The sequence below is a fragment of the Nycticebus coucang genome, chromosome 13 (genome assembly GCF_027406575.1).
Source record: "Nycticebus coucang isolate mNycCou1 chromosome 13, mNycCou1.pri, whole genome shotgun sequence".
Lineage (NCBI taxonomy): Eukaryota > Metazoa > Chordata > Mammalia > Primates > Lorisidae > Nycticebus > Nycticebus coucang.
This window is the reverse complement of record NC_069792.1, coordinates 40,342,040-40,486,218: the sequence shown is the minus strand read 5'-3', so window position 1 is coordinate 40,486,218 and position 144,179 is coordinate 40,342,040. Positions and strand designations below refer to the sequence as shown.

Genomic DNA, 144,179 nt, shown 5'->3' with positions numbered 1-144,179 from the left:
ACCGAGGCTGGCGGGTTCCAACCTGACCCATGCCAGCTAAACAACAATGACGACTGCAACAACAACAACAACAACAACAACAAAATAGCCAGGTGTTGTGGCGGGCGCCTGCAATCCTAGCTACTTGGGAGGCTGAGGCAAGAGAATTGTTTAAGCCCGAGAGTCTAAGGTTGCTGTGAGCTGTGACGGAATCTGATAAACGTTGCAGTCTACCGAGGGCAACATAGTGAGACTCTGTCTGAAAAAAAAAAGAAGAAGTAGAATGGATTGGAAAGTGAAAGTCCTGTGGTGAAGGTGAGCATTTAGACTGGAGTCAAGGCAGGCTATCTCTTTCACGCATTAATTGGTAATAAAAATGAGCGGTTTTATTTTGAGAAGGCTTTTTTGACCAAACTAGTCCAATCTACAGTTACAGATGACCTAAATAGTTGCTTTCATATGTATTCATGGAGAACTTATTTAAATTTAGAAGAGCCTGTGCAAAAAGAAGATAAATTCTGATTGACTTTTCAGAAATTCACAGTAACTATTTTCGTTGAAATTGGTTCTTGGGTTAAATTATTCAAAAATTTCTATTTCTCTCCAAGGGCCTCATTTTACATTCACAAAATGATCAATTAAAGAGAAAGTATTCAGGCTCTAGTTTAAGTTCTTTTTCAGGTGATGAGCGGGGAGGAAATCTGTGTGTTTTCCAGCACATTACTTAACCTTTTTACTTTATGCCTCGGTATATCATAGTGTCATTCTGAGGAAATAATCCAATATAACAAAACATCTCTGCAGTGGCTAACATGATTCACTCAGAAATCGACACAATATTTGGCATCGTGACATAAGACAAGTAACTTGTTGGCTGTATCTACAATTGTATTGCTTCTCAGCTGGCAAGGAGAAGAAATTACAAATCAAACAAATTGTTCCTGATTCCAATTTACATATTAGATATTTTGAGAGATGGCTTACTCTAAATGTTCTTTTCTAACTATGTGTGGATTATTGCAAATTATATCAAATATGTATTTTGTTTAAAAAGCTATGAACTTTTTGTGGTATAGGATTGGGTTGGTCATTGTGGAGGATAGGTCTAAAAAAAAAAAAAGGCTATGAACTTTGACTCTTCTAACACTGGCAGATTCTGTCTTGGTGACAAATTCATGTTTGTTTGTTTTTTAATTATTGCTGGAATGTGACTGATACCTATGGTTTCACAGATAATTTAAGATGCAATAAATAAACTATTGATGTCTTTCTCCAGTGTACACACTTCTGATTTTTTAGTTGCTTTGTTGTTGTCATTTTAAAAGTATCCAAAAACCAAGATTGCAAAATTTTAAAAGGGATACTAGGGAAATATTGTAAAATTGTTTATCTCGGAGACAATATGTACTTTTGTTAAGTCATGTTTGCTGTTGGTCTTATATGTGACTATTGTACTGAAAAATAAATGTCCTTTAAGTCCTGTAGATTATGACTATGAGCACCACACAGATGGCACTGCAAAATAGTTGGGAATAAAGGACATTAAATATTCTTGCCTCACTACATAAACCTGGGAAGGGTTTCCTTTCCTATGTTTACATAAGTCTTAGTTTCAACTCAGAAGAGAAACTGGCTTAGTGAAATATACCTCAGTCACTCAAATGCTTTCATTATAAATTATAGCATTTAGTTGTCAGAACCTTTTAAATTATAAACTGGAGAATAATCTTAGCTATTAGACTTAAAGATTATGTCAGTAGTCATTTCCCATGCACAAGAATGTTCCCTGAAGGGACACATGCGTTCTTGCCCTCCCAGGACCAAGAAGTTTGTCCTGGGGATGAATTTGGATCACTCGTCTCCACTTATTTGGCCTTTGGTAACTGGGGGCCATTTCAAACAATGTGAAGTTGAAATAAAAATTAATTTTGACCATTTTTATCTTTAAATTCAGAAATCACTCAATATAAAAATTTACTTTTTATTTCAGATTAATATGAGGATACAGATGTGATTAGGTTACATGGTTTGCATTTGTTAGGAAAAGTCTGAGTTGTATTTGAGTTCTTCATCTAGCAAGTGTGTGCTGTAATAAGGCATCTTAATTGTGTAGATGTTTATGTCGGGGGGACAAAATATATTTGTATGATATCCTATTATTAAAAAAGCAGACCTTACTGTTGTGCGATTGGTTAGCACATGGTACTGATATAATAAAAAAGCAGACCCGTGCAAGAGTGTTCCTATTCTGTGTACAGCGCATCTGTACCCTGACTTCTGTAAGCCCCTGAAATGTGGACAACCATCAAGTAAAAAAGGTGGTATGTGATGGCAGAGGCAGGTGAGTCTAGAGAGAAAGAAAAGTGGCAAGTGCAAAGCTCTCTGCAGATCCTTTCAGCAAGAAGAGGCCAGTTCTACCAGTGTCCAGTGAGACTATCTCTTTGATTATATTATAGGGAGACAAAGGAGAGACTGCCTTGAAGAGGAGACCTGACTTCAGGACCAGACTAGACCAGACCAGAACAAGAAAAAAGGCTGCTAATGCTGGGCCACACTGAGAGGTCCAGTGAGCAGCCGCACTTGGCATCATGAAGATGGGGCCCAGGTGGTCCTTTTTCCCTCCAGCCAGAAAACCAACGCCAGAGAATGGACGATGTCTAGGGTGATGGTGGTAATAGAAATGGCTTAACCCAGGAGAAAAGTTCTTGTTGTCTGAAGCAATGACTGCCGGTCTCTCCCCTTCCTCTACCCTGTGTAGGCACCAGGCAGGCTTGGAGTCACTCAAGGGTTCCATGCTTTGCTAACATGTAAGAGAGTGCACTGTCTCTTCCCTTGTTGAAAGGAAGCAGAGCTTCCTATAGGAATGGACAGTATCCTTCAGAGGTGGCAGGTAAGAGCTTGTTACTCAAGATGGAGATTTAATCAAACTGATAGAAGGAAAAAGAGATGTAGAAGAAGAAATAGATTCTAGAAAGAAACCTAGATCGTGCTGCTTTTTTGTTTTTGTTTTTGGAGACAGTCTCACTCCATTGCCTGGGCTGCAGTATAGTGGCAGGATCTGAGCTCACTGGAACCTTGAATTCCTAGGCTCAGAGGGTCTGGGAAACCTGACGAGGACTGCCCAGCTGGTCAGTGGCATAGCCTAGATTCAGACCCTTGCAGTCTGGCTCTGAGAACCTGGCTGCTGCCCTAGGCTGCCTGCTCTGTTAGCCGCCTGAATGCCCTTTAGTCTGTGCCCTGAGTTTGGTTAGAAAACAACATCCTTTGCTGCAGGTCTCTCACTGTTGTAGGAACTTGGCATAGGGTTTGTTCTCAATAACTGTCCCTTTCCTTTCGCCTTCTTCCCCTCAGCTCACAATGTTGACATGAAATAATAGCTGAGAGCTGGGTGCAGTGGCTCACGCCTGTAATCCTAGCACTCTAGGAGGCCAAGGCAGATGGATTGCTTGAGCTCAGGAGTTAAAGACCAGCCTGAGCAAGAGTGAGAGAGTGACCCCATCTCTACTAAAAAAAAAACAAAAACAAAAGAAAACTAGCCTGGTGTTGTGGAAGGCACCTGCAGTCCCAACTACTGGGCAGGCTGAAGCAAGAGGATCACATGAACCCAAGAGTTTGAGGTTGCTTTGAACTACAACATCAGAGCACTCTATACAGGGCAACAGAGTGAGATGCTGTCTCAAAAAATAAAAAAAGAAAGAAAAAGAAAGAAAGACAGAGCATCTGAGAAAGCGATTGTCGGCAGCTCAGTGCACATCAGGTGTGTCTTCTCTGGCTGGCTAACTCTAGTAGACGAAGATGGCAAAGTGAAGTGCGATACAAAAACCACAAGATGCCATAAAGGAAAAGATAGGTAATTTTGACTGCATAAAAAATAAATGCACAAAATGGAGAAGCCATAAACAAGGTCAAAAGACCAAAAACAAACCAGGGGGGAAAGTCACAACACATACGAAATCAGAACAGTAGTTCCCTTTCTATAAAATTGATTCTTAGAATTTAAAAAGAAGAAAAAGACCAGCAACTCAAGAAAATTCCACAAAAGGTATGAAGAAGCAGGCTTGGCGCCCATAGCTTAGTGGTTAGGGCGCCGACCACATACACTAGGACTGGCAGGTTTAAACTCAGCCCGGGCCTACTAAACAACAATGACAACTATAAGAACAACAAAAATAGCCAGGTGTTGTGGTGGGCTCCTTTAGTCCCAATTACTTGGGAGGCTGAGGTAAGAGAATCGCCCAAGCCTAGAGTTTGAGGTTGCTGTGAGCTGTGATAGGACTGCACTCTCCTGAGGGCGACATAGTGAGAAAAAAAAAGGTACGAAGAAGCAGTTCATTAAAAAAAATCAAACAGCCAATATCTTTAAGAAAAGATATACAAACTCACTTAAAATTAAGAAGCATAAATTCAGAAAGCAATGAAATAATACATATGCCACCTATGATACTCACAAAAAACATCCACATTGGTTGGTGAAGGTGGAGAAACAAGGACTTTTGTGCAGTTAAAGTGAAGTTCTTCTGAATACAATTTGGCAAAATCTCTCACTATTTTAAGTGTACATACTCCAGCTTAGCAATTCCATGTTAAACAATTTGCCTACCAGTATACTTACATTCTCCAAAGTATGTAAGAATAGTTATCACAAGTATTCATCATCTTTCACCCTATAATGTGGAGACTTAGCAGTTTTCCCAACCTTTAGTATTGGCTGCACCCAAGTAACCTATCAAAAATACAAACCTAAATATGTACCATAGTTGCTTCAGTCCCGTCGGTGGTACCCCATGATTTAAGGATGAAGTCTAACCCCGTAACTTGACTTACGAACCACCTTCCTGTGTCACTGCCCTTATTGTCCACCACTTCCTACTTTATATTTTAGGCTGTAAACACACACACGTGCACACACAGCTATTTCATGCTTCAGTGCCTTTGTTCATCAATCATCAGTTGATCCACAAATGTTTTTTTTAATACTATGAAAGTCACTCACTGTTCATTGATTACTAGAATCAGTTAGGAATTGCATTCAGTTGCTAAGACCCAACTATAGTGGCTTAAATAAATTAGGACCTTATTCTCTCACGTAAAAGAAATTGTCTGCTTCTACATAAGGGTTGGATAAAAGAAAAAAACAGAAAAGAAGTCCATAAGTAGGCCATGTCCAGGACCGGTAAGGTGGCTTCATGGAAAAGTCAGGGTCCAAGCCTTCTACTTATTCCTCATTGGCTCATTGGCCGAGATTGGGTTCAAGGTCACCCCCACATGTAAGGAAGGTATATCAGTCTGGATATGGTTGTGGCACATGCTTTAGCTAATTTTAAAAGAAAGGGGCTTATTATAGGTTATTAATAACTTAAAGATTCATGAAATGAAACTAAGGCTGGATTTATAGTCAAAATTTCTGAAGGCACTCCATGGAACTGCCAAGGCAGCTGATATTTCTGCCTCATGGTTTATTTTTTTATGTAGTCAAAATTACCTATCTTCTCCTTTATGGTATCTTGAGCTACCAAGAAGTATCAGCTGCCTTGGCAGCCCAGTTCCATGAAATGACAAATGGGAAGCTGCCCCTACAGTAACTGACTGCAGAAGCATGCTGCCTTTGCTACATATGTGTAATGGTTAATTTTTGTCAACTTGACTGGGCATAGCGATGCCCACAGCTAACTAAACATTATTTGTAGATGCTACGAATGTTTCAATTTATATCTTGAAATCCTAACCCCCAATGTGATGATATTAGGAGCTAGGCCCTTTAGGAGGTAATTGGTCATGAGGGTAGGGTCCTTGTGAATAGGATTCATGCTCTTATAAACAGATATAAGAAGGGGTGGCACCTGTGGCTCAAGGAGTAGGGCACCAGTCCCATATGCCAGAGGTGGTGGGTTCAAACCCAGCCCCGGCAAAAAAACTACACACACACACAAAAAAAAACAGATATAAGAGATCTTATTTATAAAAAGACACCAGAGAGCTTGTTTTCCTACTACCCACCCCCCACCACACACACACATGCATCATGAGAGGATACAAGAAGAAAAATTGCAAACCAGGAAGCAGGCCCTCACCAAGCACCAGATCTGCCTGCACCTTCAGATGGTCAATCCCGGCCTCCAGAATAGTGAGAAACACATTTCCATGGTTAAAGGCCCCCAGTGTGTAGTTTTGTTTTTTGTTTTTTTTTTTATAGCAGCCCAAACCAATGAGGACACAGGGTGCGACGGTGCAGATGTTTCCAGAAGGGATTTGAACTGACAGGCTGAGTGAAGTACATGATCCTCCCCTGGGTGAGGGGGCATCTGTTGGGGGCCTGAATAGAACAAAAGGAAGGTGGAATTTGCTCTCTGCTTGAGAGAGCTTGAACTGAGACATTACTGTTCTCAACACTCCTGGTTCTCAGACCTTCAGACCCAGACTGGAATCTCTACCACCAGCCCTTTGGTTTTCAGGCCTCTGTACTATATCACCAACTTTCCTGGGTCTCCAGCTTAGAGATGACTAATGATGGGACTTCTAAGCTTCCATGTATTGTGTTAGTTTATATAAACATGTACATATAAATTCATATATATTTTTGTAGGCTCTGTTTTGCTGCATAAACTTGGCTAATATGATATTCATCAGCAAAATGCATGCCTCTTCGCCTTTTTTTTTGGAGACAGACTTTGTTGCCCAGGGCTAGAGTTGTCATGGTGTCATCACAGCTCACTGCAACCTCTAACTCCTGGGCTCAAGTGATCCTCCTGCCTCAGCCTCCCAAGTAGTTTGGACTAGGAACCTGCCACAACACCTGGCTAATTGTTCTAGTTTTTCTTTTTTTTTTTTTTAAATAAAGATGGAGTCTTCCTCTTGGTCAGGCTGGTCTAGAATGCCTCAGCTCAAGTGATCCTGCTACCTCAGCCTCCCAGAGTGCTAGGATTACAGGCATGAGCCACTGTACCCAGCCCCTATACAACTTGATTTAGAATTCAGGTCTTGCATGAATGCATTTGATAGGCAGGACCTAATTCATATCCAGAATCCTAACTGCAAAAGGGTCCAGGCAGTATAATACTTAGCTTTTCAGTCTCTGAAGTATCCAATGACCAATAAAAGGAAGCTGGACTAGCTATTGAGTGAGTCTATGCCCAGCATCTACCACAGAAGGCAGGGGAAGCAGATAAATGGGTTGAAAGAAAATGAAATATATGTCGCTTAACGATGGGGATGGTTCTGAGAAATTGGTCCTTAGGTCATTTTGTCATTGCGCAAACATCACAGAGTGTACTTACACAAACATAGCTGGTATAACCCACCATGCACCCAGGTTCTTTGGCATAGCCTGTTGATCCTATGCTACCAACCTGTACAGCATGCTGCTGAACTCAGAATGTAGGCAATTTAACACAATGGTAAGTATTTTCATATATAACAAAAATATATCACAGAAAAGGTACAATTAAAAAATAGGGTATTAATCGTCTTATGGTACTAATACGGAATCCCTCATTGACCAAAACATCGTTCTAAAGTATGTGACTGTAATGGGCCTGGCCCTAGGACTAAGCCCGTAACATAAACAAAATCAGTGTTCCTTTATCAGGGAAGAAGGCTGAGGATGTCTCCTGGGATGGCAACAAGACTGTCTGCCATAATCCAGTTGTAAGAGGTCAGGGAAGGCAAATAGGAGAAGAACCTTCTAGGTATAGGAAAAAAGCAAAAGAACATGATGCTTTCAGGGAGGAGATGAATACTTGATATGTATTATTTTATTTAATTCTCAAAATCCTAGGAATAAATATAATACTATATTAGTCCATATTCTCACATCAAGGAGAGCCTTGATGGGTGGCACCTGTGGCTCAGTGAGTAGGGCACCGGCCCCATATACCGAGGGTGGCAGGTTCAAGCCGGACCCTGGCCAAACTGCAACAAGGAGAGCCTTGAAAGGCATGTTAAAGCACTTGAATTTAAGGGTTACCAGAAATCGTTCATAGAGATGCAGAGGTGAGGGCCAGTAATCCCAGTGGATTACTAAACATTAGTGGCTCACGCCTGTAATTCCAGCACTTTGGGAGACCGAGGCAGGCAGATTGCTTGAGGCCAGAAGTTGGAGACCAGTCTGGGTAACATAGATCCCATCTCTACAAAAACTATTACATTAGACTAGGCACGATGAAGCATCCCTATAATCCTAGCACTTTGGAAGGCCAAGATAGAAGGATTGCTTGAGGTCAGCCTGAGAGAGAGTAAGATCTCCTCTCTACAAAAATAGAAAAATTAGCTGGGCATAATGATGCATGCCAGTAGTCCCAGCTACTCAGGAAGCTGAGGTAGGAGGCTCACCCAAGCCCAGGAGTTTGAGGTTATAGTGAACTGCGATCATGCCACTGTACCCCAGCACGGGTGACAGAGCAAGACTCTGTCTCTTAAAAAATAAAAAGAAAGAAAAAAATAAAAGAAATGCAGAAGTGCTGGGAGCTACTGGAAGTAGAGAGAAGAGTACAGTCTGCCAAACAACATAAAACTCCATAAATATAATGAGAAACAAAACAGACTGGGAAAAGTTAGTTGCAAAGCATAGAACTGTTAATTTACAGAAAATTAGTACCCAGGATATATAAAAAATCCCATAAACCAATTTTTAAACATACAGATAACTCTAAAAAAAAAAGAAAAATCAGACAAGGTGGCACCCATAGCTCAGTGGGTAGGGCACTGGCCACATACACCTAGGCTGGCAGGTTCAAACCCAGCCCGGGCCAGCTAAAACAACAATGGCAACCGCAACAACAACAAAAAAATAGCAGGACATTGTGGCAGGCGCCTGTGGTCCCAACTACTTGGGAGGCTGAGGCAAGAGAATCACTTAACCTCAAAGGTTGGAGGTTGCTGTGAACTGTGATGCCATGGCACTCTACCCAGGGGAACAGCTTGAGACTCTGTCTCAAAAAAAAATAAAATAAAATAAAAAAATCTGACCAAAGCTATGAGGCTGTAGTTTATAGAAGAGAAAACCCAAATGACTAAAAACATATGAAAAAATGCTTGTAGGAAAAAACAAAAATAAGCATATGTAAAATTATCTTTCAATGTCATGGCAAATACACACTAAAATAAGAGTAAATACCGTTTGGTGTCCATCTACCTTCCTGGCCACGAGTCCGGGATGGAATGGTCAGGAGCATGCCAGGTTCTGGAGTTGGAATTGATCAGACTAAAGGCTGCCATTGCTGTTGTCATAGCAGCAAACTGTACATCAAAGGTGTTTAGAAAGATTGCAATGGCCCAAATGGCCTGAAAGGGGAAGAAGCAGGAGGCAGAATAGCATAGATTTCAACACTCCATCATCCTCATATGATACTCGACTTTTGCCAGGTCCTATGCTTTAATGATTTGTCTCATTCTGTTGTCCCAAGATTCTACTATGGAAGAAGAAGGAACCAACTCAGAGAGAGGGTCCCACACTGCCCAACATTACATTCTGTTATAATATGAAAGCCCAGTTACAAAGGGGGAATGATCAGGATTTGGAGATAATTCTGATAATTGTTTGGGGACAGGCTGGGTCTTCAAAGCTAAGCAGGAATCAACAAAAAAAGGAGCAGATATAATACATGAGCCAATGAGAAAGTAAGGCCTATGCACATTGAGAAAATATTTCCTATTTGACAAACTGAGTGATTTATTTGTGACGGCCATTACAAAGTGGAAGATGGTCATTCATTTTGTTTTCTTTTAATGGGACCTAGCTATTTGTATTTGTGTCCTGTGTGGTTAACACAAGAAGATAAGGAGGACATAATCTCACCAGCGGACCAAGGTTTCTAAGTTCCTGGGTGACAGATCATACATACACAAGTATGACACCCCATGAAAGTTGACTTTTGTTTGTAGTCTCTGACACACATATATGTAAAACACACAAGAACAAATGTGTAAATACACACACACTGAGGATATTCACATGTTTTCTACATAGTTATACCTTCTGGTTAATGATTCCTTCCAGTTAACATACTCCTTGTCAATCATCCTTTTTCCCTTGGAGACTTTTGAGAACAGCATACTTATTGTTCCTTAAAAGTGGAGCTAGTAGGATTTGAGAAAAGAGCTGTTAAGTTCGTATTGTAACTCACTGAAAGGTTTAATGGGATGTTAATTTCAGGACATAATTTATGTTAGATTATCACTGGGGTATGAATAGCATCATAATTTTCAATTAGTTCCACCTCTCAATGCTCCACATCATTATTCTTGAATAGTTGTTTTAAAGAATAAGAAAAATGTATTATTTCACATAACAAGAAGTTGCTCCCTAGCTAGTTCATTCTAGTTAATTCTGTGACTATTCAGTATCTTTCAGTTGCTGGTTCCTTCTTTCCATTTTACCATCTCAGGTACAATCTCTCATTTAACAGGACAGTTGCAACAGTAAGGGACAGGCGTTCTTTCACAGGTAAGAATGTCTGGATGAGAGTGTCTTAGGAAAGAAGAGTGGCTTGTCTGCAAACAGGTATCTTCATCAAAGAACAAAATTGTCTCTCAAGTCCCCTAGCAGACTTCCCACCAGGTCTCAATGGCCAGCTCAAGTAATTTTAAAACATCCCTTTACATTCAGAATTTCTAACATTTAAATAGTTATTTTCAAAGTTTATTCTTAATGTCAAAGTTAAATTTTTAAACAGAAAAGGAAAACACTAGTGTCTCCATTGACAATTAAAGTCACTGTGGTTAACTCTTTATTTTAGATCCTGGCAGAAATCATAAGTAATTAAGGCAATTTTCACCAAAATTATCTCGGGAAAGTTGATGTACTTCAAGTCTTTAAGAATCAACTTTCATTCAGATCAGTTCCCTATTTTCTGACAATTTAATATATTTTTCCACAGATTTGGAACTTTAACCTTGACGAGAAGTATAAATACTATGATTATCTCAATGTCAATATTATGTTTAAAAATAATCTTGCCTGAGGTAAAAGAATCTTACATAGAAAAGTCATGCGTCTGTGACTAGGATCATTTACATTTTGCTTGCATTAACTCTGTTTTGACATGCTTACTATCCAGCCAGGGAAAGCCCGAGGATGTGGTTTTTACAGACAACTTCCTACCAGTTCCAACCTCATTTTATACTGCAAATATGAGGAGATGAGTTTCTCCAAATGAGATTTACATGTGTAAGTGCAGACCATAGATTCTGACAGCTTATAAGAAAATAATATCTTACCTGCTCCAGAATCCACTCGTATCTACAAAATATAAAACTTTCTAAGGTAATCATGAATATATTACTAAAGAATGGTTATTTTTCTTTTTTTTTTTTTCATTTTGAGACACAGTGTCACTCTGTTGCCCTGGGTAGAGTGCCGTGACATCACCGCTCACAGAAACCTCAAACTCTTGGGCTCAAAAGATCTTCTTTCCTCAGCCTCCCAAGTAGCTGGGACTATAAGCATCTGCCACAAAGCCAGGCTATTTTTAGAAATAGGGTCTCACACTTGTTCAGTCTGGTCTCAAACTCAACTCAAGCAATCCACCCACCTTGGCCCCCCAGAGTGCTAGGATTACGGCGTGAGCCATGGCACCCGGCCTAGAATTTTTAAAAAACTACTATTAATAAAATTCTATGCTGGGTGGCGCCTGTGGCTCAGTCGGTAAGGCGCCGGCCCCATATACCGAGGGTGGCGGGTTCAAACCCAGCCCCTGCTGAACTGCAACCAAAAAATAGCCGGGCGTTGTGGCGGGCGCCTGTAGTCTCAGCTACTCGGGAGGCTTAGGCAAGAGAATCGCTTAAGCCCAGGAGTTGGAGGTTGCTGGGAGCTGTGTCCTGCCACGGCAGTCTACCAAGGGCTACATAGACTGTGCCTCAAAAAAAAAAAGAAAAATGCTTCTAGCAAAGTTACACTCAGCTGTTCAACCCAAACCCAAAGGCCAGACCTCCCCTCCGGAGCTAGTCTCTGCCCGCACTGCGCATGGACGGGCGGGACTGAGTCCCGGAAGGGGCGGGTCTAGCCCCGGAGGTCCAACAGCTACTCACGGACAGCGCGCCTCGTTTTCCGCGCGGCAGCCGAGAGAGGACGGTTCGGAAATAACTGCTAGCTATGCGGGTGGGCGGGAAGAACTGCTACCTATGCGGATGGGAAAGCGGCTGAGCCTTCCAGTCGGTAGCTGGGCTCTTGGAGGTAAGAGCCATTGCGGTCTTTCTTCCTCCTCTCCTACGGGCCGGGCTCTCGCTTCGTGGGTACCGAGCGCCGCGCCGCCTTGCTCCGGCCCAGCCGCAGCCGGCGCCTCAGGTTTGGCCCAGGAGGTGACGCTCCCCTCGCGGTCAGGGGCCACGAGCCCTCCGGCCACCTGAGCCGGCGTTTGTGAGCAACCACCTGGAAGTCTTAGCGCAGCCTACTCCGTCAGCGCTGATTTTGACTGTGAGCCCAGAAGTTAGTATAAAGGGCCTTGCATGACTCGGGAACCAAAGGTGCCTGGAAGGAACGGCCAGATAACTTCCTGTTCTGCTTTGCCGGGTCCCTTTTGTACCCCTGCAAATCTGAGCATGCGGCATTGGCTTGTTCAGGTTTCCTTTAAATGGGCGGCTTATTTATCATTTATAAGGGAGCAGTTTATACGCGGGGGAGGTGATTATCTCCTAGGTAATAAGACGACCCATCCCTAACATTACTTTGTGGTTTTGAAATTTTCTTTTCTTTTTTGTTTTTTTGTAGAGACAGAGTCTCACTGTACCGCCTTCGGGTAGTGCCCTGGCGTCACACGGCTCATAGCAACCTCTAACTCTTGGGCTTACGCGATTCTCTTGCCTCAGCCTCCCGAACAGCTGGGACTACAGGGAAATTTTCTTTTCTTTCTTTCTTTCTTTTTTTTTAATTGTTGGGGATTCATTGAGGGTACAATAAGCCAGGTTACACTGATTGCACTTGTTAGGTAAAGTCCCTCTTGCAATCGTGGGAAATTTTATTTTCTTTCTTACTTTTTTTTTTTTCTTGTTGGGGATTCATTGAGGGTACAGTAAGCCAGGTTACACTGATTGCAATTGTTAGGTAAAGTCCCTCTTGCAATGGTGGGAAATTTTATTTTCTAAACGAAGTTTACTGTGGGTCTATGCTGGTCTCTAGCCGTAAGTGGAGCGAGTCGCGTTTTCCTGTAAATTTCCTGGTAAATAAGTTCTGAGAAAAGACATTGAAATTGGAGAACAGCCCGTGCAGTTCTGCAAGGCCCTTAGGCTGTAAATGCCTACCCTTGTGCCTGTGCTTGAATTCACAGGGAGATGGGTGTTTCCGGATGTACATCAGTCAACTGCGGGGAGACTGGAAAACATGCTGGCAATTCAAAAACGTTTAAAAATGGTAAGGCATCTGTGAGACGTGGTATATTCCTCGGTTTTTTTTTTTTCTTCCCGATTTGAAATACATTGTTTCATTTGAAGTAATTTTAAGAGTTAGCTGTCAACAGGATGAATGTAATGGTTCTATAATCCGTGGATTCCTTAATTTTAAGCCCTATGTGGTTTGAATTGTTGCTAAGTGCTGGGATTTCTAGAAATTTACAAGCTAAGTGTTTGTTTGATAAAAATAGAGGTAGTGCATGAAAGTCTGAAACATAAATACAAAAGAACTCAACGACCCATTTAAAAGCGGTAATATTGCCAATGCTGTGTTACCTCCCACCCCCATTCCCCTGCCCCCCATCTAGTAGTACCTATCTCTAGTTTTGTGTCCATCGGTTTCTTGATCCTGTGGCTGGGAGGTGAGATGGATAGTTTATTATTCATATGTATCTTTAAACATAGGCATTATAAGAATGAGTATGCATGTAGTTGTCTGTAGTTCCTGTGAATCATAATACTAAACTGAAATTTTCCAAATTAGAATTATTCACAAGCAGTAATTTTATTCCTCATACTCAAGTGAAATATTTCAGCATTTCAAGACATGAAAATAATGATAGTTTAGCAGGGTCCAAACTTGTATGTCTTCATAAATCACATCAATAATTGTCTAGCTCAATGATTTATACTCCTGAGGTGCTGTGTGACATTTGTGTGGCCCTGGCCATCTCCTTTGCCCTGTTTGTGTACATTCAGTTAACTTAAACTTAATTCTGTAGGAATGTGTCTGGTAATGCTGACAGTGTAAGGCATCCCTTCTCTAAAACTACTAGATTTGCCATTGTACTGTTTTCAGGTGAAAATCTTCACACTAGTTTCTGTACATCTAGCATTTAACCTGACTTAGTGCATTCTAGTCAAGCTCTAGGACAGAAAAGCAATGGTTGTCTACTCATTAGGACCATTGTGTCTTAAAATCCATACTGTGATGATGAAGGATATAAAATGTTTCCATCATTTATGTAATTTTTAGGTACTAACCAATCAAAAGATTTAAAACACTCAAGTCATTAACAGATGTTTTTAAATTTTGCGTTTGTCAGTTAATACTATCAGAAGTAATGAAACAGGAATTGTGTTCTTTTATTCCATTAGAAATGTATTGAACAATAGATACTGGTACTTTTATTAAAAAGTGGGTTGGAGTCCCAAAAGGTAGGTTGGGTTCCTTACAGGAATGACATTTTGTTGTTGTTGAGACAGGGTCCCACCCTATGCCCCTGAGCAGAGTGCAGTGGGCGTGGTAGCTCACCACAGCCTCAGACTCAGGCTGCAGGCACCCCTCTGCCTCAGCCTCTGGATGCCGCTGGGATTACATGTGCTCAAGGCAGCACGCGGCTGGGTTTTTCCATTTTTTTTCATGAATCGGGGTCTCACTGTTGCTCAGGCAAGTCTCTAACTCCTGAGCTCAAGCAATTGATTCTCCCTCCTCAGCCTCCCACAGTGCTGGGATTACAGGCTTGAGCCACTGCGCCCGGCAGGAATGAAATTTTTATTAGACTATTCCTTCATATAACATGCCAAACAAATGCAATTACAAATGGGAATTGACAGTGAAAATTTAATTTTTAGGTCTGACAAATCCTATGAATTTTGAAGGTGTGTGAAGGTCATTGTGACAGATGTTTTCCAAAAGCTTAACAGAAAATGGCAATGAAAAAGTAGAACCGCCACTGCATATATTGAGGTACAAAAAGTGTTAAATGACATCTTTTTGGGAATCGTGGTGCTATTGTTACTAACAAGCAATACACAAAATGTTTGATGTGTTATTGACATTGATAATGGTGGCATAATGATGACTTAAATTTTTGCCGTTTACCCAGCTGAGGATATCTTTGAAGAAATAATTCTTAGACTGAGATGCCAGTAAACTATATTGGTTTATGTTAATGGTATGTAGTACAATTTTTTACTAAGAGGCTAAATGTTCTTTCTCCTTAGCACATAGGTAGCTGCAGATGGATGTCCTTTAGCTGCAGTTTTTTGAAATACTCCTTTGTTGCCTCAGGTAAGTAATTGTAACTAGGAAAGCGACCACATCTGTTGACAGTTAAAAGTGTCTGATAAATCCAAGGGATTGGGTCCAATAGCTGTTGCAGTTGCCTTTGCATGTCAGGATATGATTTCCTTTTCTCAGCATTGAATTTTTTTTTTTTTTTTTTAGACAGTCTCAAACTGTCTCCCTGGGTAGAGTGCCCTGGCACCACAGCTCACAGCAACCTCAAATTCTTGGGCTTCAGCAATTCAATTCTCTTGCCTCAGCCTCCCAAATAGCTGGGACTACAGACGCCCACCACACCACCCAGCTATTTTTTGGTTGTAGTTGTTGTTTGGGAAATATGGGCTGGATTTGAACCTACCAGTCTTGGTGTATGTGGCTGGTGCGCTAAGTACTGAGCTACAGGCACCAAACCTCAGCAAAAAGCCACTGTTTGAGGTTATGTGGTTAACTTTATCTTTGATTATGAAATGATTTTCACTGTTCTGATTTTTTAGAGGTGTGCCATGCAACATTATGGAAGAAAGAACGAAGACTGCAAGAAAACAGATGAACAGAAGCAAATGATGAAAATGAATATTTTACTTGGTTTTACTAACTTCATTATAAATGATATAGAAAATAAATGTGAGTAATTATTTTAATTGCTGGGCACTAAAGTCTCTTTTCTTTTAAAATAGCTGTATTCTTTTTTTTTTTGAGACAGAGCCTCAAGCTGTCACCCTGGATAGAGTGCCATGGCATCACACAGCTCACAGCAACCTCCAACTCTTGGGCTCAAGAGAGGCTCCTGCCTCCGCCTCCCAAGGAGCTGGGACTACAGGCGCCCGCCACAACGCCCGGATATTTTTTGGTTGCAGCTGTCGTTGTTTGGCGGGCCAGGGCTGGATTGGAAGCCATCAGCTCAGGCGTACGTGGCTGGCGCCTTAACTGCTTGAGCCACAGGCGCCGAGCCAAAATAGCTGTATTCTTAATAGTCACTACTAATCAGACCTGTTTTTAGCATACTTTAACAATGTAATCGGCTCGTTTGTGGGTGGTGATCTCATTGAGATAAAGCATGGTGAGATATTTCCTGTACTCCCTCCCCACTTTCCCTTTGTAGCTTTTGGTAATTTCTGGAGAGGCCCTAATCGCTGCATGTGTCATATCTGGCTTCCCCTTTGTAATTCTCTATTGTACCTGAAAAACCGGTAGGACTCTTGAATGCTTGAATGCAATCAAATTGTCCCTTATGTAAAAGCTATCACCTTTCTGTGATTATAGATTTTATTTAAGATTTAAATTTTAAGGGCCCGGGCACTGTGGATCACCCCTGTTGTATTCCTACCATTTTGGGAGGTGAGGCGGGTGGATTGCCTGAGCTCTCAGGTTTGAGACCAGTCTGACCCAGAGTGAGACATTTCTGGCCACATGCACCAAGGCTGGCGGGTTTGAACCCAGCCAGGGCCAGCTAACCAACAATGGTAACTGCAAAAAAAAAAAAAAAAAATTGGGTGTTGTGGTAGTCGCTTATACTCCCAGCTATGTGGGAGGCTGAGGCAGGAGAATTGCTTAAGCCCAAGAGTTTGAAGTTGCTGTGACAGCACAGCGCACTACTGAGGGCGACATAGTGAGATTGTCTCAAAAAATAAAGGTGGCGTAGTGGGTGCCTGTAGTTCCAGCTACTTGGGAGGCTGAGGCAAGAGGATCATTGGAACCTAAAAGCTTGAGGTTGCTGTGAATTATGAGGCCATAACAGTGTACCAAGTGCAACAGTGAGCCTATCTTAATTAAAATTTTTTTTTTTGTATTTTATTCAGTTTGACTTCATCTTTGAACACAGTAATCCTAATCTTAGTACAAGTAATAATTGTGTTATGTTAGGAGAAACTGGGCCGGCAGGTCTGTCTAGGATTAAAAGAATTGAATTTGAAAACTAGATTTCTCGCTAGGTGAAGATAAAGACAGGGAAGTGTTCTGCCTTCATCCCATAGAGAACCGTAAAAGAGTTGTACACGAGAAGCACAAGATAAGCATCTTGCTAACTGGTAGCATAAAATTGTAATATGTAAACGTTAAAAACTGGCTTTTCCTTCTAACATTGTCCCTGGCACTAGTAGATGTTCAGTGATAGTGATCTAGATCTCAGAGAGTTGGTGAGTAGTCCTGCTGTTTGGTTAAGAAACTGAAGTGCCAATTTTGAAAGATATGATGCATGATAGCATCTTGGTTAATAAAGTGACAGTTCGGTGATACTTTGCTTTTCTGTGAATGGATGTGATCTTTCGATAAGGCTTTGAAGAATGAGAACTAAAGATTTAAGAATTTTTTACAAGATACGTTTTCTCATGATGTTTCTGCCTTTTCAGAGCAGAAAAACTTTCCTTCGAAAATGAGGACTGGGGGTGGTGCCTGTGTCTCAGTGAGTGGGGCACCAGCCCCATATATCGAGGGTGGCGGGTTTGAACCCAACCCTGGCCAAACTGCAACAACAACAACAAATTAGCCAGGTGTGGTGGGCTCCTGTAGTCCCAGCTACTCGGGAGGCTGAGGCAAGAGAATCACCTAAGCCCAGGAGTTGGAGGTTGCTGTGAGCTGTGACACTGTGGCACTCTACTGAGGGCAATATAGTGAGACTGTCTCTAAAAATACAAAAATGAAGACTGGGCTTCCAAATTGATTTCTTTGCCTTATGGAACCTTTCTTGTAACTAGTGAGGGCTAAGTAGCCAATTTATAAATTACAGTCTCCTTGATAACATGTAAATTTTCATTTAACCTGACACGTGCATAATATATGGGGAATTCCCAAGGCTTTTCCAGATTCTGTATTTAGGGCTTGTGAAACTATGTCATAGACATGTCAAAAAAAGCATGAAAAGACCTTAAATTTGAAGTTTAAGGTTAAGTAATTTTTTTTAAAGTTTTGATCTACCACCAGGAGTCATACAAAAGGTTATATATATTCTTTACTCACTAGTTTTGACAAGTTCACAAGTGTAAGGGAAAAAAAATAGTTTAACATTATTTGTAGATAAAGCATTATTGCCATCTTGTGACAAATATAGTGGACTACATAAAAGTTATTTTTCACCTTGTTCAGCTTATTTATATTTTTGTCTATTCACCATTGATATTCTGAGCTAACCAGAATTTGTTTTTTAAGTAGTATTCTCCTTGACAACTTTATCACTTATAAATTGTCCACACTGTTCTAAGTTTTAAAATTCTGCTGTTGGCTATAGAGGTTTGGATTAGTATTTATCGCATTAGGAATTAATTTTGAGGAGGCCATACTTAAATTTTTAAAAAATCACTCTCAAATACACTTTCTCCCCTGCTTAGGTAGGAATGAAGAAAAAATGATTTCCTTAAGTCACTTATTCATCACTAGAGAAGATACCTGTCCCTGGTCCATACGTGGCAATAAACTGTTCGAGCTGTCGTTGGCACTGAGTCAGGTAGATATCCCTTTCCTCTAAATACTCTTCATTATGCAATTCAAATGGAAATACTGCATTTGGAGCAACACAAAATACAGTGGCTCCTAAAGAAGGAAACAGAATGTAAGTGAGGAATACTTAAAATGCCAAATGTGAGGGCGGTGCCTGTGGCTCAAGGAGAAGGGTGCCGGTCCCATATGCCGGAGGTGGTGGGTTCAAACCCAGCCCCGGCCCAAAAAAAAAAAAAAAAAAAAGCCAAATGTGAAATCACTCTTATCAAACAAAATAATGAAAATGTAAAAGTTAAGTTCTGACTCATTCAATAGAGCATGTCGATAATCATGTAAATCTGACACTTGTTCTTTTAAACTAAGGAAGCGGCTTTAGTTTGGTACCAACAGAAGAAGTATTTTGATGTCTACATTTTAAAGCTTGGAAATTGTAAAAAGCATTAGTTTTGAAGCTGAATAGTAATGTTTAGAGGTGAAAATAGTAGAAAAAGAAGGTATTGGAATATGGGTAAAAAGAATAAATGAATGATCAAGGATAAACCCATTGCAGTACATTTCTCAGTTGTTAAAACCATTCATGGCAAGGTAAATATCTAAATTTATGGACTAGAATAGCCCCTCAAATAAACTGGCATATATCAAATGATTTTCAACAAGGGTGGTAAGATCATTCTATGGGGAGAAAAAAACAGGAGTTGGAACCTGTTCGTGGAAAAAACATGAAGTTGGACCCTTAGCTTACATCATAGCAAAAATCATCTCAAAATGGAGCATAGACCTAAATGCAAGAGTTCTAAGACTTTAAAATGTAAACATTAAAAGACTGTAAGTCTTAGAAGAAAACACAGGAGTAAAGTTGAATTATTTTGGATTTGACAGTGATTTCTTGAATATCACACCAAAACCAGGCACCAAAACAAAAAATAAATTGGACCACATCAAAATTAAAAACTGCATCAAAAGATAGAATCACTGGTGAAAAGGCAACCCAGGAAATAGAAAGTTGCAAATCATATCTCTGATGAAAGACTCTGCAAGTCAGTAAGAGAACAACCTGATTTTTAAAATGGGGGTCATGCAGGGGATTAGAGTGGAGGGGGCGGGAAATAGGTAAGGATTAAAACATACATTTCTCAAAGAGGATAAACAGATGACCAATAGGCATATGAAAAAGATGTTCTACATCACTAATTAAGGAAATAATCAAAATCACAATGCTGGTCACTTAATTGTGGTCAAGGGTATAATACAACAAGAGGACATTTCAATTCTAAACATTTATACACCTAACTTAAATGCTCAGATTTATGAAAGAGACCTTTTATGAAAGAATTGAAATTATACCTTGTATCTTTTAAGACCACAAGGTAATAAAGGTGGAACTCAACTTCAACAAAATTTTTCAGCCCCATACAGAGGCATGGAAGTTAAACAACCTTATGGTGAATGACAATTGGGTCAAGGAAGAGATAAAGGAGGAAATTGTTAACATAACACCAATGAAGCTACAAGTTACCAAAACCTGTGGGACACTGCAAAAGCAGTCTTAAGAGGGAAATTTATCATATTAGATGTCTATATCCAAAAAGCAGAAAGAGAGCACATCAATAACTTAATGAATCATCTTAAGGAAATGGAAAAGGATGAACAATCTAATCCCAAACCTAGTAGAAGAACAGAAATAACCAAAATTAAATTAGAAATAAATAAAATTGAAAACAAAAGAATCATTCAGAAAATTAATGAAACAAAAAGTTGGTTCTTTGAAAAAATAAAATAAACCTTTGGCCAGATTAACTAGAAACTAAAAAGAAAAATCTCTAATAACTTCAATCAGAAATGAAAAGGAGGAAATAACAGATATCACAGAGATATAAGATATTGTCTCTGACTACAAGAAACTATGCCAGAAATTTGAGAATGTGGGCTGGGCACCCATAGCTCAGTGATTAGGGCACTGGCCACATGCTGCAGGGCTGGTGGGTTCAAACCTGGCTGGGACCTGCTAAAAAAAAAAAAAAAAATACCCAGGCATTGTGGCGGGTGCCTGTAGTCACAGCTACTAGAGAGGCTGAGACAAGAGAATCACTTGATCCCAAGAGTTTGAGGTTGCTGTAAGTTATGATGACACAGCACTCTACTGAAGGTGACAAAGTAAGACTCTGTCTCAAAAGAAAGAAGAGAGAGGGAGGGAGGGAGGCAGGAAGGAAGAGAGGAAAGGGAGGGAGAGAGGAAGGAAGGAAGAGAGGGAGGGAAGAAGGAAAGAAGAGAGTAGGGGGGAGGAAAGAAGGGAGAGAGGGGGAGAAAAGCACTGAGATCAAAGAAACAGTAAACAAATCTTCCAACAAAAAGCCCTGGGCCAGATGGCTTCACACCAGAATTCCATGAAATCTTTAAAAAAAGCTCACACCTATCATGCAGAGACTATTCTAAAACATTTAGAACAGTGATTCTTTTTTTTCTTTTTTTGGAGAGACAGAGTTTCACTTTATGGCCCTCGGTAGAGTGCCGTGGTGTGGCGTCACACAGCTCACAGCAACCTCCAACTCCTGGGCCTAGGCGATTCTCCTGCCTCAGCCTCCCAAGTAGCTGGGACTACAGGCACCCACCACAATGCCCAGCTATTTTTTTGTTGCAGTTTTTCCGGGCCGGGTTTGAACCCGCCACCCTCGGTATATGGGGCCGGCGCCCTGCTCACTGAGCTACAGGCGCTGCCCAGAACAGTGGTTCTTAACCTTGCTAAAGCTGTGGCCCTTTAATATAATTCCTGTGGGTCCCACAGGTTGAGAACCGCTGATTTAGAATGAAGGTCCTTCCCCAAAACATTCTATGAAGCAAACATCACCCTGATACCAAAACCAGGAAAGGATCCAATTAAAAAGGAGCACTACAGACCAATTTCATGAATTTATATAGATTCAAAAATACTCAATAAAATCCTAGTCAATAGATTACAGCTACACATTAAAAAATTATACATCATGATCATGTGGGCTTCATCCCAGGGAAGGAAGGGTAATTTAACATATGCAAATCTATAAATGTAACTCACCATATGAATAGAAGCAAAAACAAAGACCATAGGATCCTCTCAATAGATACAGAAAAAGCATTTGATAAAATTCAATATACTTTTCTAACAAGAACTCTTAAGAATATAGGCATAGTGCGTACATTTCTTAAACTGATTGAGCCATCTATGACAAACCCACAACTAATATCATCCTGAATGGAGCAAAACTGAAAGCTCTTCCACTTAGAACTGGAACTAGACAAGGATGTCTTCTATCACGACTATTATTCAACATTGTGCTGGAAGTTCTAGCCAATGCAATCAGGTAAGAGAAAACTATAAAGGGCACCCAAATGGGGGCAAAGGAGGTCAAACTCTTGCTCTTTGCCAATGATATGATCTCATACTTAGACAATCCCAGTGACTCAACCACAAGACTCCTGGAAGTGATCAAGAAATACAGTAACGGGTCAGGGTAGAAAATCAATGTCACAAATCAGTAGTCTTGGTTTACGGCAACAATAGCCAAGCTGAGAAGCTAATCAAGGACCAATTCCCTTCACAGAAGCTTCAAGGAAAATTAAATACCTAAGAATATACCTAAAAAAAGAGGTGAAGGACCTCTACAAAGAGAATTATGAAACCCTAAGAAAAGAAATAGCAGAAGACATTAACAAACGGAAGAACATACCATGCTCTTGGCTGGGAAGAATCATCATTATTAAAATGTCTATACTTCCCAAAGCAATCTACAGATTCAATGCAATTCCCATTAAAATACCAACATCATACTTTGAAGAAGTGGAAAAAATAGTTCTTCATTTCATATGGAACCAGAAAAAGAAAACATATAGCCAAGGCAATTTTTAGTAATACAAAGTTGGAGGCATCAGTCCCCCAGACTTTAGGCTATATTACAAGTCCACAGTGATCAAAAAAGCATGATATTGCACAAAAATAGAGACATTTGGAACTGGATAGAAAACCAAGAGATGAAACCAGTCTCTTATAGCCATTTGATCTTTGTTAAACCAAATAGAAGCATACACTGGGGAAAAGAATCCCTCTTAATAAATGATGCTGGGAAAACTGGATAACCACATGTAAAAGACTGAAACTGGAGCCACATGCTTCACCACTTAAAAAAATTGATTCAAGATGGATAAAAGATTTAAATGTAAGACATGGAATGATAAAAGTCCTAGAAGAAAGTGTGGGGAAAACTCCTAAGGATGTCGGCCTGGGGAAAGATTTTATCAAGAAGATTTCCATAGCAATGGCGATAACAAAAATAAACAAATGGAACTTAATTAAATTGAAAAGCTTCTGCACAGCTAAGGAGATAACAAGCAAATCAAATAGACAACCTTCAGAATGGGAAAAGATTTGCATGTTACAAATCTTACAAAGGTTTAATAACTAGAATCTATAGAGAGCTCAAATTAATCAACAGAAAAAGAATGCCATCTCTCACTGGAAAAAAACATGAGCAGAACCTTCTCTGAAGAAGACAGATGAATGGTTAACAAAGGCATGAAAAAATGCCCATCATCCATAATCATCAGAGAAATGCGAAAGAAAGAAAATCAACCTGAGGTATCACCTAACCCCAGTGAGAATAGTCCACATCACAAAGTCCCAACGTTGCAGATGCTGGTGTGGGCATGGAGAGAGGGGAACACTTTTACACTGTTGGTGAGTCTGCAAACTCATATCGCCTCTTTGGAAAGAAGTATGGAGAATCCTCAAAGAACTCAAATTAGACTTCTCATTTGACCCCACAATCCCATTCCTAGGTATCTACTCAGAAGAAAAAAATCATTTTATTATAAGGCTATTTCCACTGGATTGTTTATAACTCAATTTGCAATTGCCAAGATGTGGAAATGACCTAAATGTCCATCAACTCAGGAATGGATTAACAAACTGAGGTATAATGTATACTATGGAAAACTATTCAGCCATAAAATGATAGTGACTTTACATCTTTTGTATTAACCTGGATGGAGTTGAAACATAGTCTTTCTACTAAAGTATCACAATAATGCAAAAGCAAATATCCAATGTACTCAATGCTAATATGAAGCCAGTAGACCATCTAATTCACACCCAGAGAGGAGAAAAAACTCAATTCAAGTTGAGGGAAGTGAGAATGAAGGAAGGGGGAGAGGAAAGGAGGGGGGCTTGGGATGCTCCCAATTAATGGGCACATTTGGGTGCAGGACACAAGTACGAGAGGGACTCTGCCTAACAAATTCAAATATGACCTAGTTGTTTGTATCGCCACATTAACCTGAAATAAAAATAAAATAAAGGTGATTGAATTTAAGCTGACAACAAAAATCAGAATGCAATACCACCCTCACACCCATACAATGGCTATTGTAAAAATAAAAAGGAAATAATAAGTGTTGACAAGGATGTAGAAAAATTGGAACCCTTATGTAATGTTGGGAATGTAAAATGGTACACACACTACGGAAAACAGTTTGGTTGTTCATCCACAACAGTAAACAATTTCCATGATCCAGTAATTTCACTTATAGGTATATACTCAAAAGATTTGGAAGCAAAATCTCAAAGGGATATGTGTATCTGCACATTCATGTTCATAGCAGTATTACAAGGTGTAAGCAACCAAAGTGTTCACTGATAAAGGAATAAACAACATATGGACAAAATGTGGTATATATGTATTATTATTAAGTAATAGTACTCACACAATATAGATGAACCTTGAGAACATTATGTTACATGAAATAACCCAGTCACAAAAGGACAAATATTACATGATTCCACTTATATGAGGTACCTAAGAATGGTCAAATTCCTAGAGACAGCAGAATGAGAGTTGCCAGAGGCTAGGTAGATGTGGAAATGGGGAGTTGGGGTTTAATGGATACAAAGTTTTAGTTTGGGAAGATAAAAAACTTCTGGAAATGGATGGTGGTGATAGTTGCACAACAACATGAATAAACTTAACACCACTGAATCGTACACTTAAAAATGATTAACGAGGTTGATTTTATGTATATTTTACTACAATTTAAAAAACATTGACTTTTAGTATAGGAGTTCAGCTCTTATACTCCGTTTCATTCATTGATTCATTGAATAAGTACGTAAATGGGGCAGTACCAAGAGTACCAAGCCATGCCTCCCTTGCTACCCTACACTCTGCTGCTTCCAGACCATTCTTTGCCCTGCTTCCTCCTTTCTCTCCTTTGATGTTCAGTGCCACCTTGCTTTAACAACCTTTTCCCCCTTCCATAGTCAACGCCTAGCTCCCAGCACTTGGTGCACAATTTTCCTTTCTTCCCCAATATCCAACATTCAGTGTTTTCCTTGTGAACTGCCCATTTAACTTCTGACCTCCCTGGGTCCTACCTTTCCCCCTCTACCTTAGCCACACATTCCCACAATCACAGGAAACTGGTATCACCAGAAACTTACTTCAAAACCAAAAGTCACTCCCCTCAACTACCTCCTATGCTCCAGCTCAGTTGCTGTTCCAGGTCTTCCGCCTCAGAGATCTGTGATCTGCTTCCTCCCATTCATGCCCTTCCTCTGTCAGCTTAAGAGTCCTTCCCTTGCAAGCCCCACACTACCTTGCTCCTCTGCAACACTCTGCAGGAACCCAACCATTCATAATATGCTAGTACTAAGGCTGGTAGGCAAAATCACACAACTGGCATTTCTTCTTTTCATTTTAAATGAATCGATAGCTTCAAACAATCACTTCCACTGCCTGACGACCCTGCTGTGTTTCCCAAGGACACTTCCTAGCCCCCACAATGACTATTCTATTCCATTCTTCTTTCCTCAGACCTTTCATTTTCAGCTGGTCATACAATTTGAATATACCTTCCTTGAGGTATATGACCAAACCTACAAACCTACCTGGTTCTGTATCCACTTTCTTCTCTCCTATAAAATGAGGAAGTAACTAGTTTATGAGAGGCCAGTACTTTCACATGTGCCGGAAAACCATCCCTGCTCACCTTTTTAGGACTTTACTCCTGTATCTTCCCCTCTTCTACAGCATCATCAATTTACTCTCTACTGCACATAATAGGATTTAATGCCGTCTATCCTCATATAAAAATAAAATCCCTTCCTGGACCACTCATCCTTCTCTTCCTTTTTTTTTTTTTTTTGTAGAGACAGAGTCTCACTGTAACACCCTCGGGTAGAGTGCCGTGGCGTCAGACAGCTCACAGCAACCTCTAACTCTTGGGCTTACGCGATTCTCTTGCCTCAGCCTCCCGAGCAGCTGGGACTACAGGAGCCCGCCACAACACCCGGCTATTCATCCTTCTCTTCCTGATGCACCATTTCTTTCCTCATCTCAAAATTGTCTATGTGTGCTGTCTCCATAACTTCACCTCCATTTCTGCAATAGCTCTAATCATGGTTACCTAAAACCTGTAGGTTACCAGATCAAATCTTATCCATCTCCCAGTAGCATAATAAACCCTCAACCATTTTGCTCCCTTCTGGAAGCACTCTCCTTCTTGGTTATGTAATACCACACTTCCTATATTCTAGTTGATGCTTCTCAGTCTTATTAGTTCTCCTCATTCCCATTTCTAAATACTGAAATCTTCAAGGGCAGTCCTGGAGTTCTGGAGTCCAAGGGAGACCAACCTTTTGACTTCTCTGGGCCACACTGGAAGAAGAAGAGCTGTCTTGGGCCACACACTAAATACACAAACACTAACAAAAGCTGATGAGCAAAAAAAAGTCCATGCATAATTTTGTGATGTTCACCATCACAAATAAGCAAAAAAGTCCTCACATAATAATTCTAATTATGCACTCTCTCATTCGGACAGTTGTAAAATCATAGAGCAGGTCCCAAATTTGCAATCACTAATATAGAAAATGTACATATCTAAGTAATAAAGTGTATTTGGCTGTGCTACGGGCACTGAGCCCTTCTTTTACTTTTATATTTAAAAATATTGTAAAACCCAAATACACTTTATTATTTAGCTATTATCATTATCAATTGCCTGGTCTACAATAACCGTTTTCTAACTAGTCTCCCTCTTTCTGCTCTTAAACCTCCTACTCCAAATGTGTTATTCTAAAAATACAATTTTAAACACTAGTGTTCTACTTAAAATCTTTCAATGACTTCTCATTATACTTAGAATAAAATCTCCGTTTTCTATCATGCTCTGTAAGGACTTACAGGATCTGGCCCTACTTTCCTCTCCAGCCGGTTTTTATGCTGGTTTTTTGTTTTTGTTTTTTGACACCCTGGCTTTTCGTTTCTTGGAAGCATCTACATACGGAATTTCCCTCTACCCTGACTTATCATCCTTTAGGTGTCTGCTTAAATAAATATCACCTCCTTAGGAGGGCTCCCAAAACCCACTTGAAAGGAAGACCTTTCTATTCTTTGTCATAACATCCTATTGATGTTCTTCACAGCATCTGTCTTGATTTGCCTTAGATATGTATATGTATTCGTATATTTACCGTTGTCTGTCCTCTCACTAGGCTGTAAGCTCCACCCGGTTAGAGACTGATTGTGTTTTTTACCATTGTATATCTAATGCTCTCAGCACCTAGTTATCATTCAATAAATATTTGTTGACTGAAAAAATTATGGATATTTAATTCAAATAGTGATAATTAGGACATACAATATGGCAGAACCTCAGAGACATTGCACTTTTGGTTCTCGATCATGGCAATAAAGCAAAAATTGCAATAAAGTGAGTCACATAATTTTTTGTTTTCTCAGTGCACATAAAAGTTATATTTACACTACACTGTCATCTATTAAGAATGCTAAAAAAAAAAAGTTAACAGTCACCTGAGCCTTCAGTAAGTCTTAATCTTTTGCTGGTGGAGGGTTTTGCCTCAATGTTGATGGCTGAGGACTGATCAAAGCAGAGGTCCCCAACCTTTTTGGCACCAGGGACTAGTTTCACAGAAAACAATTTTTCTATATACTGGGTGGAGGATTGGTTTTGGGTTGATTCAAGTGCATTCCATTTATTGTGCACTTTATTTCTATTACTATTACATTGTAATATATAATGAAAGAATTCCATAAGGCAAAATCCCAAAAATGGGAGCTCTGAGCTTGTTTTCCTGCAACTAGAAGGTCAGGTTCTGACTTAAATCCTGCCACTAGATACAGCTGTATAATTGAAGTACATCAACTCACTTGCCACTATAAAGCCTGCCACCAGATGCAGCTTAATTGTCACTGCCATTCACGGATAAGCTTTTGATATGAGTCTGCAAGCACTTGGGTTTATGTGCAGTCAAACCCTCTGCTAATGATAATCTGTATTTGCAGCCACTCCTCAGCACTTGCATCAATACGTCAGCTCTACCCCAGATCATCAGGCATTAGAGTCTCACAAGGAGAATCCAGCTTAGATCACTTGAATGTGATCTAAGTTTATAGTAGGGTTCATGCTCCTACAAGAATCTAATGACACTGCTGATCTGACATTAGGCTGAGCTCAGGATGAGGAGCAGATATAAATACAGATGAAGCTTCACTCACCCACTGCTCACCTCCTGTGTGAGGCCTGATTCCTAACAGGGCATGAATGAGTAGCAGCCTGGAGGTTGAGGACTCCAAGGTCAGAGTAATGGCTGCTGAAGGTTGGGGTGGCTGTGGCAATTTCTTAAAATGAAACGATGAAGTTTGCCACATTGATTGACCCTTCCTTTCATAAAAGATTTCTCTGTAGCATGTGAGGCTGTTTGATAGCATTTTACCCACAGTAGAACTTCTTTCAAAGTTGTAGTCAATTTTCTCAAACCCTACCACTGCTTTATCTACCAAGTTTATATAATATTCCAAATCCTTTTGTTGTCATTTCCCCAAAGTCCACAGCATCTTCACCAGGAGTAGATTCCAAAGCAAACCACTTTCTTTGCTCATCCATAGGAGACAAGGCCTCAATTTGTTCAAGTTGTATCATGAGCTTGCTGCAATTCTGACCAATCTTCAGAATCCACTTTTAATTCTAGTTCTCTTGCTATTTCCACAAAATGTGTAGTTCCTTCCTCCACTGAAGTCTTGAAGCCTACAAAGTCATAAATGATTCCTTTGATGGATCCCAGCAAAGTAAATTGAAAACCTAGATGCCATTAAGAATATTCATGATTCGGCTTGGCATCTGTGGCTCAAGCGCGCCAGCCACCTACACCTGAGCTGTTGGTTTCGAATCCAGCCTGGGCCCGCCAAACAACAATGGCGGCTGCAACCACAAAATAGCTGGGCATTGTGGTGGGAGCCTGTAGTCCCAGCTACTTGGGAGGCAGAGGCAGGAGAATTGCTTCAGCCCAGGGGATGGAGGTTGCTATGAGCTGTGATGCCACGGCACTCTACTCAGGGTGACAGCTTGAGGCTGTGTCTCACAAAAGAAAAGAATATTCATGATTCATTTTGAGAGGTCAAAATATCCACATCAGGAGAATTTGAAAGAAGTTTATTTCAACCCTCATGGATGACTTACAAAATATTTTTCTTAACTAATAAGACTTTTAAAAAATTATTATCATTATTATTATTATTTGAGACAAAATCTTACTCTGTCACCCTGGGTCGAGTGCGATGACATCATAGCTTACAGCAACCTCAAACTCCTGGGGTTAAGCAATCCTCTTGCCTCAGTCTCCTGAGTAGCTGGGATGATAGGCATGTGCCACCACATTCAGCTAATTTTTCTATTTTTAGTGGAGACAAGGTCTTGCTCATGCTCAGGCTGGTCTCAAACTCCTGAGCTCAAGTGATCCACATGTGTTGGCCTCCCAGAGTGCTAGGATTACAGACATGAGCCACCACACCTGGTCAAATAATAAAACTTGAAAGTCAAAGTTACTCCTTGATCTAAGGGCTACAGAGTGGATCTTGTGTTAGCAGGTTTTAAAATAATATTTGTTTCTTTGTACATCTCCACCAGAGCTCTTGGGTAGGGGCATCATCAATGAGCAGTAATCTTTTGAAAGGAATCTTTTTTTTCTGAGCAGTAGGTCTCAACGATGGGCTTCAAATATTCAATAAACTGTGCTGTAAACAGATCAGTTGTCATCCCAACTTTGGTCTTCCATTCATACAGAATGGGCAGAGTAGATCTAGCATGATTCTTAAGGGACCTAGAATTTTTGAAATTAAAAATGAGCCTTGGCTTCAACTGAAAGTCACCAGACGCATTAAGTAGGCCCTAACAAGAAAGTCAACCTGTCCTTTGAAACTTTGATCCTGGCATTGACTTCTCCGTTCTACCTATGAAAGTCTTAGATGGCCTCATCTTCCAGTAAAAGGCTGTTTGTTTCATCTGCATGGAAAAGTCTTTAGTTTGTGTACCCACTTTCATCAATGTTCTTAGCTAGATCTTCTGGATAACTTGCTGCAGCATCTCCATCAGCACCCGATGCTTCACCTTGCATTTTCAGGGTGAAACTTCATTTTTCAGCCTCATAAACCAACCAAACATTCCTTTTGCAGCTTCCTTACCTTTCTCAGCCTTCATAGACTTGAAGAGAGTTAAGGCCTGGCTTGCTCTGCATTCAATTTTGGCTTAAGGGAATGTTGTGGCCAGTTTAATATTCTATCCACAAAATAAAGCTTTCTCCATATCAGCAATAAGGTTGCTTAGCTTTGTATTGACAACTCAGATAATTATTTAAGGCAAAAAGATAGCTTTTGACCTATGTCTGTTTTTGGTATGACTTCCCCCTAAGCTTAACAATCTCTAGTTTTTGATTTAAAGTGAGAAATATACCAGCACATTGTACCCCATGATTGCATTAATGTACACAGCTATGATTTAATAAAAAAAAAGTGAGAAATACTTAATTCTTCCTTTCACTTGAACATTTATAGGCCATTGTAGGGTTATTAATTGGCCTTATTTCAGTATTGTTTTGTCTCAGGGAATATAGAGGCCTGAAGAGATGGAGAGAGGGAAGGGAATGGCCAGCAGGGGGTGGCAGTCAGAACTTACACAACATTATTGATTCAGTTCTCTGTGTTAGGCTGGGCACAGTGGCCCATGCCTAAATCCTAGCACTCTGGGAAGCTGAGGCAGAAGGATCTGAGCTCAGGAGTTTGAGACCACCTGAGCAAGAGTGAGACCCTGTCTCTACTAAAAACAGAAAAATTCAGGGGTTCACTAGTCAAGAAAAAATAAATAAACAATAAAAATAGAAAAATTAATGCAACCTACTCAGGAGACTAAGGCAAGAGGATTGCTTGAACTCAGGAATTTGAGGTTGTTGTAAGCTAAGCTGACACCACAGCATTCTAGCCTGGGCAACAGAGTGAGACTCTTCCTCAAAATAACAATGATAATATTAATAATAGTAAGTTTGGTATGTTATATGAACACAGTTGGTTGTGCCCCCAAACAATGAAAATAGTAATATCAAAGATCACTAAACATAAACCATCATAACAGATACAGTAATCATGGAAAAGTTTGAAGCTGGGCATAGTGGTTCATACCTGTAATCCTAGTACTCTGGAAGGCCAAGGTGGGTGGATTGCCTGAGCTCAGAAGTTTAAGGCCAGCCTGAACCAGAGTGAAACCCCATCTCTAAAACCAGCTGGGCTTTGGGGCAGGCACCTGTAGTCCCAGTTACTCAGGAGGCTGAGGCAAGAGGATCACTTGTGCCCGAGAGTTTGAGGTTGCTGTGAGCCATGACACCATGACACTCTACCCCGGGTGACAGAATGAGACACTGTCTCGAAAAAAAACGAAAGAAAGAAAAAGTTTGAAATATTGTGAGAATTACCGAAGTGTGACAGAGGATGTGAAGTGAGCACATACTGTAGAAAAATGGCACCAATAGACTTGCTTGATTCAGGGTTGCCACAAACCTTCAATTTGTAAAAAACACAATATCTATAAAGTACAATCAGGTGACGTGCAATAAAATGAAGTATGTCCGCATTTTAACATATTGTATGCAAATGTAAAAAGAAGGTAAATTAATTCTAATAGTCAAGGTACTGTATAATCATTAGGAAAAACAAGGATGACTTCATATAAAGGCTGCTGCTCCTTCACATATAAGTTTCATACCCACCCAAGAGAAATATCCATTGGTAGGGATCATTCTCCTAATAATGTTTCAAGTAGCAGTTAAGGTGCTCTTAACATTGCTTTGCTTAAGACTTAAAAATCAATGTACTTAGCTCAAATTCATTATGAAAACAGAAGTAACTAAAGGGAAAAAAATCTTCACAATTTTTTTTTTCCCCTTCAATAAATTCTTTCTAAAATTCTTCAAGAAAGTCTTGACAAAATAGTCACCAAATATTCAGTCATATTCTACCACAGGAGCACTTAATATCATAATACCTGTTTTTCAATTCAGCAGAAGTACTTAATATTATAATACCTTGTTTTTCAATTCAAAGTCACATATTTTTGTTTTATTAAAATCTACTTGTGTCTTAACAATTGATAGCATGTCATAGTAAAATTGGCAGCATTTTTTCTTTAAGATATGTAAAATAGTGTGTCTTAGATTTGATGAAATATGATCTGAAGTATAGAATAAGAGAAGAATGTAAAGATAAAGCAAATTAAAAGTAAGACTATGTATATATCCTTCCTATTATTTCATATTAGATAAGAATCAGTGTTTTTCTCTTTTGGTAAATAAAACTAGTTTAGGATGTTAATTACCCTCTTCTGGGGGTTATGAATCTCTATGACATATTTCATGAAACTTATGATCTATCTTCCTAGGAAAAAGTGTATAAGGAACACACATATGAGTCTACTAATTTGTGTATAAGTTAGGGATTCACAAGCCCCTAGGACACCAAACATCTATGTATCCTTAGTTAAGAAGGGTTAATTTAGACAATTATACAACAAGGTTCTAATGTATCTTTGTAAAAGAGTTAATAAAATATAAACATAATTTAAAGCAAGTTTAAGCCCTAAACACATACACACAGAAAGCTAGTACTTTTTTGTGTGTGTGGTTTTTGGCCGGGGCTGGGTTTGAACCTGCCACTTCCAGCATATGGGACCGGCGCCCTACTCCTTGAGCCACAGGCGCCGCCCCCAGAAAGCTACTATTAATGCATTAAGTTCCATGGTTGGTACCAAAGTTTGATTTGAAGAATGGTATCTCTAATCTAAATTAACGTCTCATCTAATTCAACAAAGACCTTTGAGAGAATAATTCTCCTTACCTTTACCTTAAGAGGTCTTTTGTGTTTTTATTAGCAAAAGCATAATAGGTGCCATTCATTTCAAATAATTTAAATTCTATAGTCATAGCATTAAAACTGGCAATTCAGAGAATGTAGCACATGTTACTTTAAAAAGACGACAAATCAAAACTATTTAACATATTGTATTGCATACTTCCCCCACCCCCCCAGAATTCTTTAAGCAACGGATAAGTTCAAATATGGAAACAATCATGCATAATATGGAGCTTAATATTAGATGATGATACTACCTATAAACAATTAGCAAGTGTTTAAATCCAAACATGCCTTCCTGAGATTTACTATTCTTTAAAATAGTATTTTAAAAATATATGTAACACTTTAAGCGACTAAAATATTTAAGTTTAGGTAAAATTTTTTGTAGTGATCATTAACAATTTAATACTTTACCATATTTCAACGTAAGAGATGTTTCGAATAGTAAGGCTGCAATTAGTACATCTTCTTTAAGCACTTTGTTCCTTAAGTTCAGTCGTGCGTGGGCTTCAGATAGAGAAACTCTTAAAAAAATTGATGTCAATTAAAATATGTTGATATTACAATAATAATATATATTTTGGCAGGAACAAAGCAAGATCTATGTGAACACTGGCTGCACCTAAATGATCAGCATATTCTTTCTTAAAAACAATTTTAGTTTCTTTTCAAAGCATTTTTCCCTACAAACTTAAATAGACTGTTGCAGAACAAGCCTGTATTCTTTTTTTTTTTTTGCAGTTTTTGGCCGAGGCTGGGTTTGAACCCACCACCTCTGGTATATGGGTCCGGCGCCCTACTCCTTTGAGCCACAGGTGCCGCAATAGGTGGTTTAAAGATGCTTTTTGTTTTTTTCAGCCAGTATTCTTGCTTGTTAACAAAGGGCTTGTTTCTGTCAAGGTTTCTATGTATCATTTCACACTCCTCTCCCAGGTTCTGTTCAGATAAAAAATTAATCTGTCGGAAAATTAATCTGTCTCTCATAGACAAATCTTAAACATTTTCTTCTAGTTCCTCATTTGTCTGAATCTCACAATTTCAGTGTGAGAAGGAATCTTGGAGTTCTAAGTTCAAACTCTCATCAGATAACTGAATTTCTTCTATAACATCCCACATACTCAGTATGGAGTCTCTTTTGAACCTTTCCTAGCATTCACTGCTTCATAGGGCAATTTGTTCTTTATTATTATTTTTTTATTTTTATTTTTTGTAGAGACAGAGTTTCACTTTATGGCCCTCGGTAGAGTGCCATGGCATCACACAGCTCACAGCAACCTCCAACTCCTGGGCTTAAGCGATTCTCTTGCCTCAGCCTCCCGAGTAGCTGGGACTACAGGCGCCCGCCACAACGCCTGGCTATTTTTTTGTTGCAGTTCAGCCGGGGCCGGGTTTGAACCCGCCACCCTCGGTATGTGGGGCCAGCGCCCTACCGACTGAGCTACAGGCGCTGCCCTGTTCTTTATTTTTTAACCAGGTTTGATTACTCTTTTGTTCTCTCTGAAGATATCAATTAGGCAGGTGTAATACACTTGAACAACTGCTGGACTTGGCAATCAAAAAACCTAGAATGAGTCTCTAGAATTTACTAGCTGTGTGATTTTGTATAAATCATTTATGAGAGTTTTTGAAATTCAGCTATAAAATAGGGATAAATAAAGGCATTTGAAAGTTCTGTAACTAACTATAAACAAGATTATATAAGTCTAAATTGAAATTAATTTCACAGCAATTTCCATTTGCTGGTATCTTGTTCTACCTTCTGAGACTTCTTAAATGTGACAGCTCTTCAAACATTCAAAGATAACTTTTATAGTTGCCCTGTGTTTTCTTTCCGTCAAGGTAAATGTTTGTAGTTCCTTCAGTATATTGAGTTCCTTTAGTATACTGTTCCTTTAGTATATTGAGTATATTTTTTATTTTTCATTTTTTTTGTACTTTTTGGCCAGGGGCGGGTTTGAACCTGCCACCTCCGGTATATGGGGCCGGTGCCCTACTCCTTGAGCCATAGGCACCGCACATGACTCACAATTTTTAACTTGTCATTATCTTGGCTTCTCTCTTTATGGCTAGATTTGGTAAATATTCCTTTTCAGTGTAGTAACACAGGTGTGATTTAACCATCACAGTAGAGATGAGGCAGAACTAGAATTTTGTTTCTATACATATATATATATTCTATATATTTATTCTACTAAGACAACCCTAAATTTCAGTGTTATTAACAGCAACATTACATCACTTACTCCTAAGAAATATGAAAAAAATGAATTCTCAAGTCCTTTTAATAGCTTTTCATATTAAGCCACATCAGCCATTCCCATCAATTCACAGTTCTACATGCAGTAGGGAATTTGGGGATCTAATAGAGGACTTTACATTTATCGTATTAAGTTTCTTCTTTTTAGGTTAAGATTATAATTCAAGGCTGTGAAGTTCAAGGCTGTATTATAAAATGTTGCTCATTTTATAATACAAATTTGATTATCATCTCCCTGATATCTTCACCCAAGCTCCTTTTTTTTTTTTTTCTTTTTGAGACAGAGTCTCACTTTGTCACCCTTGGTAGATTGCCATGGCATCATAGCTCACAGCAACCTGAAACTCTTGGGCTCAAGCAACCCTCTTGCGTCAGCTTTCTGAGTAACTGGGACTATAGGTACCCACCACAATGCCCAGGTATTTTTTTAGAAATGGGTCTCAGTCTTGCTCAGGCTGGTCTTCAACTCCTGAAGTCAAGAAATCCACCGCCTTGGCTTCTCAAGAGTGCTAGGATTATAGGCAGGAGCTACCATGCCCAGTCCAAATGCCTCCTAAAAATGTGGATCAGAACAGAACATATATGGAGACTTTCAGGAAAAGAGAATATTGTTTAGCTCTACTTCTCTAGAAAAGCAAAAATGGTATTATTTGATGCCTGTCTGTAGAAATGGGAGAAAAATTCAAGGTTTATGACTCTTATAAGTAATGGTTCATTTATGCTGCCATTTCATAAATGACCCAAAGTATTTATTTCCACAATGTGAGAAACTAGTTAACATATTAAAATTAACTGTTTATTTATTTATTTATTAGACAGGGTCTCTCACTATGTCACCCTTGGTAGAGTGCCGTGGCATCACAGCTCACAGCAACCTCAAACTCTTGGGCCTAAGTGATTCTCTTGCCTCAGCCTCCCAAGTAGCTGGTACTACAGGTGCCCGCCACAATGCCTGGCTATTTTTTGGTTGCAGTTGTCATTGTTGTTTAGCAGGCCTGGGCTGGGCTCGAACCTGCCAGCCTCAGTGTATGTGGCCAGTGCCCTACTCACTGAGCTACCGGCACTGAGCCTATTTAATTTTTTTAGAGACAGAGTCTCTCTCTGTCATCTAGACTGGGTGCAATGATGTAATTATAGCTCACAGCATCCTCAAACTCCTGTGCTCAAGCAATTCTCCTGAGTACCTGGACTATACGTGTGTGCATAGCTAATTGTTCTTTTTTTTTTTGTAGAGACAGAGTCTCACTTTATTGCCTTTGGTAGAGTGCCGTGGCCTCACACAGCTCACAGCAACCTCCAACTCCTGGGCTTAGGCGATTCTCTTGCCTCAGCCTCCCAAGTAGCTGGGATTACAGGCACCCGCCACAACACCCGGCTATTTTTTGGTTGCAGTTTGGCCGGGGCCAGGTTTGAACCCACCACCCGCGGCATATGGGGCCGGCGCCCTACCCGCTGAGCCACAGGCGCCGCCCAATTTTTCTTTTTTTTTAGAGACAGGGTCTTGCTATGTGCCCAAGCTGGTGTTGAACCCCTGGCTTCAAGCAATCCTTCTCCCTTAGACCCAGGAGTCACTAGGATTATAATGTGAGCTACTATGCCTGTAAACTTTGTTTTATTCTTGAATAAATATAATCATATAGAAACTGAGTCTATGAGAGATTAAATTTTTTTCTACTGTAGAGAAAAATCATTAGGAGAAAATAGGACCCTCAAAGCTTTTATTTATTTATTTATTTATTTTTGAGACAGAGTCTTAGTCTGTGCACTGGGTAGACTGCCATGACCTCCTGGCTCACATCAACCTCAAACTCTTGAGCTCAAGCAATCCTCTTGTTTCAGCCTCTCAAGTACCTGGGACTACAGGTACCTGTCATAACACTTGGCTAGTTTTTCTATTTTTAGTAGAGATGCAGTCTCATTCTTTTTTTTTTTTTTTTTTTTGTAGAGACAGAGTTTCACTTTATTGCCCTCGGTAGAGTGCCATGGCATCACACAGCTCACAGCAACCTCGAACTCCTGGGCTTAAGCGATTCTCTTGCCTCAGCCTCCCAAGTAGCTGGGACTACAGGTGCCCGCCACAACACCCGGCTATGCAGTCTCATTCTTACACAGGGTGGTCTCTAACTCCTGAACTCAAGTGGTCTAACTGCCTTGGACTCCCAGATTGCTAGGATTACATCCATGAGCCACTATGCCTGGACCTTTCGAAGCTTTTAAGCAGTACAATTTGATCTGAGTATTTTAAACATTACCTCAGAAAATAGAAAGAATTATATAATTCTGTTTACCATTTTTAAATTTAAAAAATTATTTTTGAGACAAATTCTTGGTCTGTTCCCCAGGCTAGAGTGCAATGGCATAATTATAGCTCACTGCAACCTCAAACTCCTGTGCTCAAGTGATCCTTCTGCCTCAGTCTCTTAAGCAGCTGGGATTACAGGTGCAGAGCCACTATGCCTAGCTTTGGTGGGGGTTTTTTGTTTGTTTTTTGGAGGGGTTTCTTGTATTTTTTTGTAGAGATAGTGCCTCCCTCTGTTGCTTAGGCTGGTCGAACTCCTGGCCTCAACAAGATCGTCCTGCATCAGCCTCCCAAAGAGCTGGTGTGCACTTCTACACCCAGCCCCATTTTAAAACCTTTATCAAAGAGTTGATTTCTACCTTGGTTTCTCTTTAGCATTTTTCAGCTCTACCAAGATAGATGCATAGTTGGACAAATCAACTAAATGTGTCTATCTCTTATAGGCCTATACTGGCATTTCCTGCCACTGCTTCATCTGTCTTATTTTATATTGCAGTTCTAACAAGATATAGTATATATTTATTTAATGGATTATTTTACTCCTGGTCCTACTTCATAATTTGTTTGAGAATATACTTTAATACTATATCATATGAAGTAATAACCTATCAATAGAGAACTGTTTAACTTATGCTACAGAGACATCATAACAACAGTGAAGCTGTGATGCAGCTATTAAAACAGAATAAGATAATTCTTTACAGGCATGCATGATTCCATCTGGGCAGAAAGGATATATCTATTCATATGAAAAAATATATGGCAGGCATGGTGGCTCATGCCTGTAATTTTAGCACTCTGGGAGGCTAAGGCGGGCAGTCCTTGCTTGAGCTGAGGAGTTCGAGACCAGCCTTAGCAAGAGTGAGACCTCATCTCTACTAAAAATTTTTAAAAAAGAAAAACCAGCCAGTATTTTGGTGGGCACCTATAGTCCCAGGTTTGCAGGAGGTTGAGACAAGAAGATTGCTTGAGCCCAAGAGTTTGGAGATTGCTGTGAGCTATACGATTCCGTGGCACTCTACCAAGGGCAACAAACTGAGACTCTATCTCAAACACAACAACAACAACAACTATATATTTATATATCTACACACTTACATGCTTATATACGTTTAGATCTTTTGGCACTTTTTTTCTGAAATGGCTATCAGAACTGTTGTCATAGGTCATCTGACAATTAAGTTCAAGAACTCATCCTAAGTGCTTTGACGGGTAGACTAGGCACGAGTGTCAGTGTGTAGCTTCCCAAGGGGAGTACTTCAAAGGTGACCATGATAACACAGTAATGAAGGATGTAGCACTATTTCTAGCATAAGTTTGCAAACTTAATTGTCTGACTTTGTAGACTTTTACATTGTTCACTTTCTTTTATAATAATTATTTTAAAAAACCTGTCTTTTTTGGAGACAGAGTCTTACTACATTGCCCTTGGTAGAGTGTCATGGTGTAACAGTTCACAGCCACCTCAAATTCTTGGGCGTAAGTGATTCTTTTGCTTCAGCCTCCCAAGGATCTGGGCCAACAGGTACCCGCCACAACACAGGACTATTTTTTTGTTGTAGTTGTCATTGTTGTTTAGCTGGTCTGGGCCGGGTTTGAACCCATCAGCCTCAGAGTATGTGGCTGGTGCCGTAACCACTGTGCTACGAGCGCCGAGCCAAATTTTTATTTTTTTAATTTACTTTTATTTTTATTTATTTTTTTGAGACAGAGTCTCGCTTTCTTGCTCCTGGTAGAGAACTGTGGCATCATAGCTCACAGCAACCTCAAACTCTTGGGCACAAGCGATTCTCTTGCCTTAGCCTCCCAACTAGCTGGGACTATAGGTGCCTGCCACAACGCCCAGCTATTTCTTTACTTTTGTTCAGATGGGGGTCTCCTTCTTGGTCAGCCTGGTCTTGAACTCCGTGAGCTCAAGCAATCCACCTGCTTCGGCCTCCCCGAGTTCTGAGATTACAGGCGTGAGCCACGGTGCCCAGCCTTTAAAACATTTTAAAGGAACAAAAATAGATGAGTCTATTAATGTTTTTAGAAGTACACAGAATAAGAAATTTAAGAATTTTTTTCTAGGCTCAAATACAAAATACCTGGAATATAGGGCAATGCCTGTAGCTCAAAAGAGCAGGGCGCTGGCCCCATATTCCGGAGGTAGCGGGTTCAAACCCAGCCCCGACCAAAAACTGCAAAAAAAAAAAGAAACCTGGAATATAAACAGTCACGTTTATTTAAAAAACCCAGCATTTGCATTTGAAATCAGTGCAATTTTTTCAGACACATTTCATACAAGGATCCAATAAAAATCTATTTAGTGAGAAAAATTATTGGAAGTTAAAATGATACAACCATATATGTGTAATGACAAAAGGAATTATTAAGTCACCTTACGTTCTTTGGAACAAGGTAAATTATAAACCAGCAAACCAGCAATCAAGCAAACAGAAACAAGTGAAATAGATAAATAAATGCAGTGCATCGATTAAAAGTCAATATTGGCTTTAAAAATCTTGAATACTTACAAATATTTTAATGCAGATGCTGACAGTTTTGATCCATATACAGAATCTGTTCTAATTCTTCGACTTGCTAGATAATAGCCATCAATCATTCTTTCTGCTTCTGAGCTGAATTCCACATTCAAATTCTTTGCAAAATCCAGTCGCTAAATTAAAAGTGTAAAACATCCAAGAGACTAAGGATTTATTATAGAATCGATATGACAAAAATCAAAAGTATACTGGCATTTTATTTTTGAAAGTTTTCAGATTTTATTTACATTCAATTGAGTAAATACCTGGGGCCATCCCAAAGTCACCAAGTACTTTAAATCATAGTCTCATACTTGTAAAGAATATAAAAGTTTACCCGGAATAACCTCTTCCTTCTCAGTGCAGAAATGTTCTTTGCCATGTATTTGAATGACTTAGCAATGTCTTTGCCTCCAGTGGGAGAAAGACTCACCTCTCTCAGAAGCTTTCCCTTTCGAACAGCTTTAATTCTTGAAAGGTTTATTTCCTTATAACTTTCTCTCCTTGGCCCTGGAGCTACTTGCCCTCCTTACTTCCTTTCCTTCCTTTTACAGAACACGTACCTGAATATTTGGAAAGATGGCAGGTATTGTGTTCAGTGCTATGAAGATGGGCCTTGGAGATTTAGTAAGATTTGAGTAGAAAATAATTGTCTTTTTTTTTTTTTTATAGAGACAGAGTCTCACTTTATGGCCCTTGGTAGAGTGCCGTGGCATCACACAGCTCACAGCAACCTCCAACTCCTGGGCTTAAGCGATTCTCTTGCCTCAGCCTCCCGAGAAGCTGGGACTACAGGCGCCTGCCACAACGCCTGGCTATTTTTTTTTTTTTTTGGTTGCAATTCAGCTGGGGCCGGTTTGAACCCACTGACCTCGGTATATGGGGCCGGCGCCTTACCGACTGAGCCACAGGCACCGCCCTAGAAAAGAATTTTCTAACACAATAATTATTGCTGTTTTCTCTGAGTTTTATATATTTTTTTTCTGAGTTAGTGATTCCCAGTTCCTTAAATCCTTACTCTGTGACATATTTTCTGGACATTTTTTAAATTATCCTAGTTATTTTCTACTTTTTAAACTAATAGAACCAAGGAAAATATTAACTATAATAATAATGACTTTTAAAAAAAGTGTATAGAGGGCGGCTCCTGTGGCTCAGTGAGCTGGGTGCCGGCCCCATATACCAAGGGTGGCGGGTTCAAACCCGGACCCGGTCAAACTGCAACCAAATAATAGCCAGGCGTTGTGGAGGGCGCCTGTAGTCCCACCTACTCGGGAGGCTGAGGCAGAAGAATTGCCTAAGCCCAGGAGTTGGAGGTTGCTGTGAGCTGTGTGAGGCCACAGCACTGTACTCAGGGCAATAAAGTGAGATTCTGTGTCTACAAAAAAAAAAAAGTGTATAGATATGTGCCAGATAGGATATGTCCTGGATCGAATATGTCCTGGCTTTTTTGTTCTCTTTATATTCTACACTTCTTTCTAGGCCATCAGAACTGGGTAATACTATTAATACTATCAGTAGCCCTCTCTAAGTTTTAACCTCTGGTAGCAAGATGATGGGAATGTTGTCAGGTTTCCAGCTGTCAGCTTCTCAGAACAGCCTACGTCTGACTGAGGTGGAATAAAGAAGGTATCCTTGAGCCCACAGGTATAGAAGGCTAGTACACTTCACACTAAACTATCTCAGTCTGCCTTCTGGAGAGTCCAGACCGTAACAAATGCCATCCACTCTGATTTGTGTGATGCACAGATTTACCTTCCAGATAAACCGTTTTCACTACTTCACTTGCCTAGTGAAGTCTGCAGCTGCTCTCTAGAGTATGACAAGTCAACTATAAATCGTTTTGCTTCAAGGATTATCATAAATTTGCCAAAGTTGACTCTCTAATACAACTTTTGTTCCAGTTGAGCTGGTCTTCTCATAGTTTTCCATGTATACTAATTTCTACTTTTATGTCTTTGCTCTTACTGTTAATTCTGCTCAGAACACCCATCCTTCCTGCCATCAAAATTTTACCTTTTCTTAAAGCACAAAGTCCCACCTCTTCCATGAAGTCTTCCCAAAGTTTACATTCTACCTTCATATCTTCCTTTCAGTACTACTCAGATTAACACTTTAATTGCTCCTTAAAAGTTTCATGTATCTTTTTAAAATTTCAATAAAATGATCCTACATTTAAAGAAGAAAGTTTACATTTCTATAAGAAGAGAAGAGAACAGAAATAGTCTCATATATGTTAATTATTCAGTAAATACCTGACTAGTTAATAAATCCATGGGTTTTTTGTTTCTTTGTTTTTTAGGAAAAAACAGGCAAAAATTTCTCTGGGTAATTAGTTATTTACATAATAAATTATTTATTTATAATTAGTACCCTAATTTCTAGAGACTGCTTTTTTCTTACACACTAAAAAGCAAACACAAAACTAAAACCTTATTATACTGTATACTATTCTTTTTCTATTCTAATCTATATGAATAAACAATACTCATACTTCATTTTTTAAGTTCACCCACCTTTCAACCTTTTTACTCAAACAATATGCTTATCAAGAAGGTGGGTATGAAAACAACTTTTTAATGATCCATGGACTTCCACTTTCCAATATCCTCTGGCTTTTATCTATCATACCCAGATAGTCTACTCTACTATGGACAGATTTCTCAATATTAAAAGGGTTTCAGTTATAAATAATTGAGCACCTTTAATGGCTATCAGAATTATTATTAAATTTATTTTTATTTAATTATTTATTTTCTTGTTTATTTTAAAAAAAATTTTTTTTTAGTTAGAACTCTGAAGGTATTCATATAAGGGAAATTCTTTTGAACAGGCTAGAAAATGTAAATAACTATATACTTATAAAGTCTATCAGAATTTTCCATAGACATATTCTATTTTGTTTTTTTCATTGAGATTCTTTAAGCTATGGTGATTTGAACAGTGAATAAACTCAGCATTTTACCAGTCGTGTATTTAATCATAACCCTAAATAATTTCTGAACAATGTCCTTAAAATGTTTAAAAGCTGAAAGCAAGTTGGAATAAAAGAACCCTAATAAAGAAAATCAAATGCTTAACAGGACTTTTATTTAAACTGAGAAATATTAGCATTGGCATTCTCAGTAACCTTTACCTTTTGAAAATCTTCAGCTGTGAACTGTTTAGAAGCAACATAAAGCAGTCTTTCAGGATCAATGGCTTTCTTGAAAGTATGTGGCACAACAGGAAGAAGTGGGTGGCAAGGAGATGATTCATTGCAGTTCATCAATAATCCAAATGCCTCCACAAGGTTAGCTGGAATCAAACTACGATCCTACATCAAACGAAAAGATAAGAAGAAAACATTCAACTTTGGCACTTTCACAACTTGGAAATAATTAGAAATTAATCATCATATATAACTTAATATAATAATTATTATTATTAATTATTGTGTTTAATTAATGATAATTTAAAGCAATTTACCTATAGTCTGGGAACTTTGTGGTGACTGGCTTTTTAAAAACCTTCATTGAGTATTTTCTTACACATCATTCATTAAAGACTCTATTTATTCAAGTAGTAATTTCTGTTGAGCAGATACCTGATCTACATAACTAAAAAACATTATAATTTTTATACAATTGAGTCACCATTTAGTTATTTGCCCAATAAAGTATAGAAATGGGTTGATAACAAGAACACTAAGAAGACGTATTAAAATGTGTGACAAAATACCCTGGAAAACATTCTAATAATAAAACATACATATACCCTACCATCTGACCAATTAGAGTGTTGGTTTTCTGTGCATTTCTCCTTGAAGATGAATCCATATCAACAAAAGACCAAAAACTGCACTGAACTGGAAAAGTCACTTGTTGATCAGTATCACCCCCAAACTTCTTTCCTGGGTTGTAAACCGTAATGCTTCTGCTTTCCAGAACTAGGTCAGAAGACATTATCCATTTGTTATTTAAGTTTTTGGTCTATATGTCTACAAATCAATAATAGACATTATTATGCAGAATAATACTGTACAAACTTTGGGTAGGAAAGACACAAGTGAATTTGATTGTTTTGCAAGATCCTGCTAAGTTAGTGCATCTGTCATAAAGAAGAACAAAGCAAGAAAAAATTTGAATGTTTACATGTCCCATGACTTGATGTGAACCAGCAGTCCAAAGCCTGTAGTTGGAATTGTAGTCAGGCGTCTGGGTGGAACAGGCAGAGGGCTAGGCAGACAGAGGTCTGTGAGATTGGTCATATAGTGCAGGCATACAATAGAGGCTACACTTAAATAATGTTCTTGTATGTGGAAAATAAATGATAAAAGTAAGCCATCCACGTGGGAGTGAAAGAGGAAGATAGCCAGAATATGAACTACAATTACTAGAGGGAAATAGATCTCCAATTCAAAATGTTCAAAACCAAATTCCTTGTCCCCACCTTTCTAATGGCTCTGTGTTCACTATTCACAATGGTGGTGTCCTCATCCATCTGCTCAAAACCCAAACAAAAAATATGGAACCATCCTATCTTCACCCTTTCATCTTTCTTTCACCCCTTATTCACCCCTTAATGGATTTAGCACCATTCCTAGGATTCTCCCTCTCAAATAGTTCTCAAATTAATTTTTTCTTCATTCATGATAATAGAGTCTTTTGTGTGTGTTTATCTTTCCCTTGGGTCATAGGGTAAATGTATATTTAACTTTTATTGGAAATGCCAGAGCAATTTGCAAATGGTTGTAGCATTTTTTTCTCCCACCAAATACACATGTATGAAAATTCCAGAGAATCCACATCTTGACAACATTTTTTGTTGTCAGTGTTTTAATTTTTGCCATTCTAATAGAAAAGGCCAGTTACATAATTTGTGGAGTCCCATGTAAAAGGAAAATTTGTCCTCTTATTCAAAAGGTGGGAAAAATACTGCTCTTACAAGTAGTACCACAAAAAGACTTTTCCTTTAAAAATATTTTATTACTGGGAGGCGCCTGTGGCTCAGTCGTTAAGGCGCCGGTCCCATATACCGAGGGTGGCGGGTTCATGCCCGGCCCGGCTGAACTGCAACCAAAAAATAGCCTGGCGTTGCGGCGGGCGCCTGTAGTCCCAGCTACTCGGGAGGCTGAGGCAGGAGAATCGCTTAAGCCCAGGAGTTGGAGGTTGCTGTGAGCTGTGTGATGCTACGGCACTCTACCGAGGGCCATAAAGTGAGACTCTGTCTCTACAAAAATATATATATATATTTATTTTATTACTTATAAAATGTAATATAGGTGATGTGGACAAACTGGACTCCTCATGCATTACTGATGGGAATATGAAATGGTGCAGCCACTGGGGAAAACAGTATGGGGATTTCTCAGAAAACTAAACACAGAATTACCACATGATGTAGTAATTCTACTTGTAGGGATATACCCAAAAAAGTTGAATGCAGTGACTCAAGAAGATTCTTATGGGCGGTGCCTGTGGCTCCGAGTAGGGCACCAGCCCCATAAAAAAAATACATTTTTTTTTTTTTGTAGAGGCAGAGTCTCACTTTACTGCCCTCGGTAGAGTGCCGTGGCGTCACACGGCTCACAGCAATCTCCAGCTCTTGGGCTTACGTGATTCTCTTGCCTCAGCCTCCGGAGCAGCTGGGACTGCAGGCACCCGCCACAACGCCCAGCTATTTTTTGGTTGCAGTTTGGCCGGGGCTGGGTTTGAACCCACCACCCTCGGCATATGGGGCCAGCGCCTACTCGCTGAGCCACAGGCACCGCCCAAAAAAAGAAGATCTTATATAGCAGTGTTCATGACAGCATTATTCACGATAACCGAAAGGTAGATAAAACCCAAGTGCCCATCAACAGATGAGTAGATTTTTTCAAACTAGTGCATATACAGTAGAATGTTGTTCAACTATAACAACAAATGAAATTCTTTTAATAGGCAAATTCAGAGACAGAAAATAGAAGATGTTATCAGAAACTACGGGGAGGAATGAATAGGAAGTTATTATTTAAAGGGTACAGAGTTTCTGTTTGGGGATGATGAAACAATTCTAGAAATGGACAATAGTGATGGTTACACAACATTAGGAGTGTACTTAACCCCACTGGATTGTACACTTAAAAATGGTTAAAATGGTAAATTTTACCTTATGTATATTTTATCAAAAGGGAAAAGGGATAAAGTACTGATACATGCTATAACATGGATGAAACCTGAAAAGATTACACTAAGTGAAAGAAGCCAATGACAGACCACATTTTCTTTGATACCATTTATAGTCACCCCTCTGTATTTAAGGATTCTGCATCTGAGGATTTACCCAACTGAGGATGAAAAATATTTCAATAGACCAGAATCAGTGGGTGTAATTAAAAAGAGAGAGAGAAAGAAAAAGAAAACTAGTCAAAAAAATAACAATAAAAATAATAAATAGAATGATTGAAAGTATACAGGAGGATGTATGTAGGTTATATGCAAATACTATGCCATTTTATAGAAGCGACTTGAGCATTTTCAGATTTTGGTATCCACAGGGGCCTTGGAAACACATGCCAAATAAAAATCAGATTTGTTGTGTCCTACATGCAGGGAGTGTGCCATTCATCTATCTATGCATTGTACCCATTGGGTGGGAAGCTAGTGAACCCCCTCCCCTTCTCTCCTTTCTTGGGTTTGAGATTTTCACTCGTGTGTCTGTGAGAGTCCAGCAAAAATCAAAGCAAGTACACAAGTGTACTTGTGTGTATGTGTAACATATGTGTAACCCAACAGTGTGTAAAGGTTCCCCTTTCTCCACATCCTCACCATCATTCATTATTGCCTATCTCTTTGTAAAAAGCCATTTTAACTGATGTGAGATGATATCTCACTTTAGTTTTGATTTGCATTTCTCTGATTACTAATGATACTGAGCATTTTTCACTGGTTATTTGTATGTCTTCTTCTGAGAAATATCAATTCAGATCCTTTGTTCATTTTCAAATTGGATTATTTGATTTTTCCCAATTGAATTATTGGCGTTCTTTATATATTTAGCTATTAATCCCTTGTCAGATGTGTAGTTTGCAAAATATTTTCTCCCATTCTGTGGGTTGTCACTGTGTGGAAGCTTTTTTTTTTTTAATTATTTGGGATTCATTGAGGATACAAAGAGTTAGGTTACACTGATTGCATTTGTTAGATAGAGTCCCTCTTATAAATGTGTCCCACCCCCAAAAGTGTGTGGAAGCTTATAAGCTTAATGTGATCCCATTTGTCCAATCTTGTTTTGGTTGCCTGTGTTTTAAGGGTATATTACTCAAGAAGTCCTTGCCCAGACCAACTTCCTGAAACCTTTCCCTAATGTTTTTATTTAGTAGTTTCATAGTTTCAGGTCCTTGCTTTAGGTCTTTAATACATTTTGATCTGATTTTTGTATATAAGACATAAGGATGTAAATTTCATTCTTCTGCATATGGATATCCCAGTTTTCCCAGCAACATTCACTAAGAGACTGTCTTTTCCCCAATGCATGCTCTTGGCAACTTTGTTGAAGATAAGTTCATTACAGATGTGTGGCTTTATTTCTGAGTTCTCTATATGTCTATTTTTATGACAGTATCATGCAATTTGGGTTTAAATAGCTCTGTAGTATAATTTGAAGTCAGGTAATGTGCTTCTTCCAGTATTTACTTCTTGATAGGCACACATTTTCACTAAAACTCTCTCCCTATAGCTTTCTGATGAGTAAGGAAAGACTGAAAAGAAAAAAGAAATATGGGGTGGTCCTATTTTCCCCTTCCCTCCTGTGTCATCATTTTCACTATAATTAATAGGCACAGAGAGGTAACCAAGTAAGAAAGACTACGATAGGGTTTCTTGGTCATTCGTGCTTATTAAAAATGCCATAGCCTATAGCCGGGCGTTGTGGCGGGCGCCTGTAGTCCCAGCTGCTCGGGAGGCTGAGGCAAGAGAATCGCGTAAGCCCAGGAGTTAGAGGTTGCTGTGAGCCGTGTGACGCCATGGCACTCTACCCGAGGGTGGTACAGTGACACTCTGTCTCTACAAAAAAAAAAAAAAAAATGCCATAGCCTTCTTTCCTTTTTAGAAGTAAGTCTGGTTCAAACAGAAGGCTTGGGGAGCTTGGGGCAATTAGCACTCCCTCATACTCAGCTGAAGAGGTGTTAATATGGAATATGAGCACTGAATTGCAGTGTACTCATGACACATAAGAGTCCAGCAACAATCAAAGCAAGTACATAATAAGTGTGGTAGAGGCTGGGCGTGGTGGCTCACACCTGTAATCCTAGCATTCTGGGATGCCGAGGTGGGTAAATTGCTTCGGCTCACAAGTTTAAGGCCAGCCTGAGGAAGAACAAGACCCCATATTTAAAGATAGCTAGTTGTTGTGGTGGGCACTATAGTCCCACCTACTTGGGAAGCTGAGGCAAGAGAATTGTTTAAGTCCAAGAGTTTGAAGTTGCTGTGAGTTATGACACCATGGCACTCTATTGAGAGCGATAAAGTGAAACTCTGTCTCAAAGAAAAAAAAAGTGTATGTATCTCCAAATAAAAAAAAAACCAAAGTATGTTAGAGACGCAGCATAGGTGATTACAAATGGTGTATGAGAAAGGGCAACAACGAACAGCAGATACACACATGTATGTGTCTCCTCTACTCCATGGTCTCACTGGATTTCCTTATAAAACACAAGTTAAAAGATAAAATTATTGAAAATTTGAGTTAAACAAGACTGATACAAATATGTTTTAAAAAAAATATTGCCCTTTACACCACTTTATGACCACGTGTACCCATTGTTTAGCTCCCACTTATGGATTAGAATCTGTGTGGATGTGGAAAGAAACAGGGAGTGTAGGAGGCTACAGCTGGAGTACAGAAGAAACAGTCGTCGCTAAATGACTTGAGTTGGAAAATCTGCACATGTTGGAAAAACTGGAGCTTGCAGGAAAATCAAAATGTACTAATTTAAGACTTAGCTAGTTCTTAAAAAAAAAAAAATTAGTTCTTCAGAGTGAAGCACCTGGAAGGATTTGTGAATACTGCCGTAAGAGTGAAGTGGAGTTTGAATAAGGCTCCTCAAAACCCCTACACGTAACAAACCATTGCATTTGACCCCTGTGACTTTCCAAAAATAAGGACTTTTCTGCATTTCCCTTTGCCCTCAGTAAACACTATAGCTGGTAATGGTTCTGTGGCTGGCCCTGTAAAAATGTACTGTGGGTACATGACCACAGAGTGAGTTGTAGGACGTAGCAACCAGAGGACTGGTTATCTCAAGATAATTGCTATTGCCCACAACATTCCTCTGTCGCCATGCACACTGAAGAATGTTGGGAACCCAAACAATTCCTTTAAGTAGAAAGTAAAGCAAAAAGCAACCAAATGGCTTAAAATGCCATCAGTAGTTTTTTCTTTTATTTTCCCTTTCCCTTTTTTTTCCATGCATGGCATAAAAGCATTGTGAGCATGGAGATCTACCTTGTCTTGCCAGCACACAAGACTGCTTTGTATGTTAAGTTCCTCCTAAATAAATCTTGACTACCTACCAAAAAAACACTAGAGGATGGTGATAGCAGAGTTTTGACCAAAATGCCAAGGTCCTGTGGCAGGAGCAGGGCCTCTGGGCAACTGCACTTGTTCCACACTGATGACGCTGGCTCTGCTAGTATTTGATATTGGTATCTCATTGTGGTTTTTATTTTCATTTCTCTGATAACTACTGATGTTCAATACCCTTTCATATGCTTTTTGGTCATCTTGTCTATATTCCTGTGAGAAATCATTACTCAAGTCTGTTGTCAATTATTTTTTTTTATATTATTGACTTATAGTAATTGTTTTTATCTTCTGGCAAATACATTATATGTATATTATATTATATGTATATGTATATTATAATATATAATATATATAATACATATATGTATATTATAATATAGTATATGCATATGTACATTATATGTATATGCAATTATTTTCTTTTTGTTTGGCTATTTACTTTTTAAATGCGGCCTTTTAATAAAAACAACTTTTTAGTTTTATGAAGTTCAGTCTATCAATTCTTTTATTTAGTGCTATCTGAATTCTGCCTGAGAAATCATTGCCTACCTTAATGTCATGAAGATATTTACATTTTCCTCTAGAAGCTTTGTATTTTTAGTTTCTATATTTAGGTTAATGATCCATCTCAAATTAATTATTGTGTATACTTGGGAGATATGGGCTAAGATTAATTTTTTCCATATCGGTACCCAGATGTTCCACTGTTACTGAAAACTTTGTTTCCCACTGACTGGCTTTAGGGCTATGGTCAAAATTCAATTGCCCTAATCGAATGAGCCTATTTCTGCCGTCTCCTGCAGGGTGAAACAATATGCTGTGTACTTTGAACACTCTCATATAGTCGTGCTGACATGTCAAGAAGGCCAGGCCCTTATTGCTCTTCTCCCAGTCCATGGCTGTTCACATTCTTGTTAGCTATAACCGGCCCAGCCAGTGTTACCCTAATACCAAAAGAAGACAAAGATATTATTAGAAAAGAAAACTACATTTGATCCTGCAATCTCATTACTAGGCATCCACCCAGAAGAAAAAAAAATAATTTTCTCGTAAGGATATTTGCACTAGATTGTTTATCGTAGATCAATTTATAATCACCAAACTGTGGAAACAACCTAAATGCCCACCAATCCAGGAATGGATTAACAAGCTGGGGTATATGTATACCATGGAATACTATTCAGCCATTAAAAAAGATGGAGACTTTACATCTTTTGTATTATCCTGAATGGAGTGAAATACATTCTTCTTAGTAAAACATCACAAGAATGGAGAAGCAAGAATCCAATAGACTCAATTCTAATATGAACCCAGTAGACATCTAATACATGCCCACATAAGAGAAAAACTCAAATCAATTCAAGGTGGGGAGTGTTGGAACAAGGAAGTGGGGACAGGGGAGGATGGAGGGTGATGGGTGGGCTCCCACTTAATGGACACAGTGTTAGGGTGTATGGCACATCTCTTTGGGGCAGGACACAACTGTAAGGGGGACTTTACCTAACACACGCAAACACTGTAACCTAATTCTTTATATCCTCAATTAACCTGAAAAAAAAAAAAACTGTCAGGGCAGCACCTGTGGCTCAAAGGAGTAAGGCGCCGACCCCATATGCCGGAGGGGGCAGGTTCAAACCCAGCCCCAGCCAAAAATTTACAAAAAAAACTGTCCCCCCAATTCTCAGAGAGACAGACTTGAGAGAATTTGCTAGTCTTTATTAGTGCTTTGCAAAATAAACCCTTTCTTTGCTGTAAAAAGAAAACTATAGAGCAGATTTGCTCTTGAACATTAATGGAAAATCCTTGACAAAGTAGTAGCAAATCAAATTCAACAATGTATAAAGAGAATTATATACCACAACCAAGTGGTATTTATTCTAGGTATGCAAGATTGGTTCAATATTCAAAAATTAAGTAATGTGGGCAGTGCCCGTGGCTCAAGGAGTAGGGTGCCGGCCCCATGTACCGGCGGTGTGGGGTTCAAGCCTGGCCCCGGCCACGACTGCAAAGAAAAAAAAAAAATTAAGTAATGTAATCTATCACACTAACAGCCTAAAGGAAAAATAAATCATATTAAAATGATCATATTAATAGATTCAGAAAAGAATTTGACAAAATCCAATACCCATTCATGATTAAAACTCTCGGCAACTTAGGAATAGAGGAGAACTTCAATGTGATAAAGAAAATTTATGGAAAATGTACAGCTAACATCATATTTAATGATGAGAATTTTAGGCTTTCCTGCTAAGATCAGGAACAAGGCAAGAATTCCCCTCTCACACTACTTTTCGACATTGTACTGAAGGTCCTAATGCAATAAGACAAGAAGAGGAAATAAATCTGGCCCAATATAAACTCACGTGTTAGCACAACACCAAAGGCTAGCACAGGACATTTGCACATTTGATTCCCCTTTTTTTTTTTTTTTTTTATAGAGACAAATTCCCCTGTTTTTATTTATAAACCTGAAATGAAAAATGGCATTTAATGTAACTTCTGAATTCCTAAAACATATGCAATTCTATCTTCACTGTTAAATAACTCCTTGACTGATGAAGAGTATAGGTTAAATAAGTAAAAATTAATCTGAAGAAAAGTTTACTTGATTAAAGCTGTCCAAGTTTATCTTTTTTGTGTGAAGCCACATCCCCTATAAAGCAGGTACCACCTTTGGCTAGCAAAGCACTGCCAGCTTGAATGCTAACTGCTCCAGTTCCATACTTATTCCTGGATAGAGTGGGCAAAATTTCAGTAGAGACTAGATGACATATACCATGGGGAACAAGGCTTATGCTAAAATTCAAAAGCCTAAGGGGGAAAAAAAATAAAATTTTTATTACTTTTATTTGATTTTTAGAAGTCAGAATGTGTTAACAGATACACAATTAAATTTACTTTCATTCCATGTTTATTGAATACCTGTGCTATACCAGCTACTTGCTAGAGATAAAAACATACATGAGATTTGGTCCTTAACTTAGAAAGCCTAAAAAGAAAGACATAAAAAACTAAAACATAAAGCGGTAAGTACTAAAATAATATCTTCAAAACAATCAGAAGGGAGTATTATTTCTTGCTAGAAGGGTGCCACAGAAAGTTACACAGAGATGACATTTGAACTGAACCTTCTTCTTTTTATAGATTGCTTTCTTTTGCTTATTTAGATTTTTTTGCATTAAGCTTGCCAATGTCCCATCTGCCTCTATATCATGGCAACTCTTTTTTGTTGTTTTTTTTTTTGAGACATCTCACTTTGTAGATCTTTGTAGAGTGCGCTGGGATCACAGCTCACAGCAATCATCTCAGATTCTTGGGCTCAAGCCACTTTCTTGCATCACCCTCAGGAGTAGCTGGGACTACAGGCGCCCACCACAACGCCCAGCTATCTGGCTCAGGTTGGTCCCAAACATGTGAGCTCAGGTGAGGAACTTTTTTCTTTCTTTTTTTTTTTTTTTTGAGACAGAGTCTCAAGCTGTTGCCCTTGGTAGAGTACCGTGGTGTCACAGATCACAGCAACCTCAAACTCTTGGGCTTAAGTGATTCTCTTGCCTCAGCCTCCCAAGTAGCTGGGATTACAGACGCCCACCACAATGCTTGGCTACTTTTTGTTGCAGTTGTCATTGTTGTTTTAGCTGGCCCCGTTGGGGTTCAAACCCACCAGCCTTGGTATATGTGGCTGGCGCCCAACCCACTCAACTACAGGCACCGCCTCAGGTGGGGAACTTTTAAAACTACTGATGCAAGGTCACAGAATACAAAGTCAAAATATAAAAATTAGTTGTATTTCTATATATTTATAGCAAACTATTGAAAATGAATTTAATAAAATAATTCGATGCTATTTTAGTAGCATCAAAAACATCAAATATTTAGGAATCCATTTAACAAAACATACATGATGTTTATAAAACATTCCTGAAAGAAATTAAAGAAGATGTAAATAAAAGGAGAGATAGACAACATTAATGGATTGGAGGATTCAATATTGTTAAGATGTGCATGCTCCTCAAAAGGTACGGAAAGAACTCGAAGAAACACTTCATAAAAGATGATGTATGAATAGCCACAATAAGCACATGAAAAAGAGCTCAAATCAGTAGTCATCAGAGATGTGCAAATGAGAATCATGAGATGCCATTTCATAGTCACTAGAATGTCTAAAATGAAAAAGATTGACAAAACAAATTTTGATAAGATTGGGAACAAGTAGAACTCTCATATTGTTGGCTGGAATGTACAACCACCTTGGAAAACTAGCAATTTCTTGTAAAGTTAAATACTGTACTACAGGTTCATCTATTTTATGAAACAGCAATCCCACTCCCAGGTATTACCCAAGATAATGAAAATAATATTTCCATAAAAAGACTTGTACAAGAATGTTTACAGTAGCTTTATAATAGTCAAAACATGCAAAACTCAACATCCACCACTAGGAGACTGGAAAAACAACTGTGGTATATTCATATAAGAGAATACTACTCATCAAAAAAAATGATGAAGTACTGACGCATAAAACTGAACCAATCTCAAAAACTTTTTGTTAAACAAGAGAGACTAGACCCCAAGGAGGATGCACTGTGTGATTCCATTTTATGAAATTTAACAATAGGAAAATTAATCTATGGTTACAGAAATCTCCTGTGGAGACAGGAACTGACTGGAAGAGGGAATGAGGGTAATTTCTTGGGTGATAAAAATGTTCTATAGCTCATTGTGGTAGCGAGTATAGGAGTCTATGTATTTGTTAAAATTCATCAATTGATTTTAATGGTAATAATAAGATATGATTATTATACTATAAACAAATTTTACTTCAAGACAAACAAAATTAAATCTGCCATATAGACCCAAATATCATAAGAAACGTCAAATGGTTAATGACAAACAGGAAAAGAGACAAAGGCCTTAATTTTCAACTGCCATCACAAATTAGTAAGAAGTAGATAAACAACTTAGAAAAATAAACAATAAAAAAAAGAAAAATAAACAATGGTCAAAATTAGGAGGTTTATAAAAAATAATACAATTGTTTAGTAAGATTTAAATGATGCTGAAAGTTATTTCCAGTTGAAATAAGAAATGCATTTAAGAAATGCAAATAAAAATAAAATACTATTTTCTACCTCTCAGATTATAAAATTTAAAAGTTTGGAAATAGCCAGACATGGTGAGTATGTCAGGGAACTAAATACTTTCGTGAGTAGAAAACAAAGTGGTGAAATATATGGAATTTTGGACCATTACAAGTGGCAATTTAATTTTAGCAAAATATTATTTGTATAATTAATATGATGGTGATTTGCATTTTTCTATTTTAAATTCACTTTATAAATTTATTTTTTGCTTTAGAATTACATACAAAATATTTTAAAAGGAGCTTATTCTAAATTTTGTGAACATTCATGTCACTTTTTAAGAAAAGGGTACTTGCTAATGGGGAGCCACAAAACTCTGAGTAGAGGCCTATTCCAAAGTTAGGAATGAGGTATCACCAAAACAGTCATTTTGGCACTGTTGGGTACAGTGAATCAATATTATTGAATGGAATCTTGGAGAAAAATTTAAAAATGGCTTCTTGGCTCCTTGCGGGGAAGATTACTAAAAAATGAAAACAAAGCACAAAGGTAGAGCCAGGGAATGGGGGAAAAGGAAGGCTGGGAAGGATGCATTTGCTACATATCCACAAAGGAATGAGTGAGGGAAAAGGTTCAAACTTCGAGTGGTTACACTCTCAAAATATTAAAAGCAAATATCTCATTTATCTACTTACGTTTCAAAACTTTATTACTTTATTGATAAAAAGTGACTAGAATAATTATATATACTAGTTCAGATAAATCCTAAATATTCCTCTTATAATAATGCTTATTGAAAACATTTATACAAACCTGTGGCCAATTAACATTTTAAAAAATTCATGTCAACTGGGCACCTGTAGCTCACTTAAAGTGCTGGTCCTGTGTACCATGGGTAGGGGGTTTGAACCCTAGGTCTGCCTAGGTCTGCTTAATAAAAAAAAAAAAAAGAAAAATGTTCATGTCACATATTTACCTGTCTACTAGTAGAGTATCACTTGTTATAATTAAAATATCCAGGCAATCTTCCAGTTCCTTTTTAGGGTCACTTGTCTGTACAAGACTCATCAACAAACAGAGTTTGAGCCAATTGTAAGTCCCAGGAGGAACAATCTGTGATGCAAAGATATTGGCAAGTATTGCTGTAAACTTCCAGGATGAACTGGAAGTCAAGGAAAGGAGACGCTTGAAGTCGTCACTAATTCCTGAAGGAACTGAAAATAAATATTAACACATACGTTAGAAAGGGATTTAAAACGAAAACACATTACAGACACTTGATTCCATTTATCTAAAATATCAAATTATAGTTTTAAAGACATATTCAAATTCTTACAATGATATTAAATTATGATTGGAGGCACACTGGTCTATCATTTCTACCCCAGGAAGTATGATAAAGGGAAGAGATCACCCTGTGTGTTCAAACAGATTGACTGGGGCCTGCAGACAAATTCTTCATTCTTTTTTTTCAAAGATTGATGTGAGCAGAATCAGATCATGGAACTCTTGCTTACTGTGTTTGCATATCTATGTTTGAAAGGGTATCACTTTCTTTCTTTCTTTCCTTTTTTTGAGAGAGAGTCTAACTCTGTTGCCCCAGGCTAGAGTGCCATGGCATCAGCCTTGTTCACAGCAACCTCAAACTCCTGGGTTCAAGTGATCCTCCTACCTCAGCTTCCTGAGTAGCTGAGACTACAAGCACCCACCCCAATTTTTCTATCTTTAGTGGAGACAGGGTCTCACTCTTGCTCAGACAGGTCTAAACTCATTCCTGAGTGCTAGGATTACACGTGTGAACCACTGCACCTGGTGAAATAGTATCACTTTCAATGAGGGACAATAAGCAGAATGAGGAATATTTGAATGTTGCTGTTAAAAGGAAAGATTTATATTCTACTACTTTGAAAGCACTATACTGTACTATATTGCAACATTCTAGATCTTCTCCATCCCCTAGATCTCTCCAATTCCTGAATGACTGGTTTATCAAATTGATCAATTTGGGGAAAAAATGCAGTGCATGTATATCCCAGTCTCCTTCCTCTTGGCTGATGTCATAGAGCAATGATCTTCTATACTCACCCATCCCCAAGGACTAAGTGAGGCCTTTTACCCCAGCTCTTGACACATTTGGGTGGGTAAATTTGCCTAATTCTGGATGTCAGCGTAAGAAAGCACACTTTTTCGCCTATATGTAAGGAGGATTGCTCAAGCCAGGGAGTTAGAGGCTGCGTTGAGCTATGATGGCACCACTGCACTCTAGCCTGGGAAACATGTTCTACTACCAAAATCAATAAATCTTAAGAAACTCAACAGCAGAAAATATTAAAAAGATCACTAAACTAGCCCATCAGTGCTTTCTTTTAATAAACTTTTCTTTTCAAGATAAGTAGAAATATTTAGAATCCACTTACATTTAAATTCAAGTTGGGCCTCTATTATTGCAGATGGCTATCTATTCATTCCAAAAATTCTAGCTCTACCCAAGATTTAACCCGACTTTTCTACATTTAGATATTTGTGAACCAAGTTAAAAGAATAGGTCTGCTCTCCACTTTTGTTTATTTAATATGCTAAAATCTGCTGGAGCTGTTAAAAGAAATTATCAGTAATAAAGGTAATATTTTGGCCCTCATCTGCTTCTGCTTTTATCTTTTCTCTTATTTATTTATTTGTTGGTTTATTTATTTAATTTATTTAGTCTATTTTTTTGAGATAGGGTTTCAAACTACTCTGTTTCCCAGGCTAGAGTGCAGTGGTGTCATCATAGCTCAATGCAGCCTCTAACTCCTGGGCTTGAGCAATCCTCCTGCCTCAGTCTCCTGAATAGCTGAGACAGACACACACCACCACCTCGATTTATTTTTCTATTTTTTTGTAGAGATGAAGGCTCACTCTGCTCTGACTGGTCTTAAATGCCTATCCTCAAACAACCCTCCCACATCAGCCTCCCAGAGTATTAGGATTACAAGCATGAGCTGTGCATTTGGCCTATCTTATTTAAAAATATTTTTTTAGAGACAAGGGGCTCTCTATGTTGCCCAGTCTGGTCTAAAACTCCTGGTCTCCCACCTCAACCTCCTGGGAGCTGGGACTACAGATGTGAGCCACTGTAACTAGCTCTTGTCTTATTTCTTGATTGGTTCAGCACTCACTTGAGGAAAATTATGCTATTTTATAGTTCTCTTTTTCAGATCAAAACTGTTATTTAGAACTGCCTTACTAGAAAATAAAGAATGGTATAGTAACCTCTAAGTCTTGGCATCCTGAAGCATTTTTCTCATTGCTAATTATGACAAAAGAATCAAAATAGGGCAGCGTCTGTGGCTCAAAGGGGTAGGGCGCTGGTCCCATATGCCAGAGGTGGCAGGTTCAAACCCAGCCCTGGCCAAAAAAAAAAAAAAAATCAAAATAAAACTTAGCTCGGCTTGGCGCCTGTGGCTCAAGGGGCTAAGGTGCCAGCCACATACACCTGAGCTGGCAGGTTTGAATCCAGCCCAGGCCCGCCAAACAGCAATGATGGCTTCAACCATAAAAAATAGCCAGGCGATGTGGCGGGCGCCTGTAGTCCCAGCTACTTGGGAGGCAGAGGCAAGAGACTCACTTGAACCCAGGAGTTGGAGGTTGCTATGAGCTGTGATGCCACAGCACTCTACCCAGGGCAACAGCTTGAGGCTCTGTCTCAAAAAATAAAATAAAATAAAATAAAATAAAATAAAATAAAATAAAACAAAACTTAGCGCAAAGAAAGGAGTCTTGTCTGTTAGGAGGCTTCCACAACATTGTCTTGTTTTATTTCTTTCATAGCATTTATTATTTGAAATTGTCTTATTGATTAGTTTACAAGTTTATTATCTGTCTTTCATACAATTTAAGAGGAGGAACCTTGACTGTCTTGTTTATAACTTATAACAAATTACATATGTATATATGCTTATAACTTATAATAAGTTATAACATGTTTATAACTTATAGTAAGTTATACCTTGTTTATAACTTCTATTCTTATATAGAAGAATGCACACAGGCAAACAATATTTATTTGCTGAACAGATTTAAATTTAAATATTTGTTAATATATGGTGCTTATATTTTCCTTACCTTTTGAATACAAAAAGTTATATTATTTGCTTCTATACAGACAGTAGTTTGTGCAGTTTCTACACATGTAGGAATTCCAATAATTTTATATTCATTTCCTATATTCATTTTATTCACTGATTCATCTAAAATTATTAAACAGAAGAATATATATATTCATTAAATGAACTTGTACATGATCATATGGCTTAAAGATCCAGAACTAGTAATAATTCAGGAGTTGAGTGTTTACTTTTATTTAGTATAATATCCATATACAGTGACATTATTAATGTAAGTTGATACAATTTTATTGCTGATAAATTTTGATTTTTATATGCAATGATGAATTAACTTCAAGAAGCATGTGACACAGCAACTAGATACTCTTCTATAATATAGTCAAAAGAAAAAATCATTCTATATAAGATGAAACATCTTTGCATTAAATAACAAAGAATGTTAATAAAAGTGACCTTATGAGTAATAATTTTATTTGGGAAGACAATTTTACCGTCTTCAATACATATAAGTTACTTGTACATATATTGTCTGTCTACAAAACATCTGAGTACTTGTACATACATTATCTAATTGTAAACTGTAAGATAGGTAGATATTCTTACCTCAACATTATATTTGAAGAAACAGAGAGCATTAAGTGACTCGCTGAAGGCTAAATTACTAGTAAATGGCAAAACTGAAATTCACATCTAGGGTCTGTCTATTTACAAAGTCTACCCTCTGGCATTATACTAGGTTCCTCTCTTGTATCTACAAACTGGGCAAGGCTTTTCATGAGTTCCAAGTTTATTTTAAAATATCATTCCAAACATTCTGATCCTCCACACTTAGAAGTTGACTAATGGTAAAGCTGTAAAAGACAAGTTCACAAGGGGTGGCCTGGATTAACTTGTTTCTTTCTGTGAAGATTAAACAATGATCTCCATTTTCTTCCTTTTCTCTCTAGCTCCAGAGAACTGAGCAATAACTCCAATATTTATTGAAGACACACACAGAATAATGAGAGATCATTGCCTTAAAATTACTGTAACCCTAGGACTTACTTAGCATAGTGCTATGGACAGGTGCTAGTACATGCGTATCATTTTAAGTGAGTGTTGTATAACTAATTAAATAATTGATACATTACTTAAATACGAATATTTTTTAAGACACACAAGAATAAGAAGATGTGGTTCTTAAGCTATAGAAGTACTATTTATAATATATGAGTATAAACAAGTCAATTACATAATTTATAGCAATTTATTTTGACTTCAAACAGAATTTACTTACCTCTTAGGAAAATTGTAAGAGACTGGAATCTAAATGGCTGGTTGTTAGAATATCCTCGATAAGCCTGAAGTGCCTTTGTGGTAATTATTTCAACTATCTGTTTATCTTAAGGAAAAGTGAAAAAATAATGACATATTAGAATATACATTCAATGTAATTTTCACATTGAAATATCTATTTTAAAAATTGATATTTCTTACAAATTGTAATTATGAAATGTAAATGCATTTTACCACCAACTACTCTAAATTTTCTGTCTTCTTGAAGTGAAGATGCACAGAGATTACACAAAAGTCATTTCTTACTGTTGCAGATTCTGTAGCACCAGGCACATGCACTCTTATATACTGAAATCCTGAAAGAAAACAATGAAAAGCTTATTTCATTGTTTATTATTATTAAACAACAATAATTGTTATTATAAATTATTATTTCATAATTTATTTTCAGATTTAGCTATTTTCAATCCATTAAAAATTATATTTATTCATGGCCTGGCAAGTGGCCCATGCCTGAATTCCTAGCACTCTGGGAGAGTGAGGTGGGAGGATCCCTTGAGCTCAGAAGTTCAAGACCAGCCAGAGCAAAAGTGAGACTCCATCTCTACCAAAAATAAAAAAATTGATCCAGGTGCTGTGGTGGGCACCAGTAGTCCCAGTTACTCAGAAGGCTGAGATAGGAAGATCAGATTACTTGAATCCAGGAATTTGAGGTTGCTGTGAAGTTGCCTGATGCCACAGCACTCTAGCCCAGGAGACAGAGTGAGACTCTCTAAAAAAAAAAAAAACGAAGGAAGGAAGGACCTCTGTAATCCTAGCACTCTGGGAAGCCCAGGTGGGTGAATTGCTTGAGCTCAGAAGTTTGAGACTAGCCTGAGCAACAGAAAAACCCCATCTCTACTAAAAATAGAAAAACTAGCCATTGTGGGGGTTGCCTATAGTTCTAGCTACTGGGGAGGCTGAGACAAGAGTATTTCTTGAGCCCAAGAATGTTAAGTTTCTGTGAGCTCTGACATCACAGCACTCAATCCCAGGGTGACAGAGTGACACTCTTTCTCCAAAAAAAAGAAAAATAACAAATACTTCAGCAACACAGGTGCATTTCTTAAGTTGGGAACAGGGGAGAAAAGGAGAAAGAATGTTTTTTAAAGATTACTAAAGCAGGCTCGGCGCCTATAGCTCAGTGGCTAGGGCGCCAGCCACATACACCAGGAGCTGGCGGGTTCGAATCCAGCCAGGCCTGCCAAACAACAACCAACAAAAAAAAAAAATAGCCAGCCATTGTGGCAGATGCCTGGTAGTCCCAGCTACTTGGGAGGCTAAGGCAAAAGAATCACTTAAGCCCCAAAATTGGAGATTACCATGAGCTGTGATGCTACAGCACTCTACCTCGAGTGACAGCTTGAGACTCTGTCTCAAGAAAAAAAAAGATTAGTAAAGCAAAAGTATACACATTAGGAGATATCAAATTTTATTCCACTCTTTCTACTTTATGTTTTCTAACTAACTATAAACATAATTTGGGGTTAAACAATAAATTGCTTGATGTTTAGATTTTCCATTTTAATGTTTACCTTTTGAAAGGGGGCATGCTTCATCTGTACAAAGGAACCTTGCACCTTGTGTATACTTAGTTACAGTCATCATTGCAATCACAATTCCTTGTAGCATATAAAATCTCTGAGATGTATAATCAAGTGGAAAGTCACTAAGATCAAGAGCATAACTTGGCAGAGCAGGTAAATGTATTAACTTCAGCACAATATTAATCTAATAGGAATATAAAATTGTATTAAAAATTGCAGATCCAATTTTACTTGCATTACAATATAGTAAGTATACTGCTAAGTAAATTAACTAAATGATTTGTTAATGTTAGCAACAAACGTTTAAGCATAAGAGAAAAGAGGTTCTAGTATAAAATCAAAGAAGTGAAAATCTTATAATCTAGTGTTTTTAATTGAAAATATCGGTATGAACTCATCTTTCCAAAAATGTACACATTTCCTTGCTATATCCACTGAAAAGACTTGAAAAAACAATGTTAACCCAAGAGCAAAGAACTCCTAGTACCCAGAATGTGATCTGTAAATACCATTTCTCACTAAAAGGAACCAGAGCTCCGTGGAGAAATGGCTGATTCAGGTCTGGGACAGAAAATATACCATATGGACTGGGGCATCTTCTTGTGACAGAAATCAAGGGATCCATCAAAAGCAAATGGCATATGTCAAAAGTATATAGGTGCAATTTTGAAGAGCATCAAAAGGAATAACAGATTCATTAAAATATCAGCTATATTAAAAAGTCCATGAGTTCTTCATATTTTAAAAAAGAAAAAACAAAAAGCAAAAAACCTTGGAGTTTCATCATCGGAAGCTGCTAGATTTCAACTTGTTACTTTCTGAAAATGTATAAAGGTAAAGAATCACACATTTATCCTGTCTTTCCAGTAAAAATTGTATTTCAAAGTAAGCAAATAGTTGATGAGGAAAAATTTCTTCGATGGAGTAATTTTAGCTAATAAATTCAGAAAAAATGCTAAAATTGAAAAAAATGCAATTTGACAACTCCTAATTCAGTCAAAGATTCTAAGCGGCGCCTGTGGCTCAGTGAGTAGGGCGCCGGCCCCCTATGCCGAGGGTGGCGGGTTCAAACCCAGCCCCGGCCAAACTGCAACAACAACAACAACAAAAATAGCCGGGCGTTGTGGCGGGCGCCTGTAGTCCCAGCTGCTCGGGAGGCTGAGGCAAGAGAATCGCGTAAGCCCAAGTGTTAGAGGGTGCTGTGAGCCATGCGGCACTCTACCCGAGGGCGGTACAGTGAGACTCTGTCTCTACAAAAAAAAAAAAAAAGTGAAAGATTCTAGGCAATGAACATCAATGGCTGCTAAAACCATTAAGTAAAAGTTGATGAGAAACCATATAATGGAGAGATCAGAATGATATCACATGAACCCACTGATCAACTGTGATACTTAAAAGTAGAATAACAGATATTATATTCCCCTGATATAGTGCAATATAGAATACATTATATCAACAATGGTGTATTCTTGTCAAAATGAGTTGACTCTGAATCAAAAAATCCTTTAGAGCCAACTTCTATTTCAGAAATATGAGGTACAGGAGAATAAGATAACTAGCACCACAAAGAAGCAATTAGACAACTTCAGGTCATATAACAAGGGACAATTAACTAGTTTCTTCAAAAAGTCATTGGTATAAAAAGGGTGGGGGGGGGAATAGTTCTAGACTGAAAGAGACTTACTGAGATGTAAGAATCAATTATAATGCGTGAACCTCGTTTTGGTCCTGATTTGAGCCAACTAATTGTAAGACATTCTTGAGAAAAAAAGCAAATTTTAATATGAAATGGATATTAGATGATATCAAGGAATTACTGTTACTTTTGTAAGAGAGTGATGATGGCATTGTAGTTACATAGGAAAAATGTTCATAGTTTTCAGAGGTTGATACTAAAGTATGTAGGGATAAAATAATAGAACATCTAGGATTCGCTTTAAAATATTTCAGGAAAAAACTGATGATACAGGTATGGCAAAATATTGTAACACTAAATCTGAGAGATTCAGTATATTATTCTCTTTGCTTCGGGTATGTTTGAAATGTTTTATTATAAAAGTGCTTAATGTTATAAGTAACAATATAGGGAATAAAAATGCATGTGTAAGATAGTTCATTGAACTTTGAAAAAATATAGTGTACCTTTTTTTTTTTTTTTTTGTAGAGACAGAGTCTCACTTTATGGCCCTCAGTAGAGTGCCCTGGCCTCACACAGCTCACAGCAACCTCCAACTCCTGGGCTTAGGTGATTCTCTTGCCTCAGCCTCCCGAGTAGCTGGGACTACAGGCGCCCGCCACAAACCCCGGCTATTTTTTTGGTTGCAGTTTGTCCGGGGCCGGGCTTGAACCCACCACCGTTGGTATATGGGGCCAGTGCCCTACCGACTGAGCCACAGGCGTCGCCCTAGATACCTTTTAATAAACAAAAAGAATTTTTTTTTTTTTTTTAATTTGGCCAGGGCTGGGTTTGAACCCGCCACCTCCGGCATGTGGGACCGGCGCCCTACCCGCTGAGCCACAGGCGCCGCCCGGAATTTTTTTTTTTTTCAACAGTCTCAAGCTGTTGCCCTGGATAGAGTGCAATGGCATCATAGCTCACAGCAACCTCCAACTTTTGGGTTCAAGTGATCCTCTTTCCTCAGTTAAAATAAATGAATACAGAAATATTTATTTAGAAGTCATCGTAAAAGTTTGTATCTGAGTTTCCTTTGCTAAATTTCACTAAAACTTACTTGAGTTTCTGTTTGTAATTGTCCAATTAATGAGAGAGTCTTAACAGCAATAAAACAGACCTATGATTTCAAACAAACAAACAAAAAAGTTATCAAAAATTCCATGTGGTATAAAATTATTTCTTTCTTTAACTTACTGATTGAAAAACTCGAGCAGCTTGTAAAGGCTGATGTAAAATGTGATTTCCAAGTTCGGCATCTAATTCAACATCAGAAGGATTTATTAAAATATTGAATCGATAGACAGCAGAACTTTGTTTAGAATCTGTGAAAACAGATAAAAGTCATAGTCAAGATAATTCTATGTTGGAATTTAGTTGATAGTTTCTAAAATAAACTCATGGCTCGGTGCCCACAGCTCAGTGGCTAGGGCGCTAGCTACATACAACCAAGGCTGGCAGGTTAGAACCTAGCCCCGCCTGCTAAACAATAATGACAACTACAAGAAAAAAATTGCCAGGTGTTATGGCAGGCGCCTGTGGTCCCAGCTACTTAGAAGGCTGAGGCAAGAGAATCACTTAAGTCCAAGAGTTTGAGGTTGCTGTGAGCCGTGACGCCATAGCACTCTACCGAGGGCGACATATGAGACTCTGTCTCAAAAAAACAAATAAATAAAATAAAATGAGGGCGGCGCCTGTGGCTCAGTGAGCAGGGAGCCGGCCCCATATACCGAGGGTGGCGGGTTCAAACCCAGCCACGGTCAAAGTGCAACAAAAAAATAGCCGGGCGTTGTGGCGGGTGCCTGTAGTCCCAGCTACTCGTGAGGCTGAGGCAGGAGAATCGCCTAAGCCCAGGAGCTGGAGGTTGCTGTGAGCTGTGTGACGCCACGGCACTCTACCGAGGGCAATAAAGTGAAACTCTGTCTCTACAAAAAAAAGGAAAATAAAAAAATAAAGTGAAATAAAATAGTCATCTTTGCCAAACATACCATTGTAGTACTTGCAATCATCTATAAACATTTGGAGGCCTGCACTTCTGTCAAGATAAATAAGGGCTGCCTCTTTCATTTTTAGATTTGACATTTTCTCCTAGTTAATGATTCTTCTGTATTACCAACTGATAAACCACAGTTGTTGGTAAAGAGTATAGATGGTGAAACTATAGAAAAAGGATCAGAAAACCTAGAAATAAAATAAGACAAATTTTACTTTTGAAGTCCTATAGTAAGACTTTACAAACTATTAAAGTGTGAAATAAAACTTAGTAAAATCTCTAACTTTGAAAAAATTCCTACACAAAGAGACACAAAACTTTGCTTTCTTTTGCCAAATAACATTTTTATCAACACTAGGTTCTAAGATCCTCTCATAAGATTGCATACTGAAAAGCAATAGCCTCAAATGTTTAACAGAGTAGGTAATTCCAAAAAAAATGCTTGTTGAAATAAACAGTATCAGATAATGAGGATCTCTGGTGTTTTAAAATGAAAGTGATATAGATGTCTTGAAAATTTAATCTAAGTAGCAAAATGTAGTAGAACGAAGAAACCTGGGAAATTTGAGAACTTGATTCTAGACCCAGCATTTCCTGGTTGTTGTGGGGAAATCATCTGACCTCTCTTTAGCAGCAGTTCTCAACCCTTTGTAACAAGGAAAATACATCCTGCATATCAGATATTTACATTATGATTCATAACAGTAGCAAAATTACACTTATGAAGTAGCAATGAAAATAATTTTATGGTTGGGGGTCACCACAATATGAGGAACTGTATTAAAGGGTCGCAGCATTGGGAGGCATTAGGAAGGTTGAGAACCACTGCATGGGAAAGGAAAGGGTTGTATTAGATAATTAAGGCCCTTTCAGTTCTGTAGCTTGTTATGAGTGACCAACATAAAACATTAAACCATGGTAATGAGTACAGAATGGAATATATAAAATTCATTTAAAGACAAGAGGCACTAATTGGAAACAATATATAATTGTAGTAGGTGCTAGGAATAAAATGCTTAAGACTAGATACTGCCTTTCAAGAAGCTGCCAACTTAGAGAAGTCAGAAATAACGACTAACACATTGGTTCACTGGTTTCCAAATATTTACTTGGCATCTACTATTTACTGGGTACCAGACTGTCCTATGCAGGAAGGATACAAAGATGAGTAAAACGTAGCCTCTTATCTTTCACAAAGAGTACAGTGAGGGAAGACACATGTAAACAGTTATGTGACAATTTAAGTGCTATAATAGAAACATGAATATACTAGGAAGCACAAAAGGGCCAACATTTATGAAATACTTTACAAATATTTGATATTGGGATCATCTTGCATATGGGTCATAAGATTTTCTATTGTTTTAGGACATTTTAATTGAATACAGTAGGGTTATAGAGAAGCTATGAATTCTACTTTAAAAGGGTCATTTGATAGATGAATGTTTCACTTATTGGAAGAGAGGTGAAGAGAAAGAGGAGGCAGTGTTCCAGAGATAGAGGTCACTCCCTACCTCCATTATCAGTTCTACACCACTGGATCCATATTTCTACTATTTGGAGTTTAGGCTACTTTCCAAAGAAAAGTAACTGAGACTGTCCTTTCCAAAATTACTTAGGGGTGAAACTTCAGAGTTTATTTCTCCATGGCCATCAAGTACAATGATCCTAAAATGCGTGTTGTGTTTAGGACATCAAGTTTCAGCTTCTGGGGTAACATTAGGTTTTCAGGGCTGAATGAAAATGATAAAGAAAGAGTTGCGTGAGGTCAGATTATGCAGATTCTGAAAACTTTTGTAGTCCATGATGATTATTTGGGAACTCACTAACATTTGTAAAACAGAGACTAAATAACGGTCAGATTTTTTTTTTTTTTTTTTTTTTTTTTTTTTTTGAGACGGAACCTCAAGCTGTCGCCCTGGGTAGAGCATCACAGCTCACAGCAACCTCCAACTCCTGGGTTCAAGCGATTTTCCTGCCTCCGCCTCCCAAGTAGCTGGGACTACAGGCATCTGCCACAACGCCTGGCTATTTTTTTGGTTGCAGCCATGATTGTTGTTTGGCGGGCCCGTGCTGGATTTGAACCCGCCAGCTCAGGTGTATGTGGCTGGTGCCTTAGCCGCTTGAGCCACAGGCGCTGAGGCAACGGTCAGATTTTTATTTTGGGAATCAGTCCCTGCCGCCGCTAGTAAAGTAGGTTGGAGTAGCGGAAGAGTCAATAATCAGCTTTTAGGTGTTGCAACATTCTTAAAAATAGTATGGCCAGTTCTGGAGCTTTAGCAATTAATAAACTCATGGCTCGGTGCCCACAGCTCAGTGGCTAGGGCGCTAGCTACATACAACATACAAGAGAAATGGAGTAGTTAGAGTCTAGAATTTTAAAGACTTTACACGGGACCTGGTTAGTAGCGGGTCCGTACAATACGGGGAAGAATAATTAGCCAAGGGTAAGTGGGTTGGCGTGACTGGATGATGTTGCTCTCATAGGTAGTGTGGCACCCAAAGAGAAGCGCAGGGAGATCAGGGAAAGTTCATTCGCGATAACCTGACTTTGCCTCCTGCGACGCCCAGGTCTATGCGAGGCCGGCGGGAAGTAAACCAGCGCCTGGAACTCAGCACCGTGGAAAGGAGGAGGCTAAAGTCTGGGCGCCAGCGTTAAAGTGGCGGTGCTGGGGGTCGAAGATTTTCAAGGAAGACGATTAAGTGGACGAAAAGATACGGGAGGCTGTGAAAAGCATTAAAAAAGGCGAAGAGGGATAGAATTCTAAGTCTTTGGCCCTCCCCAGAGTATAAAGAACCCAGTTCTGTCCGGGCGCGGTGGCTCACGCGTGTGACCCGGGCATCCTGGGAGGCCGAGCGGGCTGAATCGCCCAAGACCGGCCGGGTCAAGAGCCAGACCCCGTCTCTAAACACAGCCGGGCGCCTGCTGGCCCAGCTACTTGGGAGGCTGAGGTAGGAGGATCGCCTTAGCCCAGGAGTTTGAGGTTGCTATGAGCTAGGGCGACGCCACTGAGCTGGAACCTGGGCGATAGAGTGGGACTCGGTCTCAAAACAAAACAAACCCCAAGTTCTGCTTCACTTGCAACAGGCGCGAAATCCTATCCCCTCCTCGCCCGGTCAGCAACCAGGGATGGACTGAGGAGGGGAAGGCGGCAGGAAAACACTTCACAACCAAAGCGGATGGGTAAGGAGCCAGCCTCACCAAGTAGGACCCAGAACCCCTGCCACGCACTACAGCAACCTCCGGTACCACCGCCCTCGGCCGGGTGCTGGTTTGCACCCGCGCAGTCGCCCACCAGCTAGTCCGTGGCGCTCCTGCAGCGCCGGTGCGGCGGGGCCCTGGCGCGCGAGCGCGTTCTCCCGGGACTGCAGGCGCCCTTCTGTGGCCAGGGAAACCAGCCGGCTGGTCCCCGCTGCGTTAATTTCTTCGCGCCTGCTCCCTCCCACCCAGGCCGAGAAGAGACAGGGCTACGGTTGGTTTTCCATGTTACTGCAGGCAGAGGGTGTCGATGTTTGCCTAAAAAATTTAGAACTGCTGGTGGTAATGCAGTGGCTTGCAACTTCGGAAAACAAGCCAGTACGCCCTCAAAGAACTAAACCCAGAGTCCACCAGTACGTGTGCACACGTGCATTAAGAGAATTGAAATGCTCGCGTGGAAACCTAGGCACGAATGTCCATGATATTATTCATAGTAGCCCCAAAGTAGATAACCTAAACGTGCTTTTTTTTTTTTTTCTTTTTTTGTGTTCAGACAGAGTCTTACTTTGTCACCCTGGATAGAGTGCCATAGTGTCACGGCTCACAAACTCTTGGGCTCAGGCTCGGTGCCTGTGGCTCAAGCGGCTAAGGCTCATACAGCAGAGCTCGAGGGTTCGAATCCAGCCCGGACCCGACAACCAACAATGACGGCTGCAAACAAAAAATAGCCGGACGTTGTGGCGGGCGCCTGTAGTCCCAGCTACTTGGGAGGCTGAGGCAAAAGAATCTGTGGCTCAGTGAGTAGGGAGCCGGCCCCATATGCCGAGGGTGGCGGGTTCAAACCCAGCCCCGGCCAAACTGCAACAAAAAAATAGCCGGGCGTTGTGTTGGGCGCCTGTAGTCGCAGACTCTTGGGAGGCTGAGGCAAGAGAATCACGGAAGCCCGAGTTGGAGGTTGGTGTGAACTGTGTGACGTCATGGCACTCTACCCGAGGGCGGTAAAGTGAGACTGTCTCTACAAAAAAAAAAAAAAAAAGAATCATTTGAGCCCAGGAGGAGTTGGAGGTTGCTGTGAGCTGTGATGCCAAAGCACTCTACCCAGGGCAACAGCTTGAGGCTCTGTCTCAAAAAAGATAAAAAAAAAAAAAAAAGAAAAAAGCAAAAACAACTCTTGGGCTCAAGAGCTTCTCTTGCCGCAGCCTCCGCAGTAGCGGGAACTGCAGGCGCCCACCGCAATGCCGGCTCTTTTTAGAGACCGGTCTTGCTCAGGCGGGTCTGGAACTCCTGAGCTCAAGCAATCCACCCGCCTCGGCCACCCAGAGTGCAGGATTACAGGGCTGAGCCACTGTGCAGAGCCCTAAATGTTCATCAGCCATCAATGGATAAATGTGATGTATCCATACCATGGAATATTTTGGGGCCATAAAAAGTAATGACATAAAACATATAGAGTGAAAGAAGCCAGACATAAAAGCGCACACGTGTGATTGCGTTTCTATGAAATGTCTGGGAATTTCTGTGAATCCGTACACACGCATGAAGTCCAAAAACGGGGAGGGAAAAACAGCCATTGCTAATGGGTATTGGAGTTCTTTTTACTTTCTTTTTATTTCATTTTAATTTTTTTTGAGACATTCTCACTATGTCGCCCTCACTAGGGTGCAGTGACATCACAGCTCACAGCAACCTCAAACTCTTGGGCTTAAGTAATTCTCTTGCCTCAGCCTCCCGAGTAGCTGGGATTACAGGCTCCGACCACAACGCCTGGCTATTTTTTGGTTGCAGTTGTCATTGTTGTTTAGCTGGGCCTGGCCAGGTTCAAACCGCCTGCCTCCGTGTATGTGGACGCTGTCCTACCCACTGAGCTGTGGGCACTGTCTACTTTTTTTTAAAATTGTGGTAAAATATACATAAAATCTACCATTCTAAAAAGTTTTTTTTTTTTAAGTAGCATTTCTATATATTTATTTATTATTATTTTTTTTTTTTGGCCAGGGCTGGGTTTGAACCCGCCACCTCTGGCATATGGGACCAGCGCCCTACCCCTTTGAGCCACAGACGCTGCCCTAAAAAAATTTTTTTTAAAGACATGGTCTCACTGTTCGCAAGGAAGGAGTGTATAGTGGTGTCAAAGATCCTTTTGTCTCAGCCTCCTGAACACCTGGGACTTAATAATTTATTTTTTCTAGAGATGGGAAAGTGTACATTTCAGTTGCATTAAGTACAATACATTCACATTGTTGTATAACCATCACCACCACCTGTCTTCAGAACTTTTTTCCACCAAAACTGAAACCCAGGACCCATTAAACAATAATGCTCCATTCTTCCCTCCCCTGTCCTCTGGCAACTGTCATACTTTGTCTCCCTGAATTTGACTACTTTAAGTACCTCCCATAAATGGAATGAATCATATAGCATTTGTTCTTTTGTGACTGGGTTATTACCTTTGCAAAATATCTTCAAGCTTCATCCATATTGTAGCATGTTAAAATTTCTTTCCTTTTATATATACCACATTTTGTTTATCCATTCAGTTTCTTTCTGAAGTGATAGAAATGACCTAAAGTTGTGGTGATAGCTGAACAATTCTGAATATAGCTTGAATATACTGAAAGCCAATGAATTATACACTTTCGATAGGTGACTTGTATGGTATATGAATTAGATCTTAATAAAGCTGTCACTAAAAATCTTCCCAAGCTTTAAAAATTGTGCCTGTTCCTTCACCATTAGTATTTGTGATACAGTTATCAACTCTGCTCCATTGCACTGGGGAAGTGGGGACTCAGAAGGTTGGATCACTTTCCATGGAAGATTGAGGCCATTCCTTTCCACATATAATAGAGGTCACAAAACACCTCAGTTTCTTTCTTTGAGAGAATATAATCTATTTTACTGGTGAGATGAATAAAATATCTTTGTGGAATAGTAATCAATTAACAACAGCAAAAGGCTGTCTAGATTGGTACTACAATTCTGTGGTCTTGAATACTATTTTTTTTTTAGAAACACAGGATTCCTTTGTTGCCTGGGCAAAACGGTACTGTCATGATCATAGCTCACTGTAACTTCAAACTCCTGAGCTTAAGTAATCCTCCTGCCTTGAGCTCTGGAGTAGTTGGGACTATAAGGCACGAACCACCAGCCATCCAAGCCTGGCTAAGTTTTCTATTTTTTGTAGAGATGGAGGGTCAATTATGTTGCCCCAGTGGGTCACAAGCAATCCTCTTGCCTCAGCCTCCCAAATGCTAGGATTACAGGCATGAGCCACTATTTTTAATATTTTAGATGGGCATAGGCTATGTCTGATGATAGGCCTTATATTTAAAAATAGAATCAGGGCAGCACCTGTGGCTCAGTAGGTAGGGCGCCGGCCCCAAATACTGAGGGTGGCAGGTTCGAACCTGGCTCTGGCCAAACTGCAACAAAAAATAGCCAGGTATTGTGGCGGGCACCTGTAGTTCCAGCTACTTGGGAGGCTGAAGCAAGAGAATCGCCTAAGCCCAGGATTTGGAGGTTGCTGTGAGCTGTGACACCACAGCACTCTACCGAGGGTGACAAAGTAAGACTCTTGTCTCACACAAAAAAAAAGAATCAATTCTTCAAGAAGATATTAATATACTTTAAAAGTTTGATTAATCAGTTATAGCCATAACAGTTCATTTCTGTGCCAAAGTAATAGTTTTTTTTTGTTTACATAAATTAACCCATTTATTAGTGGCTTGTGTTGTCTGAAAAGGAAGAGCTTCTATTGGTATTTCAGTTCCTTCAGTCTTCTAACCACAGACTTTACTGTAACAGCACAAGTGGTGTTGTAGGTCCAGGAACCACAGTGCCAGATCCCCACAGCTCCTCTCTTCATCTTGGTTTTGCCACAGAAGGAGCAAGTGTACTTGGTGTGCTGGCTGATTCCAATCTTCACTATTTTCTGGAGGGAGGCACCATAGCAGGAAGGACGATCCCGAACTTCCTGGTGCGTTTAGCCATGTCGCAATGAACCAGGCCCCAGCCCAGAGAGCCAAAGTAATAGTTTCATATCAAACGAGTCTAGCAAAATAGTCTAAAAGCTTTTTATATACTTACTCACACTCTGACATACAGGTTAGACCTAAGAATAGAATTTAATACCTTAAGAATTCAGCACATTACCACACATTGCAAACTCTTTGAAAATGACGGTTTATATCTAAAATCAAAATTTCATTGCTCCTTACTGCTACATTGCTGTAAATACTTACAGGACTTTATTATTACAGAGTATCACTGAGCATCAGAAACAAATTTTCAGGGGTAGCTTGAATTAGAAATTTCCCAATTTGGTTGAAACTTTTAAGTTATATGCAATGTGTAAAACAAGTCTTTGTGATAAGCAATATTTACTTTTAGATACATTCACATAGAACATCTGTCAGGCAGGTTCATAAAAATGAATAGATGAATATTTTTTATTATCCAGTATATTCATCTTAGTTTTTTAACTCAGGCATGTGTATGTGGAAGATTTTATGCAGCCCAAACCCTTTCCCCTTTTGTACAGCCCCCCCATTACTCTAGCCCTTTAATTTTTCTTTTACTCCAAATTCCAAGTCTTACATGTGATCTGGCAAAATGGTTCAACTACTTCTTTTAAAGTGGTGAAATTATGAATTGTTTTTATTTTGCCTTTTATAGCTAATTTTTTTTTGCCTTTTAATATTTTTCATTGTTATACTTTTTATACAGCAAGATGAACAGCTGTTAAGTGTTAAAGTTTTGATAAATATTAATATAAAGCTTTGGTTTTGATATCTAATAGATGCATACTGCTAGGAGATATCATACAAAGGAAGTATTACTGATCCCAGCTACTTAGGAGACTGAAGATGGGAGTTCAAGACCAATCTGGGCCACATAGTGAGACCCTATCTCAAAAAAACAAAACAAAACAAAGCACCTCCCCAGACCCTCAATATATCATTAATAAATCTAGCTGTCATTTTTGTATTATTATTTACTGTCATTGAGGCAGCATAAGACAAAAATTCAATACAGCAAGGCTGGAAAGAATCGAAGAAAATACAACATGCTGAGATCAGATTTGACCATTTGAGTGGCTTGCTTTTATTGTATATAAGCTTTCTGGATTCCATAATACAATCATTAAAACACAAATATTTAAATATTGACAACTCATTGTAGGCTTTTTTCTCAAAGATTTAACTAAAATTAAAGTGGAAATCTCTTCTCCCTAATAAATTACGAAAAATATATTAGAAAAAATATGAGACCGATTCCTGCAAAAGAATTTACATTAAAGGCTCGGCGCCTGTAGCTCAATACAATGCGCCTGGCAGGTTGGAACCCATCCTGGGCCTGCCAACAACAACTACAACAAAAAAACGGTCAGGCATTGTGGCAGGTGCCTGTAGTCCCAGCTACTTTGGAGGCCGAGGCAAGAGAGTCGCTTAAGCCCAAGAGTTGGAGGTTGTTGTGAGTTGTGATGCCACAGCATTCTACCCAGGGTGACATAGTGAGACTGTCTCAAAAAAAAAAAGAAAAAAGTAAAAGAAAAAAAAATTTACTATTGCTGAAATTATACCTGTACAGTGTTTACTCTCTTTATAAATTTCTTAAATTCAAAAATTATTTTGGTATATTAAAACTGTGCAGAGCACATGCTACCAATGTCTACATCATTTGGCAGCTACTCTCCAGGCGTGACAACCCAATTTTGTGATTTTCTGTGTGTATCCTGATGTAACAATGGTTGGGAAGCCGCTGTAGCCATCAACAATTTTGACAGATGTTAGATGATCATGAATTTTTTTGCTAATTTTATTATACTATATAGATTTGTATTTCTTATGATCTGAGAAACAGTAAAATTCTATTTTAAATTTGTTCTTAAAATATACAATATTGCACTTTAATTTTTGGCAGTATAGTTAAGGAATGACTTCACAGAAAAAAATCATACAAGAAACAACAATTTTTATTTTGCTTTATAAGAAGCAAAGAGCTTTGTGTAAAAGCAAAACTTACAGTAGTGCCAAATAAACCAAATATTTACAGTGTAGATGTTAAAGTCTTCACCGCTAAAGGAAGATTCAGTGTATTTGTATTGAATGTAAATATCATTAGCCTAACAAAGGCATACCACCCACATTCTGCAGAACATTTTTAAGACAAAGGGTATTGGTGATTTCCTTCTCAAGAAAACATAGAAGAAATGTTGGTTCTTAGAGTATCTAAACTGGGTCATTGACCTCTTTCACAAGAATATTTCCTACATGGCTTCAAAAACCTCTAAACTAAGAATCAGAATTGCACATTAAGCATTCTTTTAAAGTTTTCTATAGTTACTCTCTTTTATTTCTTGTAAGTGTACAACTTAGTTGGTATGTTATGATTTTATGGCCAGTTTCCTGTACTTTTTCTAAGATATAAAAACTACTGAATGTGCATCTGCCTGAAGTAGTTTTAACTTGTGTCACATTATATACATTAACATTGGCTCAGAAATTGTTGTTTTACTTTTTAATTCCAATTAGGCAAATACTTTAGAAAGCTCAATTTTTTTTTTCTTATCCAATTTGGAAGAGAGTTTTTCAATGGCTATTTGCAAAAGCAAATACAAAGATCCAGAACTACTTAATAGTATATTAAACATTCAAAAGACCAACAGGAACATAAATAGAACATTATCTATAATATAAATATGTCACTTAGAGACATTCATTTGTGGCACCACCTGAAAAAAGCCAGCAGTACTTTATTAACCATCACATCTTTGGAATACTTAAAATTCCTAATCTTTAAGTCTTTTCTTTTTCTCCAGAAGAAAAACAATCCATAAGTTTAAATTGGTATTTCAAACGCAATGATTTCCTTTTGTGACTTCTTAAATGATCTGAATGAACAATTATTCAAAGTGTTAACAAAGCATTAATTATGCCTTTACATTTGAATCCTACCAAGATTGTTGGATTGTTGGATTGTTTCAGTGATTTATCATGGAAAGAGATAAACAACCACGTATTAATTGCATAGTTCTGATTTGATAACAAAAGTCATAGTAAAGAGTTCAAAAGTGTTAGTATACATTAACTTAAATCGACTGTTAAGAAACAGTCGATCACGGGTAGATGTTAGTGTAAACTTAGAGGGAAAAAAACAGTCAATAGCACAATGTTTTCTTTAAAAACAGGTTAATGTTAAGAACAATAGCTTTTAAAATTTTTGTTCAAAAATAAGCTTAATAAACAAGAATACAAATTTTAATCAAAACATAGCTCTTTGAAATGCCCTATTTTCTTGCATATAGCAGAAAATACATTTTCCATAATTTTCAATATTACATGTAAAAATGAGGCACTAGTTATACATATTTGAATATATTCACAGAAATGAGTTTCAGTCCCATCCGTGGCTTGTATTTGCTCTATAGTTTCTGAATGGCAAACCATTCACAAAAATAAGTCTTCTGAAGGAGGTGCGTAAGAGAAACCAAGGAATGCGTCATCAGCCTCTAAAACACTGGCATTCACTACAGAATAGTCAGAAGACACACACACAGAATACGGAACTGTTCCTTCTGTAAATGCTGTGTCACAGTTCCTGATATCATCTGGTTCAGCCTGAAACATCAAAAGCATAATATTATTCAACCTAGCTTGTTTTTCATTAACTTAGTCCTTTAAAAACTCCTTTATGAATTTGTGTATTTACTACTAGCAAGTTTAGATGTCTTCCTAATTCATTTCTTTGGAACATTTCTCTGCTTTTCCTTTCCTGACTTTTATTTAGGTGAGGTTATCTGTCCTAACAGTTAAGGTTTTTATTGGGTGGAGGGAGGAGAAGAAGGGTAAGGAAGGCTAGCAAAGTGCTTGCCTATGCTAATTGGAATCTCAAGCCCTGTCCCTGGTCCTCTATTTTCCTCTACCCATCACCACCTCAAAGCTCAGAAAAGGGTCTCAGGTACATTTTCAGGATGGGATTTTGTATTTGAGCTTCCACAAAATACCTGCCCATCTAGTTTCTCAATCCTTGATGGGTGAAGCCTTCTGATGAAGAAATAAAGAAGGTGATAAGTAAAACTGTGAAATGTGACTCAGTGTGCTATAGACAAGGTTGTGAAGTATTTCATAGGGCATCCTCAGCTCTGGACGGCTGTGGGGTCCAGGTACACAGGAAATGAAGCACAGTGGCTGTGTCTCAAAGGCAGTGGTTCTTAACCTTCCCTTACCAATCTGATGCAAGTTAACAGATTCTCCCTTTCCAATGTATTTATAGATTAACACTGGGCTACAAATTCAGGTGATTCACTTTTCAAGTGCATCCTTGAAGCTCTAGGTTATTTCTGCTCTATAGGGAAGGGAATCCCTAAAACGTGCAAATCATCGAGTATAACTGAGGTGAACAGGCAGGTATTCAGAACAGATGTAAGTTAAGGATAGTAGCTAGCCTGGTACACCTAAAACTGAGCAGAGACAAGACCAAGAAAACCCAGAATGCTACATCCTTTCATAGGAGAAAACATCCACACATGGCAAAGAATGCCAGAAATTATATGTGTGTATGTACATTTTTCCCCTCAAATTCTTACATATAATCCTAGAAAAATCACAGGCTCTTGATTTGTGGCTGTATTATTTATTAGGTATCATTCTTTATTTAAACTACCCTATCACTATGAGCTTATTTCTCCTTCTGTAGTAAGAACACTATCATCTACCTCTTAACCCAGTGGTTCTCAACCTTCCTAATGCCATGACCCCATTACAAAATGCTTAATACATCAAATAATTACTATAAAAACTGATAAAGGCACTTTTAATTCAAGGTTTGTTTTCTGGCAACCACTCATTTGAAATGTTAGTGAGCTCTCTCCTACCAAATAAGCAACTCTGTTTTCATAATTTTTAAAATCTAAGTTCATAGTAGACTTTTATATGTAGAAAGCAGAAATTCCTAAAGTAGGGCCTGAGGCCATGGAACTGTAAACTAGTAGCTATGCAGAACACTCAATATTTCAAAAAGGAAGCCAAAAACCCGAGGGAGCTGCACTCCAGAGGCTGCCAAGATGAAAGCAGTAATAAAGTCAGTTATTCTGAGGATTAAAGTAGAGGCAAGGATCGCAACCCAGATGTGCCCAACACAGTGGAATATTAGGGGCGGCTTCCATAGGAGATTTCTATAGTTTGGACTAGAATGAGTGTACATATAAAGAGGATTTTAAAGGCACTTTATGTTCCTGTCCAAACATGGGTTACTATACAGGGACTTACTTTGTTTTGGTTGTTCTCAAAAGGTATATTGAGAAAAAAAAATTTCAGATATCACAAAGTGCTTGTTGGGACCAGGTGCAATGGCTCACATCTATAATCCTAGCATTTTGGGAGCCTGAGGCAGAAGGTTGGCATGAGGGCAACAGGGAGACCTTCCCTCTAATAAAAATAAAAAGGCTTGCCTCAGACCTATAATCTTAGCATCTTGAGAGGCCCAGGCCAGAAGATCACTTGAGGCCAGGAGATAAAGACAAGCCTGAGTAACATATGAAGTTCTTTTCTCCACAAAAATTAAAAACAAACTAACTGGCTCAACACCCATAGTTCAGTGGTTAGGGTGCCAGGGCTGGTGGGTTTGAACTTGGCCCAGGCCTGCTAAACAACAATGACAACTGCAACAAAAAAATAGCCAAGCATTGTGGTGGGTGCCTGTAGTCCCAGCTACTTGGGAGGCTGAGGCAAGAGAATCATTTAAACCTAAGAGTTTGAGGTTGCTGTGAGCTGTGACGCCATAGCACTCTATGGAGGCCGACATAGTAAGACTCTGTCTCAAAAAAAAAAAAAAAAAAATTAACTTGGAGTGAGTGGTACATCCTGTAGTCCCAGATAGTTGGGAGGCTGAGACAGAAGAGTGCTATAGACCAGGAGTTTTGAGGTTGCACTGAGCTGTGATGACACTGAGCTGTACTCTAGCCTGGGCAACAAAGTGAGACTCTGCCTCAAAACTAAATGAATACATACATACATACAACTTGTTGATGAGTTTTATAGCAAAAAGAGTTTGCAATATAGTACTATACCCACATATACCCAATATAGTACTATACCCACATTGTTTGTGTTAGTCAATTTTAAGACCCCTGCTATTAGCCCCTCTCTTTTATAGTTTCTATCAGCTGCTGAGAGAATAAAATTAAACCACCATTGCTAGAAGGATGAATTAAATATTTAGAAGTATAAATTCAATTCTGTGGATTAACAAAAAGAATTCATAATGCATGTTACCTACTGTTAACAGGGAAATAAACTGATTGTACTCCTCTTATAATAAGAGTGCTTAGGAATATATGATTGAAGTAAATACTTTACGCAATATATTGGATTTTGGAAGAACTTTTAACTGCTAGAAACACTCTTCATAAAAATGTTGAAACTTAGCATGGTCAATAAGCCTACTCTCCCCTTTCGTAGTAACTAATTCTATATAAAATATAGAACACCAACCTGACTAAAAATTGAATGAATGCATTTTAGTCACAGGATGAGTAAGCATCAAAGACAATCTCTATCAGCTGCTTTTCCTGCACAAATGTAATCATAACTCATCATGAGGCATATGGTTTCTGGCCTTACTTTACGTATTTCAGTTCAACCAAAATATTAAATGCCAAGTACATGCTCACAATAGAGTTTTTAAACTCTTTATCTCTTCCTAGTTTTACCTTTTTAACTCTGAAGACAGAGTCTATGTCCTATGCATATGTATTTTCTAACTAAGTTACCAATAAATATTTAACTGACACATTCCCAAATGGAGGGAAGAGGAGAAGAGAACTAATATTGATTGAATACCTACTATGTGCAATGGACTCACAGGTGCTTTACGAATGTTACCTAAATTAAACCTCATAACCAGTGTTTTTTTTTTTTTTTGCAGTTTTTGGCTGTGACTGGGTTTGAACCTACCACTTCTAGTATATGGGGCCGGCACTCTACTCCTTTGAGCCACAGGTGCCACCCCAAAGGCATTGTTTTTTTAAAAGCCACAAAAAGGGCAGTGACTGTAGCTCAGTAGGTAAGGCACTGGCCATATACACTGAGGCTGGCGAGTTTGACCTGGCCCCGGCCAGCTAAAATAACAATGACAACTGCAACAAAAAAATAGCCAGGCGTTGTGGTGGGCACCTGTAGTCCCAGCTACTTCGGAGGCTGAGGCAAGAGAATTGCTTGAGCCCAAGAGTGGGAGGTTGCTGTGAACTGTGATGCCATGGCACTCTACCCAGGGCCACAGCTTGAGACTCTGCTCAAAGAAAAAACAACAGCAAAGCCACAAAAAACACCACCAAAAACAAACAAACAAACAAAAAAACAACTTGGAGTGGCTTAATGTCTAAATAATCATAGATGACCAAGGATCCAAAGTTTGAGGTATGGGACTCTCAAGTCAACACTGTTTTCATTTCCAGTGAAATGTTGCTTAAGAGGACTCCCCTAGCTCTCTACTGCTTGGTGATGTACTTGAGGATAACTAAACTCAACTAAGACTGTCAGTCTGAAGAGAAAAAAACAACAGTTCTTAAAAGTCCTAGGTTCCACAAAAAAAGAGCAACAATCCCATCTATCACAGAAACATGAACAGAACCTTCTCTGAGGAAGACAGGGGAATGGCTAACAAACACATGAAAAAATGTTCACCATCCCTAATCATCAGAGAAATGCAAATCAAAACCACCTTGAGATATCACCTGACCCCAGTAGGATTAGCCCACATCATGAAGTCCCAAAGTTACAGACATTGGCACAGCTGTGGAGAAAAGGGAACACTTATTCACTGCTGGTGGGACTGCGAACTAATAAAGCCTCTTTGGAACAAAATATGAAGAATATTCAAAGAACTCAAATTAGACCTCCCATTTGACCCCACAATCCCATTTCTAGGCACCTACACAGAGGAAAAAAAAAATCATTTTATCATAAAGACATTTGCACTAGATTGTTTATCGCAGCTGAATTTATAATCACCAAGAAGTGGAAATAACCTTAACAACCATTAACTCAGGAATAGATTAACAAACTGTGGTATATGTATACCATGGAATACTCTTCAGCCATAATAAAAGATGTGACTTTACATCTTTTGTATTAACCTGTGGATGGAGTTGAAACACATTCTTTCTAGTGAAGTATCACAATAATGGAAAAGTTATAAAATGTCACATCTATTAATGCCAAGCTATGAGCTATGTACAGAAACTAACCTTTAACAAAGCCTGAGTAGACTAAATAAAACTTTCCTAAAGAGATTCCCTTTTCTGTTCTAATATAGTAAAAAAAATTTCCCTAAGTTTTACACCAACACCAAAAAATGTTAAATAAAAGAAAAAAAAAGTGGGGCACGGTGGTGACTCACGCCTGTAATCCTAGTACTCTGGGAGGCTGAGGCAGGTGGATTGCTTGAGTTCAGGAGTTAGAGACCAGCCTGAGCAAGAGTGAGACCCTGTCTCTACAAAATACTGAAAAACTAGCCAGATGTTGCGACAGGCACTAACAGTTTCAGCTGCTGGGAAGGCTGAGGAAGGAGAATCTCTTAAACCCAAGAGTTTGAGGTTGCTGTGAGCTATGATGTCATAGCACTCTACCCAGGGGGGACAGAGTGAGACTCTTTCACAAAACCAACCTTAGGGGTGGCACCTGTGGCTCAGTGGGTAGGGCGCCGGCCCCATATGCCAAGGGTGGTAGGTTCCAACCCAGCCCTGGCCAAACTGCAACAACAAAAAAACAAAAACAAAACCTTAGTTTATATCTCTTCCAGTCTTTACCCTATTTTACTGTTATAATCATAAGTCACAAAAATTGTAATTTTCATCAAGAAGATTTGCTAAATGTTTGCTCATTTTTATTCTAATTTACTCAATAAGAAAAGGAACAGAACATAAGAAAGCACAGAAAGAATGACAACTTTGGAATCATGCACAGATTTAAAATCATGGCTTTGCTACTTTTCATTCAGCTATGAGACATCTCTGAGTTTCTATTTCCTCATTTATAAAATATGTATCATAATATAGTAATAGCAGTAAGCTTATAGCTTGAGGAGTAAGTTATATGCTTTTGTTTTTTGTGTTTTTTTTTTTTTTGAGACAGTGTTTCACTATGTCACCCTCAGTAGAGTGCGATTGCATAACAGCTCACAGCAACTTCAAACTCTTTGGCATAAGCGATTCTCTTGCCTCAGCCTCTCGAGTAGCTGGGACTACAGGCACCTGCCACAATGCCCAGCTATTTTTTTGTTGTTGTTACAGTTATTTAGTTGGCCCAGGCAGGGTTTGAATCCGCCACCTTCAGTGTATGTGGCTGGAGTTATAACCACTCTGCTACGGGTGCCGAGCTGGAATAAGTTATATGTTTTAACACATACAGAGTGTACATGGTATACACGGGAAGTTATCAATAGTTAGTAATGTCATCATAGGCCTACTGACACATATTTATATATTTTTATTTGTATGTATATGTATATAAAAATATAAAAACCAATTCTATTATTATATATTTGCTAGCTATATTTCCAAAATTTCCTAACACTGTTCTGTCCAGGGATGTCTGATTTGTGGCCTGCATGCTGATTTTGTGAGGACTGCTTTTGCTTATTTGTGGTGTCAGACATCATGAAAAGTATGTACAGACTTTTTTTTTGTAATCAGCTTTTGTTGGTGTTTGTGTATTTAATGTGTGGCCCAAAACAACTCCTATTCTTCCAATGTGTGGGTGGAGAAAAAAAATTGTTGGACACTCCTGCAACCATGTCTTTGATACAGCTATTTGCTCTAAAAAAATTATCTTTAGGTAAAATGTTTCTATCAGAGGGTTTAAAAAGTCTAGCTAAAATGAACACTTTTATTATATTCTCTTATTGTTTTCAAAAAAGGATGTAACAATTTACATTACCATTATGGTTTGTTTGTACCAGGTTTTTATCACTCTAGTAGAAAACCATGAATTAGTGTTGTTTATTGATTTAATATGGATAAAAGTGATACCAAATAGTTACTTTATTATTTTCTTTTTTTTGAAACATCTCACTTTTGCACCCTTGGTAGAGTACCATGGCATCACAGCTCACAGCAACCTCCAAATCGTGGGCTTAGTTGATTCTCTTGTTTCAGCCTCCAGAGTAGCTGGGACTATAAGCGCTCACCACAATGCCTGGCTATTTTTTGTTGCAGTTTGGCCAGGGCCAGGTTCGAACACACCACACTCGGTATATGGAGCTGGTGCCCTACCAACTGAGCCACAGATGCCACCCTGTAAATAGTTACTTTAATTTGCATCTTCTTTTCCTTGCTGAATTTGTCCCTTTCTTATATATGCTCCAGAAAAACACTTGACAATTATTATTATTCTTATTTTTTGAGACAGAGCCTCAAGCTGTCGCCCTGGGTAGAGTGCCATGGTGTCACAGCTCACAGCAACCTCAAATTCCTGGGCTTAAGTGATTCTCTGGCCTTAGCCTCCCAAGTAGCTGGGACTACAGGCACCCACCACAACGCCTGGCTATTTTTTGGTTGCAGTGGTCATTGTTTGGCAGGCCTGAGCTGGATTCGAACCCACCAGCTCTGGTGCATGTGGTTGGCACCTTAGCCGCTTGAGCTACAGGCACCACCCCACTTGACAATTATACTGGAAGATACTTTCATCAACTTAATCTAATTATAATCTGACTGATCATCTTCAAGTTATCAGATATACTTGACAACCTGAATGACATATTTCACAGATACTTAGGTAATGATTCCATTTATAGAGGTTAGATTTTGAGATCTATTTCCAGAATTAGAGTGAACTACAGTTCTATGTTTCACTATTTTAGTAAAAGAAAGATTTGGATACCTACCACATTAGGATTAAACGGTGGTGGAATCTTATTTTGTACAAGGTCAGTCCAGCTGAGTGATTCAAAAAAAGGATGACTCTGAATTTCAAGCTAGAATATTAAAAAAAAGATACATTTTTTTTGACTAATGCTGACGAACATATTAAGCATTCAGTAAAGAATTTTATGAATTCTTTCCATATTGGCCCCTATTAATTCTTTTTAGGCACACGTTTGTTACTTATGCAGCAAAATGATGTAATTTGTATGGCAAAGTGGTAGAAAGACCACCAAGACAGACCTGAAGGAACGTTACTTAGAATGACCTACTTGAAGTTATAGCCTCTTCACAGTCACAGTTTCCTCAGAGCTCAAATGGGGTTAACATATCTGTCCTAAATACTTCACAGATTGTTTTAAGGATCAGGGTAAAGTGTGAAAATAACAGCAGCTATATAAAACAGCCAACTCAAAACACAAAAAGAAAAGTGCGATGAATAGAATGAAGCACTAACAAAGAATTATTATTACCGGAGTAGGAGAGGTAAAGAAGTGAGGCAGAGAAATTTTCTACAGTGGGGCAGAGGTAAAATTAGGACCATGAGCTCCACTACCAAAAACACCATTCCACTCTGGGTTGGTACTATTGAAAATTGGTGCAACAGTGATTCTAGCTTTTTTTCCTGCAGGAGGTCCCAGGAGTGTAGAAAGTAGGATCCAACCTTATTTGTTGGCTTAGAAAAGACTTCTTAGATTAAGTGATATCTCACCACAAGTCTGAAACATGAGTAAGAATAAGCCAGATAAAAGAATAAGGGAAAAATGTTCCAGGCAGAATAGAAAGATCCTGAGGTGGCAAAAAGGTTGGTTTGGTCAAGAAAATTAAGTGTCTGATATGGCTGAAGCCCAGAAGAATAGGACTGTCACATAAGCTCTGAAGCTCAAAAGCTAAATTGGCTAATATCATATCAGGTCTACATGAAGAAATTTTATTTTTTTTCAGACAGAATTTTGTCACCCTTGGTAGAGTGCCATAGTGTTCCAAATCACAGTAACTTCAAACTCTAGGGCTCAAGGGATCCTTTTGCCTCAGCCTCCTGAGTAGCTGGGACTAAGTAGTCCACCAAAAGGCCTGGCTATTTTTTAGAGACGAGGTCTCACTGTTGTTCAGGCTGGTCTTGAACTTGTGAGCTCAACAATCCGCCTGCCTCAGCCTCCCAGAGTGCTAGGATTACAGGTGTGAGCCACTGTGCCAGACAAAGAATTTTTTTCTTTTTTTTTTTTTGAGATGGGGTCCCACTCTGTCACCCTGGATAGAGTGCTGTGGCGTCATAGCTTACTCACAGCAACCTCAAAGTCTTGTGCTCAAGCGATCCTCTTGTCTCAGCCTCCCAAGTAGCTGGGACTATAGGCGCCCACCACAATGCCCAGCTAGTTTTTATGATGTTAGTAGAGATGGGGTCTTATTCTTGCTCAGGCTGGTCTCAAACTCCTGAGCTCAAGCAATACACCTGCTTCAGCCTCCCAAAGTGCTAGGATTACATGTGTGAGCCACCACACCTGGCTATGTTAATAGTCTTGGATTTTATTCTAGGGTTATAGGAAGCCATTAAGAAGTTTTAGTCTTCTAAATGTCACACCTGTTTTTCTTTAAAGACTACTCTGGCTATAGGGGGAAATAGATTGGAGAATCAAGACCAGGTAAAGGACAAATAGCTATTGTGTGGCCAAACTGAAGACAACAAATGGCAGGAAAAGATAGTAGCAGCAGGGCTAGGAAGAAATGTGGAGATATGGGAAAGATTTAGGAAGCAAATGCAATAGGATCCAGCCATTTGTTGAGCATGGAAGTGTGACAAAGAGAGGAGTCAAGGATGCCCCTCGTATTTCTGATCTGAATTACCATATGGACAGTGATGTCCTTTAACATGAAAGGAAGCAGGCTCAGCACCCATAGCTCAGTGGGTTAGGGCACTGGCCACATACACCAGGGCTGGCAGGTTCAAACCCAGCTGGGGCCTGCTTAAACAACAACTACAACAACAACAACAACAAAAAAAACAGCCGGGTGTTGTGGTGGGTGCCTGTAGTCCCAGCTACTTGGGAGGCTGAGGCAAGAGAATTGCTTAAGCCCAAGAGTTAGAGTTTGCTGTGAGCTGTGATGCCACAGCACTCTACCAAGGGCAACAAAGTAAGACTCTGTCTCAAACAAACAAAAGAAAACAAAACTACAAGGAAGCACAGGAGGACACTGCCTCAATTTTGAACATGTCATGTTTAAGGTTCTCTCAAGAAATCCAAGTGGTGGTGCTAGGCAGGCAAATTTTGTGTAAGTGCAAAAGAGAGCTCTGGACTCATGATATAACTGTGAGAGATAAAGACAGATAGAGAACCACAATCAGGAGACCAGATGAGACTGTCTAGGAAGACAGCTTAGAAGAAAAGAGGGTTTAGGACAACAAGGAACTGCTACACTAATAGGTTGAAGAAGAGGAGCTTATATAAGAGATAGCGAAAGTGGGCCCAAAATACAGAAAAGCATGAGATGAGATGTATGCTTTTGTAGAAAACCAGGAAATGCTGGTTTGCATTTAAATGCTGCTGAGAGTGTGAGCAGAGGAACAGATGTAGTTAGCAACTCTACTGGCTATTCTGGAATAGACTGAAAAATGAAAGCATGGTAAAGAAGTAGTGAATCCAGAAAATGTTCAGTAAGTTTGGCTAAGAGGGGAAGCAGAGCAGTGTCTTGCAGGATGGTAGAGTTGAAGGTTTTTTTCGTGTTTTATGAAGCAATAGATTTGATAAAGTTTAATTATTGATCGAAAAGAATCAGAACAAAAGGGAGCAGTTATCTGAGCAGCAAAAAATGGCATGATGTGGGTTCCTTGCAAGGGGACAGGATTCAGTGTACATGCAGAAACAGACCTTTTCGACTATAGTAGGAAGAAGAAAATGACAGGTCTCTGCAGGTGTAAATAGGACTTCAAATTTGTTAGCAGGTGGCTGGGTTAGTTCTGCTCTGATGGTTCTATTTTCCATGTGAAACGGAAGGCAAGATAATCTGCTAAACGTGTAGAAGAGGCATAAAAGGAATCTAGAAGTCTGGAGAGAAGGCATGATATAGTAGAGAGAGTAGGGGAGGAAGCTAACTACAGAAACATAGGAGCATTACCAGACAGTGCTAGAGCACAGAGGAGGTTCATGACTATAATGCCACAGCACTTTGAAAATGCCCAGCTATGTTATTTCATTCCGCACTGTCCAGCAGCCTAGGAGATGACAGCTGGATTCATCCACGATTGCAATTTCTGCCAGTGATTTCAAAAAAAGGACCAAGGGACAAGGAAGTGTGAAATATTAGCAAGACTGACTGAAACAATAGATAGAAAATTGTTGAGAGAGATACCAGCTGGAGTGGGTAGTGCCACCAATAAAAAAAAAAAAAAGGTCATTTGATGTTAGTTCAAGGCAAAAGGCATTGAACCTTTTGAACCATTGAACCTCCTGCCTCAGGCAGATAGGAGGCGCCTTAAATTCTTGTTAAAGAAAATGATTTAAAAGGTTAGGTAGCCCCCAACCCCCCAAAAAAGCTTACTTTTTTATTATTTTATGGTAATGCTAATGTTATTTAGCAATAAAGACACCAAAAAAAACCTAAAACCCATACTTTAGGTAGTTAAAAACATAACACCACATAGCATTTTTTTGAAAGAAGGGAGGAGGAGAGCTTCAAATAAAAAATAAAATTAAATAATAGGGTATGACAGCTGGATGTGGAGGATGAGGAGAGGATCAAATTGTAAGGATCAAATGAAAGAATGTAAGTAAGCCTGTTTTAAGTACTGTATAGTTTTATATAAACACAGGTAAAAAACTGTGGGGATAAGTATGCTTTTATCCCATGGTGCTATTCTCCAATAGTTATGTTCATTCCATTAATACTACATAAAATAAAGAGGTATCTCCAAATTTTAAATAAGCTTAAATAAAGCTGGAACTGGGAAACATGTTACATACAAAATCTTCTTTGGCACCGAGTCGATTTGCCTCTCTTTTTCTAGGAGTTCCTGCAGAATGGACTAGGCTGTGAGGCTCACCCCTGGCCTCAAATTTAGGGGTTTGTGAAGGATGTTGTCATACATTTCAGCAACATCTCGGCAATAGAAAGGAGGCTGAAAAAAAAAAAGTAAAATAAACTTAGAGGTAATTGAATTATGCCAAAATGGGGTTATAAAAGTTGGATTTGGCTTTGATCTGAAGGGAGGATTGTCCAGAGGTGGACATTTGCAGAAATGCCTGGGCCTTTAGAATTGTGTAGAGATCTGCAGTGTGCAGATCTGCATCTCCCAATGCGAGGAGATTCTAAAACCCAGCACATCACCAAGCTTACGGCTAATTCGTTCAATAGCATCCTGTAGACCTGTTTTAGAGAAAACTACCAACCTCATTATAGGCAAATGATAGAACCACTGGAAACAGAGATTCAAGATAGATTAAATAATCTGAGACTTGGGAATAAACTCACTAAAACAAAAAGATTTCCAGTAGAGATAGAGAGCTGAATGCTCCTGCCTAAGTATTTATGATAGTGACAGCTTTATAGATGTATGTCAGGATAAAAATGTAGTATCAGAGACTAAAGACCTGGAGTATACCTTCAACATGACCATTAGCCGGTTAACCATCGAATTAAAAAGTTTAAAGTAAAAATAAGTTTTAAAGTTAAGAGAGTTTTATAGGTTTATCAACTTTCTTTTTTTTTATAGGAAAGAAAAAACTTTTGTATTTTAAAATATAACTATTTTTAAAGCATCAATAAAAGTCTTATTAAGTATTTTTCTATTTTTTTATTTTATTAAATCATAGCTGTGTACATTGATATGATCATGGGGCATCATTCACTAGCTTTATAGACCATTTACCAAGTTTTACATATACCCTTGTAAGATGCACCACTTTAAGTATGTTTTAAATGTTCCCTTTTGAATCAAGTGCATTTTATATACAATGATATTTCATATTTTCTCTAAAGAGATTCAAAGGATTCTGAAATATCAAGATGGTAAATAACTGTGCTTGAAGAAAGCAAGATATAAAATTCTTTTCTTCATGTGCTGAATTTTACTGAAATCTCCACAATTTTCAGGAAAAAGCAAACTACACACTCTAACTCAGGTCTCAGGTGGTGGTAGCAGCTTTAGGGATTAGCACATAGTTGCCAGCATGAGGCTGCTGAACACTTCCAGGACCACAATGGAAGTCTGGAAACTACTCCAAATATTTCCAAAAGCCTGAAGAAAACCATATATTTACTCTATAAAGCTATGTAAGCTAACTGTATAAGATGCATAAATCGAAAAAAAAAAAAAACAAAGAAAAAAAGATGCATAAATCATTGGCTCTGGGTTGGAACAATATTAACTCAATGTAGTAAAACAAACTTACTCATGTTTATCTGAGCTCTGGCTGGCTTTATGTGTCTTGAACTAATAAAAACCAATGAAACTGACAACATACTAAACATCACTTTTTTTGAATAAAATCTTTAGGACATGGTGTTTTCAGGAAAGAAAATACAAGGTACTCTCCAGTGGTAGAAAAAGCCTATAAAAATAAAGTAAAAGACAAAAATGAAGAGACATTATCTTCTGAAATAATGTGTGTTGTTGTTTTCTTTTTAAGACAAGAGGATCTTGCTCTGTTGTCCCAGCTAGAGTGCAGTGGCCTCATCATAACTCACTGCAACCTCAAACTCTTAAGTTCTTGCCTCATCTGGGACTATAGGCAGCCACCACAGCTGGATAATTTTTCTATTTCCTGTAGAGACAGGGTCTTGCTCTGGCTCAGGCTGGTCTGGAACTCCTCACTTCAGCCCATTCTTCCACCTCAGCCACCCAGAGTGCTAGGCATGAGCCACAACGCCTGGCCTGTATCCTAATAAATACCAAAGTCTTTTCCTTACCATCTTTTTGAAATTAGAATAATGTTAGGGTAAACCGAATAAACATAGGTAATTTTAATATTGCAACTGGGCGTCTAGTTCTAAAAATGCTAGTGGGATGTGAATACTTGAATGATTTGCATGACAGAGAAATAATCATATTAATTCATAAAATTCCTAACAGAATGAAAAGTTTTTCTTTCTCTACATATTCCTAATATGGTTTTGGATTGATTTAACCAGGCTATTACTATTCAGTTAGTATTGTCTAAGTGTCCATCAGATTATTAAGGAAGAGAGGAGAGAACCAAATCAATGATAATCAATAAAAGTATAGAAATACATACCAATCCATACAGCATTTCATACAGAACAGCACCAAGGCACCACCAATCTACAGTATTATCATAAGGCTGTTTTCTGATTACTTCAGGGGCAAGGTACTGTAGAAAAGAATGAAATATTAGAGGAACTCAACATAAAATTTAAAAATAATTGAGAAATTTAGCAAATTGTAGGTGTTATTATCACATTTAAAACATATTATCTAGAAAAGGGTTTGGATGTTGTATATTCTCCAGTGGTTCATAGGCAGTACCAACTGGGACACTTCAAAATACATGGATTAGTGCACTTCTCAGAAACTGTGAAACAGTTGAGACAAATATTAATACAAATATTAAAAGGACAGCAAATGTAGAATCTATAATACTGCATAGGTAAAGTAGGTATCTGGGGGAAAGTCTTTCATAAGATTAATTTTTTTTTTTTTTTTTGAGATAGTCTCAAGCTGTCGCCCTGGATGAGCGCTGTGGAATCCCAGCTCACAGCTATCTCAAACTCTTGGGCTTAAGCGATTCTCTTGCCTCAGCCTCCCAAGTAGTTGGGACTACAGGTGCCTGCCACAATACCTGGCTATTTTTGTTGTTGCTGTTGTTGCAGTTGTCATTGTTGTTTAGCTGGCCCGGGGCCGGATTCAAAACTTCCAGCCTCGGTACTTGTGGCTGGTGCTTTAACCACTATGCTATGGGTGCCAAGCCAAGATTAATTTATTTGAGAAGTTCATTATTCATAATGTTTTCCCTTGGAAAAAAATTCATGTAGCAATTATAATGCACGTTTTTCTTTTCAGTGAAAAGAAAAAAGAATGAATTATATTCTTCTCTAACATATTATTTAGAAAAGTGTGAATTGTTAGATGGCTATTTACATTTTAATTTCTAAAAAATGTAATCACAATTTCACAAATATAATAAAATATTGAACTTGAATTTTAAATTTGAAAATATATTACCCCTTCCCATGTGAAATACATGTAAGGAAATAGTTTCCTCATAACCTTTTTTGTGATCCAAAGAAATAGGAACATATATAAAAAGAATACAATAATTTCTGGTCACATTTATATTCAGATGACCAAAAATACTTATGGTTTCCTTTCTAAAACCTGCAGGAATTAAGAAAGGTTTTGAGGCCAGGGGTAGTGGCTCAGGTGGGCCTTATGTGTCTGAGGTGGCCTATGTGCCTGTGATCCTACCACGCTAGGAGGCTGAGGTGGGAGGACTGGTTGAGGCCAGGAGTTTGAGACCATCTTGAGCAAGGGCAAGACCCTGTCTTTACGTGTAGTGGTGCATAACTATAGTCCCAGCTTCTCCGGAGGCTGAGACAGGAGGATCACTTGAGCCCAGAAATTCAAGGTTACAATGAGCTATGATGATGCCACCATTGCACTCTAGCTGAGAAGACAGAAAGCCCCTATCTTGTGGGGGGGGGGAAGAATCAACTTAAATGCCCGTGAATTGATGAGTGGGTAAAGAAAATGGGATATACATGTGACACACACACATACATACACCATGAAGTACAACTGACTGGTAAGAAAGAATGAAATAATGTCTTTTGCAGAAACTTGGATGGAAATAGAGGCCATTATCCTAAGTATCAGAGGAGTAGAAAAATAAATGCTGCATGTTCTCACTTATAAGTGGGAGATAAACTGTAGCTCACAAGGACACAGAGTGGTATAATACTATGGTCCCCAGACCCTGGGCTGCATACCAGTACTTGCTGGTCTATGGTCTGTTAGGAACTGGGCCGTATAGCATTGGTGCCTGAGCTCCACCTTCTGACTGCCCCATGCCCTCCCCTCTTAAGTGGAAACACTGTCTTCCATGAAACTTGTCCCTGGTGGCAAAAAGGTTGGGGACCTCAAGTATAATGAGCACTGGAGACTCAGAAAAGGAGAAAGGTGGGAGGGCGTGAAGGATAAAAAATTACCTATGGGGTGATAGAGAGCAAGATGGCAGCCAAGTAACAGCTTCCCTACCATCTGGGCACTATGCATCTGGGGAGATAAGACTCCAGGCATCTCTGGCTGGTGGGATCTGCCTATAATCAGATATAATCCTTTGAGGATACAGGGAGTCAGCAAGAGACTTCTGGACCCCAAGAGGAGGACAAAAACAGTGGAAAACTGGCAAGTGGTCACGTGTGTTCGATGGGTCTAATCTCACCGAGAGCTCTAAGTACAGTAGCAGTGAGACTGCAAACTGGAAAGGCCATACCTGTGAACTTTTTTGGTGTTTTTGGACTTGGCACTCAGTTAAACTGCCTTGGGGAGAGCTTGAGCAGGAGTGCAGAGAATTCTGGGCATTGTCTATGGCCCCAGACTGAGCTGCTGAGCCAGACGGAGCTAATAGTGTTTGGGTGTGGGCCGCAGGGAGGTATTGTGAGAGAACTGCCCCGGCAAGCTCCGTCCTCAGGGTCGCAGAGCAAGGATCGGGTGGGAGCTAGTAACCTATCGACTGAGCAGTCTAAAAGCGGGTACTAAGTCGCCTTACAGCCTTAAACCTCAGGGGCAGAGTGAGACTGGTTTTGGCACACTGGTAAGTGCATAGCCACTTCAGCAGTGATCCCAGCGACAAGCACTTTCCTGGAAAAGCTTCTGTTGAGCAAGTTTAGAAGTTTAAAGTGCCTCTTCAGAGGGCTGAAGAGAGATTAAGGGGGGTTTGAGAAATCAGCAGAGGCCTCCAGTTGTATCAGCATTGTAATTAACATCTCATACCCTAGAAGACCACCTATTGCCCAGACAATATTCAACAAGATACACATACTGCTTTGTTTTTGGTTGTTTTTGTTGTTGTTGCTGTTTCTTTGTTTTTTGTTTATTTTGATGTTGTTGTTGTTCTTTTTTAATTTGAACCGTTTCCGTAGACATTTTTTTCTTTTTTCTTTCTTTTCATTCTCCATATTTCTAGTTTAAATACAATTTCCCATTGCTGCCTTTTTCAATAACCAGAACTTCATTTTTGCTGGTGTTTCTACTGCTATTATTTGGTTTTTCACCCAATTTTATCCCGTAAAGTTTTCTGTTTGCTTGTTGTGGTTTGATTTATAGCATTTTTGTCTTTACTCTCAATTTGATATAGGTGGGGTACTATGTCTGATCAGTTTAGCAAAGAGCTGCTGACCTCAAGGGAACCACCCAACCGGGTACCCCCAGAGGTTGGTTTTTTTTTAAGGCTGTGTCAAAGTATCCTACTGTACACCTATATTGCTCTGTCTCCCTCTTTCTGTGCCTCTCTTCTTTTTGTCAATATTCCCTTTTATCCACACTCTCTCCTTTCTCTATTTTCTTTTTGTTCTTTCTTTTATCCCTTCTTGCTCTTCAACCTTCTCATTCTTCTGGTCCTGTACCAAAAGGACTCATCAAAACGTTAGTCCACAGGCATGGGAACTTAACGAGCAAGAGGAAGTGAAAGGAAAATTAGGGCAAGGAAACAGAGAAAAGAAATCACTCATGAGGAAGAATCAGCAGAAAACTGGCAACATGAAGAACCAGTCCAGAACAACCCCTCCAAGGGACCATGAGGTAGCTACTGGAGGATTCCACCTTTAAAGAAATGTTAGGAATGACAGAAAGGGAATTTGGAAAACACATGATGAAAACAATGAAGGAAATGATGGAAACAATGAAGGAAACTGCTAATAAAGTATAAAATAACCAAAAGGAAATCCAAAAAAAGAATCAAATAAGTGATGAACTATATGAAGAATATAGAAAGGATATAATGGAGCTGAAGGAACTGAAGCAGTCAATTAGAAAACTTAAAGGTGCAATGCAAAGTATCAACAACAGGTTAGACCATACAGAAGACAGAATTTCAGAGGTAGAGGAAAAAGTTCTTGAGATAACTCAGATAGTAAAAGAGGCAGAAAAGAAGAGAGAGAAAGCAGAACGTTCTCTGTCAGAATTATGGCACTACATGAAGCGTTCCAACATACGAGTTATAGGAATCCCAGAAGGGGAAGAAGAATGCCCCAGAGGAATGGAAGCCATACTAGAGAATATTATAAAAGAAAATTTCCCAATTATCACCAAAGATTCGGACACAGTGCTTTCAGAGAGATATAAGACCCCAGGTCACCTCAACTCTAACCGACCTTCTGCAAGACACATACATTGATGAACCTGTCCAAAGTCAAGACAAAAGGAAAGATTGTACAAGCTGTGAGGAAAAAGCGCCAGTTGACCTATAGGGGCAAATCCATCAGAGTGACTGCAGACTTCTCTAATGAAACTTTCCAAGCAAGAAGGCAATGGTCATCTACCTTTAATCTACTTAAACGGAACAATTTCCAGCCCATAATTTTGTACACTGCTAAGCTAAGCTTTAAAATTGACGGAGAAATCAAATCATTTACGGATATACAAACATTGAGCAAATTCGCCACAACAAGACCAGCTCTACAGAAAATACTTCAACCTGTTCTACTCACTCACCATCACAATGGATCAGCAGCTAAGTAAGAACTCAGAAATTAAAGGACAGAACCTAACCTCCTCACTGATGCAAAAGATAAAAATAAGCAATGGACTCTCACAAAATAAGATGAATAGAATACTTCCACAATTATCAATTATCTCAATAAATGTGAATGGCTTGAATTCCCCACTGAAGAGACACAGATTGGCTGACTGGATTAAAAAACACAAGCCATCCATTTGCTGTTGTCTGCAAGAAACACACCTGGCTTCAAAAGACAAATTAAACTCTGAGTCAAGGGTTGGAAGACAATTTTTCAGTCAAATGGAATTCAGAAGAAAAGAAGAGTTAAAATCTTATTATCAGATACATGTGGATTTAAAGCAAATAAAGTCAAAAAAGACAAAGATAGTCACTTTATATTGGTCAAGGGAAAAATACAACAAGAAGATGTTTCAATTCTAAACATTTATGCACCTAATTTAAATGCTCCCAGATTCTTGAAACAGCCCTTACTCAGTCTGAGCAATATGATATCCAATAATACCATAATAAAAGGGGACTTTAACACTCCCCTTACAGAGCTGGACAGATCCTCTAAACAGAAATTAAACAAAGATATAAGAGATTTAAATGAGACCCTAGAACAACTGTGCTTGATAGACACTTCATCTCAAAAATAAAGAATATACATTCTTCTCATCACCCCACGGAACATTCTTCAAAATTGATCATATCCTGGGACACAAAACAATTATCAACAGAATAAAAAGAATTGAAATTTTACCTTGTATCTTCTCAGACCATAAGGCACTAAAGGTGGAACTCAACTCTAACAAAAATGTTCGACCCCACACAACCGCATGGCAATTAAACAGTCTTCTGTTGAATAACAGATGGGTGCAGGAAGAAATAAAACAGGAAATCATTAACTTCCTTGAGCATAACAACAATGAAGACACAAGCTACCAAAACCTGTGGGATACCGCAAAATCAGTTTTGAGACGAAACTTTATCGCTTTAGATGCCTACATTCGAAAAACAGAAAGAGAGCGCATCAACAAACTCACAAGTCATTTTATAGAATTGGAAAAAGAAGAACAATCTAAGCCTAAACTCAGTAGAAGAAAAGAAATATCCAAAAACAAATCAGAGATCAATGAAATTGAAAACAAAAGAATCATTCAGAAACTAAGGGCGGTGCCTGCGGCTCAAAGGGGTATGGCGCCGGCCCAATATGCCGGAGGTGGTGGGTTCAAAAACAGCCTCGGCCAAAAACTACCAAAAGAAAAAAAAAAAAAAAACACAGAAAATTAGTGAAACAAGGAGTTGGTTTTTTGAAAAAATAAATAAAATAAACCACTGGCCAGACTAATGAGAAACAGAAAAGTAAAATCTCTAGTAACCTCAATCAGAAATGATAAAGGGGAAATAACAACTGATTCCACAGAGATAAAAGAGATCAACTCTGAATACTACCTGAAACTCTATGCCCAGAAATTTGACAATGTGAAGGAAATGGATCAATATTTGGAATCACACCCTCTCTCTAGACTTAGCCTTGAAGAAATAAAGCTCCTGAACAGACCAATTTCAAGCACTGAGATTAAAGAAACAATAAAAAAGCTTCCAACCAAAAAATGCCCTGGGCCAGATGGCTTCACACCAGAATTCTATCAAACCTTCAAGGAAGAGCTGATTCCTGAACTGCAGAAATTATTCCAAAAAACTGAGGAAGAAAGAATCTTCCCCAAAACATTCTATGAAGCAAACATCACCCTGATACCAAAACCAGGAAAAGACCCAACCTAAAGAAGAATTTCAGACCAATCTCACTCATGAATATAGATGCAAAAATTCTCAACAATATCCTACCCAATAGATTACAGCTTATCATCAAAAAAGTCATACATCATGATCAAGTAGGCTTCATCCCAGGGATGAAAGGCTGGTTTAACATATGCAAGTCCATAAACGTTAACCACCATATTTACAGAGGCAAAAATAAAGATCATATGATCCTCTCAATAGATGCAGAAAAAGCATTTGATAAAATCCAGCATCCTTTTCTAATTAGAACACTGAAGAGTATAGGCATAGGTGGCACATTTCTAAAACTGATTGAAGCTATCTATGACAAACAAACAGCTAATATTTTACTGAATGGAGTAAAACTGAAAGCTTTTCCTCTTAGAACTGGAACCAGACAAGGTTGCCCTCTGTCACCTTTACTATTCAACATAGTGCTGGAAGTTCTAGCCAATACAATTAGGCAAGACAAGGAAATAAAGGGAATCCAAATGGGAGCAGAGGAGGTCAAACTCTCCCTCTTTGCTGACATGATCTTATACTTAGAGAATCCCAAAGACTCAACTACAAGACTCCTAGAAGTCATCAAAAAATACAGTAATGTTTCAGGATATTGTCCACAAGTTTGGATATTGTCAGGATAATGTCCACAAGTCAGTAGCCTTTGTATACACCAATAACAGTCAAGATGAGAAGCTAATTAAGGACACATAGTTTCAAAGAAAATGAAATACCTAGGAATATACCTAACGAAGGAGGTGAAGGACCTCTATAAAGAAAATTATGAAATCCTCAGAAAGGAAAGAGCAGAGGATATTAACAAATGGCAGAACACACCATGCTCATGGATGGGAAGAATCAACATTGTTAAAATGTCTATACTTCCCAAAGCAATCTACCTATTCAATGCCATTCCTATCAAAATACCAATATAGTACTTTCAAGATTTGGAAAAAAGGATTCTGCATTTTGTATGGAACCAGAAAAAACACCGTATAGCTAAGGCAGTTCTTAGTAATAAAAATAAAGCTGGAGGCATCAGCATACCAGTTTTTAGGCTGTCCTACAAAGCCATAGTGGTCAAGACAGCATGGTACTGGCACAAAAACAGAGACATAGACACTTGGAATCGAATAGAAAACGAGGCAATGAAACTAACATCTTACAACCACCTAATCTTCCATAAACCAAACAAGAACATACCTTAGGAGAAAGATTCCCTATTCAATAAATGGTGTTGGGAGAACTGGATATCCACATGTAAAAGACTGAAACTGGACCAACACCTTTCCCCACTCACAAAAATTGATTCAAGATGGATAAAGGATTTAAATTTGAGGCATGAAACAATAAAAATCCTCAAAGAAAGCATAGGAAAAACACTGGAAGATATTGGCCTGGGGAAAGACTTCATGAAGAAGACTGCCATGGCAATTGCAACAACAAAAATAAACAAATGAGACTTCATTAAACTGAAAAGCTTCTGTACAGCTAAGGAGACAACAACCGAAGCAAATGGACAACCTACACAATGGGAAAAGATATTTGCATATTTTGAATCACACAAAAGCTTGATAACTAGGATCTATAGAGAACTCAAGTTAATCCACACGAAAGAGACATGAATCGAACCTTTTCTAAAGAAGATAGACGAATGGCTAACAAACATGTGAAAAAATGTTCATCATCTCTATATATTAGAGAAATGCAAATCAAAACAACCCTGAGATACCATCTAACCCAGCGAGAATGGCCCACATCACAAAATCTCAAAACTGCAGATGCTGGCGTGGATGTGGACAGAAGGGAACACTTTTACACTGCTGGTGGGACTGCAAACTAGTACAACATTTCTGGAAGGAAGTATGGAGAAACCTCAAAGCACTCAAGCTAGACCTCCCATTTGATCCTGCAATCCCATAACTGGGCATCTACACAGAAGGAGAAAAATCCTTTTATCATAAGGACACTTGTACTAGATTGATTATTGCAGCTCAATTTACAATCGCCAAAATGGGGAAACAGCCTAAATGCCCACCAACCCAGGAATGGATTAACAAGCGGTGGTATATGTATACCATGGAATACTATTCAGCTTTTTAAAAAATATATAGAGTTTACATCCTTCGTATTAACCTGGATGGAAGTGGAAGACATTATTCTTAGTAAAGCATCACAAGAATGGAGAAGCATGAATCCTATGTGCTCAATTTTGATGAGGACAATTAACGACAATTAAGGTCATGGGGGGTAAGGAAAAGCAGAGAGAGGGAAGGAGGGAGGGGGTGGGGCCCTGGTGTGTGCCACACCTTCTGGAGGCAAGACATGATTGAAAGAGGGACTTTACCTAACAAATGCAATCAGTGTAACCTGGCTTATTGTACCCTCTATGAATCCCCAACAATAATAATAAAAAAAAAAATCAGAAAAAAAAAGATAAATTACCGATGGGGTACAATTTACTATTCGGGTGATGGGTGCACTAAAACCCAGACTTCACCACTGTACAGTATATACATATAATGGAATTCAACTTGTACTCTTCAAAAATATTTTTTAAAAGGAAAAAAAGAATAAGTATAAAATGAATATACACACACAAAAATGTTTCATGTATAAACCAAAATAGAAATAGTTACAAATATATCCAAGAGCTATGATTAGAGAGAAATAAAGAAAAAATACTTTGCAGGCAGCGCCTGTGGCTCAGTGAGCAGGGCGCCGGCCCCATATGCCGAGGGTGGCGGGTTCAAACCCAGCCCTGGCCAAACTGCAACAGAAAAATAGCCGGGCGTTGTGGCAGGCGCCTGTAGTCCCAGCTGCTCGGGAGGCTGAGGCAAGAGAATCGCGCAAGTCCAAGAGTTAGAGCTTGCTGTGAGCTGCGTGACGCCACGGCACTTTATCCGAGGGCGGTACAGTGAGACTGTGTCTCTACAAAAAAAAAAAAAAAGAAAGAAAGAAAAAGAGAAAATACTTTTCAAGATAAATAATTGTTACTCATAGACACTTCACATTAAGTTTCTGATGTCAATTCAAAGGTTCATGCGAGCTAGCTTATCGTACATTTTCAGTACTGTACTTGCAAGTACTCCATGGTAATCCTGAAACATTACATGGCATCTAAGATCACTACAAATACACGGAAATTAGACAATTTAAATCTGAACACATGTGTGAAGTGAGAATAAGGCTTTTAAATAAATTGTAAGGATTATTGTCACAAAAAGATGTTTTCCACTAACAAACAATATTAGAGAATGTGATGTTCTGGTTAATGAGGTCTTTTTTTTTTCTTTGAGACAGAATCTCACTATGTTGCCCTTGGTAGAGTGTGGTGGCGTCACAGCTCACAGCAACCTCCAACTCTTGGGCTTAAGCAATTCTCTTGCCTCAGCCTCCCAAGTAGCTGGGACTACAGGTGCCCACCACAACACCCGGCTATTTTTTGTTGCAGTTGTCATTGTTAGCTGGCCCGGCCAGGTTCGAACCTGCCACCCTTGGTGTACGTGGCTGGTGCCATAACCACTGTGCCACAGTCAGCAAGCCAGGTTAATGAGTTCTGATTCATTTTTCTCCGCACATTCAATGCTTTATTTTCTTCTGTTAAATAATTTTATTATAAAATATTACAACCAGATAGAAAAACAGAATAGAAACCAATAAAGCTATAATCCAGATATAGGCAATGTTAATATTTTGCTCTAGCTCATAAAAAAAGTTTTACTGGGGAGGGAGGATGGCTGGAGGGAGGGTAATGGGTGGGACCACACCTACGGTGCATCTCACAAGGGTACATGTGAAACTTACTAAATGTAGAATATAAATTATGTCTTAACACAATAACTGAGAAAATGCCATAAAGGCTATGTTAACCAGTTTGATGAAAATATTTCAAATTGTATGTAAAACCAGCACATTGTACCCCATGACTGCATTAACGTACACAGCTATGATTTAAGAAAAAATAATAATAAAAAAAAAGTTTTACAATACCACTTTCAAAAATCTACAGGGTCAACATGGATGAGAACCAACCAGTGATTGTCACACACATCAAATAAAGTCATAAAACCACACAAAACCCCCAGCTCTATTGACATCTTCACATACCACACAGTTCACCCATTTAAAGTCTAAAATTCAATGGCTATAAATATAGTCACAGAATTATGCAACCATAAACATAATCAATTTTAGGACATTTCCATGACTGGTTCATGATTTTTTTTTAAAGGATTAGAAATGTAATTAAATCTTTAAAGAACTCTATGGTAAATTTTTAGCATTAAAAACAAGCATAATTTATTTATTTTGTTTGTTTGTTTGTTTGTTTGTTTTGTAGACAGAGTCTTACTTTATGGCCCTCGGTAGAGTGCCGTGGCCTCACACAGCTCACAGCAACCTCCAACTCCTGGGCTTAAGCGATTCTCTTGCCTCAGCCTCCCGATTAGCTGGGACTACAGGCACCTGCCAAAACGCCCGGCTATTTTTGGTAGCAGTTTGGCCAAGGCCGGGTTTGAATCCGCCACCCTCGGTATATGGGGCCGGCGCCTTACCGACTGAGCCACAGGCGCCGCCAGCATAATTTATCTTTGTTGGATTATTCAAAAGGGTCTTGTGGTATCTCACAATCATAGTTAAAAATACCAACTATTGGCTTGGCACCCGTAGCTCAGTGGTTACAGTGCCAGGCACATACACCAGGGCCTGTGGGTTTGAGCCTAGCCCAGTCCTTCTAAACAATAACAACTACAGTTAAAAAAAAACAAACAAACAAAAAAAAAAAAGCCGGGTGTTGCGGTCGGCGCACATAGTCCCAGCTACTTGGGTGGCTAAGTCAAGAGAATTGCTCAAGCCCGAGAGTTTGAGGTTGCTGTGAGCTATGACGCCATGGCACTCTACCCAGGGCCACAGCTTTAGACTCTGTCCCAAAATAAATAAATAAATAATAAATAAATAAAAATACCAACAACCAATAAACTCTAAATTTATAAAAAGAATGATTATCAGATATTTCCACTTGTTTGGAAGCAGAAATTACAGTCTTTATTCTACTTTTCTTATTCCAAATTTATATATGCTATGCAATTTGTGATTCATATTTGCACTTTCTTTGTGATTATATGAATGACAAATGAGACGTATTTCTTACCTCCGGTGTCCCACAAAATGTTGTGGTGGTATCAGAAATAGCAATTCCTTCTTTACAAAGCCCAAAATCTGTTAAGACAACATGTCCCTGACAAATACAGGAGCAGTAAGAGAAAACAAGGCAAGCGTATAAATTGACAAATTTTAAAACCTTTTTTATTTGGCATAATTACAGATCCACAGGAAATTGCAAAAACAGTATACAGAGTCTGATGTATCTCTCACCCCACTTCCCCAATGCTGACATCTCACTAACAGCAGTACAGTATCAGATAGGAAACTGATGGTGGTACAGTACTGTCAGCCAGACCACCGACCTGGCTCAGTTGTCACTGTTTTTTATAGGCATACTTGTGTATGTGTGTGCAGTTCCATGCAATCATACATGTACTGATCATGAACTATCCATCACAAAGCACCTCCCTCATGCTAACCCTTTATCTTTGTGCTATCTCCACGAACTCTGTCTCCTTGCAGCTACCAATCTGGTCTCCATCTCAATAGTTTTGTCATTTTGAGAATGTTACATAAATGGAATCATGCAGTATGGAACCTCGGAGACTTTCTTCCTCTGACCATACAACCACCACCAAATTGAGAACTAGTAAAAAGAGAACACTTACTACTGAATCGAGAAGAATATTTTCTGGTTTCAAGTCTCTATCAAATTAAAAAGAAAAGCAAAACTGAATATAAACCTAAATAAATAAAATTATCAAAAAGAAAGTTTTACAAGTTATATTTTAAAATTTTACCTGTACACGATTTTTATGGAGTGTAAGTAACCCAATGCACTGGCAATTTCAGCAGCATAAAACCTAGCTCTGTGTTCAGGAAAGGACCTTTCTCGTTGTAAGTGAAAAAACAGCTGTAAAATTAGAGGTGAGGAGAGAGAATGTTAGGCTCATTCGGACACAGCATTAAACAGACACATTCCGTAAACACAAAGATAGAATTGGTTCTGTGACTACGAACATGAGATAAAAACGCACCAAAGCACAGAAGTGTAACTCTCTTTCTCACATCCGCCACTTACCAATTACCCTCTCTTTGCAACCATGTGCCTGTTTACCTGGCTAATGTCACTCTTCTCCCACTTATCCCTCAATCCGCAATATAGCAGTGTCCTCACCCTTTCAAGCAATCGCTCAGGAAAAGACTTATCAATGAAGATTTAATACTGCCATTTTGGACAATTTTTTTCATTAAAAAAACAAACCCTATTCAAAGATGGAAAACCAGTGGTTAGCAGAACAAACACAGTCCACAGACACAATTTTCTTGAGCCAAATACTATTTTCAGAAAAATCTAAATTAGGGATGCACCTGTGGCTCAGTGGGTAGGGCGCCGGCCCCATATACCAAGGGTGGCGGGTTCGAACCCGGCCCCAGCCAAACCGCAATGAAAAAAGAGCCGGGCATGGTGGCAAGTGCCTGTAGTCCCAGCTACTCGGGAGGCTGAGGCAAGAGAATTGCCTAGGGCCTGGACTTGGAGGTTGCTGTGAGCTGAGATGACACTGCACTCTACCAAGGGCGATAAAGTGAGACTCTGTCTCTACAAAAAAAAAAAAAAAAAAAAAATTAAAAAGGAAAAATCTAAATTAGGTGATAACATTAAAAACTACGAATTTGGGGGGCTAACAATTCTTTAGTTTTGGTGTCTTCTGAAAAAGAAAAAAAGGGGTGAGGGGAGCTCTGAACCGTTAGCCTTACATTCTAATGTGGTGGCAGCTGGCTAGAGCAGAGCAGCGGCTGGACTCTGCAGTTCATTCCTCATACTTCCTAATTTTGAAGTTGATTTCTTACAAGGTGGCCTTCAGCCATTAGGTTACCTGCCTGCGACCTTTCCAGTAGGTCCCTTTCGGTCCCTGGGTCTGGGAGAGTCCATCTCTGCTCCCTCTGGTCCCACATGCAGCAGGGATGACAGGGATTCTGCCCTTGCCACTATCATTCTTTCTCCAAATACTCTTCCCAGGTAACCTTATCCTCTTAATGATTTTTACCACCATCTCCATGTTGGTATCTCCCACATAAACATCATTCAACAATTTAGAGGCAGAAAATGAATGAGGAAACCAAGGTCTCAAAGGGCTTGTTTATCTGCCCAGTGTCACAAAACTTATATGTCTATACTCTGTTCCAAATAAGGCATCCAGCAGTATACAAAAATTAAGTATCACGTGTCAAGGTTAAAATCTGAGCCATCGAGAGGTAAATAACAGTCTAATAGTAGGGAACACGTGATGAAACCACACTCCTGCCTCTCCCTGTCTGTCTGTCCTCATCTTTATTCCTTGTCTACCTACTGCCTCACTCAATTCCTCCTGCACCCATCCTACCACTCAATTATACTTTATGCTTTTTCTCATCATCTTAGCCAAGTGTTACCTTTTAAATGACAAGCTTACCTCTTCCCATCTTTCCTGTTCAGTTTAAGAGCAGTCACTGTGTAAAAAAAGGGCCCAGAGGCAAAGGCCTAAAACAGCGTGAGGAAACCACATATGCATAAAGCAGGAAAGCTGCAGTAGAATCTCGTCGGCATTTAGAGGGTCAAGGAACTGTGTCTGGCACTGAAGAAAGGGCTTTGCAGTCAGGATGTCTAAGTTAAAACCAAGGCCTGGGCTCGGTGCCTGTGGCTCAAGCGGCTAAGGCACCAGCCACATACACCTGGGCTGGCAGGTTCGAATCCAGCCCAGGCCTGCCAAACAATGACAGCTGTAACCAAAAAAAAAAAACATCTGGGTGTTGTGGTGGGCACCTGTAGTCCCAGCTATTTGGGAGGCTGAGGCAAGAGAATCGCTTAAGTCCGGGAGTTGGTGGTTACAATGAGCTGTGATGCCACGGCACTCTACCCAGGACAACAGCTTGAGGCACTGTCTCAAAAAAAAAAAAAAACAACCAAGGCCTGATACGTGACATTAAGAAAGTTACTTAACCTTTCTGAGCCTCCTTTCCTTATCTATAAAATGGGTCTAACTAAATAACCTGGGAGTTACAGTGCCTGTAGTCCCAGCTACTCAGGAAGCTTAGACAGGAGGATTGTTTTGAGCCCAGGAATATGATGCTGCTGTGAGCTAGGCTGATGCCATGGCACTTTAGCTTGGACAACAGAGTGAGACTCAGGAGAAAAAAAAACAAGAAAGACAATTACAGTGGTTATTTCAAAGAGCTATGATGCACTGAAACAAGACATGTAAAATAGCTGCAAAGTTGCAGGCCTCAATAAACTGTCATTATCTCTTAGTACTCCTGCACACACAAATAAAATGGCCAACTTCAAAGTGGGAACAATGTAGGGTACATCACAGAATAAGGAAGGGTGCGCCTTGGGCTGGGTGTGGTGGCTCAGTACTTGGGAGATCAAGGCAAGTGGATTGCCTGAGCTCACAGGTTTGAGACCAGCCCGAGCCAGAGTGAGACCTTGTCTCAAAGAATAGCCAGGTGTTGTGGTGTAGTTCCAGCTTCTTGGGAGGCTGAGGCAAGAGAATCACTTAAGCCCAAGAGTTGGAGGTTGCTGTGAGCTGTGACATCAAGCACTCTACCAAGAGCAACAAAGTGAGACTCTGTCTCAAAAAAAAAAAAAAAAAAGGAAGTGTACCTGGAAGACACATAATCTTGTCCTGACCTTGAGGAGCATTAAGAGACTTTTGTCATAATTGAGTAATGATTCTATTTATGACCTTTGCCCAAAATGATCTTTAGGTTTATCTGACCACCTTTTGGATTTACAGGATAGAAACTGTTCTTTCTTATAAGTTCCTTTATTCTACAGTTAAATGTACTCTAGTAAGGTTGAAATACTTTTTCCTTTCTTCTTAGTATCACAAGAATGGAAAAGCAAATATCCAATGTACCATATATGTACTGTATATAGTACTATATATGTCCAATATACTAATATGAAGCCAGAAGACAATCTAATACATGCCCACAGAAGAGAAAACTCAATTCAAGTTGTAGGGGAATTGCTGTGTTCCCACCTAACGGGCACGATGTGAGGGTACGTGGCATACCGCCTGGGTGCAGGGCACAACCACAGCAGGGATTGTACCTAACAAATGCAAACATTATAACCTAATCATTTGTACCTTCATATTAAATGGAAATTTAAAAAATATTCTTTTTCGGGCAGCGCCTGTGGCTCAGTCGGTAAGGCCCCGGCCCCATATACAGAGGGTGGCGGGTTCAAACCCGGCCCCTGCTGAACTGCAACCAAAAAATAGCTGGGCGTTGTGGTGGGCGCCTGTAGTCCCAGCTGCTTGGGAGGCTGAGGCAAGAGAATTGCTTAAGCCCAGGAGTTGGAGGTTGCTGTGAGCTGTGTGATGCCATGAGACTCTACCGAGGGCCATAAAGTGAGACTCTGTCTCTACAAAAAAAAAAAAAAAAAAAAAAATTCTTTTTCTCTCTGCTCTCAGAGTGGAAGATGGACACTCTCTTTGTAAAGATATCATGTCTAGGGCAGCGCCTGTGGCTCAGTGAGTGGGGCGCCGGCCCCATATGCCGAAGGTGGTGGGTTTGAACCCGGCCCCGGCCAAACTGCAACAACAACAACAACAACAACAACAACAAAAAAGTATCATGTCTACTAGTTTAAATAATTTTTGAAGTCATTCACATGTTAAAGATCAAATTACAAATGTGTGTTTTCCTCGTCCTCCCCGCCCCCCAATTTGTTCTGCAGGTAGATTTATTACACAGCGGAAGCCCAGTGCGTGCTCTTCGTGGTTGGCCCAGCAATCTCTGCCCTTGGCCTAGTGGACGGAACAGCTCCCCTCACCGAGGCAGAGAGCCTGGGCTCAGGGGCCATGGTGTCTGGACTCTGGGCTTGCTGAGCACCAAGTCCTCCCAGGCTCTTAGAAGCGACCAGCAACTGCTTCAGATGCCAGGACACCTACAACAGGGACTGCAGTGCAGAGACAGCCACTGGGGTGGTTATAAAAAACGGCCCAAAGAATTGCCCTAAGGAATCGACAGCTAGGAATTGGGATCAAGAAGATGTAGCTGAAGAGGTGGAAAAATTCTCAGTGGCCAGTGAGGAAGTCTCGAAGAAGAGAGCCATAAAGAAAGAAAAGTGCAGAAATGCCAGATCTCAATCTGATCGCGTAGGAGCCTTGAAAGGCCTGGTTGTCCCTTCTGGAGGAGTAGAGTTTTCTCGATTTGGTAGAGGTGCTGGAGGGAAGCCTCTGCAAGGACTATCAAATGGAAACTGCGTAACCAGCACAAGGGTGCCAACAGATACCAAGGCTGACTTTGGTTGTGTTGCTACAAATGGCCTCACCACCTTGGCCGATAGAACAATTTCAAATCCCAAAACTAACAAGGACAGTCAGCAATCGTCCTCCTATGGCTTTGCTTCTAGTAAAGCCCACATATGAATACCTGGAACAAGCAGCTGATAGTCTAGAACTGCTCTTTTCGGGATTGGCTAGCCAAGCACGTGAATGCAAACCCACTCTGGGATCTGACACCTGCCTTTAAACACTATGAGAAATATTTAGAGAATATTAAACAGCAGCACATAAACAATGTCAGGAGTAATCCTCAGAATAAAACTAACAAGACAGTGGTTGAATAGTAGTCTCCTTCCCTATTTGGTTCAACAAAATCACAGAAAGAGTCAGCATTGTTGTTCCATGGCCAACAAAACTAAAGATACATCTAAAAGGAAGATCAAGCTTTTACCTAAAAAGAAAATTCCATCACTAGAAGGAATAAGTGCCTTGTTGAATTTTGGCAAGATAATAGATAGCTCGCTTTTGCACTCATTGAGCTCTGGCTCCTTGGCTGGAAACTCTGCTTTATTTGGCAAAGATATTACCCAGAACAAAACCCGTTTCTTTTCATTTTGCACTAAAACGCTGGCGAGCTGAGCAGAAGGTGGCAAGAGCTGAAGAGGATCCGGAGCCACCCAAAGTAGTCGTTACTGAAGTAAAAGAAGATGCTTTTTACTACAAAAAGCAACATATTGCTGAATGTTCTGATTTCATCCAATATGCCACGTACCCAATGGGGAAAAATAATGTACTTAGTGTCTGTGTTCCAAATCTTCCAATTGATGATGAGGATACCACTATCCCAATTACTATGTTAATCTGGGCAAAAACTAGCAAGGATACAGATGAATTGCACAAAATTTTACTGGAGAAAAAGGGTGCTTGAACACATGAAGCCAAGCAAAGAATTACTGCCAAGTTGGTGCTTGCCGCACCACCCCTTAAATATACTTTTTTTTCTCTTCTTACTTTGACATCCTAGGAACTTAATAAATAACTTGACTTTTGTGAGGAAGGTTAATATGGCCAATAAAACCTTTAAGTATTAAGTACCCAGAAACTGTATTCTCCCTTAACAACTGTCTAATGTATAACATACGGTTCAACGAAATTTTTTGAGCAGACTTTTTAATGTTCATTTGTTTACTAAACTAACCATAAATGATTTTTTAAAAGAAAGAAAACTGTGAGGATTAAGTAGAAGAATGGGAATGGTCATCTGTCTAGATTCAGGATCAGACTGCCTGAGTTCCTTCCTGCCTCCAAGACTTCCTCACCACATGTCTTCCATAAGCTACCTAGCTTCTTTGGCTCTCTCTCTCTCTTTTTTTTTTTTTTTTTTGATCTTATATAGTAAGGTTGTTGTGAAGATAAAATACTTAAGTGCAAAGAACCAGAGTGCTGGACACATAATAATACTCAATACATGTTAGTTGTTACTGTAATTATCATCATAGTAGCGGCGTTTCCCATAGCATTTTTAATATCCATCTGAATCAGAATTGGGGGGAATATTAATAGAATTGGTTCAAACAAAAATGAAAACTATACAGTAAAAAAAAAAAAAAATTCTCTTAATTTATCATAGCTTTGCTTAAGGCGGAACGTCTGTCTTTAACATGCTGAAACGTACTGTGAATCACCAAGGAGACACACCATGAAACATGGTGTGTCTTTATGCTATTTTTTCTAAACTATTAATATTAGGAAACTAAAGAGAAAACTCACCTCCCCTCCATTAACAAAATCCAGAACAAAATAAAGCTTTTCAGTTGTTTGGAAAGAATAATGTAATCCAACCAAAAATGGATGTTTCACATTTTTCAAAAGCACATTACATTCAGCCATAATATGTTTTTGCTGGGAAAAAAAGGTAAAGGATCAATTATATTATTCACCCCACAAAAAAGCATGTTAATTGAGAAAACGGGCTGAAGACAAACAGCTATTGCAATTTTGCCTCTTTTCTGTTGAGAACTACTTTTTCTGTAACACTTTGACAGCATAAAATTTTCCATCCAGTTTTCATTTTGCAAGAAGAACCTGTTATAGTTAAACATTATGCACACTATTAGAAATTTCAATATTCTGAGAGGAATAATTCATTTTAAATAAATCAATACTTCTTAAATTATGTAAAAAGAAAGCCCACTGGCTCGAAGCCTGTAACAATGGTTACGGCACCAGCCACATACACCAAGGCTGGTGGGTTTGAAACTGGCCGGGGCCTGCTAAACAACAATGACAATTGCAACAACAAAAAAATAGCCGGGCATGGTGGCAGACACCTGTAGTCCCAGCTACTTGGGAGGCTGAGGCAAGAGAATCGCTTAAGCCCAAGAGTTTGAGGTTGCTGTGAGTTGTGACGCCATGGCGCTCTACCAAGAGCAACATAGTGAGACTCTGTCTCAAAAAAAAAAGAGTCCACACAGGACCTAGATAGGTTTTTATTCTGAAAAATCAAGAATTATTGCATTTATTTCTATAATTCTACTCTTCCCTAAATATTTTGTTATTCATAAAGATAGAGTGAATACATTTTTAGGGTGAAATTGTCCTAAAGTCAACCGTTGGTATTTTCCTTTTGTTTTCCATAACATTTGGCTCTGTTGAACATTCCTCCCTAAAATTTTTCCTTTTCTTGACAATTCTCCTCTGCTTTTTTCTTCTCCAATATTTTGATTGGTTCATTTTTAAGTACCTTCTGAGAAAATAATTCTAAGAACATGGCAATTAGTCATTATTAATTCCTTTCAAGTAGGTATTTTTTTCCAGTAAAGTGGAAGCTTTGGACAACAGTTAAGAAGCAAATAGGCAAATGAAAAGTGGAACTAAGACCAGACACTGGAGAAGGGTTTAGAATAATGTCAGATTGCCATTATTGCTGTTTAGTTTATCACATCTATTTTTCTAATCTTCAAATTGTGAATTTGCATTTGTTTGCTTTTCCTTGGTGTACTGTTTTTCTTTGTTGCAATAGTTTTTTGCATTTTGCAGAAAAATTTTTTTGGAGACAGCCTCAGTTTGTCCCCCTCAGTAGAGTGCCGTGGCATCACAGCATACAGCAACTTCAAACGGTTGGGCTGAAGTGATTCTCTTGCCTCAGCCTACCATACCTGAGACTACAGGCACCGGCCACAATGCCTGGCTATTTTTAGAGACAGGGTCTCGCTCTTGTTCAGGCTGGTCTCCAACTCAATCCACCTGCCTTGGCCTCCCAGAGTGCTAGGTTTACAGGCATGAGCCACCGCGCTTGGCCTGCATTTTGCAACATTTTAAACTTTTATTAAACATAGCATACATACACAAAAACTCAAAAGTCATTACAGCTCAGTAAATTATTATAAAGTGAACACACACAGCTATACAACCACTATCCAGGTCAAAAACTAAAACAGTAGCTGAAACCTCCATTTTCTCCCCTCCCAGTCATGACTCATCTGCCTCAGCCTCCCAGGTAACTACCAGCATCTCAACTTGCAGTAGCATGGGTTAAGTTTTGCCCTTTTTTGAATTTCATGTAATTACAACATAGAGTTGTTGCTGTCTTAGTTCTTTCATCATAAATTACATAAGTTTCATTCGTGTTGTGGCAGATGGCATAGTTTTCATTATTTTCATTGCTGTGCAGAATATTCCAGGATTACCCTATATACCATAGAGTACCTCTGTTCTATTGATAGGTATCTAGACTGCTCATGAATAATGATGCTATGAACATTCTTACACACACCTTCCTATTGCACGTGCATTTCTGCTGGATATGTAGCTAGGAGAGTTTTCGACAGCATAAAAAACATCTAGGAATAAATCTAATTAAAGTTGTGTAATAATTCTAAGGAGAGCACTATAAAATATTTTTCTTTTTAATTAATTTTTTTTTTGAGGCAGAGTCTCATTCTGTAGCCCTCAGTAGAGTGCTGTGGCATCATAGCTGACAGCAACCTTAAACTCTTGGGCTCGAGTGATTCTCTTGCCTCAGCCTCCCAAGCAGCTAGCTGGGACTCTAGGTGCCCGTCATAATGTCCAGCTATTTTTTTTTTGTTTGTTTAGAAATGAAGTCTCGCTCTGGCTCAGGGCAGTTTCGAACTCATGAACTCAGGCAATCCACCCACCTAGGCCTCCCAGAATGCTAGGATTACAGGCGTGAGCAAACTGTGTGCGGCCACACTATAAAATATTATTGAGAAAACTTAAAGATGAGCTAAATTAACAAAGAGATATACTATAGCATGGATTGGAAGACTGAATATTGTAAAGGTAATAATTCTCCAAACTCATCTACAGATTCAATGAAATCTCAACCAAATTCTAACAGAATTTCTGCAGAAATTGACACATTGACTCTGAGTTTGATATGTTACAGATATGTAAATGGTTAAGAATATCCTCTGGGATATTCTTAAGGAAGGACGACTTGTTCTGTTGGATATTAAGCTACAGTTGTTAAAGCAATGTGGTATTGGTGCCAGGATAAACAAATAGGCCAATGAAACAAAATATAAAATCCAGAATCATTAGGGAAAGAACATTTTTTCATAGATTGTGTAGAATCGTCTGGTTATCCATATGAAAAACATGAACTGTGACCCTGTGTCTCACATCATATGCAAGAAACAATTCCTGACAGACTCTAGATCTAAACATGAAATTTTCAAAAGATAGTGCTTTTTTTTTTTTTAAGGCAGGATCTTGGTATGTTGCTCAGGCTAGTTTTAAACCCCTGGGCTCAAGCACTACTCCAGGATTAGCCTCCAGTGTAGCTGGATTTGCAGGTGTGCATCACAGTGCCCAGCTCAGACACTACATTTTTTCTAATGATAAAGTATCTCTAGCATCCCAACATTATTTTGGGCATTTTGAGAGAAGGATTCACCTCTAACTTTCTATTGCTTATACTAGCATAATGTCCAGCATATGGTAGATGGACAATATACATTTGATGAATGAATAAACACACATGGTTTTAACTGTATGGCCACAGTTTCTGGTCTCAAGGGAACTCAGAAAAGAAGCAAGAGTTGCCAAAGCTATGTATACAGCAAAATATAATAAAACACATACATATTCATTTTTACTACAGATTGAACTACAGTGTATAAAAGCACTTAAATATATTTGATGATTCTGTTAACTTCATCTGTGATTTCTCTCCTGGCATCCCTGGCCTGAAATGCTCCCTTTCCTTGGTATGACTACCCTGTCAAGCTATGTGATTCATCTGACCCCATAGGAGAATAAGCCAGGTCTTCACACATATATTCCTTTCCTGCTCAAACTGTTATTTTACCCAGCTGCTCATTTCTGCCTTTTCACCTCCAGCTTACACAGCACATCTTCCAAGAAGCCATTCTAGATCCACCCATCTCAGACAGGGGGGACCTTCCCCTAGATGCCTATCATCCTCTCTCATTTCACCTTCATCTTCATTTCCTTCATAGCCATTACTATTTGTGATTATTTACTTGAATGAATATTTTTAATTGTCTATTTCCCTCACTAGCTTGCAAGCATCAGGAAGGGAGTAACCACGTCAGTTTCTGTCAGTATCTAACCAGGGTCTAGTAGGGTAGTTGGCACAGATACCATGTAAAAGTGAACTTTATTTTAGATTACAAGTGGTTTCTTCATCTCTCTAATTACCGTTAGTACTTTGAGGGTAGGGAAAGTATCTTAATTCTATATGCTACATGCCTAAAGTCCTGTGGCTCACATATAGAAAACATTGATTTACTGGATGAGAAAATAACACCATTCTTACCTTGCCAAAGCTGCCTTTTCCAATAACTTTTAAGAAATCAAAGTCAGTTGGTTTAGCACTGAAATAAATGAACAAGAATTAGTCCCCCCCAGTTAGAAAGATATTAACTTTAAAACATTTCTTGGGCCCACTCTTTAATAAATAATGTTAGGCACAAAACGCTTCATCATTATGACTCCAGCTTTCCCACCAGTAGTAACTCATCTTTAATATATAAAAGACAATGTAAGTAGTAATAATAACTACTTTCTGATGGGATAAAACATTTTCTAACTTTAAATCTCATTAAGCTACTTAAGAGGGACTTCAATAATATTCTCTTTGACAGAAAAGATGTATGTATATCCTGTATAAGGATGAACTCAAAGTAGCCTCTCTGTAAACCAATTTTATTAGCCAAGAATCAATGTTGGAATGAGGAAACTGAATATGTATATTAGTGATACATTAGGACTATCTGTATCTGGTAATTCTTCTGAAAAGAAAGTTCCTCTTTGGAATACCTATTGAAGATGCTAAGAAAATTCCTGACGGAAAAAACACTACCATATTGTTTTACATATAAATCACCAAGTATACATTGAAGATAAAAAACCTGCTTATTCTCGTGGATGGTAACATAGGAAATCCGGGAATAGAAAAAAGCCAGCGGGAATATTAGGACTGTCTTTTTATTTACGTTAGCCTATCAGATAAAAACAGCATAGGCTTTATGTTGGCAAAAGCACCCAGCAGCAGAAAGTTGAGATGAAGCAGCCAGAAAAAGCTATTTCCTCCAATACCAGTCTAAATTCCTAAGTCATACTAGGGAGAGGGGAATGATTCCACTTAGATTTAAAATTTGCTTCAATTTATTATCAAAATAGTTAATTCAAACACCAGGGCCAGGTTAAACAGTGACAGGTAAAGATTAGTGAGATAACTAGTTAACTACATTTAGATGTTTTTCTTCTTCAAAAACCCGCTCTTTGGACTATTTTGTTCTGTAATAACATGCAGAGATATCAAAATATTTTTAAACACATGTAGAGTGAAAAACACGCCAATCCCTCAGACATAGGAAACAGGATAACTAAGGCCATACCAATGGCACCCATTGTTAACTGCTCTGATGAACCCTAACTAAAAGCAAATTTCCATTTTTCTTCAATGCTGCGAATAAGAGAAAAGAATGCTCACAAACAAACTTCCTCTAGTTAGCATTCCATTTCTTTGCTTTCCTTGCAGGAAAACTCAAGGAAGTTTTGTAAACTGTCTCTACCTGCTGTCCTCCTCTGGATCTCTTGCGAACCCCTCCGTCCCGGGCCCATCACACCACAGACTGCTAAGAGTTTAGCAGCCAATCTTCAACTTTCATCTTACTTGCACTAACAGCAACGTGAACAGAGTTAATTACCCCCCTGACTTTGGGAAACTACATTCTTGGTTTTCCTCCTGTCTCACAGACTGCCCTTTCTGTCTCTATTACCGGTTATTCCTTGACTTTACGATGCTGAAGTGTCCCAGGACTCAATACTTGGACCACTTCTCTCATCTGTCCATACTCACTCTCCAAGGAGACCAAGAGGGTGGAGAAAGCCTGGTGCCCTGGGATGAAATAATACTTTATAATTAATCCAAAAAGCTTGTGAGGATAAAGTAAGGATGCAACACCACAACTCTCCAATCCGTGGCAGACGTCATTAATCATTCAGGGCTTTTCTCAAACGGAGCTAAGCAGCCCTGGAATCCTTCTTTGTATGGAGTATTGTAGCCATTCACTTCCAGTGAACTGCTGGACTTGACATTCCAGATGAAGTCTATACCTGCCAACCCTGATATCGTTCAGTATTGCTCAGACTGTGTTTCTCAAAATGTTCCCCATGCTCAAATAAATGTGAATATGGGGAGAAACTGAATAAATAAAGCTTACTAGCCTTAACATACTAATGTCCATCAAGACTCCGTTGGAACAAACTGGCTAACAAGTAGGGTGAACCAACAACAGAACGCCAGGAGGATATTAATCACGTTTGCAAGGGCACTTTCCTTCTGACTACCTCGTAGGTCCCTCCAAGAACTTACTGTCCCCTGGGAAGTATGGTCAACTGATTTTCCCCAAATGCATACTCTCCCCCAAAATAAGAACAGAAAAGTGACAATGACAAAACAGCAGAACCAACCAAAAATATGTGGATTAAAAACTCCTCAAGGCTCTAATAAAGCAATAAAAAGAGCAGCAATTAGTGAAGCGTATGACAGTACTATCTTCATTGTAACCATGGTTATATTTCATAGGCCTCCAATTAAACTGGTAAAATTATGCATATCTGCATACTCTCAAAAAAGATCGTCCCAAAATTTAGTCAAAGGATGGTTTGAAACAAATTAAACCTACTGAGGATTTCCAGATGGTCCCAGGTTGATGTTCTGTGAGGTAGTGTGTAGCTGTTTGGATGGGGCAAAAAAACAACATTCTCAATGGAGCTTCAAAAATTATCAATGTTTGGGCGGCGCCGGCAGTAGGTCGCCAGTCCCATATGCCGGAGGTGGTGGGTTCAAACCCTGCCCCGGCCAAAAAAAAAAAAAATTATCAATGTTTAGAAATAAAACACAGAACTGTACCATAGATAACATGGGTATTGTCATATGATAGAAACCTAAGGCCTTAATAAGTATATAGACTTATTTGGAAACATAGAATTGATATAAGCATAATTATTTTTATCACAATAACTTCTAGATACAGTTGTAAGGAAAAAAAGTAAGTAAGCCAGAAATCAACCTCAAAGTTGGCAAATGAATGAAATAAACAGGAGGAAGCTCCTTGGAAGAGGTGGGTATTGAAAACACAAATTTAAGAGGAAACATTTTATCAAAGAAAACTATTTAAAAATGGCTATTTTTCAAATTTTCAGATAGGTAATTAAAGATAGAAGATAGGATACTGATGATGATTGTAAATGCTGGATTTCAGTTTTAATTTGACGCTAGGTAAATATAGGCAAAGCAAATACAGACAGCAGTGCTCTTCCAATTCCAGCACTGTAGTAGCACCAAAATTTTAAAGGCTTTCTTCTTCGTTACACTTACAATATTATAAATTCAACCTCTGATACTAATTTAGAAGCAGATCTTTCTGTATCTATTATGCCATAAAAAAATTAATAAAAGTTTCTAGTTCATTAACAATTAGCCAGAAATTTGACTCAGAATCTCAAAAGATTAATCTAACAATCCTAGCAGACCAGTGTAGATGAATTCTGCTTCACATAAATTCACTTTGAAATTCTTTAGGCAAGAAAAAGGAGACGAAAAAAATTCTTTATACATTCAGAGAATTAACTCAGTTATAAATGTCTCAAATACATGCACTTTTACTAGTTCTCTATATAATTATACTTCATATAAGTTACAAATATAAGAAGCTTTATAAAACTCTTTAGGCTCGGCTCCTGTAGCTCAGCGGCTAGGGCGCCAGCCACATACACCAGAGCTGGTGAGTTTGAATCTAGCCTGGGCCTGGCAAACAACAGCTCCAACCAAAAAATAGCCAGGCGTCGTGGCAGGCGCCTGTAGTTCCAGCTCCTTGGGAGGCTGAGGCAAGAGAATCACTTAAGCTCAAGAGTTTGAGGTTGCTGTGTGCTGTGATGCCACGGCACTCTGCCAAGGGCAACATAGTGAGACTCTGTCTCAAAAAAAACAAAGAACAAACAACTCTTTAATCAGAATCATGAAAATTTTACCTTGTCATATTTCTTATCACTGACGTATGTAATATATAGTAACTAAAATTCATTTCAAATTTATAGTGCTCAGAATAAAAAATATTTTTCCAAATAAAGGGCAATTACTCTCATCCTTCAAAAGTTCTTAAGTGTAAGTTTCTTAGAAAATAACACTAGCACTAGTATTTTGTTTACAATTCAAGTTTATTTCCTCCTGATACCTTTATATGAAAACTCCTCATGTAACAGATTTTCAATCCACAGAAGACAAAAATATATGAAACTTATGATAATATAATAGGAGACACAAAACTTTATAAATTTCACTAAATGAGATTAGTCCGTTGTGGCTAATTTTAACATGAGAGCAGCCTTTCATGTTTATATACTATAGTGCTCCACAGATTCTAACAATGTAATTCAAAGTAAGTTGTAATTTCAAGACACTTATTATTATTGTTTTTTTCTGAGATAGACTCTCACTTTGTCACCCTCGGTAGAGTGCCATGGCATCACAGTTCATAGCAACCTCAAACTCCTGGGCTTACGTGATTATCTTGCCTCAGCCTCCCAAGTAGCTGGGACTATAGGCGCCCGCCACAACACCTGGCTATTTTTTTTTTGTCATTGTTGTTTAGCCAGCCTGGGTGTATGCGGCCTACCCACTGAGCTATAGGTGCCGCCCGACACTTACTCTTTTAATGAATGTGTAGGTATTTGGATCAATTTTCCATTCAATAAACTTCTCATATGTAGATGAAGAAAAATAATTAAATAAGGGTAAATTAAACAACATGAAAAAATTTGTCCCTTCTGTAGATTTTTATTATTTGGCAGTAATTTCCCTAATGGAGCGCATTTCTAAAATGACAAATATATTTGGGACTAGACAATTTTTCACTGTACCCATTTTTTTAAAGATAATGGCTCGGCGCTTGTAGCTCATTAGTTAGGGTGCCAGCCACCTACACTGGGGCTGGTGGGTTCGAACCCGGCCTGAGCCTGCCAAATGACAATGACAACTACAAAAACAACAACAACAACAAGAACAACAACAAAAACAGCCGGAGCTCAGCACCTCTAGCTCAGCGGCTAGGGCGCCAGCTACAAAAACTGGAGGTGGCGGGTTTGGATCGAGCCTGGGCCTGCCAAACAACTATGACAACTACAACCAAAAAATAGCCAGGCATTGTGGCAGGTGCCTATAGTCCCAGCTACGAGGGAGGCTGAGGCAAGAGAATCACTTAAGCCCAAGAGTTTGAGGTTGCTATGAGCTGTGATGCCACAGCACTCTACCAACGGTGACAAAAATATAAAAATAAAATAAAGATGATATCAAATTAAGGGTGAGATATAATTTATTAACAAAATTAACACTAATTGAGATCATAAGTTTCTTGACTTCTCTTGGCCCCTAGTTTTCCCTTTATACATAGAACAGTAGGTCCACATGCCTTCTAAGATATTTCAGTTGTATCTTCACTTAGTTATCTACTTAACAGTCCTTAACAGTTATAACTGTAAGTGAAAGTATGGCTCTTTCCTTTTATTAAAAAGATTCTTTTTTTTTTCTTTTTTTTTTTTTTTTTTTGACAGAGTCTGACTACGCTGCCTGAGCTAGAAAGCAGTGGTATTATCATAGCTCAATGAAGACTCCGAGGCTGTAGTGATCTTCCTGCCTCAGCCTTTACAAGTAGCTGGGACCACAGGTACATGCCACCATGCCCAGCAAAGTTTTCTGTTTTTTGTAGATACAAGGTCTTGCTATGTTGCTCGGGCTAGACTTGAACACTGGCCTCAAGAACCAATCCTCACAGCTTGGCCTTCTAAAGTGCTAGGATTACAAGCAAGAGCCAGTGTACCAGTCTTTAAAGATTCTTTTTATGAGTATTTTAAAACTTTTAGAGAGTGTAGTCCAAGTTTCAGACATTATGAATGAAAAAGGTAACAAAAATAAAATCTAAAGCCAACAGTGGCCAGGCACAGTGGTTCATGCCATTAATATTAGCACTTTGAGAGGCCAAGGCAGGAGGACTGCTTGAGGTCAGAAATTCAAGACCAGTTTGAGCAAGAGCAAGACTCCTGTCTCTGCAAAAAAAAAAAAAAGTAAAGAAAGAAAAGAAAAAAGAAAAATTAGCCGAGTGTGGTTCTCAGAGGCTCAGGCAGAAGGATTGCTTGAGACCAGAAGTCTGAGGATACAGTGAACTATGATGATGTCACTGCACTCTAAGAGCCTGGGCAATAGAGTGAGACCCTGTCTCTAAAAACTAAATTAAACAGGCCAGGCAGAGTCGCTCATGACTGTAATCTCTGCACTCTAGGAGGCCGAGGCAGGTGGATTGTCTGAGCTCACAGGTTTGAGACTAGCCTGAGCAAGAGTGAGACCCCATCTCTAAAAAGGAATAGCAGGAAGTTGCTGTAAGCTATGATGCCATGGCACTCTACCAAGGGTGACAAAGTAAGACTTTGTCACAAAAACAAAACACCAAAAATCTAAAATAAATAAATAAATAAGTCAACAGGGACAGAACAGCAGCCAGAACCCAGGAATCTCTCAGTTTAGCTAATTCTGCAAAGCCAGCTGTCTCCTATAGCAATGCAAGACATTCTTCAAAGAACCTAAACCTACAAATTCTCACATTTTTAGCAAGCAAAAAGTGGAAAAATCAGTTATATATATTTTAGTCTCTAAGATATTACTTTAAGTCTTTTTCAATTAAAAATATATACTCAGAAAATATAGAAAACTATGAGAAAAATATTTAAAATTCATAACCTCACTAACACAATATTTTGCAAATATGTAAGTAAATTCATATAGTCCTTTCTTGCCTTTTAAAAACTAATTCACAATGTGTGAATATGCATATAAAATTTGATATATTGATTTCACATGTTTTCACTTGTGTCAAAGTTTAAAATATTACCTTCGAATGTTACTTAAAATGTGTAATATGTATAAATACCTTCTGATTGATATTAAGGTTCTAATGGTTTTATAATAGATCACGCTGAAATGAACATCTTTCTTTTTGTCTGTGTAAAGGATTTTATTGGCATCCACTCCTACATGACATGAATATGTTTATGTTTGATTCATGTTGCTGAATTGCTTTCCACAAGAATTTCAAAAAATTATGACATAAATAATGCCTCAGGGTGTTTGTTGTACCTTACCCTTATCAGTCTTGCAGTATGTCAAATACTTTACGTTTTTGCTCAATTGATGGAAAAATACAAAACACTCCTTCAAAATTTCCAATTTTAGTATATGTGCTGCCAAAGCGAGCACTCCTTCAAAAATTTCCTTGGTTATTAGCATCACGGTTGAACATTTTCCCATCTATGTTTTTCCTAGCAGTCCTCGGTCGTGCCCCTTTTCCTTTTAAGTACCGGGGGGTATTAAGAAGCCTATTTAAAAACTCATCTGGCTCAGCACCTGTAGCTCAGTGAGTAGGGCGCCAGCCATGTACGCTGAGGCTGGTGGGTTTGAGCCTGGCCCAGGCCTGCTACACAACAATGACAATTACAACCAAAAAACAGCTGCACGTTGTGGTGGGTGCCTTAGTCCCAGCTACTTGGGAGGCTGAGGCAAGAGAATCGCTTAAGCCCGAGAGTTTGAGGTTCCTGTGAGCTGTGACTTCATGGCACTCTACCGAGGGTGAAACTGAGACTCTGTCTCAAAAAAAAAGAAAAGGAAAAAAAGAAAAACATAAAACTCATCTGTATGAGCTTTTTACATAAATGTTATTTCTTCTTATGCCTTGTTACAAATGTTTTCCCAGATTATTGTTTTTTTTCGCCAAGTGTAAAAATATATATATCTTTGTATTATTTATTTATTTATTTATTTATTTTTTGAGACAGAGTCTCACTGTGTCACCCTCGGTAGAGTACCGTGGCATCATAGCTCACAGAAACCTCAAACTCTTGGGCTCAAACAGATGCCCGCCTCAATGCCCGGCTATTTTTTATTTATTTATTTTGTTTTCTTCTCTAAAATATATTTCTGTAAGTTATTTTACTTCTCCAGAAATTATATATATATTTTTTTTTGTAGAGACAGAGTCTCACTGTACCGCCCTCGGGTAGGGTGCCGTGGCATCACACGGCTCACAGCAACCTCTAAATCTTGGGCTTACGCGATTCTCTTGCCTCAGCCTCCCGAGCAGCTGGGACTACAGGCGTCCGCCACAACGCCCGGCTATTTTTTTGTTAGTTTGGCCTGGGCTGGGTTTGAACCCGCCACCCACGGTATATGGGGCTGGCGCCCTACTCCTTGAGCCATAGGTGCCTCCCATATTTAATATAATTTCAATGTGTCTTGTTATGGTCAATATCCAGCAGGAACAAAGTCAGCCTCATACATTTATCCTTTCTTCTTCTGCAGATTATACACGAGGGAAGGAGGCTTCTTGGTTTTATAGGCCGCACTTTTCTTGATGCGCTGTCCTTTGATGTTAACGATATACGGCAAGAGCGGGGGCCGGACCGTCAGAACCGTTCCTTGAGGTGTGTAGCCTCGGAGATGCAATCTGTCCTTCCCACGAGGCGTTACTGCAACCCAACCTGCAGAGGAAAACTTGATGTCAGCAACCGCTTCGGATTCCCCAAGTCCTTCTTTTACTATAATGTCTTCAGCAACAAGAGAAGGAAAGTCTGCCATTCCTTCTTTTCCACCCATTGGAACCTGCAGTAACGTGTGACCTGCCTGCTTCTCATACAAACTATCCGCCTTGTCCAAGGAAGTAACGTGCACGGGGAGGAGGTTGGAAGCCACAACCGTAAACCGGGCTGACTGGTTTCCCTGTAGGAAATCAATGCGGCCTAGAGCACCCAAAAATAGAACCATTCCTGGTTTAAGCACAAAAGTTCTTGGAACAATGAAATTTGTTGGCAAAACAATCTTTACTTCTTCTTCTGTTAGAAGATTTAAAATGCAATTTTCTTTTGTAATTCCTGGCGTGTCATAAAACCAGCGGGCATCTCTCACATCTTGTGCAGTCAATACTACTTGTTTGGTGGATGTAGGTTCAACTGTAACGGGTTCATTTTCCATGTCAAAGGCAAGTGAATCAGCATCAAATTCAAAGGCATCTTCATCCTTCTGTTCTTCTGAATCCAAGAATGTTCTTCCAACTCTCCCTACCACATAGCCATGCTTTTTCAAAACATTAAGTTGATGTTGTTCTTGCTCGCTAAGATCTTCTAGGGCTTTAGCTGCATCTTCTTTAAGTCTTTTGTGCCTTTCAAACATTCTATAAGGAGTTGGGTTGCAAATAGGAAACTTGAGAAGGTTTAATGTAGTTCCTGGCCAAGAGGAGATGGTGGCCGGGTCGATGGCCTGGGCGCCCTTGGCGGTGCAGTAATCGGACTTCAGTAGCGTGTTAAAGAGAGTGGACTTGCCAGCGTTTGTGGATCCTACCAGGTAGACATCACCACGGTAGCGCCAGGAGCGCTGAAGTGCCGAGATTAACTCTTCGATGCCATAGCCAGTCTTGGCGCTGATGAGACGCACGTCCCGGACCACCGTGCACGACCTGTCCGACCGATTCGAATTCTCCTCTCTGTCCTGCGGCCCGTCCCGGCTGGGGAGCTGTGGCCCTCCGTGGCCAGGGGCCAGCAAAAGTCCGGCGCGGGCACAGTCGTTCCACAGCCGCTCCCGGAGCCGCTGCCGGTAGCCGGGGGCGTCCTGGGGCAGCAGGTCCACTTTGTTCCCCAGCACGATCAGCTGCTTGGGGCCTACCAGTGCCGGCAGGTCGGGCAGGTGGAGCAGGTCCACCATGTAGAGCACCAGGGCGGGCCCGGGCCGCCGCAGCGCGGTGCTCACCAGCTCAGAGTACTGTTCGCGGCTCCCCTGCAGGCGCAGGGCGCGCTGGTGGTGCACCAGGAGCCAGCAGCGCTGGCACACGGCCCGCGCCAGCCCGCCGTCCGCCTGCGCCGCGCGCAGGAACTTCTCGCTGGGCAGGTAGCCGGGCACGCCGGGGTCCTGGCAGTGCAGCTCTGCCCGGCAACCCGAGCAGTGCTGGCCGCTGGGCGGCACCGCCGGGTCCGGGTGCCCCACGACAGGGTGCGCCCGGCGGCCGACCCGTGGCTTCTGCGTCCGCCTGGGTTGCTCCCTCTCCTGGTGCTGCTGCTGCAGTTGTTCCAGCAGCTCCTTCCGGGTGGGCGCGGGCTCAGGCTCCAGGACGTACTCGGGGAACAGAAACCGCTCCTGCATGTTAGGGCTTCTTTCATAACTCTCAGCCTCCGTGAGGCCATGAGGAGGCTCAGGGCCCAGGTCCGACGCGGGCCCGGAGGAGGCGGCGGCCGCGCACCGCCTCCCCAGGAGCGTCTCCCAGAGGCCATGGCGCCCTACAGTGGGAGCGGATCCCCGCAGGAAGGGACTGAGCAGCGTGGGCGCCAGGCGTGCAGACAGCATGGGGAGCGCTGCTCCGGGCAGCTTTTTTATTTTATTTTTTGTAGAGACAGAGTCTCACTTTATGGCCCTCGGTAGGGTGCCGTGGCCTCACACAGCTCACAGCAACCTCCAACTCCTGGGCTTAAGCGATTCTCTTGCCTCAGCCTCCCGAGCAGCTGGGACTACAGGTGCCTGCCACAACGCCCAGCCTTTTTTTTTTTAGAGACAAGGTCTGGCTCTGACTCAGGACGGTTTCAAACACATGAGCTCAGGCAATCCACCCGACTCAGCCTCCCAGAGTGCTAGGACTACAGGCATGAGCCACCACACCCAGCCGAAAGGATCACATATTGTGATCCTTTTCTATTTGTTTATTTATTATTCTATTTGTTTCCATTTGATTTGACTACTTGATTTGATTCTATTTGTTTATTATTAGCCTTGCCAAAGCAAGGCCTCAAAAAATTGATTAAAAACTCAACTTGTTCCTCTCCACGGAAATCTTTTTTTTTTGAGACAGAGTTTTACTATGTCGCCCTGGGTAGAGTGGTGTCACAGCTCACAGCAACCTCAATCCCTTGGGCTTAAGCAATTCTCTTGCTTCAGCCTCCCAAACAGCTGGGACCACAGGGGCCTGCCACAATGCCCGACTATTTATTTTGTTGTTGTTGCAGTCGTCACGTTGATTTGAGCAGGCTCAGGCCAGTTTGAACCCACCAGCCTGGGTGTACGTGGCCCGTACTCTACCCACTGCGCTGCAGGTGCTGCCCATTCTCCACGGAAATCTTTAGTAAGATTTACCCACTCTGAAGAGAAACCAGACCGTACTGTATGATTTCACTTTATTTATTTAGTTTTTGAGGCAGAGTCTCAAGCTGTCACCCTGGGTAGAGTGCTGTGGCGTCACAGCTCACAGCAACCTCAAACTCTTGGGCTTAAGCAATTCTCTTGCCTCAGCCTGCCCAGTAGCTGGCACTACAGGCACCCACCACAATGCCCAGCTATTTTTTGGTTGTAGTTACAGTTGTCATCGTTGATTTTAGCAGGCTCAGGCCAGGTTCAAATTCGCCATCCTTGGTGTATGTGGCGGGTGCTGTACCCACTGAACTACCGGCACTGCCCGTATGATTTCATTTTTGATATACTCAGAATAGGCAAATCTATAGAGACAGGAATAGAATAGTGGTTTCAAAAGTTGGAGGAAGAGACAATTTGGAGATAGTTTCTTTCGTGGGGGGGATGAAAATGTCAGATTAGACTTGGAGTAATAGAATTAGATGCTGAAGATGGTTGAACAGCATTGTGACTATATTAATCACCACTGAATTACATACTTTAAAATAGTTAAAATGTTGAATTTTATCTCAATAAAAGGGGGTGGGGATTTTTAATCTTACCACACACAAGCACTATTACCATTTTAGCATGTTTTATTTCAGTCTTGTTCTCTGCATAATTAGGATCATGCTATATTTAAATTTTTATGTTTTTTTACTTAAAAATTAATTATAAACATTTGCCAATGTTGTTAAAAAACTCTTGATAAACAGTAACTTTCGATAGATATATGATGTTGTATAATATGGGTGCACCAAAAGTTACTGAATGAAAAAAATAAAAAGACATGTTACTGAATGATTCTTTTACTTTAGGATCTATAGATGGCTTCCAACTTTTTACTATACAATTTCATTACTATAAATAACACTACAATTGACCACCTTTCTGCTAACGTTAGAACTGCACAGATTTTTTTTTTTTTTTGAGACAGAGCCTTATTTTGCTGCCCTCAGTAGAGTACTGTGGCATCACAGCTCACAGCAACCTCAAACTCTTGGGCTTAAGCAATTCTCTTGCCACAGCCTCCCAAATAGCTGGGATGACAGGCGCCCAACACAACACCCAGCTATATTTAGACACTGGGTCTCGCTCTAGCTCAGGCTGGTCCTGAACCCATGCACCTAGGTAATCCACCAGCCTCGAAACTGCAGATTTTTAAAAATAAAATGACTGGTCAGAATTGTGAACAATTTTTCAGCATTAAATAATTTGTTAAAGTGATTTCCAGAGAGGTTATACCAATTTACACTGCGTTAGCAGTATAGGAACACCCTGAAAACTCTCCCAGCCTTGGTTTGCATTAAAGGTATATACAGATACACATTGTATATTAACATTTTTGATAATTTGGTAAGTGAAAAACTGCATTTTTCTAAAAAGGTATTAAGCAAATGTAAATTAAGGAAACTAATGACTTACTAAAATGGAAAAGACTAACAATGCTAAGTGCAGGTGAGATAAGCAATGTGATTTGATGGTAGAAGTATGAAACTGGTACTAACATTTTGGAAAACATTCAACATTATCCACTAAGGTTAAACATATACATATCCTATAACCCAGAAGTTCTGCTTCAAGATACATAAAGAATGTTTGCATGTGTGCACCAAAAGATGTTAATGACAATATAATTTACAATAGCCAGAAAACAGAAACAACTCAAGTGTCCATCAATAGTAGAACAGATTACTGTGGCACAGTCATACAATGGAATATTACATAGCAAAGGAAATAAATTACACCTCCATACAACAACCTGGGTAACTCTCACCTTGTTGAAAATAAGCCAGCTGGAGAAAAAACATTGTATGATTCTATTTACATACAGTGTAAAAACAAGGCACGCGAATCTATATTATTAAAAATCAGGACAATAGTTACTTTTAGGAAGAAAAGAAGACACAGAGATTGGAAGAGGATGTGTGAGGGGCTTCAAGGGTATTGATAACATTTTATTTCTTGGCCTGGTGGGGGGTAATAGTGACAACTGAGGTGTGTTCCCTTTCTGATCATTCGTTGAGCTGTATAGACATCATCTGGGCACTTTTCTGAATCTTACGCTTCCATTTTTTTCTTTCTTTCTTTATTTTTTTGAGGGTCACCCAAGCTAGAGTACAATGGCATGGTCATAGCTCATTGTAAACTCAAATTCCAGGGCTCAAGCAATCCTTCCACCTCAGCCTGCCAAATAGCTGGGACCACAAGCATGTGCAGTCACACCAAGCTCATTTTTTATTTTTATTTTTTGTAGAGATAAAATCTTGCTGTCTTACCTGTGCTGGTTTTGAACTCCTGGCCTCAAGCAATCCTTGTGCCCCAGCCTCCCAAAGTGCTAGGATTATAAGCAAGAGCCACTGCATCTGGCCATTTTCATTTCTTAAGGAAATGTTCAGTTTTTCTGATAATTAATCAGCCATTTGTATTTCCTCTTTTGTAAATAGCTCATTTGCTTTATTTTTCTTTTGGTGTCTTGAGTGTCTTATTTGCATGAGTTCTTTCTATATTAACTTTACTTCTCTATTGATCTTTATCATGGAAAATATTTTTGTATTTTTGATTTAGGATTGATAATTCATTTACAATTTATGAGAAGTTTTTAATACTCAAATTTTTCTGTGTTTTACTTTGTGATACATCATTCACTGCCAATATTCTCAGACAAGCCTCCTCCATATACAGGTCAGAGAAACTAAGAACATTTTATTCCACTTTTTAATGATTTTTAAATTTGATTTTAATAAAGTTATCTTAAAAATGAGCTTTTATCTATTGAAGTAAAGCTTTTTTTTTTTTTTTTAAGAGACAGAGTCTCACTTTGTCGCCTACGGTCGAGTGCCATGGCGTCATAGCTCACAGCAACCTCCAGCTCTTGGGCTTAGGCGATTCTCTTGCCTCAGCCTCCCAAGTAGCTGGGACTATAGGCTCCCGCCACAATGCCCAGCTAGAGAAGTAAAGCTATTTTTAAAGTACATTTCCTCAGTAGTAATAAAAGGCTTGATTGGCTTCTTGCAATCTTACTATTTTAGGGCAGCACCTATAGCTCAGTGAGCAGGGCACAGGCCCCATACGCCGAGGGTGGCGGGTTCAAACCCAGCCCCGGCCAAACTGCAACAAAAAAATAGCCGGGCGTTGTGGCGGGTGCCTGTAGTCCCAGCTCCTCCGGAGGCTGTGGCAAGAGAATCACGTAAGCCCAAGAGTTAGAGGTTCTGTGAGCCATGTGACGCCACGGCACTCTACCCAAGGGTGGTACAGTGAGACTCTGTCTCTACAAAAAAAAAAAAAAAACTTTACTATTTTAAATGAAGATATCAAATGAAGAGCATGAAAATTAAAGTTCTGTTAACAAGAAAAGGGATCCAGAAAATATGAAAGGTCACTTTTATTACAAAGAAAATGTCAGTTAAAAAATTAAGTTTAAAAAACTCTTGGCTATTCTGTGGGTGCTGGAAATGTTCTCTATCTTGAATGTACTGGCGGTGGCTACAGGGGGCAAAAGTATAGACAAATCCATTGAGTTGTATGCTCAAGAACTGTATATTTTACAGTACAATGTTTTATAAACTGGCGATTTTAAATAATCAAGTTGCTTTTAGTTGAATTTTAATGTCAAATATAACATCTTTGTAATACTACACTTCAAGATTCAGAATATTTAATATTTATTATATATATAGCATTAGAACTTCTGAGTAACAATTAAAAATATTAGAATAATCACCACCCTCATCTTTGTATACTTATTCCAAGTCAGCTCTGTCAAAACAGAACAGATTAAAGCTTTGAATGCATGGAATATATTTCAAAGAAGCCAGTCATATACCATTTCAGAGTAACAGCCAGTGCACAGAGCCAAGACTGGCGGTTAGAAGGGTACATCTAAACTGAAGATAGCATAGAACTTGTCCTCAGGAAAAGACATAATGTTTAACCAAGTAATTCCACTAAGAGCCAAACTGTAAAAGAATCTTTGCTAAATTAGCTGGGCATTGTGGCAGGTGCCAGTAGGCCCAGCTACTCAGGAAGCTGAGGCAAGAGGTTTGCTTGAGCCCAAGAGTTGGAGGTTGTTGCGAGCTATGACATCACGGAGCTTAACCCAGAGCAACGTGGGAGGATCACTTGAGGCCAGGAGTTTGACACCAGCCTGGCAACATAATAAGGTACCGTTTCTAAAAAAAAAAAAAGAAAAATTAGCCAGACATAGTAGTGTGCTCCTGCAATCCCAGCTACTTGGGAGGCTGAGGCAGTAGGTCAGGAGGATTGTTGAGTCCAGGAGTTTCAAGCTACAGTGAGCTTGATTATACCACTGGTTCCAGTCTGGGTGACAGGAAGACCCCATCTTTAAAAAGAAAAAATCATTTGAAGGTAAGAACTATTATTCACTTTTTTTCAGGTGAACATGACCATGTGTTAGCTCATATTTGATAGATTATAAATTAGATTATTTGAATGTGAATATACTTTTTAAAATGAAACTTTGTACATATTAATATGTGGCAAAGATATTTGCATTTTTAAATATCTGTAAATGTATTTATCTACTCATATAATATTGAAAGGAATAAAAATTAAAACGAGATTTGGATTCAGCCATTTACTGTTGGCTGAATTCCACACCATAAGAAGTTATTGACATAGGCCAGATGCAGTGTCTCACGCTTGTAATCCCAGCAGTCTGGAAGCCCATGGTGGGTGGATTGCCCTGAGCTTACAGGTTCAACATCAGCCTGAGCAAAATCAAGACCCTCATCTCTAAAAAAATAGCCTGGCGTTGTGGCAGGTGCCTATACTCCCAGCTACTTGGGAGGCTAAGGCAAGAGAATCGCTTGAGCCCAAGAGTTGGAGATTGCTAAGAGCTATGATTCCATAGCGCCCTACTGAGGGTGACAAAGTGAGACTCTGTCTAAAAAAAAAAAAGTTATTGACATAAACACCAAAAATAATCTTTATCTTAAATGAAATTAAAGCTTGTTTAAATTTACCTCAAACTCAGTCGCATACACTAAATTTGATAGCAAGAATTTGAGATGAATGGGCTCAGCGCCCGTAACACGGTGGTTACGGCCCCAGCCACTTACAGCGAGGGTGGCAGGCTCAACCCCAACCCGGGACTGCTTAACAACAATGACAATGGCAACAAAAAATAGCCAGGCATTGTGGCAAGTGCCTGTAGTGCCAGGTATTTGGGAGGCTGAGGCAAAAGTCCAAGAGTCTGAGGTTGCTGTGAGCTGTGACACCACAGCACTCTACCAAGGATGACATTGTAAGACTCTGTCTCAAAAAAAAGAATTTGAGAGAAAAGACTTTTTTATTAATAATGCTTATGTATTAGTTTGGCTACAGTTTTTAAAGCATTTAATTAGGGAAAAAACTATGACTTTTGCTCAATACTTAGGCTTTTCTAAATCATCTTTGCCTTTCCTGCTAGTAGGCTTTGCCTGTAATGGGATTACTTGTTATTTCTTCTTGTCCAATAACAAATGCAATGTCAAAGAAGTATATTTGTCACAGATTTTTATAACATGTTATTAAATTGCTAACTATGACAGCTTTTGATAGGTTGGAATCTCAGAGGAGAAAGGTTTAAAAAGGAGCATGCTGTTTTAGTTAATGGTGTATGGTCAGGATAAGGGATATTATAAAAATAAAATGAAACACTAATTTGAAATTTACTTGGATATTTAACGAACACTAAGTAAAGATATGAAAATCTTTTTAGAAGGTAGATACCTACTTGGTGTTAGCTTCTTTACCATGCCGACATTAATGGAGAATTATCAGGACTGGGAGGGGAGGTATATTTGGATCACAGATCTCATAATCTGCAGGGAAATCCTCAGTTATGTTTCTTTCAATTCACTCAGATCTCCTAGAGATAAGATACTCAGTTTTAACAGACTTATAGAATTTTTATTGTTTCTTTTTCTGATTACAAAAATCTGTGTAGTGTAGTTTATATGTCAAGCTATATTAAAAAGTATATGTACACTTGTTTTAAAAAATAAACTTAACAGGGTTGTACCCATGGCTCAGGAGGTAGGGCACCGGCCACATACACCGAGGCTGGTGGGTTCCAACCTGATCCATGCCAGCTAAACAACAATGACGACTGCAACAACAACAACAACAACAACAAAAACAACAAAATAGCCAGGTGTTGTGGCGGGCGCCTGCAATCCTAGCTACTTGGGAGGCTGAGCCAAGAGAATTGTTTAAGCCCAAGAGTCTACGGTTGCTGTGAGCTGTGACGGAATCTGATAAACGTTGCAGTCTACGGAGGGCAACATAGTGAGACACTGTCTGAAAAAAAAAAAAAAAAGGAAGAAGAAGAATGGATTGGAAAGTGAAAGTCCTGTGGTGAAGGTGAGCATTTAGACTGGAGTCAAGGCAGGCTATCTCTTTCACGCATTAATTGGTAATAAAAATGAGCGGTTTTATTTTGAGAAGGCTTTTTTGACCAAACTAGTCCAATCTACAGTTACAGATGACCTAAATAGTTGCTTTCATATGTATTCATGGAGAACTTATTTAAATTTAGAAGAGCCTGTGCAAAAAGAAGATAAATTCTGATTGACTTTTCAGAAATTCACAGTAACTATTTTCGTTGAAATTGGTTCTTGGGTTAAATTATTCAATAATTTCTATTTCTCTCAAAGGGCCTCATTTTATATTCACAAAATGATCAATTAAAGAGAAAGTGTTCAGGCTCTAGTTTAAGTTCTTTTTCAGGTGATGAGCGGGGAGGAAATCTGTGTGTTTTCCAGCACATTACTTACCCTTTTTACTTTATGCCTCGGTATATCATAGTGTCATTCTGAGGAAATAATCCAATATAACAAAACATCTCTGCAGTGGCTAACGTGATTCACTCAGAAATCGACACAATATTTGGCATCGTGACATAAGACAAGTAACTTGTTGGCTGTATCTACAATTGTATTGCTTCTCAGCTGGCAAGGAGAAGAAATTACAAATCAAACAAATTGTTCCTGATTCCAATTTACATATTAGATATTTTGAGAGATGGCTTACTCTAAATGTTCTTTTCTAACTATGTGTGGATTATTGCAAATTATATCAAACATGTATTTTGTTTAAAAAGCTATGAACTTTGACTCTTCTAACACTGGCAGATTCTGTCTTGGTGACAAATTCATGTTTGTTTGTTTTTTTAATTATTGCTGGAATGTGACTAATACCTATGGTTTCACAGATAATTTAAGATGCAATAAATAAACTATTGATGTCTTTCTCCAGTGTACACACTTTTGATTTTTTAGTTGCTTTGTTGTTGTCATTTTAAAAGTATCCAAAAACCAAGATTGCAAAATGTTAAAAGGGATACTAGGGAAACATTGTAAAATTGTTTATCTCGGAGACAATATGTACTTTTGTTAAGTCATGTTTGCTGTTGGTCTTATATGTGACTATTGTACTGAAAAATAAATGTCCTTTAAGTCCTGTAGATTATGACTATGAGCACCACACAGATGGCACTGCAAAATAGTTGGGAATAAAGGACATTAAGTATTCTTGCCTCACTACATAAACCTGGGAAGGGTTTCCTTTCCTATGTTTACATAAGTCTTAGTTTCAACTCAGAAGAGAAACTGGCTTAGTGAAATATACCTCAGTCACTCAAATGCTTTCATTATAAATTATAGCATTTAGTTGTCAGAACCTTTTAAATTATAAACTGGAGAATAATCTTAGCTATTAGACTTAAAGATTATGTCAGTAGTCATTTCCCGTGCACAAGAATGTTCCCTGAAGGGACACATGCGTTCTTGCCCTCCCAGGACCAAGAAGTTTGTCCTGGGGATGAATTTGGATCACTCGTCTCCACTTATTTGGCCTTTGGTAACTGGGGGCCATTGCAAACAATGTGAAGTTGAAATAAAAATTAATTTCAACCATTTTTATCTTTAAATTCAGAAATCACTCAATATAAAAATTTATTTTTTATTTCAGATTAATATGAGGATACAGATGGGATTAGGTTACATGGTTTGCATTTGTTAGGAAAAGTCTGAGTTGTATTTGAGTTCTTCATCTAGCAAGTGTGTGCTATAATAAGGCATCTTAATTGTCTAGATGTTTATGTCGGGGGGACAAAATATATTTGTATGATATCCTATTATTAAAAAAGCAGACCTTACTGTTGTGCAATTGGTTAGCACATGGTACTGACATAATAAAAAAGCAGACCCGTGCAAGAGTGTTCCTATTCTGTGCACAGCGCATCTGTACCCTGACTTCTGTAAGCCCCTGAAATGTGGACAACCATCAAGTAAAAAAGGTGGTATGTGATGGTAGAGGCAGGTGAGTCTAGAGAGAAAGAAAAGTGGCAAGTGCAAAGCTCTCTGCAGATCCTTTCAGCAAGAAGAGGCCAGTTCTACCAGTGTCCAGTGAAACTATCTCTTTGATTATATTATAGGGAGACAAAGGAGAGACTGCCTTGAAGAGGAGACCTGACTTCAGGACCAGACTAGACCAGACCAGAACAAGAAAAAAGGCTGCTAATGCTGGGCCACACTGAGAGGTCCAGTGAGCAGCCGCACTTGGCATCATGCAGATGGGGCCCAGGTGGTCCTTTTTCCCTCCAGCCAGAAAACCAACACCAGAGAATGAACAATGTCTAGGGTGATGGTGGTAATAGAAATGGCTTAACCCAGGAGAAAAGTTCTTGTTGTCTGAAGCAATGACTGCCGGTCTCTCCCCTTCCTCTACCCTGTGTAGGCACCAAGCAGACTTGGAGTCACTCAAGGGTTCCATGCTTTGCTAACATGTAAGAGAGTGCACTGTCTCTTCCCTTGTTGAAAGGAAGCAGAGCTTCCTATAGGAATGGACAGTATCCTTCAGAGGTGGCAGGTAAGAGCTTGTTACTCAAGATGGAGATTTAATCAAACTGATAGAAGGAAAAAGAGAGAATTAAAGAGGTGTAGAAGAAGAAATAGATTCTAGAAAGAAACCTAGATTGTGCTGCTTTTTTGTTTTTGTTTTTGGAGACAGTCTCACTCCATTGCCTGGGCTGCAGTATAGTGGCAGGATCTGAGCTCACTGGAACCTTGAATTCCTAGGCTCAGAGGGTCTGGGAAACCTGATGAGGACTGCCCAGCTAGTCAGTGGCATAGCCTAGATTCAGACCCTTGGAGTCTGGCTCTGAGAATCTGGCTGCTGCCCTAGGCTGCCTGCTCCGTTAGCCACCTGAATGCCCTTTAGTCTGTGCCCTGAGTTTGGTTAGAAAACAACATCCTTTGCGGCAGGTCTCTCACTGTGGTAGCAACTTGGCATAGGGTTTCTTCTCAATAACTGTCCCTTTCCTTTTGCCTTCTTCCCCTCTGCTCACAATGTTGACATGAAATAATAGCTGAGAGCTGGGTGCAGTGGCTCACACCTGTAATCCTAGCACTCTAGGAGGCCAAGGCAGATGGATTGCTTGAGCTCAGGAGTTAAAGACCAGCCTGAGCAAGAGTGAGAGAGTGACCCCATCTCTACTAAAAAAAAAAAAAAAAAAATCTAGCCTGGTGTTGTGGTGGGCACCTGCAGTCCCAGCTACTGGGGAGGCTGAGGCAAGTGGATCACATGAACCCAAGAGTTTGAGGTTGCTTTGAACTACAACATCACAGCACTCTACCCAGGGCAACAGAGTGAGATGCTGTCTGCAAAAGAAAAAAAAAAAAAGAAAGAAAGACAGAGCATCTGAGAAAGCGAATGTCGGCAGCTCAGTGCACATCAGGTGTGTCTTCTCTGGCTGGCTAACTCTAGTAGACGAAGATGGCAAAGTGAAGTGCGATACAAAAACCACAAGATGCCATAAAGGAAAAGATAGGTAATTTTGACTACATAAAAAATAAATTCACAAAATGAAGAAGCCATAAACAAGGTCAAAAGACCAAAAACAAACCAGGGGGGAAAGTCACAACACATACGAAATCAGAACAGTAGTTCCCTTTCAATAAAATTGATTCTTAGAATTTAAAAAGAAGAAAAAGACCAGCAACTCAAGAAAATTCCACAAAAGGTATGAAGAAGCAGGCTTGGCGCCCATAGCTTAGTGGTTAGGGCACCGACCACATACACTGGGACTGGCAGGTTTAAACTCAGCCCGGGCCTACTAAACAACAATGACAACTATAAGAACAACAAAAATAGCCAGGTGTTGTGGTGGGCGCCTGTAGTCCCAACTACTTCGGAGGCTGAAGCAAGAGAATCGCCGAAGCCTAGGAGTTTGAGGTTGCTGTGAGCTGTGACACAACCGCACTCTACTGAGGGCGACATACTGAGAAAAAAAAAAAAGGTATGAAGAAGCAGTTCATAAAAAAAACCAAACAGCCAATATCTTTAAGAAAAGATATACAAACTCACTTAAGACTATGCATGTGTGCACACGTAGGGGTGGAATCGCTGGGTCACATGTGTGCACACGTAGGGGTGGACTCTGGGTTTAGTTCTTTGAGGGCGTACTGGCTTGTTTTCCGAAGTTGCAAGCCACTGCATTACCACCAGCAGTTCTAAATTTTTTAGGCAAACATCGACACCCTCTGCCTGCAGTAACATGGAAAAGCAACCATAGCCCTGTCTCTTCTCGGCCTGGGTGGGAGGGAGCAGGCGCGAAGAAATTAAGGCAGCGGGGACCAGCCGGCTGGTTTCCCTGGCCACAGAAGGGCGCCTGCAGTCCCGGGAGAACGCGCTCGCGCGCCAGGGCCCCGCCGCACCGGCGCTGCAGGAGCGCCACGGACTAGCTGGTGGGCGACTGCGCGGGTGCAAACCAGCACCCGGCCGAGGGCGGTGGTACCGGAGGTTGCTGTAGTGCGTGGCAGGGGTTCTGGGTCCTACTTGGTGAGGCTGGCTCCTTACCCATCCGCTTTGGTTGTGAAGTGTTTTCCTGCCGCCTTCCCCTCCTCAGTCCATCCCTGGTTGCTGACCGGGCGAGGAGGGGATAGGATTTCGCGCCTGTTGCAAGTGAAGCAGAACTTGGGGTTTGTTTTGTTTTGAGACCGAGTCCCACTCTATCGCCCAGGTTCCAGCTCAGTGGCGTCGCCCTAGCTCATAGCAACCTCAAACTCCTGGGCTAACGCGATCCTCCTACCTCAGCCTCCCAAGTAGCTGGGCCAGCAGGCGCCCGGCTGTGTTTAGAGACGGGGTCTGGCTCTTGACCCGGCCGGTCTTGGGCGATTCAGCCCGCTCGGCCTCCCAGGATGCCCGGGTCACACGCGTGAGCCACCGCGCCCGGACAGAACTGGGTTCTTTATACTCTGGGGAGGGCCAAAGAATTAGAATTCTATCCCTCTTCGCCTTTTTTAACGCTTTTCACAGCCTCCCGTATCTTTTCGTCCACTTAATCCTCTTCCTTGAAAATCTTCGACCCCCAGCACCGCCACTTTAACGCTGGCGCCCAGACTTTAGCCTCCTCCTTTCCACGGTGCTGAGTTCCAGGCGCTGGTTTACTTCCCGCCGGCCTCGCATAGACCTGGGCGTCGCAGGAGGCAAAGTCAGGTTATCGCGAATGAACTTTCCCTGATCTCCCTGCGCTTCTCTTTGGGTGCCACACTACCTATGAGAGCAACATCATCCAGTCACGCCAACCCACTTACCCTTGGCTAATTATTCTTCCCCGTATTGTACGGACCCGCTACTAACCAGGTCCCGTGTAAAGTCTTTAAAATTCTAGACTCTAACTACTCCATTTCTCTTGTATGTTGTATGTAGCTAGCGCCCTAGCCACTGAGCTGTGGGCACCGAGCCATGAGTTTATTAATTGCTAAAGCTCCAGAACTGGCCATACTATTTTTAAGAATGTTGCAACACCTAAAAGCTGATTATTGACTCTTCCGCTACTCCAACCTACTTTACTAGCGGCGGCAGGGACTGATTCCCAAAATAAAAATCTGACCGTTGGCTCGGCGCCTGTGGCTCAAGCGGCTAAGGCACCAGCCACATACACCTGAGCTGGCGGGTTCAAATCCAGCCCGGGCCCGCCAAACAACAATCATGGCTGCAACCAAAAAAATAGCCAGGCGTTGTGGCAGATGCCTGTAGTCCCAGCTACTTGGGAGGCGGAGGCAGGAAAATCGCTTGAGCCCAGGGTTGGAGGTTGCTGTGAGCTGTGATGCTCTACCCAGGGCAACAGCTTGAGGTTCCGTCTCAAAAAAAAAAAAAAAAAAAAAAAAAAAAAATCTGACCGTTATTTAGTCTCTGTTTTACAAATGTTGGTGAGTTCCCAAATAATCATCATGGACTACAAAAGTTTTCAGAATCTGCATAATCTGACCTCACCCAACTCTTTCTTTATCATTTTTCATTCAGCCCTGAAAACCTAATGTTACCCCAGAAGCTGAAACTTGATGTCCTAAACACAACACACATTTTAGGATCATTGTACTTGATGGCCATGGAGAAATAAACTCTGAAGTTTCACCCCTAAGTAATTTTGGAAAGGACAGTCTCAATTACTTTTCTTTGGAAAGTAGCCTAAACTCCAAATAGTAGAAATATGGATCCAGTGGTGTAGAACTGATAATGGAGGTAGGGAATGACCTCTATCTCTGGAACACTGCCTCCTCTTTCTCTTCACCTCTCTTCCAATAAGTGAAACATTCATCTATCAAATGACCCTTTTAAAGTAGAATTCATAGCTTCTCTATAACCCTACTGTATTCAATTAAAATGTCCTAAAACAATAGAAAATCTTATGACCCATATGCAAGATGATCCCAATATCAAATATTTGTAAAGTATTTCGTAAATGTTGGCCCTTTTGTGCTTCCTAGTATATTCATGTTTCTATTATAGCACTTAAATTGTCACATAACTGTTTACATGTGTCTTCCCTCACTGTACTCTTTGTGAAAGATAAGAGGCTACGTTTTACTCATCTTTGTATCCTTCCTGCATAGGACAGTCTGGTACCCAGTAAATAGTAGATACCAAATAAATATTTGGAAACCAGTGAACCAATGTGTTAGTCGTTATTTCTGACTTCTCTAAGTTGGCAGCTTCTTGAAAGGCAGTATCTAGTCTTAAGCATTTTATTCCTAACACCTACTACAATTACATATTGTTTCCAATTAGTGCCTCTTGTCTTTAAATGAATTTTATATATTCCATTCTGTACTCATTACCATGGTTTAATGTTTTATGTTGGTCACTGATACAAGCTACAGAACTGAAAGGGCCTTAATGATCTAATACAACCCTTTCCTTTCCCATGCAGTGGTTCTCAACCTTCCTAATGCCTCCCAATGCTGCGACCCTTTAATACAGTTCCTCATGTTGTGGTGACCCCCAACCATAAAATTATTTTCATTGCTACTTCATAACTGTAATTTTGCTACTGTTATGAATCATAATGTAAATATCTGATATGCAGGATGTATTTTCATTGTTACAAAGGGTTGAGAACTGCTGCTAAAGAGAGGTCAGATGATTTCCCCACAACAACCAGGAAATGCTGGGTCTAGAATCAAGTTCTCAAATTTCCCAGGTTTCTTCATTCTACTACATTTTGCTACTTAGATTAAATTTTCAAGACATCTATACCACTTTCATTTTAAAACACCAGAGATCCGGCGGCGCCTGTGGCTCAGTGAGTAGGGCGCCGGGACCCATATGCCGAGTGTGGCGGGTTCAAACCCAGCCCCGGCCAAACTGCAACAAAAAATAGCCGGGCGTTGTGGCGGGTGCCTGTGGTCCCAGCTGCTCCGGAGGCTCAGGCAAGAGAATCGCGTAAGCCCGAGAGTTAGAGGTTGCTGTGAGCCCTGTGACGCCACGGCACTCTACCCCAGGGCGGTACAGTGAGACTCTGTCTCTACAAAAAAAAAAAAAAAAAAAAACACCAGAGATCCTCATTATCTGACACTGTTTATTTCAACAAGCATTTTTTTTGGAATTACCTACTCTGTTAAACATTTGAGGCTATTGTTTTTCAGTTTGCAATCTTATGAGAGGATCTTAGAACCTAGTGTTGATAAAAATGTTATTTGGCAAAAGAAAGCAAAGTTTTGTTTCTCTTTGGGTAGGAATTTTTTCAAAGTTAGAGATTTTACTTAGTTTTATTTCACACTTTAATAGTTTGTAAAGTCTTACTATAGGACTTCAAAAGTAAAATTTGTCTTATTTTATTTCTAGGTTTTCTGATCCTTTTTCTATAGTTTCACCATCTATACTCTTTACCAACAACTGTGGTTTATCAGTTGGTAATACAGAAGAATCATTAACTAGGAGAAAATGTCAAATCTAAAAATGAAAGAGGCAGCCCTTATTTATCTTGACAGAAGTGGAGGCCTCCAAAAGTTTATAGATGATTGCAAGTACTACAATGGTATGTTTGGCAAAGATGACTATTTTATTTCATTTTATTTTTTTATTTTATTTTTTTTTGTAGAGACAGAGTTTCACTTTATTGCCCTCGGTAGAGTGCCGTGGCTTCACACAGCTCACAGCAACCTCCAGCTCCTGGGCTTAGGCGATTCTGCTGCCTCAGCCTCCCGAGTAGCTGGGACTACAGGTGCCCACCACAATGCCCGGCTATTTTTTTGTTGCAGTTTGACCGTGGCTGGGTTTGAACCCGCCACTCTCGGTATATGGGGCCGGCTCCCTGCTCACTGAGCCACAGGTGCCGCCCTCATTTTGTTTTATTTATTTATTTTTTTGAGACAGAGTCTCATATGTCTCCCTCGGTAGAGTGCTATGGCGTCACGGCTCACAACAACCTCAAACTCTTGGACTTAAGTGATTCTCTTGCCTCAGCCTTCTAAGTAGCTGGGACCACAGACACCTGCCACAACACCTGGCAATTTTTTTTTCTTGTAGTTGTCATTATTGTTTAGCAGGCAGGGCTAGGTTCTAACCTGCCAGCCTTGGTTGTATGTAGCTAGCGCCCTAGCCACTGAGCTGTGGGCACCGAGCCATGAGTTTATTTTAGAAACTCTCAACTAAATTCCAACATATAATTATCTTGACTATGACTTTTATCTGTTTTCACAGATTCTAAACAAAGTTCTGCTGTCTATCGTTTCAATATTTTAATAAATCCTTCTGATGTTGTTGAATTAGATGCCGAACTTGGAAATCACATTTTACATCAGCCTTTACAAGCTGCTCGAGTTTTTCAATCAGTAAGTTAAAGAAATAAATAATTTTATACCACATGGAATTTTTGGTAACTTTTTTGTTTGTTCGTTTGAAATCATAGGTCTGTTTTATTGCTGTTAACACTCTCTCATTAATTGGACAATTACAAACAGAAACTCAAGTAAGTTTTAGTGAAATTTAGCAAAGGAAACTCAGATACAAACTTTTATGATGACTTCTAAATAAATATTTTTGTATTCATTTATTTTAACTGAGGAAAGAGGATGACTTGAACCCAAAGGTTGGAGATTGCTGTGAGCTATGATGCCATATCACTCTATCCAGGGCAACAGCTTGAGACTGTTTAAAAAAAAAAAAATTCTTTTTGTTTATTAAAAGGTATACGAGGGCAGTGCCTGTGGCTCAGTCGGGAGGGCACTGGCCCCATATACCAAGGGTGGTGGGTTCAAGCCCGGCCCCGGCCAAACTGCAACCAAAAAAATAGACGGGGGTTGTGGCGGGGGCCTGTAGTCCCAGCTACTCGGGAGGCTGAGGCAAGAGAATCACCTAAGCCCAGGAGTTGGAGGTTGCTGTGAGCTGTGTGAGGCCATGGCACTCTACCGAGGGCCAGAAAGTGAGACTCTGTCTCTACAAAAAAAAAAAAAAAAAGGTATACTATATTTTTTCAAAGTTCAATGAACTATCTTACACATGCATTTTTATTCCCTATATTGTTACTTATAACATTAAGCACTTTTATAATAAAACATTTCAAACATACCCGAAGCAAAGAGAATAATATACTGAATCTCTCAGATTTAGTGTTACAATATTTTGCCATACCTGTATCGTCAGTTTTTTTCTGAAATATTTTAAAGCGAATCCTAGATGTTCTATTATTTTATCCCTACATACTTTAGTATCAACCTCTGAAAACTATGAACATTTTTCCTATATAACTACAATGCCATCATCACTCTCTTACAAAAGTAACAGTAATTCCTTGATATCATCTAACATCCATTACATATTAAAATTTGCTTTTTTTCTCAAGAATGTCTTACAATTAGTTGGCTCAAATCAGGACCAAAACGAGGTTCACGCATTATAATTGATTCTTACATCTCAGTAAGTCTCTTTCAGTCTAGAACTATTCCCTCCCACCCTTTTTATACCAATGACTTTCTGAAGAAACTAGTTAATTGTCCCTTGTTATATGACCTGAAGTTGTCTAATTGCTTCTTTGTGGTGCTAGTTATCTTATTCTCCTGTACCTCATATTTCTAAAATAGAAGTTGGCTCTAAAGGATTTTTTGATTCAGAGTCAACTCGTTTTGACAAGAATACACCATTGTTGATATAATGTATTCTATATTGCACTATATCAGGGGGATATAATATCTGTTATTCTACTTTTAAGTATCACAGTCGATCAGTGGGTTCATGTGATATCATTCTGATCTCTCCATTATATGGTTTCTCATCAACTTTTACTTAATGGTTTTAGCAGCCATTGATCTTCATTGCCTAGAATCTTTGACTTTTTTTTTTTTTTTTCGTAGAGACAGAGTCTCACTGTACCGCCCTCGGGTAGAGTGCCGCACAGCTCACAGCACCCTCTAACTCTTGGGCTTACGCGATTCTCTTGCCTCAGCCTCCGGAGCAGCTGGGACTACCGGCGCCCGCCACAACGCCCGGCTAATTTTTTTGTTGTTGTTGTTGCAGTTTGGCCGGGGCTGGGTTTGAACCCACCACCCTCGGCATAGGGGGCCGGCGCCCTACTCACTGAGCCACAGGCGCCGCTTAGAATCTTTGACTTAATTAGGAGTTGTCAAATTGCATTTTTTTTTCAATTTTAGCATTTTTTCTGAATTTATTAGCTAAAATTACTCCATAGAAGAAATTTTTCCTCATCAACTATTTGCTTACTTTGAAATACAATTTTTACTGGAAAGACAGGATAAATGTGTGATTCTTTACCTTTATACATTTTCAGAAAGTAACAAGTTGAAATCTAGCAGCTTCCGATGATGAAACTCCAAGGTTTTTTGCTTTTTGTTTTTTCTTTTTTAAAATATGAAGAACTCATGGACTTTTTAATATAGCTGATATTTTAATGAATCTGTTATTCCTTTTGATGCTCTTCAAAATTGCACCTATGTCCTTTTGACATACATATGCCATTTGCTTTTTATGGATCCCTTGATTTCTGTCACAAGAAGATGCCCCAGTCCATGTGGTATATTTTCTGTCCCAGACCTGAATCAGCCATTTCTCCAGGGAGCTCTGGTTCCTTTTAGTGAGAAATGGTATTTACAGATCACATTCTGGGTACTAGGAGTTCTTTGCTCTTGGGTTAACATTGTTTTTTCAAGTCTTTTCAGTGGATATAGCAAGGAAATGTGTACATTTTTGGAAAGATGAGTTCATACCGATATTTTCAATTAAAAACACTAGATTATAAGATTTTCACTTCTTTGATTTTATACTAGAACCTCTTTTCTCTTATGCTTAAACGTTTGTTGCTAACATTAACAAATCATTTAGTTAATTTACTCAGCAGTATACTTACTATATTGTAATGCAAGTAAAATTGGATCTGCAAATTTTAATACAATTTTATGTTCCTATTAGATTAATATGGTGCTGAAGTTAACACATTTACCTGCTCTGCCAAGTTATGCTCTTGATCTTAGTGACTTTCCACTTGATTATACATCTCAGAGATTTTATATGCTACAAGGAATTGTGATTGCAATGACGACTGTAACTAAGCATACACAAGGTGCAAGGTTCCTTTGTACAGATGAAGCATGCCCCCTTTCAAAAGGTAAACATTAAAATGGAAAATCAAAACATCAAGCAACTTATTGTTTAACCCAAAATTATGTTTATAGTTAGTTAGAAAACATAAAGTAGAAAGAGTGGAATAAAATTTGATATCTCCTAATGTGTATACTTTTGCTTTACTAATCTTTTTTTTTCTTGAGACAGAGTCTCAAGCTGTCACTCGAGGTAGAGTGCTGTAGCATCACAGCTCATGGCAATCTCCAATTTTGGGGCTTAAGTGATTCTTTTGCCTCAGCCTCCCAAGTAGCTGGGACTACCAGGCATCTGCCACAATGTCTGGCTATTTTTTTTTTTTTTTTTTTGGTTGTTGTTGTTTGGCAGGCCTGGCTGGATTCGAACCCTCCAGCTCCTGGTGTATGTGGCTGGTGCCCTAGCCACTGAGCTATAGGCGCCGAGCCTGCTTTAGTAATCTTTAAAAAACATTCTTTCTCCTTTTCTCCCCTGGTCCCAACTTAACAAATGCACCTGTGTTGCTGAAGTATTTGTTCTTTTTCTTTTTTTTGGAGAAAGAGTGTCACTCTGTCACCCTGGGATTGAGTGCTGTGATGTCGGAGCTCACAGAAACTTAACATTCTTGGGCTCAAGAAATACTCTTGTCTCAGCCTCCCCAGTAGCTAGAACTATAGGCAACCCCCACAATGGCTAGTTTTTCTATTTTTAGTAGAGATGGGGTTTTTCTGTTGCTCAGGCTAGTCTCAAACTTCTGAGCTCAAGCAATCCACCCACCTGGGCTTCCCAGAGTGCTAGGATTACAGACGTCCTTCCTTCCTTCCTTTTTTTTTTTTTTTTTTTAGAGAGTCTCACTCTGTCTCCTGGGCTAGAGTGCTGTGGCATCAGCCAACTTCACAGCAACCTCAAATTCCTGGATTCAAGTAATCTGATCTTCCTATCTCAGCCTTCTGAGTAGCTGGGACTACTGGTGCCCACCACAGCACCTGGATCATTTTTTTTATTTTTGGTAGAAATGAAGTCTCAGTTTTGCTCTGGCTGGTCTTGAACTTCTGAGCTCAAGGGATCTTCCCACCTCACTCTCCCAGAGTGCTAGTATTTCAGGCATGGGCCACTTGCCAGGCCATGAATAAATACAATTTTTAATGGATTGAAAATAGCTAAATCTGAAAATAAATTATGAAATAATAATTTATAATAACAATTATTGTTGTTTAATAATAATAAACAATGAAATAAGCTTTTCATTGTTTTCTTTCAGGATTTCAGTATATAAGAGTGCATGTGCCTGGTGCTACAGAATCTGCAACAGTAAGAAATGACTTTTTGTGTAATCTCTGTGCATCTTCACTTCAAGAAGACAGAAAATTTAGAGTAGTTGGTGGTAAAATGCATTTACATTTTATAATTACAATTTGTAAAATAGTGTCAGTTTGTAAAATAGATATTTCAATGTGAAAATTACATTGAATATATATTCTAATATGTCATTATTTTTTCACTTTTCCTTAAGATAAACAGATAGTTGAAATAATTACCACAAAGGCACTTCAGGCTTATCGAGGATATTCTAACAACCATCCATTTAGATTCCAGTCTCTTACAATTTTCCTAAGAGGTAAGTAAATTCTGTTTGAAGTCAAAATAAATTGCTATAAATTATGTAATTGACTTGTTTATACTCATATATTATAAATAGTACTTCTATAGCTTAAGAACCACATCTTCTTATTCTTGTGTGTTTTAAAAAATATTCATATTTAATAATGTATCAATTATCCAATTAGTTATACAACACTCACTTAAAATGATAGGCATGTACTAGCACCTGTCCATAGCACTATGCTAAGTAAGTCCCAGGGTTACAGTAATTTTAAGGCAATGATCTCTCATTATTCCGTGTGTGTCTTCAATAAATATTGGAGTTATTGCTCAGTTCTCTGGAGCTAGAGAGAAAAGGAAGAAAATGGAGATCATTGTTTAATCTTCACAGAAAGAAAGAAGTTAATCCAGGCCACCCCTTGTGAACTTGTCTTTCACAGCTTTACCACCAGTCAACTTCTAAGTGTGGAGGATCAGAATGTTTGGAATGATGTTTTAAAATAAACTTGGAACTCATGAAAAGCCTTGCCCAGTTTGTAGATACAAGAGAGGAACCTAGTATAATGCCAGAGGGTAGACTTTGTAAATAGACAGACCCTAGATGTGAATTTCAGTTTTGCCATTTACTAGTAATTTAGCCTTCCGCGAGTCACTTAATGCTCTCTGTTTCTTCAAATATAATGTTGAGGTAAGAATATCTACCTATCTTACAGTTTACAATTAGATAATGTATGTACAAGTACTCAGATGTTTTGTAGACAGACAATATATGTACAAGTACCTTATATGTATTGAAGACGGTAAAATTGTCTTCCCAAATAAAATTATTACTCATAAGGTCACTTTTATTAACATTCTTTGTTATTTAATGCAAAGATGTTTCATCTTATATAGAATGATTTTTTTTCTTTTGACGATATTATAGAAGAGTATCTAGTTGCTGTGTCACATGCTTCTTGAAGTTAATTCATCATTGCATATAAAAATCAAAATTTATCAGCAATAAAATTGTATCAACTTACATTAATAATGTCACTGTATATGGATATTATACTAAATAAAAGTAAACACTCAACTCCTGAATTGTTACTAGTTCTGGATCTTTAAGCCATATGATCATGTACAAGTTCATTTAACGAATATATATATTCTTCTGTTTAATAATTTTAGATGAATCGGTGAATAAAATGAATATAGGAAATGAATATAAAATTATTGGAATTCCTACATGTGTAGAAACTGCACAAACTACTGTCTGTATAGAAGCAAATAATATAACTTTTTGTAATTCAAAAGGTAAGGAAAATATAAGCACCATATATTAACAAATATTTAAATTTAAATCTGTTCAGCAAATAAATATTGTTTGCCTGTGTGCATTCTTCTATATAAGAATAGAAGTTATAAACAAGTTATAACTTATTATAAGTTAGAAACATATATATACATATATAATTTGTTATAAGTTATAAACAAGACAGTCAAGGTTCCTCCTCTTAAATTGTATGAAAGACAGATAATAAACTTGTAAACTAATCAATAAGACAATTTCAAATAATAAATGCTATGAAAGAAATAAAACAAGACAATGTTGTGAAAGCCTCCTAACAGACAAGACTCCTTTCTTTGCGCTAAG

General features: G+C 39.3%; 1 protein-coding gene, 1 non-coding gene and 2 pseudogenes across 2 annotated transcripts; 1 reads left to right on the top strand and 3 right to left on the bottom strand.

Annotated features, from left to right (window-relative positions):
* The first annotated feature begins 15,148 nt into the window (after nucleotides 1-15,148).
* LOC128564185 (small nucleolar RNA SNORD87) lies at nucleotides 15,149-15,233 on the top strand. Its single transcript, XR_008374052.1, has one exon. It is a non-coding gene; the product is annotated as a small nucleolar RNA SNORD87 (small nucleolar RNA).
* A 24,601-nt stretch (nucleotides 15,234-39,834) lies between these two features.
* On the bottom strand, nucleotides 39,835-65,450 carry LOC128563703 (minichromosome maintenance domain-containing protein 2-like; annotated as a pseudogene).
* An 8,645-nt stretch (nucleotides 65,451-74,095) lies between these two features.
* Nucleotides 74,096-108,222, bottom strand: LOC128563712 (serine/threonine-protein kinase Sgk3-like; annotated as a pseudogene).
* An 11,906-nt stretch (nucleotides 108,223-120,128) lies between these two features.
* On the bottom strand, nucleotides 120,129-122,251 carry LOC128563697 (nitric oxide-associated protein 1-like). Its single transcript, XM_053559127.1, has one exon. It carries the CDS (start codon nucleotides 122,249-122,251, stop codon nucleotides 120,200-120,202), a length of 2,052 nt encoding a protein of 683 aa, XP_053415102.1. The 3' UTR covers nucleotides 120,129-120,199.
* Nucleotides 122,252-144,179: the final 21,928 nt, after the last annotated feature.

What these genes read in the sequence shown, in the direction of transcription:
- LOC128563697 (XM_053559127.1), bottom strand. Translation starts at nt 122,251, where the DNA reads ATGCTGTCTGCACGCCTGGCGCCCACGCTGCTCAGTCCCTTCCTGCGG.